The 144,179-nt window shown below is 32.9% G+C and overlaps 2 protein-coding genes across 16 annotated transcripts in view; both read left to right on the plus strand.

Moving 5' to 3' along the window:
* The first annotated feature begins 51,381 nt into the window (after positions 1-51,381).
* LOC126761354 (hepatic leukemia factor) lies at positions 51,382-118,014 on the plus strand. 13 transcript variants are annotated; one of them, XM_050477444.1, is made up of 7 exons: positions 51,382-51,826; positions 55,142-56,677; positions 96,332-96,373; positions 104,952-105,106; positions 108,292-108,517; positions 110,004-110,260; positions 110,330-118,014. In XM_050477444.1, exons 2-7 carry the CDS (start codon positions 55,549-55,551, stop codon positions 110,414-110,416), a joined length of 1,896 nt encoding a protein of 631 aa, XP_050333401.1. In that variant the 5' UTR covers positions 51,382-51,826; positions 55,142-55,548; the 3' UTR covers positions 110,417-118,014. The 13 variants fall into 13 exon arrangements, with proteins under 13 accessions (XP_050333401.1, XP_050333403.1, XP_050333399.1 ...); XM_050477446.1 differs by having other exon boundaries at positions 51,382-51,753; XM_050477442.1 differs by having other exon boundaries at positions 51,382-51,676; positions 53,093-56,677.
* A 24,353-nt stretch (positions 118,015-142,367) lies between these two features.
* Positions 142,368-144,179, plus strand: part of LOC126761349 (uncharacterized) — an 83,535-nt gene continuing 81,723 nt past the window's right edge. For 2 of the 3 annotated variants that reach the window (XM_050477423.1, XM_050477422.1), the window contains exon 1: positions 142,915-143,302. The gene's annotated coding sequence lies outside the window, so the exon portion shown is untranslated. The other variant, XM_050477421.1, reaches the window with a different exon arrangement.

Raw genomic sequence — 144,179 nt, forward strand, 5'->3', positions numbered from 1 at the left:
TGAAAGTGACATTGAGTGAATTTAAAGATTCGTTCGAAATTTTCATTTCACTTCAAATTTATTGGCCGGTGGCCAAAAGCGATTTCGCACCAACTTTGAACCATGCTGTGGTATGTTTTCGCTGCGCTCCAAACGGTAACAATAATAATGATAATTGAGGTAATAAAATTAATATGACATATTTTCCAACGCCATAAATATTCACTTTTATGCGGGTGTGAAGGTGTTTAACGGCATTTCGGCATTAAGGTGGCAAACTCAAGTAGGTGGAACGAAGAATTTTGGAAAAAAGTTAGTGGCTGTGGAGATATAATTCCAGTTCGATGGGTTATACTCGTATCGATAGATTACCGTTAATTATTTTCGAACCATCATACATGCTCTGGCTCTACATGCATCGTTGGTCAACAGCATTTATGACTATTCATTTTTAATCCAGAGATGACTACTAGTCAGGCACGGTTCCTGGATCAGGTTGACATCGGCTTCGTCTTATTTTAAACAGCCTTCGCTTGTTGGATATTAATTTGGAGGAATCGCATCCTTCAGAAGCGCACCTTATGAAACAGCTGTTCGATGCTGAGGACGGAGTCGCCAATTGACCAATCGCCCCCAAAGCTCACTATGTCCGAAAGACTCGGGTCGTTCTTCATGGTCATTTGGCCGCCATCTCCACCTGTCGTATCCACCGCATCTGAAGCCCGAGAGCCATCAGTTTTGGCATCCGTCGGAAGTATTCGAAGGACATCCTTTTCGAACTCATACCTTATGGCTCCCTAGGTTTTGCTGAGTGGACCGACAGACTCCGCATTTAGCAGAATTGGAACTTGCAGATTGGTTCCTCAGTTCTCTCCAGCTTTATTACCCTACAGTCATGCGTGGGTAGTGAGAAGTTACAGTATCTAAGGACTTATCCGCTGAGGAATGTCCAGCTGGCCACCAGACGTGAGCACTAGGGCGAAGTGGAAGGGTCCTCTTTGTGCTCAGTCTCCAATATGTTTGTTTTCAATTTTCTTTTCATACAATATACCTGGTTTCGAAATTTCGAGAAAACATTTGTTGGGTCATTTTGGGGTATTTCCATTCTCTATAACTTTGGTGATACTTATGATTATTAAAGAAGATTTTGAAATTTTAGGGAATATTTTACAACATTTTGTTTGGCCAAATATTACCCAAATGTAATCTCTCGGGTGCTCAGTATCTATACTTAACGTATTCTGAATATTCTCGGTTTTAAAAAAAATGCTTAAAAATCGTGTTTGTTTGTACTTTTATCAGCATAATTCTTCAGCGATTGATATAAAAAAATAAAATATTCTTGGGATTACCTCTCCATTATTTCTAAATATCAAGTACGAAACAATTCAAAGCTAAATTCGTGCAATTTCGTTACCGTTTTTCATATGTTTCTTGAATGTATTTTATTGTCAGCTTAAAGGAAACGCAAATCCTTTTTATGGAATCAATTTAGAAGCCACTATAAAGCCAGAATAGATCTGTAAGGCAACGATCTTGCTTTCACTCCTTTCGGTAATCAATAATTTGGTACCAAAGATGCTAAAAAAAAATGCTATAAGTACATACCACCCTAATGTGCAAGCTAATTAATATGCGATATGTATTCTTCAGCTAGAAACCGACGCAATTTCATTCGCAAATGTTTGTCATCAAAATGCATTTCTCATTATATTTTGCTAAGCGAGAATTTTTGAAATATTATTTGCTGCCGCGGTGAAATTCCAAGCAATAGATATTTTTGTAAATTGCAGAGGCGTTGCGCTAGAGACAATGGGCCGTCAAAATGGTGTTTGCTTTTGTTTTCGCTTATGTTTTTTGCAGGGGGTGTTGCTGACAGCGTGAAAGTTAAAGCTTTGCAGTTATTTTTGTGACATTGCGAAATTAAAATACTTATAAATCTTGTCAAGATTAATTTTTTAGCAGTAAATCAGATTTATTTTAGAAATTCAACAGAAATTAAAGCAATTTAATGAGATCTGTTTACGCTCCAAATGCTTGAGGATATAAATATTTTTATGAGAGACAAAATAACTTTGAAGCATTTTCTTAAATTTTGAGCAAAAACCTTTGTTTGGTTCTAGCTTTTAACTTACTTGAGTTTACACTGTAGCAATAGTTACAATACTACAAATTGACACTACTCTCTAACTCACTCTCTCTATGTAAGCACGACGCTGACTTTTTAAAAGTCAAATCAAACATTCCTAATCAATCTTGACATCCACGTGTTTCCAGTAGCATTGACTTTAAACAAACCAATCACTTTGCCGGTGACCTTTCGCTCCAATTGAGCAACTTGCCGAACAAGCGAAATTTATTAGATTTACTAACACATACAAATGAATACGAACAATGATTTTCTTTTACCACAAATTACCAGCAGCTGGTTGGGGCTCCACGGCTGCCAGGGCTTCAGTCAGCAGTCCACTCAGTGAAAGTGTTTTGCCATAAATCTTCATTGCAAGTAAACTCGGGATTATGTGATGACATTTACACGTATACGAAGACATTGAAGCGGGTCAATTGATGATTCTGCATTTTAGCTGGCATACACGAATGGTGAGAGCGGAGGGATGTGAAAGCTGCTGTGGCAATTTGAGCGAAGCTCATCAGGCACTAATACAAATTTATACTTGTCAATTTGGTTTGAAGAAATTAGTTGTACTGAAAGAGCAGATTGCGCTGAAAAATTGTATATCAAGCCTTGACATTGTATTTGCAACTTTAAATACAAATACCCTCAAATTGTTAGATTGTGCGAACGAAAGTTCGTTGAAAGCTTTCACTTAAGCCTTCAAACAAATTAGGTCGAAAGCTTAATAATATGAATCAATTAAATATGAAGTTGATCTAGACACACGCTATGAAAATTTTATACTGGTTTGCTGCTTTAAGCACAGAAAAATGTTGAGGCAATAATTTAATGAGAGAGGAACGCTTGATAAAAGTTATCGCATATATTCTACCATTTAGATGTCATATATTCTAAATGTCTATATTCAAACTATTTCGTTCAATAGTTTTTTAGTTAATAAACTGGTATAAAGCAAGTAATATTTTCAAAATGCTATAAAACCAATAAATTTTTAATTTATAACTGGTATAAAACAAATAACTTGTTAATTTAAAACTGGTATAAAACAAATAAACCGACATAACTCCAAACACATCGCAATAGTATACCAAGCAATTATACCAAGCTTTAAGATAAACTGGCATAAAACTATACTGGCAAACAACAACAAATAAACCGGTATAAATATGTCATTGTTTCGAAAAAACTTGTGTATAATAATGGTGCAAAAGAAATAATCTGGCGGAATCATAACAGAAATTTAAAAACTGGTTAAAAAATCGTCTGGAATAACTGGTGTAAAACAAATACACTAGTACAAAATAAGATTGACATAAACATATCGATATAGCCGAGCAAGCCATTATACCACTTTTTTTCGATAAAAATGGAATAAAAAAATTTTACTGTTAAATAACAAATAAATTAGAATTATCATGTCCAAATAAGAGAAAACTATTTCACTTCTTTGAAAAACTGGTATAAAATAAAACCGCTAAACAACAAATAAATTAGTATAATCACGTCCAGATAAGAATAAATTATTTCACTTTCTTTGAAAACTGGTATAAAATAACTGGTATAAAATAAAACTGCGTAGCAACAACTAAGTTTGTGTAATCGTATCTAGGTAAAAGCAAATTGTTTCACTTGTTTAGAAAAACTGGTATAAAATAACTGGTATAAACGAAAACTGCTAAACAATAAATAAATTAGTATACTCCTGTACTTATATGATGAATTCATTGCGCTTGTTAGGAAAAGCTGGTATAAAATAACTTTAGCAAATAGGTGAAACATATGAGTGTTTACACACATATGTATATCTGAGCGAAGTGTGGATTATTTCTGAACACATATTGGTACAATTTTGAGAGGGTTAATTTTGTGCCCAAAACATAGCCGATTAGCTCTTTCACAAGAGAACTTTTTTTTTTAATATTAAAAAAACAGAGCTTGGAGGTTATAGAGAGAATTCTGAACATGTTACTAATCGATATCGATAAATATTCTGATATGCAAATTATCGGTTTCACAGGGCTTCTGTCGACTTCAAAAAGCTGAGAAATTTTAATAGCACTTTTTTCGAGCAATAAAAAATATTAAAAAAAGTTCGTAAGTCGATTCCCGGTTACTTCATTGAAAAACAAAAATTCCCCAAAAAATACTCCTATTTCGAAGTTCGAATGTGAATTTTACTTAAGATCTATTTCATATGTATTTTCCAAATCTGATCATCTCCAACTATCTAAAATTAATACAAAATAGCTTTGGAGCGCTTGCTTACTACATGTAATCAATAAGAAAGTATTATATGTTTGAATTCCTTTAGAAAGTGACTTTATTTCACAATACCCTTCTACTGAGTCATACCAAAAAGCGAAACGAAAAACTGCATACTCTCTTATACCTCAATGTGTATATATGTATATATAAATGTAGCTAAATGGAAAATGCCTAGGAAAATTGACAAAAATAAAAATGAAAATAAAACTACACATTCGAATGACGTCTTCTAGCCGACTGAAGGCTAAATGCTAAACAGAAAAAATTATACAGCTTCGTCGTCGAGTGCCGGTGCTGACGTCGTATTAATAATACAAAATGGTTGGATACCTTGCTGTTTGGTCATACCACAAGTATTGCCATTTAAATAATGTCAGGGATGAGGTGCAAAGGCATGAATAATGCTAGGTATACGTTGCCGGAAATACTTCGGTTGATTGGTAAAGAAAGTCAAGATATACTATATAGTTCTTAAGGCTGCATATTGTTTTTTTTTCTTTGAGGGATGTGAGACGTATACATAAAATAACTTTTTTTTTTAATTTTAATAAGAGAGATAAGATCAGTCCAGCGTCCTCAGACAAGAATAATAAAAAAGGAATAAAATATTTTTCTCTCTGACTCTCCAAAAAAATGTATTTGAATGTTCAGAAATAGTTTATATTGTGATTTTGATTCAAACTGGCGACTACTGACCCAATATTCGATACCATTTTGTACAAGTGGACCTTAAGGAACTCGATTTATTTCAAACAAATTAAAAAATGATTTCTTGAACAACATAAAACTTGTTTGTAAGTTGAGTTATTTGTAGTTTTTCGCGAAATTTTTCACAAAATGTCGGTCTTATAACGTATAACCTGAACTTTTAGACCGAGAAATTAGCGGAAATTAAGTTATAAAAAGTTTACAAAATAGTTAAAAATTAGTAGGAAGCTTACTAGATAATATTACTAGGAAACTACCCTTGTAACATTTCAAGTAAATATGTGTGATAGTCTCCGAATACCATCAACATCAATTTGAACATTGTAATTTCGAAAAAATCGTTAAAAATGCTCCAATCTGAAGATTGATTGAGACAAATGCTTCGATTAGAAGAGAAACAATTTTCACCATTCCATTAATTGATAAATTTATTTTAAGGTTCCTAATGTGTTCAACAAGTCATCAATCATCAAATCAAAATTTAAAAAAAATTCAAATTTAAATTTTTGAAAATCCTTGACTGACCTAACCCTTAAACTTTATTAGCTCTAGGCCACAAAAATGATGTCGAAAATAAATACCAATTGAGTTTTATAGTACTAATATTGTAAATTGGGTTTCGTGCATATCTCCACTTAAGCTGTAGGTAGGTGTCTTGACTATATTATTTAAAAATCAGCCTAATTGTACGCAACATAAAATCTTTTTTTGCTATTTTTGACTAATATTATACTAACGTTAACAAGTATGGCCTCATTAAAAACCAAACGTTTAAAATAAATATCAAAGAAATTTCATAATCTTGAGTAAGCCATTTATTGCGTATTTCCACTAAAGCAGTTGGTAGGTGTCTTGGCTACATCATTTACAAAACAACCGTAGGCAATCATTATATTTTTTTGCTGTAATTTTTGAATATTTTGAAGAAGATGACAATGTTAAGTCAATTGTTATTGTTTGAAGACATAAATGCAGATAATTTAACTACTTTTAATTTCAACCTTGTAGAAGAAACAAGTATATATATACACAGACATTAAATATGTCAACAATGAAATATGCAAATTGACTGCTAGTTACTGAAAAGCACTTATGAAATCATACAATCATTCAATTTAATTTGACTGTAATGGGCAGTCAATTGTTATAGTCAACAGCAAATATATATATACAGACATTTATGCATACATACAGTTATATATATAAATGTATATCATGCGATGTCGAAATTATTACTTCATTCCGTTTTCATTTGGACATGCAGCTGCTTTGTGGCTTTCTTTGCCATTTCCATTACCATTCCCATGCACGACGCGTCATTTATTCTGGCTCTTTGGCAATGCTGCAGGTTGCGCGTCCATTCAGCGGCTTGTTGGTGGCTAGATGGATGGCATTTCCCATTAAGCTGGTGCGCCACGACAATTGTTGGAGTGGTCATAAACATATATATGTATATATGCATTTGTATGTGTTTCTGTATGTATGTGTGTTTATTGGTGTGTGTGTGTCATGGACTTGTGCACCGAAATTATCGAGTAGTTGTGAATAGAAATTTTGGCCATGCGCCAGACATCGTCTGCCATCTTGACGCTGCCAATGCTACAGCGCTGGCGTATCGTCCGTCCAAAAAATCGACGACATCAGCTTAACGCTGCCAATATATAGCATGAGCATTGTCACAGATCGACTGACTGATTGTCACCAACAACAGTCAAGGTGTGCACACATACTTATATATACTTATTATACTTATGTATGTATGTATGTGTTTTTGTGTGTTGCAAATGGAGGAGGGCTACCAACTGCCGCCGTCTGTGGCTGCTCTGCGTTCTCTGCCATATTGAAAGCCATTTGGTTCGATTGGTTCGTGCACGACAGATTGGCTGTGAAAATTTATATACACCCAAATTTTGGTTGCTTGCTCGCCAGTCGTTAGCTTAGCGATCGCTAGCTATTAAGTTGAAGAAATGACATTTGGCAATAATTTCGGCGAAAAAAATCGTTTAAATTATTTTCTTATTTTCTGCGCGCATTTGCTGTGTGTGCGGCAGCTTGGGAAATGTCAAGTTAATTGTCATTGCTCACGAACAACATGTACCGTTAGAAGTTCGTAAAGCAGGAAACACGCAGGTATACACACACTCACATACATACACGTACCCATACATTGAAGGGGGTATGAAACTGGCTTTGCTTGCCTTTTGATATTCAATAATTGCAAAGCGCTTACTCACGCGCTTCAAGTTTAGACACTTTAATTGTTTTTGGGCATTTTTCTGCTGCCATTGCGACACTCAAGCGTTGCCAACTCGTATAGATTTGATATACAGTATACCTATATATGTATATGTATGTGTGTATAAACAAACCGAAAATAACATTCGCTTTTCCCACTCATGTGCAATTTAAATTGGTCTCCGTTTGACATGCAAACATGTTGTACTTTTCATCGCCGAAAATTAATTTGCGGAAATTATTGCAAATAATTGAGTTATGTTCGTAGTTTTGACAATTTCATTTGTTACACGCTTTCAACGCCCGCGCATTTATACAAGTACTATACTATAAATACAAATATATATATATAGTTATACATATATACGAAATGTTGTAAATTATTGTTAGTTTAAATTTAGTGGATTTGACTTTCACCTTGAAAATTCACTACGAGGGGTTGACACGTTTCTGCGCGCGGCATAAATAACAAATATATACATATATGTGTTTATTAATGCTTACATATCTATTACTATTACCAACATATGTATACATAGTATATAAAGTATAATTGTTGACATGTGTACCTTTTCACAGCTTTTGAGCAAGGCAAATAAACTACATGTTGGGACCTTGACTAGAAGAGAATGAAAAGTGTGTTGCTTTTAGTGATATTCTTTATTGTCTAGATCTTCTCAGCTTTTATGGATTATTTATTGGCACTATTTTACGGTGTAGTTAGTTATATAAATAAATTGTAAACTATGATGAATATTTTTTTTTTACAATTTCCTATTTAGCAATAGTTAAGTTGTTATATACAGTGAGAAGTCCGAAAAAAAGCGAATTTTCCTGAATTTTTTCTGTGAAAACTTTTAAATTTACTGATCCAAATATTAGTACACATAATATGGTGTCCTTTAACGGTATTTTAAGACTTTATATTAGTAAAAATATTTATTGGAAAGCAACTAAAGCTGATTTTCGGGAGCTTCTCTCTCAAAAAAGACGTTTTGCGGTGAGCACTATATCTCTGAACTGGATTCTCTGAAACTAAAAAACCAAACAGATTTCGTTAAAGTAATGTTAAATCTAGTAAAGCAAATCAAAGGAATAACCAAAATAAATTTTTTGACAAAATGGCGGTTTCTAAAAATCGATTTTTGACCAAAATTCCTGACTTAAACTGTTTATATAAAATTATATATTTATCGGTGGGAAAAATTTTTCGTTTAATTACTAAAGATAATACATAAGAATATAATATAAATATAAGAATATTTTAGAAGCTTGTATTAAAATTTGAAACTAATCAGTTTAGCCGTTTTCGTGTAATGTCACCGACTTTGAGAACACCGTTTTGAGAAAACCTTGTTTAAAGTTTGGTCTTGTACTTCCAAGCGCTTTGAAACGCCTTTCAAAGTTTCGTGTAACTTTGGAAATATTCTCCGGATCGATATGATGTTTTGTGTGTGTATTCATAGATATATGTACATTAAAAAAATGTAAAACCAATCGACTCTTTTAAAAATTTACCCCTTAAGAGGCCTAGCATGATAGCGTAAACCAACATCGATTTTTGGAAATTTTTCAATAAATAACTACTGTATCGATTGTTTTGCACTTTTCTAGGATTATCTAGACTATCTATACAAGTTTCAACAATACACAGTGGAATTTTTTATAAACAAAATTAAATATTTTTTGAGTCGTATGAGATCAGCGACGGTGCTGAAAAAGGCACTCCAATTCTGCAGTGATTCAGAGATTCTCCGTGGAGTGAACTGTAATAAAAAACACTTGTTAAATCATTAGACATTCTCCATAATCAAAGAAGTAATTAAAAATTTTAATTATAAGATTGAATTTTATCCCAAAATTTGGTCGTTTTTGACCTGCCAATATTCAATTTATGATCAGACCAAACAACCTATAGACTTATATACAGAAGAGGCAGAAAAAAAATTCATGATAGTCATATCAATTGTCTTCGAGTTAGCACTGCAGGAAATTCGAAAAAAGCTGTTTCGAGAAAAGCGTGTATAAAGATAAACTGTTGGAGCTAATTGTTCCGGGCTATTTTCTATACAAGAATGGTTCTAAGTTAACGTGTTTTGTTTTTTTTTTCATAGTTTCTAGTTAGATCACACTTTACACTATAACATTTTTTTTTGTTGATTTTTCACCTTTACATGTCATATTTATAGAAAGACCTCATTTATTTTCTATTATTCAATAGCATTCTTATTTTCCTTTCCTTTTCGCTGTTTGGCTCAAATTGGAGATTCCAAGTATATCAAGGTCCTTCTTCACCAGGTCAAATAACATTATTTTCTATAATTAATGCTTCGTTTGAGGTCTAAATTTATGTTCACCACTTTTTCTACAGTTGACATTAGTACAATATTAGTCATTCTCTTCAAAATATTCAAAAAACAGCGAAAATAAATATAATGTTGCCTACAATAAGGCGGATTTGTAAATAATTTAGCCAAGACACCTACCTAGTGTTTAAGTGAAAACTTGCAACAAACGGATTTATCAAGGTTAGTCTTCTATTATAAAATTTCGTTCATATTTATTTTAGACATTAGGTTTTTAATGCGGCCATACTTGTTGACGTTAGTATACTTTTAATCAAAAATGGCATAAAAGATATAATGTTGCCTACAATAAGGCGGAATTGTAAATAATGTAGTCAAGTCACCCACCTACGGCTTTAGTGGAAATATACACGGAAACAAATTCACACGTTCTTGGTGACATACGGTCTCAATTGCTGCAGCAAGTGTTGGAAAATTCGGCCTCTAGATTGGAAATTATTCAATCCAGGCGGTCACTTGCCCGAAATAATTTTTAAAACGTATTGGCAAACCCTTATCTTTATAATAAAGCCAAATACTTGGCCTTAACATTAAATTATATGCCACAATAGCCTTTAGCTTTCAGCTGCATTTGTTTCTAGAGAGCAAACTGCAATCGAATGAACTGAGAAGTCACTATTATAGTAACATATTCGAGACCTTAGTAAGCTTTACTTATTCAATTTGAACTTTGCATATTCGTCGACTATACAAACACTCACACACATTTGTATTAAATATTGTTTATTAGAATATATTTCTTGGTACTCGTTAATATGAAGCAAGCGTAAAATTCAGCTGTAAAGTTGATTTAAGAGCTCTCATGGTGATTCAGACATTAAATAAATTATCTACAGTTATTGTTTAAAAATAAAATAAAAACCAGAAGAAACAAAAATGCGACTTATTTATTTTGTTAAGTCAAACATGGCCAGACCTTGGGAATTACTTGAGTTAATTAAATATTTATTTTGCGAATATTTGAGCACTTAAACCGTTATATTAAATTCGAAGAAATAACTTGACTTTTTGGTTTTACTTTACTTGCTTATCTGCAGGTATTTCTCTAGTATGCATGGTTGGACTTAGCAAGAGTTGGCAACGTCTATTGCTGTATAGAGCTAAACTACAGACATATTTTAAAAATATGTATTCTAGATTACATTTGATAAACACTAATTATGTGTGGCTTTATGTTCAACTGGGATTACCCTGCATTCTTGTGGTACTTTTACTCGCAATTTTTCTGTCTAGCAGCTTTCCTGTTTATTTAAAGTGCGGCTAAGTTAAATAGATATTGTGACTTATCCCTTTCATATCTAAAGTATTTGCGGTAGCTACAAGTCTTTACGAGTACTTCGGCATGCTTAAGGCAGAATATAAATATTTATATGTACTTACGAAGCTAAGTTACGAAGAATTGATTACGGTTTCTGACTTTTAGTTACCGATATGAAGTACGGTAGTAAGTAGTATATTCTAGGAATATTATTGTAGATGTTTTTATAAAGGCAAAAGTGAAGTGATAAATAAAATTGAAAGGAAAAAATAAAAAAAAAGAAATTGAAAGTAACAAGTAGCTAAAGAGTTGAGTGATACCCACACGCTCACTAGAGAAATCCCATGTAGTGATGAGTTCATTATAGTTAGAAATACAGGTAACATAACCTAGTAGTGAAGTAATATTGGGTAGTCAAAAAAGTCTTTTCATATTTCAAATAAAAATTCAGCTTGTTTTTTTATTTATAATAATAAATAAATAAACAAATATGTTCCATTTTGGTTGACCACTTTTTGCGATTTTTCCGCTAGAGACATTATTTCATCAGTGAATCGAAATTTCGAAATTTTCAGAGTGGTTGCGAGCGAACCATTGTTGTGCTATCTTCTTTATGAATAATGCAATTTTCAAACAGTCAATCAATCGATCTTTCAACAGAAATCTTCGCATTTTTCTGCTTAAAGATCCATAGCGCCACAGGGTGCCTTTTCAGTATTCGCTCGTTAAATGTGCAAATTAATAGCAAATTGCTTCGTTCGCGCATACAAAATTGTTTGCACATTTGCGCTCCCCTTCCCCGCGCCGCGTACGCAGTTGCTTGCCATTGTTTTTAGTTATGTGCGTTGCCAGGGAATGTAGCGAAGCAGTTGGCAACACACGTTGGCAATTCAATTAGACGTGCAACGCTTGTACGCTTAGCAGCAGCAATAGCGCGTGCAATGTGGCAGATATGCGAACAGCTATGTACAGCTGCAACTTTTCGCAACAGCGGGTGGTGCAGTAGGAAAATTTTGAGAATTATAAATTCTTCCGAATTTGTTGGTTTTGTTGAATTAAATATAATTTCATACAGCATTTCAACGACTTGTTTTCAAAATAACTTCACAAAGTATTCAAAATTTATAATATAAGTTTTTAAATCGATATTTTAGTGTACTATAATAAATAAGTATAATAATAAAATAAAATACGGAGTTATTTCTTTTAATATTATAATATTTTTTTTGAATTTCTTTATATAATCATTTTATACATATTTAATAATATTTAAAATGTCGAAGTTATGAAATAAAAAAGAGGCAAAAGACGACTTCTACAAATTTCCTGCTGGGAATGTTGACATTTTTTGTCAGCAACAAAAAAATGCGAGAGGTTTTTGTTATGTACACATTTCATGTATATCTAATCGTACATAACAATAAAACATTATTGAATAAACACTGCATAGAATAAATATGACGGTACAAAAGCTATGGACTAGTTCCTATTTTCTCTTATATGGGAAAATATCAGTCTAATTGTTGGTGTTATACTTAATTGAAAAACCCTTCTTCTCCACCTGATTTTTCCAATGGAGTGGAGGAGTGCTCTCTTCCATCCAGATAACATGACATAGCCAGCGCAGCCGCTGACTCTTATATCTCGTACAGCTCTTCTTTGCCAGCAATAGGTTGAAGAAGTTCTCTTTTCAGAAATCTCGTTTGGTATCGAACGTCTCGGACAGGTTTTTACCGATCCTGACGGAGTTTTTGGTGTTGCTCAAGGTTATATAGCCGTATTTGGGGATACCACCTTCAGATATAGCGGCATAGAGGCAGTTTCTTTCATGCTGTCGAAGGCGGCTTTAAAATCGACGAAGAGGTTGCATGTGTCGATCTTCTTTTCACGGGCCTTTTCCAAAATTTGGCCAATGATAAATATCTGGTCAGTTGTAGATTTTCCAGTTCTAAAGCCGAACTGTTAGGGTCCAACGTCTTTGTTTGAGGGTGGGCTTTCGGCTTTCACACACAACGCTCGATAAGACCCTATATACGATATTAAGGAGGCTTACCCCAGGGCAATTGGCGCAGACTGTGGGGTCTCTCTTGTTATGGTTTGGGTAAAGCACACCTTGGGTCTAATCGTCGGGCATGCAGTTGTTAGTTATTTCAGAAATATATCCGATCTAATTAAGTACCCGAATAGACCCCAATTTATATGCGACGAAAAACTGTTAACTCTCGAATATTCTAAAAAAAATATTTTAAGCGAATTTCATCCAATGAGTCATATTTTATTTTTTTTTTCCTCTTATAACTTTAAAATATTTATTATATAATATTTTAAATTAAATTTATAATATAATAAATATTTTTATTACCAATGCGCCGAAATGTAGGCATCACTTCCCATAATGAACCAGAATTCAAAATGCAGTGAAGTTCAAGTGGTTATTTTCACTCTTATGCAGGCTGACCACATATCTTGAATATATTGCTGGGTAAATATGACTGATACACACTTTCATATATATGTATATATGTACATACACCAATGCTCTTCATCACCCGCTGCCGTTTTTAACAATGCAATTGCAACTTAGCTACGCAATTGCTCTTCGATTATCTTACTAGGCCCGATTAAACTGTGATTCTGACTATGACTATATGCATATACAAACATACTTTTGTATCTGCAATGCTTTAAAGGGGTTGAGGTTAATCGAATAGTAATAGAACTTTTGCAAATCTATTTGCAACTATGTAGCCAACTACACACACATATATACATATGCGTGTATATGTGTGATACGTCAGCACGAAAATGTTGTTTGTGCTTCGATGCTGACGTCGTCGCCAACGCACATTCCTGGCATATTTCGAGTGTATTAGTGATGTGCGGTGCTATGTATCTACAGAACAATGAGATCTATTTGCATCTGGTGGCATGAGAGTTGTGGCCTGAAGGCATCGGATTTGCGCAATTAAAAAAAAATTATTTTTATTAAGATTTTAAAATATTTGTAAATATTTCTGTTTATTATAACTACTTTTTATCTTTGAATCGAAATAACGTTAAATTATTACTTATAATAATGTGTTGTTAAAACATTAAAATAGTAGAGGACTTAAGGGGAGAGAGCCTGCTTAAGAAGCTTCAAAAAATCGATTTTTTTTTTTGTTTAAATCTCTTTAAAAATTATCTAAGAATATATCCCCAAAGTTATAGTTAGAAATACTTTCGAAGCTAGAAGTCAAATAGTAATCGAGCGTCTAGCAAATATATTAGCGCTTGGGCAGAAAGCGAAAACTTTGACGCGCGATTTCTCGGTTTTTCATTTTAACGATTTTTCTTAATTGGCCGGCAGGATATAAAAAAAAACTAAACGTCGTATGGAATTGGGGCAAAGTTTATTTTATTTGGCATTAAATTATCTTCTATTTAAACTAAAAAAGACTGAGGAAAGTTAAGTTTGAACATATTTTTAAACAACATAAATAATTTTTTTTTTTCAAAAACCACGTTTTTTAATTTTTTTTAAAAATTTGTAAAATTTCACACTTTTTTTTTGGAATTTTCTTAGTTTAACTAGAAGATAGATTATTAAAAAATATGAATCTCTTTGAATTTTTTTTTTCCAATAGAAATTGCGACCTGCATCCTGCTCGCCGTTCGACAAATGCACATGCGAGATTCATAGGGCAAATGTTTCCCAAATGCAGAACATCTAAGATTTCGTATCTAAAAATTTGTGAATGATGTTTAAATATATAACTATAAATCCTAGAAATTTCGCTGTAGTTGTTTTCCCACCCAAAACATTCGTCAAAAAAATCGATTCTTTTAAGCCTCTAAAGCAGGCTCCACCCTTAAACATATTAAGAACTGATTTACTTGACTTCATGAAAGTGGTTTTCCTTATAACAATATTAAATTCCTCAATTCTCTTGAAAAACATATAGAATACAACCTTTGCTAAGATATACATAGTTTGCTTTCAAACTTAATTAGTTAATTTCTCCTTCAAAACTTCAAGGTTTAGTGGTTAGCTCTGTCACTGGAGAGAGGAAAAGTCACATAAGGGTATTTTATGTCGTCTTTTTTAACAATTTTCTATTCGAGACATTGCAATTTTTTGGTTATTTGGCATGGTGATATTTACAAAGTCGCCGGTTTTGTTATCTATTTGGTTATAATTAAGGTAGCATTTGGGTAGGTTCTGTCTCTTTTTCAGAATACAAAATAATATTGAGGACTTAGCAACTTTTCCTTGCTTTAGAAATTTTTTTATTATAAATGATAAATATTATAATGATTACCCTTGTGATTTTTTGGCTATAATTTTTTTTATAAGTGCTCCTATATATTGCAAAAGAAAAGCAAAAAAATTCTGATTTTCACTTAAAATCAAAAATTAAAAATAAGAGTTAAATATAAAACACCCAAAATTAATGTCAATTTATTTTTGCTACTAATTACTTATGGAAATAACAAAATTAGCTCAAATGCCTCGTTGTGCATCACCTTAATGAAAACGCGTATAAAGTTCTTAAATTTCAATTATTTTGTGTTTAATCTCTCTATTAGCACAACAATGTGAACTTGACTGAACGAAACACAGACATTGATATAGATTGTCATAACTATGGAATTTCACGAGTTTTTAGCATTGCAATAATTCTTATTTGATTTTAATGTTATTGGGAAAATAATAATAATTTAAAGTTATGTGCCCATATTTTTACTATCGGATGACATAATGCTAATAGAAATGTTCCGGCTTAATTTTGCTTAGACGTTTTCTATTGAGATTTATGCGATATAAGCTGAACCAAATGTATGGAATTCAATATGTTGGAGAAGAAAGGGAGAAATGTCAACCAGAGGAGGTGAAATCATTATAATTATATATACATTAGGTATATTGTAGTAGGAAAACACACGATTGATACAATCAACATTAAAGATCATACCACTTTATGGTTAGGAAGACGTATATATCTAGTTTGTTTGCTGCTGCTTAAGTCGATACACCTCGGTCGTGAGTTGCGATTTGTACAATAGACAAAAATATCGAATTTGTCTAAAATTTTTTATATTTCTAACCAAATTTCGTGTGCGGAATCGTTGCGAATGTTGGAAAAGGCCTACGGCGATTCAGTTTTATCCAAAAGCACAAGCCTGCGAGTGGTACAAAGACGGCCGAGAGATCAGGTGTTGCAGACATGCCTGGACGATCTTCGACCTTTTCAAATGGTGAAAATGTTATAAAGGGGAAAGATATGTATTAGAGAGATGGCAAGCGAGTCCTTCGAATGATTTTAGTGGATTTTTTAGGTATAACACTCGTTCTTGCTCGACTCGTCTGAAATTGAATTTTTTTTTTCAATAAACATACCGTAAGCAGGTATCTTTGGACATGATTGATTGCGAATTCCATTTCCACATTCATGAAGAGCATTATAACTGCCGACGAGACATAGATTTATGAGTTTGACATGCAAACAAGTCAAGAATCATCGGAATAGAGGTAAAAAAAAGAACCTCAAACCGCTTTTTTGGCCGCCAAAACCACTAAAAAATCAAAAAAACAGGTGATGCTAATTGTTTTTTTCGATATGCGTGGTTTGCTGCAGCATTAATTTGTTCCGGAGGGACAGACGATCAATAAGAAGTGCTACTTGGTCGTATTGAGGCGTTTGCATGAATGATCCATGGATTTTACATAAACATAATGCAATTCGCATCGAGTCACAATTGTGACTGAATTTAAAGTCAAAAACGCAGTAAATAGCATCACCATTTTCACCAAAATTTGGCTACGTGTAACTTTTTCTTGTTCCCCAAACTGAAATTGCCTTTCCGTGGAACCCGTTTTCAATCGATCGAAGAGATAAAACAAAATTCGCTGAAGGAGCTGAAGGCCATCTCAAAAAGTGCGTGTGAAAAGTGCTTCCAAGGCCGGTAAAATCGGTGGAATAAATGTAAGTCCGGTGGGGATTACTTTGAAGGCGACAAAATAAATTTGCATAATGACCATTTAAATATGAGGCGTTGTATTATTATCTGAAAAAGATTTTCCTTGAGTTTCATTTGGATGAGACACATATTCCCCGAAATACATATGGTCATGGAAAAAAAAATTTTTATAATACATAAATGGGTGCACCGATTTTAATAATTTTTTCGTACCAGACCACGCTTCTAATATAAAATATTTGCTTTGAATTTCATAATTTTAACACACAGTTTGATGAATATGATTTTCTTATGCTGATTTTAGTTGATGAACTGCAAGTTTTCGATCTCTCATTCATAGTGATACAAACCAATAAATAACACTGTAAGATAATATTTTTGAAAAGAGAAATGCATATTGAGTTAAAACAATTAAAACGCTCCTTTCCGTCATTTCAATTAAACTAACATGTTGTTGGCAACATTGCTTAAACAATGAACAACTGTAACGGCGCGAAGCCGCCGAACTCGTCTAAATATTCCAAAATTGTAATGTTATATCTCTTGCTTTCTCATAATAAAGCTGCTCTGATGAATGTGAAAAACATAATTTTTTAAATATTCATAAAAAATATATTGCTCAGCTTTAAAATTTCCTTTACTACCCACTAAAATATATATGAAGCCATATTTATGAACATTAATCCTTGCTTAAAGTGCACGCACTACCTGCATGTTATATTTAACGAACTGTTATTGCCAGATTTCACTTTATTTTCCGTTTTTATGCCCAACTTACACACACATACATACACACCGTGCGAGCTTATTCATCTTTAATGGTTGCCATTTGGCGCACATTCGGCCAATTTGCCGAGCCACTCACAGAATGCAGATTACGAACGTCAGCATTAGATGGCTTAAAGCTGCTTAGCATTTAATTTATGTGTCAGGCCACTAACTCCTCCAAATTTCCTTCGCCTTTTACTGTCAATTTTTACAAGCGACTTTTGTGGACTTTTCGCAAAACACATTTGTGTCATTGTATGTGCAGGCGTGTGTGTGCGCTTTAGTGGAAAATTAAGTTAAAATTCCAATGTTGACTTTTTGCCTTTTCAAAGCACCGTTACTCGCACATCCTTTATATTCGTGCCGCTGCCATATTGCACACTCATATTTGTTTTGTGTGTGTGAGTTTGTGTGTGTGTTTTTTGCTTTGCCAGCAGAAAAACTTTTGTTTTCATTTTTATAAATAGTTCGGAATAATTGGCAAAATTTCAAAATTTAAATGCAAAATGCTCGCCATATGACTGCCAAACCCCAAGCACCGTCACTCCTTAGGCAACACTCAGCCTCCCTGCCGACCACCAACGTCTCACCGCCACCAACGTCACACAAAGGTAGCTCCTTTGCATATTTATTGTTGATATTTGTTTAATGTGTGTTGTTGTTTTGCTTTCTTCAAACCGTCGCCGCCGCTGTTTGTCTTCCCTTGCCACTTTGGTGCCATCGGGCGAGTGCAAATGCATTAAGCATAGCGGTTTTCGCTAATTTAATGAAATCACCAATTTTAGTTTAATTACGAAAATGTACAAATGACAGCGCAACAACAACAACAACAGTACTTTTAAAAGCAAAAATGTTTGTGAAAATAAATAAGATTTGTTTTTTTTTTTTTTTCATTTTTGCTTTGATTATTCGGCGGTCACATGCAACGCTATATTTGCACTAATGACGTTTGCGGCTGTGTGTGTGTTGGTTTGTGTATTTCATAGATATTATCTGTATATGTGCGCCTGTGCATGCAATTTGCAACAGCGAATTATTTGTTTATTAATATATGAATGCATTTACAGCTAAATATTGCTATAAACATATGCTATATATGTATAGTATATGTATATTAGGGTGTGTGTTATTTCAAAAGTAGTTTTTTTTGTTTACGCCCCCTGAGGTTTCAGTTTTTGTCCTAAGAAGCATTATCCACTATAAAGAAACTCTTTATTTTATATTTAAATCGTGCCTAAATCACATTTCTTTTGCAATGTGCACGGATATAACATGAGATGTTGTTGATATTTTGACTTAAAAAAGTAAACCTACAACTCTGAAAAAATGATTTTCAAGTACAAAAATGTTAGACCTATAAAAAAGGTCTCAATGATTTTTTCCATAAATCAACACATTTAAAATTTATATGCAGTTAAAGTGAGTTTCACAACTGAGCATTTACATGGTTCCACGGCGTATGAGCAACGCACTTGTTTGAAGGCTCAGTGCACTTGATGCATAACGTTAACTCCATATATCTTAAGATAATGATTTCATAAAAGAAATTGTTACAACATTTTTTGAAAGCGAGATTTAAATTTTCTAACTGGTAATAAGAAAAAATAGAAAACCGTGGAAACACTTTCTTAGAAGTGTCTAAGAACCTTTGCTTCAGAGTACTAAGCGAAAAAAGATTAAAGGATTTTTTTAACCAGCCTAAGATACATACATACATATGTATGTATATGTGTGTACCATGTGTATGCATATACATATATATGTATATATGAAAGTATATATGCCTGCACTTGTTTGCCTGTGTATTTGCTTATATCACGCTGTAATTTGTTATGTTTCCACTAAGTTCTCGCTGTTTTTGTTAGTCTCTTACAAGTAAACAGGTGTTCACATCTGCTTTAACTCGCCAATACACGCTTCCTTTCACATTTATTTTATTTATTTTCGTAGTCCGACTATCCTGCCACAAATCAATTAACATTTTTAATATCTCATTTATTTTCATTTGTACTTAAACGATTACGAAATTTGACAATTGACATGTTTTGCTTGACTTTTTTTGTAATACCTGCTATTTAAAATAAAATACCGTTATAAATGAGTACAACAAATTGCATGTATTGCGCGAAATTGCAAAACCTTTCGCTTGCAAATGAGTACATGACTTGTAAAGCCGCACGACATGACTGCATTTATTTATTTATCAATTGTGTTAAGTATTTTAGATACATGAATGTATAATCAGCTGATTGCCAGAGTCATTTGTATGTATGTAAGCGTTGAAATTGAATGAATGTTTCGATATTTTTTCTTTGTTATTTTGTACAGGTTATTACTGATACTGATGATACTTTCATAGCATTTCGGTTATGCAACTACCTTTATAAATACTACCTTGTCGTAGCATTATTTTACCTTCCACAATAGTCGGCTTTAGACGACTTATATTCACTTGGAGAACTATACAGTCGCGCATCATTTGCCGGTAGCCCTCACCTTCGACGCTAATGTTTGTTCCAACTTCAGTTGTAAGTTGATGTGATGCAATAATGCTTTCGGTAAGCACACTACATCAGACAGCAACTTCCTTCTGAGCGCAAGGTAGCCTGGATAGTTCTTATTGCTTGTTGTCTTAGCTTGCTTATTTTCGGTCTTCATAGCAGAAATGTGCTTAACACTTGGATAATATTTCACTGTAAAAAAGGCAAGCTTAAGCTCGCCGCACAGAACTAGAAGTTTCCAAGATATTGAAAAATCATTCCGATGTATTTTTGCAGTGTTATAAATGTCAACCATATCTGTGCACTTTGACAACTGATTTGACAGCTATCTCGCTAAGAAATTGTATAGCAACAACAACACTTGCCATTTCCTTCATTTACTTAATAAAAATTAAATATTTTAAATCTAAATAATTATTTTTGTTTTTTCTTGCAGGTAAGCATACTTAATCGGTTGAATATTGTATTTCCGGTATAATATAAAAAAAATGGTAAGGTATTTTTTCAGAAAATTGCTTGATAAAGCAAGTTCTTATGACATCTTGTGTTAATGTTTACGAATTCTAAAATTTTTAGTATTACTATCTTTGTCGAATGTCTGGAGATAACTAAAAATATTATTGTGTTATGAATACAGAACACTTTTGGATGTACTTATTGAGGGGGTTTCCTCGGTTAAAAAACTGCCCTTTTCAACAAAATTTTTCTCATATAAAAATTAATTATTTTATTAGAACTTTTTATTGTTACAAACATACACAACTAACAAAGAAATTCTGAAATTAAAAAAAAAATTAAACTCGGCCATTGCAACGCCATTTCCGGTGACCCCTCGGAAAAAAGAAGCGCCCGTGTTTAACTTTAACTTACTTACAAAAAAATAAAAATTTAAGTGAAAATTTCGCGACATTAGCTTAGCTGCATCTCCGAAACTATTATTTGGATCAACTTGAAAATTTTTACTTTTTTTTTTTTAATTTTTTGAATCCTGTTAATATATGTAGTACCTCAATATATTATTACCAATGAAACTATGCCTAAGAATATATAATCAATAAGTTTCTATAGATTTTGTTGATACTCACTTCGGCGGCTAAGATAATTTTAAGTGAAAACTATTATTTGCTTATATTAAATACCTCAGATCTTTGTTAGATTTAAATATGAGTACTTTTTTGTACGGATCCCAAGCTTTTCCTTTTTATGTGCGCTATGTGATCCCTATTTACTAGATAGTTACTTGTTATATATAGATATTGATTCTTATAACATGTGAGTCCTATAACATGTTGGAAGAAATCCCGACCTTAACAAAATATACAGTTATTTCAACCATAGAAGTTCCTCATGTGATTTAAAATCTCCGAAATTATTTTCGCTGCAAGAAAGTTCTCATAAAATCCTTTAGTGTGGTTTGCTGAAGCAAAGTTGTTGCAAAGATAGTATTCTCTAAGTAAAGATAATTTGACACAATATTTTTTTATATATTCCATCGGATAAAATATTTCAAAATATATTTTGAGTCCAAGTTCGCAAGTGTTTTATTTAATTTTTATTTAATTTTTGGGCCTTATACTGAATTACTGAAGACAGCGATAAGCAAATAAAATTAAATAATAAAGTAAAGCGATATAAAATAGAATAAATTAAGTGATAAAGTACAGCATCTTAAAGGAAACGCCTTCAGTTGTCTGTGATTTTAAAAATTGTCATGCTTAAAAATTTATGTATATTTTTATACCATGAAAAAGGTATATTAAATTTGCCACTATGTTTCTAAAACCAAACAGACACACTTTAAAGTGTACATAGTATCAATGATTAGCGTGACGAGTTGAGTCATGACCGCCTGTCTGTATATATGTTTTTGATCAGATCAGATCACTATAGTATATAGCTCTCATATGAATTGAATGATCGGAATCAAATGCGTGTTCGGCAAACGTTTACGTTTGAAGAGATATTTTATCAATATTTTACATAACTTATTCTACAAAGAAAAAGTGCAATATCCGCAGAAATAGAAAAAAAACTGATATTTTTTAACGTTCTCTTATAGACCTTTTACTCATTTCAGTGCTGACAAATTTAGTCGATATAGTTTAGAGAGCTAAATGAGGAACAGGCGACCCACAATTTGAAGAATGAACATATGTTTTACTGTTCTGCATTGAACATATCATGTCGTCGTGTTTGCCAAATGTGTTTATATTTGTTTCAAGTAAATTTTTTAATATAACCCTTTCTCAGTTTTGCATTGAACTCAAAATTACTATGTTTTAGTAATTTTTAGCGGCAGATCTCACCTTGATTAGGCCTGTAAATAACTTCACTTAAAACAATGCAATGTCGGTGACTAAAAATTTAATCTACTTACTCTTCTAAAGAGTATTGTCAATACCATATGATCAAATTTGACCCGGATTAACATTAAAAAAATATAAATATTTTTAAGGAATTGACAAAAAAAAATATTGTTGATAAGCATGTCCACGCTTAATCCAATTTTCCATGTACTTTTTAGAAGCCTCGGATAGCTTTCAGTGCCTTCAGCGAATTTCGTTTTTTCGGTTTTCGTTCATTTTTAGAGCACCATTTACGAGATTGTTGTACAGTTACGACGTCCTATTCATAAATCCATGCGTTTTTCCTAGTAATGACACGTTTGATGAGTGTGAAGTCTCCAGCTTAATTGTCGAGAAGGAATTTACCATTCAACTAATTTTTGTGCGTTAAAATTTTTTCTGGAAAAGTTGTAAGACCACTGATGTCATTAGCTCCGATATCTCCAAAAATAACTATTACGACACCAATATTAACGGCAACTGCGAACAAAAAATCTACAAATGTCAAAATTTCACCAATCCATTTCGCAAATGCCATGAAATGCATTTTAGAAGCCGTTAAACGCAACGCTGATTGCCAGTCATGCTGTGCAGCAATAAAATGGACTGCAAAATGACCAACCAGCAGTATTCACTGTCAATCAGCAAGTCAATCATTCACCCGCTTAGACCGATAGACAATTGGACGCTGGCAAGGGAGTTTGTGCGGTTACCTAATGAGCACATATACATACAAGACGCACTTATTTGCTTCATCAAATTAATGCATTTTTAAATGCACTCTTCACTCCCAGTGCCCGCTACGGAACGCCTGCAGGCGCGCCAAGTCACGGAAGATAACAAAACCTTGACACATACATATATATACATATATATACTGTATATGTACGGGCAGTGGAATAAAACGCTCGTAAACAATGCTTCAGCGAGTAGAGAACAACAGTAATAATTAGCGTAATGCGATGTTAGAGCCAACGCCATGATGTAATCGAGTTTAATGATTATTTGTGAAAATTTGCACAACCCCTTCGCACGCAGCCACACACACACGCACACATAGATACATATTTACTACTTTTTACTTGGTTTGCGGGATGAGTGAAAAACAAAAGCAAAGCCGAATAAAATTAGTGAAGAGAAAAGATTGCAAAACAACGCGATTTAAAGCGCGTCGCGCGCTTTTATTTCGCAGCGCTTTTCAGTGCATTGTTTTTGCACATAGCCCACCAACACATACAACATAGCTACATATATACATATATTTCCGTTATAGTGCAACTATTTCACAATTCACTCGTTCTGTGGGCGCGCTTTTGCAAATGCAAGCAGTGCGAGGCATTACTTTGCGCTAATTACGAATTCATTTCTAACGCTGAAAGGTCATAGTTCAACTTTTGTTGTTGTTGTTGCTTTCGAATGCGCTGCTGCTATTGTTATGAGCATAGACATATGTATATATGTATGTATATATTAATGTACCGTTAACCTTCCAGGTGTGTATTTGGTGATGACTTCACAGTTTGCGTGGGCGCGCTTTTGTTGCCATGACATAGCGCTAGTGCGGCGCTTGCAACAAACTATAAAATTGCAATTTCAACGCGTTGCAAGTGAACTTTAAACTTACTGCACTGCGTAAAAAGAACTATTAAGTGTTACGGCCTGGTATTTAATTTTGTATTTGCAATGCGTGTATTATTATGACGGCGCCACAATGAAAATGTTACTCATACGCACAGGTGCGCTAGTAGCCTTAATGCTTGCTTGTGAAGCCTGTGCTCTAAAAACGTGAATTATAATATTTTGCAGTTTTTTAAGAAGTTATCATTTTTAAGTTCGACTGCTTCGACGGTATAATACCCTTCACATTTTTTATAGCTTTAACGGTATAAAAAGGTTTTTATTTTGATTTTGACTGATTAATTTGTATGGGAGATATACATTTTTATAGTTATTCGGTCTGAACATTTTTTTATATTTGAAGATATCTCGTCAAATAAGAAGCTTTCCCTGCATGAACTAGACTTTCTATTACATACCATCTATGAAAATTCTATAAAGCCTTACTTAAAAAGCCGAATATCTCGAGAAGTATTAATTATGGCGATTTTGACCTCAGACCTTTTTTATAGCAAATTAAATTTCCTTCAAGTCTGTACGTTTCTTCTATAGCTCTTGTCATTTACGAGCTATATACAAAAAAAATGCAAAATTCTTGGAAAAATCAGGTTTAGAGCCCCGTACTACCTCGTCGGTGTAAATTTCGATTTTGTCGCAATGGACACTTTTGTAGAGTGTTCAATTCTGAGGAATGCAAGTATGTGTCTAAAATCAAAGCGATGCCGTAAAATGCCTCTGAGCTATAGAAATTTAAAGTTAAAAAATCACAGTTGTCGTGTATTTTTAATGTAAAATTTTTACATGCCTTGGTCCAGTCCTTAATGTTAATATTAAGAGCTCAAATTTTCAGGGATTTTTTTAGGGTATTTCCAAGAAAATTTCATTATGGGGTTAAAAAAAATGAATAGTTAAAAAAAAAACACCTTAGTGTTCATGGTATAAGAGTAATAATGAGGACTCCCTTTTTAACGTGAAAGTTTTTGATGTTTGAGATAAGTCGGTATACAAAACTTATAGATCTTTTTCTTACCTCCAACTGTGTCATATGACTTTTTTCTATGGAACTCGTTATTTTGCCGCGTGAAACCGTTAATAATTCATAAAACTTCTATCATGCCTCCCTTTCCTCTGCCCGATCTGAGATCGCCCGTAAATTATTTTCCTTTCAATTCTTGATATTTTATTTTTTTCTTCTGAGTTTCATCCTACTTTGTTTTTTTTTTTTTTTTATTTCGAAAAATACAATTTCTATTCTTTTTTCAAAATTCTATTCAATACAATATTTCAAAATTTTCAAAACTTTCTACAAAAATTAAAACATTTTTTAGATTGACTATTATAATAATATAGAAAAACTAAAAAGTTACTGTATTTTTGAGCTCGCTAAAAATATTCAAAATTTTCAAAAATTTATAAAAAAAATTAAAAAATATATTCAAACATTTTTGATTTAGATTGTATTTTTTAATAATTTAAAAGAATTAAACACTTATTTTCTATTTTTACTATATTTTTGAGCTCGATAGAAGCTTCAAGATTATCAAAAGTGTATAACAAATTCAAAAATTTGATTCCATGTTATATTTTTTAGAGTGTTTTAACAATTTGAAGTTACTTAAAATTTTTTCTGATGTAACTACATTAAGGAACTTAATAAAAATAATAGTTTTCAACATTTTCAAAAACGCATAAAATTTCAAAAACTACATTTCAAAATTTTTTTTGATTGTTTTAATAATTTAAATGATTTAAAAGTTTGTTTTAGGAACCGAATGAAAAAATTATGATTTTTTAAATTTAAAGAAATTTTCAAAAATTGGGTTCCATGAAATATATTTTAGAGTGTTTTATTAAATTGAAGTGACTTCAACTTGTTTTTGATGTTTATACATACATTAAGAAACTCAATAAAAAATAAGAGTTTTTAAAATTTTCGAATTTGTGTAAAAAATTCAAATTTTGTATAACTGTTATAATAATTTAATTTACTTAAAACTTATTTTAGAAACTCGATAAAAAATTATGAGTTTTCAAAAGTTTTAAAAATTTATGAAATATTCAAAAACTGGATTCCGAAGATTTTTTTCACTATATTAATATTTTAAGTGGCTAGCTCTGCACTCAATATTTTATTTCATATAAAAGTACTTTTAAAAAGTTTTAAAAAGTTTTAAAATCAAAAGTAGTTTTCAAAAGTTTTGAAAAATTCAGCTACTAATACTATTACATATGTTATGCGTACACAAATGAACATTGAAAAAGATATTTCTGTATTTTCACTTTCTTGGTATTTACAAGATAACAATTTTTTTTTTAATTTTTCTGTTTTAGTAATTTCAAAATATGTATTTTTAATTTTTATTTTAATTTCAAAAAAATGTATATTTCGTTTTAAAAATTTGTATTTCAATTACATTTTAGCAAATAATTTCAAAATATGTGTTTTTAGTTTTATACGTTTTATTCCAATTTTACCCTCAATTTGTTGTTATAAGTTACAGTAAATATTTGGCAGCAACTTTCGAAAATTCCATTACTTTCGCAATTGAAATGCAAACACTTGAGATTATTTCAATGCTCCATTGTACACAATTTGTAGTTCAAAGAATTTACAAATAACTTTGCCCAAGCGATTAACTAACCATATGCCAACTAAATGTATTAGATATACTTACATATATATCTGGGGCGTCACAAAAATATTTAAATTTTTAGTTTCTCAAATGAAAAATAATAAAAATTCTAATTTTTGTTATTAAAGACAGTAAAATTGTGGGCATATTTATATGAGTCACTGTAGCTGTTAAGAATTATTCAGAATAATTGATATTGAGAAAACAATAAATAATTGTTGAATTAGAAAAACCATAAAACCAAAATAATTACATCTTATATTCGATTTTTTTTTTAATTTTAATTTTTTTATTGAAGACGAAACTAGTGCGCGTATACTATTGTGAGTCACTGTGGCACTGTTGAGGACACATTGATGTAATTGACTTGGAAAATTTTTGTGACAACAAAACATATTCTAATTAAAAATTTTAGGTAAATTGGAAAAACTAAAAGCAACAAAATAAAACTGGGAATTTTAATTATCTATTCTTTGAGAAGTTTAAGTTTTTTAATAAAGACGAAAATTAGTGTGCGCATACTCTTGCTAGTGGCTTTAGTCATATATTATTATTTTTGTATGACATTATACTTGAGAAGAAAATATTTTAAAATATTAGAAATTTAAATGTTTAGAACTGAAAATTGAAAATTTTAAAATATATACTGTGGACAAAAAATAGTAAGACTTTTTAATTTAAATTTCGCGCAAAATCCCATTAGTCGAAGTAATTTTTTTTCTAGGTTGGTATGACTGTCAGTGATATCTGTGCCAAATGTCACACCAAAATAATCATTCAGTGTTTATAGCCTTATATCCCTATACTAAGTTTAAAGTTCACAGAGAGCTGGCAACACATGCAAATATATGTTTGTATGTATATGTATGAATTTCTCAAACATACCCCCAACTACCTCATGCAGTTATTCTTATAATTTTAGTTTTTTTATTTTTAAATTTTTTTTTCACCCAAACTCTTAGTCAGCAAAGCTAATTTTTCTCGTGGTCTTGTGCGTCTGAGCATTAGCAAGTTTTGTTGCCTTCATTCGCAACACACGCCATAGCCATAGAATGTGCGCCTATTATTTTAGTTGTTCTTCTCTGCAATTATTTATACAACAATGTGTGCGAGTATGTCTGTGTGCGCGCGTGTGTTGTTGCCTGCGTCACGCATTTAATTCATTCTAAATATCAAACATGAAATCGTCAAAAGGCTGAAAAATTGTCTGACGCTGCGCTACTGAATGAAATATCTGCTCGTGGCTGGTACGCGCATACAAGTGTGTGTGTGTATGTTTGTGCGCTACGCAAGCCGGTGAAGTAGCGCTAACGCACAATTTGCGCTGAAACGCTAAGCGGTCCAATTCTCCGCTGGCAGCCGGAATGAGCGGTGGAAAATAATAAAATGCGTCGAATAGAAGGAAGGGCTGCTTTCTCAATGAAATTAGACACAACGCAATATGCGCGAGTTGTTTGATGACTGATAGAATTTAAATAAATGTGAAAGAAGTAAATAATTACAGTAATGGAAATTAATGGAATTGCTTGCTGCTGCTTCTCTCTTATAAAAAGTGTTTTACAAGCATATCGAATAAGCGTTTGCTGAAGAATGTTAGGTTAGGTCTTGAGTATATCTTTTGTAGACTGTCTGGAATATTGAATATGTATGTACATACATATGTCTTCAAAGCTATCAAAAAAAGTGTGCTAGTATCTAACGAATATCCTTAGTTATTTGAAAAATAATTTTTCTTGTCTTAAAGCAATAATGGATTGGATCTTTAAGTAAGGTTCAAGTGATTGTTCTATGAGTTCTGAAGTTTGAATTCAATTCTGGCACCAAATTGCTTGACATATAATCACACATAAGTATATAGTATAAATTTAAGGGCTTCATGGCCTTCCATCCATCTGCTGCTTTTGTGATTGAGTCCAGAGTTGCTTGGAATCGAATTTTGTGAACATCGTTTAGCAAAATGCTCCTTTAGTCGATCCAAAAATATAGCTCTTTCAACCAGTTGGTGTAGAATACTGTATATTGCTTGAAACCTCGACGCTTTCTAACGTTAACGGCAGTCTTTCATAACAGCTGAAGTTATAATACCCTTATTTACTGATTAATTTGAGGTCTAATTTTCTATAAAGCTTGGTACTCCTTCTACAGCATGTATGCATATGACTAATTTTGACCACTTACAGCTTCGATTATTTTTACTAAGTCAAGTATACATAATTTTTTGCGTAGATGCTGAGCTGAGTCTTCAGTTGTTTAGCAGGCTCCTGGAAAGTCGAGTTCTGATATATGCACTAGATAAATTCGACACAGGTTGAGTTAGTAAGAATACTGGTCTGAAAACAGTGAGTCAATTGTCTGTAATATGAAAAACTATGATAGTTAATCGAGAAATTCCGGAAATTTTCACATTTTTATCCTCGATATCAAACAAAAAAATCTTGAAAAAGTTCTGACCATCATATCTTTAAGATCTCTAGTAAAGTCATTCCAACTTATCACGTTTCAATAACATCCTTTCATATTCCAAGAAAATATGATCACTTGTCAATGACTTATGTGATGAGCTCCTATGAACTCCTTATATTCGGTCAACTCTCATAAATTTTAAAAGGAGATGGACATTTTAATAATTTTCTTAACTTCTTGATGAGAAGAAGTTATGGAACAATTCTAAGACTGTTGAGTATTCGCAATGACTCAACTTTACATTTCACCAGCATATTGCAGCCACTTAGATATTTTTTGTTTAATAATTGTACATTACGAACTCATATGTCCACTCTCCGTTCTTTTTATTATAAACTTTGCTTTAATGCTCTCAGTATCCATACAAAATACCCTCAAACCACATACAATTTCACATCACTTTGCGAACGCTATCAGCTTTTATGAGTTTCTCATTATTCTTTCCGCCAGTGAAAGTCCAATGTCTGCAAGGTGTTTTTAACAAAAGTTGTCATTGTTAACGGTAGTTATCATGCGCATGTACACATGCATATATACATATATACCATATTAAATACATACATAGTATATCATCATATCTCACCATAAATATATCAAGCAAGTCCATGTCTTCATCATGCTTAGTTGCAGGAATGTTAAACATCTCATTCTTTGCCACTTTTTTTATATTTTTTTGTTTGCTCGCCGTGTGTTTACACTTTAATCAATCAAACAATATTATCGGCCAATCAAATTGAAGTTGATAAATTTCTCTTTAAGTACTCATATCTTATCGCCTTTTCTCAGTTATAATAAAGTGGAATAATGCATTGTATTCTTTGGAAAAATACTTCTTTTTGTAGGTATGAACTTTTGTCAGCAGACACAATAACTACAATAATATAAATTGTGTGGAAATTCTTAATAGTTGAACTAAGTTCTAACAGTTATTGCTCTATGCATTAGTTTCCGGTAATAAAATATTAATTGCCATTTATACTCTTATCATATTGAGGCTTGGGGAAGAAATTACCTGTCATAATGGCTGTTCGTATTAACTAATACATGGATTAATAGATTTTTCTCTGGATATTGTCGGAAATTGTAGCAGAATATGTTAAGTGAAGCAGAAGACTAAAATGAACACTTTGGGTGAATAATTTATAATATGCCAAGTTGTTCAATAAGTTTTGTCCCTTGATAAGAAAACTAAAATATACTTTATTATTCAGTATAATCTCTCTGAACATTATTGCACTTGCTCCAACGATCCTCCAATCTTTGGATCCCATCCCTGAAGTACGAATACGGAAGGTCAGCAAAATACTCTTCAACAGCCGTTGTGACCTCTTCATTTGACGAAAAACGCTTGCCACGCAAACATTTTTTGAGTTCTGGAAACAAATGGAAGTCACTGGCGGCCAAATCTGGTGAATACAGTGGATGCTCCAATAATTCAAACTTTAATTCATGGATTTCAGGCACTGTCAAAATGCTCTTGTGACACGATGCATTGTCCTGATGAAAAAGAATTTTTTTCTTCTGCAAACCGGGTCTTTTTTCACGAATTTTTCCTTCAACTGGCTCAAAAGGTTGCAATAATATTCAGAATTAATTGTTTTACCAGTTTGCAAAGTAATCCACTAACGAAATTTCTCTCGCATCCCAAAAGTCTGATGTCATAATCTTCTTGGCCGATTTTCGTACACGAGCTCAAAGTCGAACAACCAGGTTCACACCACTCTTTAACCTCTTGATTTGATTCAGCATTATCGTGATAGACCCAAGTCTCATCCATACTGATGTATCGACGCACAAAATCCACTTTATACTTTTTCAAACGCTCCAAATGTTGCTGAGAAAGTCGCATTCCAATATGTTTTTGTTCCATTGTTAGCGAATGCGGCACATGCACACAGCTTTTTAAAACCCAAAATTTCACTTAAAATATGACTGCCTAATGAGATATGTAAAGCCTCTACTAAATCTCTCTCAGGCAATCGACGATCTTCCAAAACCATATCCTGTATTTTGGCTATGATTTCTGGTGTTTATGCGCTTTTTGGACGTCCTTCACGTGGATCGTCTTCAAGGCTTTCACGACCACGTTCAAATTCAGCAATCTGCTGTTCTAATTGTAGGTGAACAATCATTATACACTTTTAAGATTCGTTCGTGAATTTCTTTTGGTGCTACACCTTCCAAATTAAGAATTCTATCACTGCACGATGTTAAATTTTTTCCATTGTAAAAAAATACTATGACACAGCGACACTAAATGGCTTGTAAACAAAGAATGAATTGACAGATTGAAATGAAACTTCACATACGTTCAATGAAGAGTTTGTTGTAACGCCCTCTTGTTTAAACGTCGAAACTTATTGAACAACCCCGTTTTGATATTTTTCTGAGCAATAACTTCCACGTCGATTTCAACCGTGAAAAGACAATGAAAGAAATCTCAAAACCTTCAGTTATTTCTACAGAAATGTTCATTAGTGCATCCAGTAAATCAATAAGGTATTTCTTTGTCACATAGTTGTTTGTATGTACATATGTATATATGTTTATTTCTACAGATCTTCTATCAACAGCGACCTTTATAAATAAATAAAGTTAAAATAGTCAAAGCGAAATGTAATTCCCCCAACTGGGCAAAATTCATCCACACTGACAACACTTTCACCTCGAAAAGCTCAGTGCACATTTTTTCTCGTCACCGTTATAACAGCAGCTGGCACAACACACTCTGTCGTGAACTAACGCAACTACTATGTAAATATATTCTAAACCGTTTGGTGTGGTAAAGCTCATGCGAAAGCTTTCCACTGTTAGTGTTAGTAATGGCGGGAATAAAAGCTGCGAGCGAACTAACTGTATATACTCACCTATAAATAAATTTTATAAAAATAAATAAAGCAAACGAAAGCTACAAGCAGCTAATAATTTAGTGGGAGACCGCAAGTAAGCAAATGAAGTAGCAAGGGGGCGTGTTAACAAAATGAGAAAAATTTATAAAAATAAAAAAAAATATATTTATAAATCTTTTCCACTAAATATACAACTTTAATTTAGTTTTTGAATATAAATTAATTTTAATTTTATTTTTATTAATAAATTGAGAATATATTCTGAGTAGCCGATGAGCAACGATCCGTCAGACTTTCGCAAATGGTCATCACCTGCACATACACACACTCGGACAAAGCAATGAATTTATTACGATCTCCCAAATTAAACTTTCCCCTACTCGGTCTACGTCAATGCGGCTTTGATGCTACCGCTCCGGCCGCCTGCCCCTGTGGCTGGTCGCTAGACGTTTCCGTTTTCAGCTAGCTGCTGTTGTTGTTCTGTTGCCAATTTGCGAATAGTTGTGCTAAGCCTAATAATATATTGTTGTATTTGTTGCTGTTGCTTTTATCCGCCTCTTCGGTCACATGTCGCAGAGGTGTGCCGTTGCTGCCCTGACGTAGTTTTGCATTTCTCGTGTAAATTTATTTTCGTCGCACTACTCAAATCTGAGATACAACGGCATGCACATACCAATATATACGAACATATTTACAAGAACAAATAATAAAGATTTGCACATTCATGCTATTGAATGGGTGAATGTATAGTAAATTTGATTTATTTGAAACTAGCAGGGAAGTAGTACATATTGAGGTGCTACTAGGCCTGTGAAGCAAACTACTGTTTAACTGTGGTAATATGGTAGTAGAATAGAAATTCAAACGTAGTTAAGAGTTATGGAACTATATTTTAATACACAGGCGAACTATTGGGTGTTTTCACACAGAGGAAATAAGCCAGTTAAAAAATGCTTCCTTGAAAAATACTTTGGAATTATGAAGCTATATAGTATAGAGTATATGTATGGTAAAGTTTAACAGGAAAAATTATGTAAAATATTTCATTTATTACTTTTACTCAATGTTCCCAATAAAAATTTTAACTAGTCTAAAACTAGTTACATTTTCATCACTTAAGTAACCAGTCTTATTTTGACTTCAACTCACACTGAATTTATTTCAAAGCCTAGTGCATTGATACGCTTGTGTTAAAATGCAAATATACGTACATACACATTTAATTAATAAATCAATGAATGGCTGTTGGCCTACCGCTTGCTTGACTAGGTATTCGTATGATTCGTTTAGTTTTTGATTTCTAACTGCAATATTTATCGAGTTGCAAAACTTTTTAGTATTTTTTTTATCGAATCTGATTCCAAATATATTTTGGAGTAAATATAAATTATGTGAGTTTAGGTTAAAAAGTGACCTATAACAGATAAACTCGCTAGAAGATCGCTAAATAGGTTAGTCTCACTCACAAGTTAGTCAAAATGGGTTTTTTTGTGATATTTTTTTTGAAGAAGTCAAAGAATAACTAAAAATTTTACGTTGTTAAGAAATCGGATATTCAGATTTCTGAAATCATTCACAAGAGGATATAGTCTAAATAATAAATCAATTAAGTAAATATCTGAACTAAAGAACATACTAAAGCTTGAACAAGCTTTAAAATAGTCGAAAAAATATCAAAAATAATTCGAGAATTAACTTTTCTCATAAACATAGGTAGCAGCCTTTCCCATATTAAATTTGTACGAGAAATGTGATACTGGAACCCTTTTGAACTAATGAGTCCAGGATACTGAATATATAGCCTGCTTATAAAAACTAAATATGTAGCATCGATTATTCGAAGCGAGCAAATACCTAACCAAAATTTTCTCAGCGGTGCCCATACTTTATCATAAACTTTTCTAAGAAGCCAGCAACAACTTCTAAAGCAACTGACAAAGTTTCGGGAAAGCTAAACTTAGGTTTTCAGATGTAAATGGTTAAGTTCACAAAAACTCGATGATATTTTTGTAGCAATGAATAATTCAGTCTTCTCTTTCGGTCCTCGGAAAAACTTTATCTTTACGACTGCCACTTTTCCTCAACCCTTGCTTTGTAATGCTACTTATAACTAAAGATATCTGTCATTACAGGCATGGCCTCAGCCGTACAATGAACCATTTTTATAGCAATTGCTTCAAATCTAAAAAAAAAATTGATGTTGAAGGATTGTCTTAAAAATTATTACAAAATAGTGTAATTTGTTGAAATTGTTTTCATCTATATCGCGTCAAGTAGCTTAGCATAAATAGTTACAGCCATAACTAGTCACCATTTTAAAATAAACTATTTCCACGGACCATTAAATACAAAAATTACTACAAAATAGTGTAATTTGTTGATTGTTTTCATCTCCTCAAACACTATGTTCAGAACCTTATAAATATTTCCACGCTATTAAATACAATCCTATAGTTTAATTTTAACTCTCCCTTCCGAGTATGTTTTACCGTTATAAGGCTAATACCATGAGTTTTTCAGAACTTAAAAAGCTTCATCCAACTCAACTGTAATAAGCCTCCGAAGGTTCTATTGTTATTATATGTTACTATCCCACACAATTGCAAGTTAACACCTAGCTTTAAAACAGAAGCAGAATCAGGAGTAATTGTGTAACCATACAAATGATGCGATTAGCTTTGTAAATATTATTGTGCATTTGCACCGGACTAAGACCCTCAGCTAATGTTCTCATCCATTATTAAAATAATTTAACGATTTAATACTATAATAATTAGAAAAGCCTTTAGTTAAGTGATAGCCTCTTAACTTATATTAACTTCGACTAAATAGTTATGAATAAAAATATAAATTATAAAATTTACATATGTAAATAACAAAAATGATAAAAATAGTATGCAAAGTACAATTTACTATATCATGCGCTACTAAAGTTAGTTACTAATTGAATGATTTATTATTATTAAGATAAGCGGGTAGACCTCACAAGGAAAAACTCTACAAATTTTGAAAAAATAAGTTTAAAGAATTAAAGTCCATTTAGCAAAACGCTTAGATCAGTTAACTCTCACTCAACTTCACTTGTATAATCTTTGTGTTCATTTTACATATGTACATATGTATAAAGGGCGAATAATTTCGATTTTTTAAAACACAGTGAAATGTAAGTTTTTTCATAAAAAATTATTCTTTTGGCGGAGGCGCCATTTTGAGTTATTTTTCGAACATTACCTGTATTTAGCTACATTAGCAGGTTAATTGAAAAGACTAGGCTTACTATGGTAAAACACATTTTTTGACCAAATTCGATTTTTTTTTGTTGAACATAGCTCTTTTCATCACCCTTGATAGCGACCCTTTAATTTTTCGATATCATTTTTGTAGCACGATTTGTTCTTTGCTCCAAAATAGGCCTCAGTTTCGGCAATCAATTCTTCATTCGACGAAAACTGCTTCCCAACAAGCATCCTTTTGAGACATGAGTACAGGAAATAGTAGCTGGAGGCCAGCTCTGGACAACACGTTGGATACGAAAGCAATTCGAAGCCCAATTATGGAATCTTTGCTATGGTTTTTACTGATTTGTGACATAGGCTTGGTGAAACAACATTTTATTATTCTTCAAATGCGGTCGGTTTTTGGCAATTTCGTCCTTCTATCAGAACAATAACACTATGTTAAGAGACCTTGCCAGCTGACTGTTGCGTTTTTCCACGCTTTGGAGTGGGTTCATCGTGTGCAGCTCACTCGGATGACTGTCAATTGGGCTTCGGAGTGAAATAATGGAGCCATGTTTCAGCTATTGTCACATATATTTGACTCTGGTTTACTAAACTTCAATATCTCCAAACACATTACTCATTGGTTTTGGTCAAAAGTGAGCTCGCACGGCACCCACTTTTCACAGAGCTTTTTCATACGTAAATATTCCTAAATGATGTGATTATTACACGTACAATTTATATCTTTAAAGTGCTTGAGTCTTCATCCAAAACTATTTTGTAAATTTTTTTGATGTTTTCGTCAGCAACAACCTTTTTTTGGGCGTTCACCGTCTGCGGTTTTCATTTTACCACGTCTAACCTTAACAAATCCATCCTTGATGGTTGATTTTCCTGGCACTGTGGCCGGAAACTCGTTATCAAGCCAAGTTTTTGTTTCAACTGTATTTTGTATCTTAAAAAAGCAATATTTTATAAACACGCGAAATACCTTTTAATTGATTTTTTTTACAATAACAGAAGTTGCTAGGTGTTAAATTCATACAAGCACCTTTTGTAGGTTGCGGCTAACTAAAAGTCATATGGATATCATTCTAGTAGCGCCATCTATGTGTCAGACTGAGTTTCCAATTGGCCGATTAATCAGCTTTTACAATTTTTAACACTTTTTCACGAAGCGCTGTTTTGACAGCAGATGAGGGAAATATCTTTAAAACTGCTGGACCGATTAATTTTCTGTTTCACACGACTATATTAGATACATTTCTCAGAAAATAATCGAACCCGAGAGGGTTTTAATAATAATTTCGAATTTTGAAATGCACTGATAAGCCAATTTTCTTTTTTTAATTTTTTCAAAATAATTTAAAAAATTTTTCAAAATTAATTAAACATTTTTTTCAAAACTAATTAAAAAATTTTCTCAAAATTAATTTCAAAAATGGATTAAAAAATTTTCTCAAAATTCACTTTTTCAAAAAAAAAAATATTTAATATTTATTTGAAACTTTTTTCAAAATTTTATTTAAAATTTTTTTCAAAATTAATTTAAAAATTTTTCAAAAATGAATTAAACAATTTTCTCAAAATTATTTTTTTCAAAAAAATTACTTATATATTTATTTAAAATTTTTTTCAAAATCAATATGAAAAATTTATTTAAACATTTTTTCAAAATTTATTTAAAATTTTTTTCAAAATGTATAAAATGTATTTCAAAATTCATTGATACATTTTTTCAAATATTAATTTCAAAAATTAATTTCTAAATTTTTTCAAAATAAATTTGTTTTGGGGAAGGAGCGATTTTTGGCAAAAAACAAAATTTTGACTAATGCTGCGACCGTTACCTGTATTCATCTTCAGTGATAAGTTTTTTGACTTTTGGATTTGAGATAATTTTGAGCAGAAAAAGCTTCATCACCGCAAGCCAACTTTTTTACGAAGTCCTGCTGAAAATCGGCCACGGTATCAAGGGAATCGAAATTTTTCAAAATTAGTCGTTGTTTATTAAATACATTATTTTTTAATTATTAAATAGAAAGCCAATTCATGAAAAACACTTTTTTGTATTGATAGTGGCTAACATAACCTCTTATTTTGGCTCAAGTGCGACGAATTCTTACCGTTAAACAAAAGTGTCGGTATATATTATTTCTTTTTTGATAAGCGGATCGATTATGCTTAGTCATTTTCATAGAGTTATCGCCCTGAAACACGTGTTCTACCATTGAATTGCCTTTCCATTCGAATTTGCACTTTCCTATAAATTATTTTATTAATTTCATTATAAAATGTGCGCTTTTTAACAACAAACCCATACAAACGCTTACATATTTACATAGGGATATGCGCATATTTGAATAGAGATTGGCTACTATTTGTTTTGATTTTCTACTTAAAAAAGCGAAAAAGTGACAGCGGTATTGTTTTGCCACATGCAAATGCACAAACACAAACTCACAAACATATATGTTCATTTATACATGCTTACATATATGCTTTTGTGTTATAGGCACATAGTTCTATACACATATGTATGTATTTATGTATGTGTGTATGTATGTATGCATGTATTTATAGGTATTTATATAGCTGTCTATCGACTTTGTCTTGCAATTAGCTCATTTCCACTTGTTTCGCTTTATTATTAAACACTATTATTCTTAGCAATATCAATATCAACATACATACTTACAATTATTTCTGCTATTGCATACTTATTATTGTTATTGCTGCGCACCGCGCGCCGCCGCAATCGCACATCCCCTGCCAATCGCACTCGTGCTCGCATTGCCGTCACTTGCACTCGCCAATTTGAACGCATTGAGATTTTCGCATTCATTGCACACATGCACACATACATACACATATATAAAGATGTTGATGCGAGGGCGCAGCGCTGCTTTGTAGTCGGCATACATTTGTGCTTTCCTCGGACTGTGTACTGCAGGCGCTCGTTTGCTAGTCTCTATATATGTATGTACATATGTATGAGAAAAGATATATGTATATATATAACAATACACGTATGTATGTATGAATGAATATATATGTATCATGCATGACTGTATGTATGTATGTTTGCCTGCACGTCTATTCAATGAATTTGTTCAGCTCAGTTGGGTTCATTTTGGGGTTTGTGTGCGAGTCTCTCCTTTCGTAATCAAACACTTTGGTTGGGGAAAAGCACGTGTTGTCGAAACGTGATAACAGCTTTGCCGCACGGCAATAACAAATGTGCTGGAATGTGTGCCGTCGCCTGCTGTCGACGTTGACTACAATGCAGTGCTGTTCGCAGTGACGCTGGCAGCGCTGCTTTTACGCTCAGAGTGTGTGCTGCTCAGTTCTTGGCTATCTTGTCTTTGGCTGTTGGTTGGTATTTTGTTTTTCGTGTTGTTGTGTTTGTGTGCAATTTACACGCGCAACCACTGCTTGCATTTCAGTGCTGGCGTTCCACCCCTCTCCTCGCTATTACCCGCGTCTAAGTTATTGGTAGTTTGCGCGTTTGTGGGTGGGTGGCTCTGCATACATACGTACATATATCAATTGGCAATTTTGTTCGATTTTGTTATTTCTTTCAATATAATTTAGTTCCATTCGATTTTGTACTGCAATTATTTGTCACATTAGTGTTCACCAATTGGCAATGATGACGAGTTTATGATGATGCGTTGATGATTTATTTTATTTCATTATACTTGTGTTCGTTTTCATATAGAAAGTAGCTCTCTGGCGAGAGTGGCTTGATATTTTAGATAGTTTACAGATTAGTTTCTTTTTCATGAGTTACGTTTTTTGATCTTGTTGAGGGATTTAACCTAGTGATCTGTACAGATCGTGGTCCCATCTTGATGAGATCATGTTTTGAACGGGGCTTATTAAGTTTGCCACGATTCTCCTAACATCCAAAAGAAAACGGTAGAGGCCCTTTAAAGTATATTTAGTTGCTGAGTTAACTTAGCCAGTCCATTCGTTTGTCCGTCTGTATATACATACATGAACTAGTCTCTCAGTTTTTGAGATATCGGAAATCTTGCACACCTTCTTTTCTCACCAAGAATCTGATCATTAGTCGGAACCGATGATATCAAATATATCATATAGCTGCCATACAAACTGAACGAGCGTAGTCAAAAGCTTGTATGGAAAATTTTTTCATTTGACGAGATACCCTCAAGAAATTTGGCACGGATTGTTATTTATGGTAATATTGTAATGTCCGAAGAAATTGGTCAGTCCGGATTACTATATCACAAAGCTACCTTACTAACTGACCGATTAAACTCAAGTTCTTGTAGGGAATATTTTTTATTGACGAGATATCTTCACTAAAATGGGCATAAATTACAATCCAAGGCTTATAATTTTAAAAATGCACCAAAATATTGTAGCTTTTTTGTTTTTATCATTAATTGGTGTCGATATGGAACAATTAAGGTTTCATAAGTGACTTTGTCTCTATGTAAATTGCTCAATCTTCACTCATGAGTGAGAGAAATATCGCTTACTACTTTTTTCCGCTAATTTTCTATATTGTGTTTCACAGAAAGGAGTATTAGGCCGTGATGTTATGGACGACAGAGATGGAAGCTTTTGTTTTGAAATTGCTAATAGTTTCCCATTCATTCTTTATTATGACTTTCGAGATATTTGGCTTTAACTAATATTATCCCTTCGCAGAAACCAATAATTCACACAACTAGACCAAATCTTTCTTTCATGACTTTAATTGTATCGATCTTGCTACTTTTTGCAGTCTACAGTGGACAAAAAACATTCTAACCACAAACTTTACACTAACCAAACTGCGTTTATAAAATGTCTGTAAAAGTTTTGAAAATGAGCCACTGAAATTTGAATTAATAGACTAATTTTCAATTTCTTCACGACTGAATTTCATTGAAACCCGTTTTTAGTAACCAAAATATTTTCAGTGCCGTGCAGCAAAAAGCCCAAATCATAATCCAACCAAACTCTACTGTCATTTTACATCAATTTTCTATAAGTTGAACTTTTCAACAGTACCGAATTTCTACATACCTTACATATATAGATGACGTACTAAAACGTGCGCATGCGCCTTCATACAACCAGCACTGATAAGCTTTTCGTCTAATTAATATCCAGAAAAAGCGTTTCGTTTGTGTGCTACGACAAACACCTGTACCGTTGTGTGTACATTGAAATATTCGCATGTCAGCAGGGTCGATTAGCGGTTTTGTTGATTGGCTGGTTCGCTGGTTAGCGGCTTGTCGCGTGTACAGCGAATGTGACTCACAGTTAGAGGGCTGCGAGCGGGCGTCGAAAAGTAGCACTGGCAAGTGAGCTAAAGCTTCTGCTGGCACAGGTACAAGTGGGTTTAAACATTTTTTCGTGTAAGCTTATTCAGCAAGCGTTACTTTTTTTCGCAGCCTCAAAGTTGTGCTGAGTTCTTGGCTGAAAGCTGAAATGTTAATGGAATTTTCCGATGTTACTTTGGCGGTATAAAAAAAATGTGGGAAAAGGCATATATTTACACTTTAGCATCTTGTTTATTTTTAAATATTTACACCGAACGACTAAAACTTTCCTTAGTTAATAAGAAATTTAATTTGAATAATTGATTGTTTCTTGGGAATATGTATTTGTTTGGGTAATTTCAGTTCTTAAATCATTTTTTCATCGTTTGATAAGCTTTCAATAATGTTCGATGTAAACTCTATTTACAAAGAGTGATATAGGCATTTTACGGAGTCACCTCGGAAGGCATTGAATTCTAGTCTAGGTTCTGCCGGCATTACTGCAATTAAATAGCAAGACGAGATTTTTACTTGCATTGTCAATGTTTATTGCCAAGGCGAGATTTTCCATCCGACTTTAAGAGAATAGAAACAAAATTACGACACGCAACGTCATAAGAGAAAATAGCTGTCAAAACTTCAGATTAAAGGCTGGATTTTTCAAGCAGAAAAAAAAAACGGATATAATTTAATGTTTTTGTCAAGAATTTAGCCTTATTATAAAGCTATTTGCCATTATGTTTTGAAAATGATTTCGAGCTAATGACCACCGTAGCTGGCTTGAATAATAATCTTCAGCTAAGACGCTCAGATTTCGACTATATTTTGCAGCAATTGAGGCCTTGACAAGAGGAAGAGACTGCAAAATGTAGTCGAAAATTGGGCGTCTTAGCGCCTTGGAAGAGAATGAGGCGCATTACTACATATATATGACCTCAATGGCTCTTCCAATGCGTTCTCTTCCAAGGCGTTAAACGTCTCGGGCTTGTCTGCGTAGACAAACAACTGCACAAAACCTCTCAAAAAATAGTCCAGCGGTGTTAAATAGCACGTACTTGGGGGCCGCAGACATTAGGACTCGAGAAAATGCGCTCACCAAAAGTTTTTTTTTCAATTTCTTGCTATAACCAAAGGTGACTTATATCAACTTTCTTCAATACAGGTACAAAAAAGTCATTAATCTTGGCTTCGTAGTTTTCCTAGTGATATTATGACCGGCTTCATTTCTAAAATTAATATTAACAAATGCTTCTGTTTGTCTGTAGAGCACAACAAAAAGGGAGCTTTTGGGAATGCGACGGCGTCTCAATAATGGCTTGTGGATAATTTTTATCTCACCTAAATTTTGAAAATGAGCCTGTTCATTATGTATTATTTACAAAGCATTGTCTCATTGTCAACCACCTGTTTGAAAAAACGATTATTTATAAACAAAACTTTCCCCTGCCTTCTTTATGACGTCACGAACAAATGTATTTTGCTGTCAAACGCTCTCTCAGAAGTGTATCGGGACGAAACTGTCGTAATCGCTATTCCTAACATTATTAATGTTTCTAAAGAAAACTGTGCTTAAGAGTATCGTAAGTTGTCTAGCATTACTTTTATTGTGCTTAGATCAATTCATCTGATATTCAGATATGATATGGTTGATTATTGTAATGTAATGTTGCTATTAGCACTTTTTGTATCAAAATTGATAAATACACTATTTTTACTGAAGGAGTTGGTTAGAAAGCGAGTTGTGGAAAAATTACAACGACAACAACAACAACAACAAAATTTTTTGGAAAAAATATATGTTTTTTTTTAAACAAAAAAAACTCATACCCCTATAACGTGTTCTCAAGTTTTCTCTGAAACCACGAACATAAACTCAATCTTTTTTTACAAATTTCCACTTTCACGTTTCATATTTCGCTTGAAACCCTTTTTATACTAATTGTTATGTCTAAAAAATATAAGATTCATTAACACAGCCATCTGCTGTGACTTCCAACTAGCAGCAGTAAATCCCCACCAAATGTAAATATTGCCACGACACCTGACGAAATCACGCGGTAAAACCAAACGCTTGTATCATCACTTAACTCCAAATCATTGCAGCAATTATAGACTAAAAATCAAAATAATACTTTGTATTTAATTGTAATGGGAATTGGCTGTCACGTTTAGTTGTATGGTCACGTGAGTTTATGCACAGACGTAGATATATATAAACTGATAATAAAATAGAAATTTTAGAAAAATAAAATAAGTTTATATATTTTTATTATTGTTTTTGTAAGACGAGTGCTTGTGAAAAATGTCTATTTTGGCGGAATAATTGGCATAAAAATAGACATAACATTAAATTGGAGACGAAGTAGACACACATACAAACATATAATTGTGTCAAATTTCAATTAATGCACGATATAAAATATAGTATAATATGAGTACTCATATTTATATATACATATTTACAAATTCATATATATGCTATACATATTTACAAGTATATAGTATATATGAAAATCACTTTTGCTGCCAAACAAACAATTGCGCCGATTCATATTTCCTATCAGTTGCGGAAAAACGTGAAGACACCAGCAAACATGAGTAAAAAAAAAATTAAATGACAACAAAAAAAATACAGGAAAAAGTCGCAACAACATAAAACGAATTGGAAATTTAATACCGCTGCGCCAACGCTTCAGGAAAGGTGTGTACACATGTAAGTACCTAACTCTGTGGTTATAGATATCTGTGTGTACCCACTACGTGTACTATATTGTAATTAGCTGCATTTGATATCTTCGACAAAGTCGGAATTGGAAATCAACTTGATGAGTTTCTTTAATTAATAAAAATATTGCAGAGTGTAATTCATATCCACCTGGAAGCGAAAAAGTTATAAGCCTGCGTTGTCGTAGGTTGGGGTGTTTTCTCAAGCGCCTACAAAACAAGACAAAAATATGTGTATATTCGTTAATACATACATATATATTTATATATATGTTTTTATGAAGCCCAAATATTATATTATTTGAATTAATCTCAGCTTTATCGAACTGTGACTGACCATTGTGGAGTGGAGCAAATTTTATTGGAACTAATTTACGCTGCTGAGGTGTTATGGAAGCTCAAACTGAAGACTTTCGCTGAAATAAGTAAGCTTATTATTTCATTTTATCTTATAGTAGCACCAAATTACAAGACTTATATACATATATTTAGATCAGTATTATTTCAAATCAGTGCGGCTTTCTGACTATACATTTCTGTTAGCACTCCAGATGCTCAATCTATAATCAAACGCATCGGCAACTGTAGAGCCTTATGCACAGTGCTTTCACTTAAGCACAAATTATGGTTTTGTTAGCTTAAGGTAGGACCTTTTGAAGTCTTATATTTATAATATACAGTTCTCTTAAAATTCGCGTCATGCGCAGGCATCCTAAAAGATGACTACTCCTCATGGATCTATTAACTGAACTCCATCTGGTATCGCAAAGAACCGAAACCGGTCTATGCGTGGCTCATTGGCCTACCAGATTAGCATAGCTTAACCTAACCTAATATACAGCTTTTACAAACGCGAAATTAGAGTCTTTCGAGTTCACCGGAGAATATCTTAAAAACGAAAAATCTATAAATCGGTTACCTTTTACCGTATTTTTTTTGGGAATCAGGGTGAACTTCATTATTTAAAACCTTAAATATTCTAAAACATCGGACTGTATTCTGATACCAGATAGATAATGCAAGCAAAATCAATGATGTATACTGAAGGGCTCTAAAAATATGTACAAATGCCACTTGAGATCACATTGTAAAAGACGAAACACGTCTAGCCAGATTGATAAATAAATGAGGATTGCACTGTGACCTCTTCTAAGTTATACTAACATCTACTAAGAACTTAAACTATTCTCAGACTAGAGTGATCTCATAATGGGAGGTGTTCAAATGTAACGAACGACTATCTGAATAGATTCAACCATGTCCGCCTGTTTATACTTGTACGAGCACTACTCCCTTTAGTTTTTGAGATATTGTCCTTTATCTCCACAAGTACATATCGGACAACTATAGCATTTAGCTGCAATACAGCTGAGCAATCAAATTTGACAAAAATTTTTCATGGTACTATTAATGTGTTATTATCCTCGGCAACGCTACAATCTCCGAGCAAAGTGTTCAAAACGGTCTATTAAAACTTATAACGGGTTTTTCAATAAGCGCGCTACAAAAGGTTTTTTTAAACAAAACAAAAAAGGGACATCAATGAAATACTTTATTCCTGTGAAACTACAGTCGATGCCAATATGTATGGAACTCGATTTCTTTTGGTTTTTAGTACGAAGTTCATCCATCGCCGGTGGCTTGACGTAGGCCCACAGGAAATAGTGCAACGGCATGAAATCGCCCGACCGTGGCGGCCAATTGACTGGACAATTTCGTGAGATAACACGTTCACTGAACTTGGTTTTCAATAAAAAGATTCAGACATTCGTTGTATTATCCAAGTCCATATCATCCAATTTGGGCCAAAGATATTCGGTAGCGATTCTCATTTTTGATCATCATGGAAGAAGTACGGCCCAATGACGCCGCCGGCTCATAAACCGCACCAAACCGTAATTTTTTCGAGATGTAATGGTTACTCATGGAGAACGTATGGATTGCTGTCTGAACAATAACGCATATTATTCTTATTGACGAAGCCATTCAGTCAGAAATGAGTTTCATCGTTGAAAATGATATTTTGATGAAAATCTCGATCAGTTTCAAGTTGGCTCTGGCCAATTCACGAACATATGTACGACGATTCTGGTGGTCAAGCGGTTTCAGTTCTGGCGTCAATGTGATCTTGTAAGAATGTAGGCCAAGATCAGTTCACAAAAATTCGCCACAACGACGTCACAGAAGCGCCCAACGATTGAGAACGACTTGTGAGAGACTGATTTGGGTCTTCCTCAATTGATAGCAGCAATATTATCGACACTACGGCACTTCGTGAATATTTTGTACTGGGCCTGTGAACTAAAATGTTTCCACTAGACGCTCAATTGTCTGACAGAACGATTATGACGACAATAAATTGGACGTAGCGCTCTCAAAGTTGAGGCCACTGACATCGAATTTCGGTAGAAAATTTTAATAATTTCGACTCGTTGTTGGATTGTGCCATATACCTTTTCATGATGAAGTGGCTAATCTTACTGAAGAGAAATGTTAAAAGAGCGGGCAAAAATATACCATCGTTTGCTGCCCCTATTGAAAAACCCGTTAGCTTTCATACAAACTGAACTATTAAAATCAAGATAAAAATTGTTGAGCTCTTTTATGCTACAAGAAGTGCATCTGTGAACTATATAATAGCTTTTGTTCAACCGAGGTTCACGTTTAGTTTTTGTTTTTCTAATATTTGCAGAAGTACTTTATTTATGGTTAATAATTTGCACCATCATCAGTATTTGATTTGCTCAAGTACTATAAGTGCATTGCTTTTTCTCTCACAAAAACTTGAAGAAAACGAAAATAATAGTATTATATACTACTTTCAAATATGTAGGTATTCGGGCAACATCACGATGACATACGACTATCGTGCACTCATACAAAAGCCTCTAGTAGCAATCGATCAACAACACGTCTCTGCTCTTCTCTATGCAGCTCAGAGCAATTGCTTTGAAATGAATTGCATTAAAGTAATTTCGAAAACACTTATAGGCGCTCTTTTCTATGTCCAAATACGTCAGCCAGTAGTTATTTGCACTACCGATCGTCAACTGCAGTGTATTTGTTTTCATATCCAACAGCCCCTGCGTATATTCACCAACATTTAAACACATTTACAGTTGCCGTAGAGATTGCTTTAATTGCCGTTACTGCCACACTCTGCTCAGCGCTGCAGTCACATTTGTTCTCACCGCTGCGTCACAGGCAACACCGCAGCTCGCACAGCCCGAAGCGTCGACGTTCTGGCTGAGTAGCCGATAGTGCGAGTACGGATGTTCATATGTGTTTGTGTGTGTGACTGTGGTTTGTGCCGTGGAGGAGGTGTGCTGAATGTGTCGGTTACACGTGCTTAGAACGACTGGCGCTCCCAGACAATGGGCTTTAGGTCACAGCGAAATCCACGTGACTTGCTGCGCCGACTGCGCTGCTGCGTGCTTTTGCGCTACAATGACGACGGTGTGCTGCCAACGCAAGCACCAGCATTAGCTCATTGCCATTGCTTTGCATTGCCGAAGCGCGTAGGTGAGTCGTGTGTGCGACGCTGTCTCTCTTCCACAAAGCGCTCGGCGCTCGTCGCGCGGCAGAGCCGTTGGCGCTGACGTTTATTGCTGCGCGTTTATTATTGTTATTTGTTTGGCTTTATGCTGGCTTGTTGCATTCTGTAATGTCATGTTATTTATTCGCACAATTTGTTGTTGTTATTGTGTTGTCAATTAGCCGCCACTGCAGTTTCGGTTTTGTGTTTTATATTTTTGTTTTTATATTTTTCTTTGATAAAAAATCGAAAATCCACATTGTCGTCATCGGCGCTCGAGTCTTATTCGGCTATTTCCATCTCACATGTGGTAGACACGTATCCGGCTCTGTTGGCCGTTTTAGCTCACGTTTGAAATGTGAGAATCGCGGAAAGAATGCCGTTAAGTATGTACGCGGCGCTTTCGTGCGTTTGTTTTTTGCGGAATTTTCCCTACATTTTTGATGAGTTTGTAAATGAGTTTGAAAGAAAACAATTTTTTATGCTGCCAATTTATTCACGTTGCAAGCTCCAAAGCCGATCGCACGTTAACGCTTCTCGAATTCTTTTGCAGCGCGTAGTCGATTGCGGCTATTTGTGTATTTTTTAGTTTTTACTTGTTTATTGCATTTATTTGTGCAAATGTACTTCTAATGTGGCGTCATACGTCATATATTTGTACATTCGTGGATCTATGTTTGTGTTGAAAGCGGTTTTCTCACACATAATTGGTGGGAATAGTTAAAACTAACGATCCACTTTTATTTTTAGTCTGATATTACTGTTTTTTTTCAAAGACGTCACTTTCTCTTATTGCATTAGACGTTGGGAACATAATAAAAGTAAACATTTGGTGGGAATTTAGTAGTTTATTTACAAGAGTATTACATTATAGACATTGTGTTTGTTGTTTAATTAGATAAGTTTACTCATATTGCCAGTCAGTTCTATATTAGACTGATATAAAAATAACATTTTCTGTATATTGTTTGTATATTCGCTAACAGCTTTTGATAATCTCGATCTAAATTCCCAGGAAATCTTCCTTTAAACCATTGGTTTAATCATTATGAAAGTATTTGGTGGATGTTTCAGCATATATTGGGTAGTCGAAAAAATCTTTTCGTATTTCTAATCAAACTTCACCTTTTTTACTTTTTTTATATTTATAGTATACTAATAAATAAATAAAAATATCTACCACTTTTTGCTATTTTTCCGCTAGAGACATTATGTCGTCAGTGTAAATCGAAATTTCGAAATTTCTAGAGCGGAAGCGAGCGAACCATGGTTGTGCTACACGAACGGATACAGCATCGTCTCCGTAAACTTTTTTTCATTAGTGGATTGCGTTTCAAAATATAGCTTTCCTTTTTTTTACAAAAATTTTTGAATAGCGAATTTCTTATTTTTGAACATCTGAATTTTTTTTTTTATTTGTCAAAAGAGCTTGAAATCTCACTTTTCTTACGCTATATGGTATGTCACAATTTGATTGGTAAAACTGGATATATACGACTGCAACGACATCTATTAACAAAATACGAAAAAACTTTTTCGACTACCCAATATTATACCATTTGGCTACAAACTTTTTATAATTTGGATCTGAATTCCTTCCGTTGAAACATTGGTTTAATAATTTGAAAGTTTTTGGAGATTCAAAATTTAAATATCTTCTATCAGCGGTAAAGTTTGGTGCACATGCAGTTACGAGCAATACCGGTCGGCTGTTTATGCACCTCAACTTGAGTACGCAGTAGTGTTTAGTGTTTAGAAATTTAATGTTTTAATATTTTGACTAAAGATCGTTTCTTTTTAAATCGCCATTTATTGATTTTATTATAATTTCCACCAATTTTTCGAACATGTTACGAGGAATATTTGTTCTTGGCTATCTTGTTTGTCCTGAAAGCTCATTCAAGTTTTTTGGGAGATCGGTTGCACAGATGCACAATATTTCAAATTCTCGATAATTTCAGAAATAGTTGATTTTCAACCTTTTTACTATTTTAGCCGTATGCTTTTTATCGGCACGTTCAAATACGATTTTTTGGCCGATTGTATCCAGGGACAAATTCAGGCAAATATTTATGTTTGTAAAATATTAAGAATGTCTGCCTTTCTCATTATTCCGGAATATTTCATGTATCGTGACGACGTTTTTCCAAAAAATTCAATTAAAAATCGTGGTTTCACTTTCTTAGGCCCAAAATAATCTTTCAACATGGAGCTTCGTTGGGTCGATGAGAATAATATGACTTTATTTCAACGATGCAAAGTAACGTCTGACTTTTCATTTCGATTCAGAAAAACCCGTCTTCAATCCTCAACTAATTTTATTGACAGAACTGGGCTCGATTATCATTGATTTTTTTTTAAACGGGCGTGGTTTCTTCAACGGTTTCTTAACAGAAGAATTAACACAATATTTTTCGGTTTGGCCGTCCATTCACATGGTTGGCGGTTCATCAATTGAATGTTTTTATTAAGCAGAAATTTTCGAAATATCCTGTTCGACCACCAGAGTTACAGATTATTCCTTTTTGTACTTTATTGATTTTTGGCGTAGACACTCACGATTTTATTATGGCAACATGCAGCTTTGATGACAGCCAAATGATTACGTTGAGTTCCTTTAGTTTAAGGACGAGTAAAGTTAAATTTTGAAAAAACAGGTCAACTTCTCCAATTGGTCCTTTCAACTGCTAGTGGGCTCTTTCCACAAAAAAAAACTCGGCGTCTAATTTCAATTATCGAAGCACTTTGAAGTTAACTGAGAATGTTTTAACATTCATTTTTTACAACATGCTGTTTATCCGAAAGAGCGTAGGCTTTTTTTTTGGGACATTCAAGAAGAAAGCATGATATAATCTAACTCATCGTCTACCAGAAAGAACTAGTCAACCGTTGAAAATTTAAAATTGAATAATAATCCTTCGCAATAAGTTTTATTGAAAAACTCCGGCAACGTCGACCCCATCAGTTGTTGTCATTATTTTAAGCCTAATATTTTATAATTTTGCAAATGGCAAATAATTTTAAAATCCACGATTGCGTTATAAGTTCAGACGTCAGACATAGACTTTTAAATCTCAATTCTATACTGAAGTAATTTTGGAAAAAGTTGTTTCAACATTTGTTAGGTCGTTAATGTGCAGTTACTACTCTTCAGTTTAATTTTTTGTGTCATGTGTCATATAGTGTTGAAAAGAGATTTTAATCTTCAATTATCAAAAAAAAAAAATAATTCGGGGAAGTTTGAAAATGACAGGGAAACAAGTTTGTTCAAAAATGACTGAAAAAACAGTCCGGCATTCATCTATCCACTACCGCACAGCGTGGGTCAATTACTTTAATAATATTTTATGAATTTTGTACACAAATGGCGAATAATTTCAGAACCTACGATTGCCTAACCTTAAAGTAAATCAGAAGAAAGACATAAAATTTTAAATCTAACCTACTATACTATATGTATTTCCCATTACGAACTCAGCCCTATGTAAGGATAGAGTTTGAGAAGACTTAAATTAAATTGTATTACTTTCAACTTTATAAAAAATATTTAATTTCAAATTTGTTCAGAAATTATATGTAGTTTATTTCAATTAATTTTCGCTTAATGAATATCTTCGTGACCGTTACAATCACACCAGTTGCTGCGTGTTTCAGTATTTCAGTGATTTGTGTGCGCATGAGCACAACGAGTGGCCAGTGATATCGCCTGCAACACGGCAAATCCAAAGCCAACAAAAACACCAACACTAAAGCACATAAATACATTAATGTACTCGTATGTGTTGGAAACAACCCCCAAATGCAAAAGGCACGCTTTCGAACTGATTACGGACAGCCTCTTTTGCATATTATTTGTTGTACTTTGCACGGCTGTCTTGTTATTGCACTCATGCTATGTCTGTCCTATGCGTTGCTATGCACACGCTGCTCTTCAATATGCTACCATACCCTACTTACATAGCTATTTTGCAAACGCTTATTAGACGATATAGTTGCTTTTCGCAAATTATTCCATTTGTACAGTGTGTCACAGAAATATACAGACATACATGCATATATACACATGTTTACTATATATGCCTAGCTGTTGTTTTCTGTGCATTCTAATGCAATGAGCGCTTTGCTTTTGCCGCTGCGCTCGTACAAATGTACACGCCATACAAATGTACGTACAAAAGCGCCCTCATCATCCCGCCACCGCCTCACTTAGCTACCCTTTCATAGGGCTCAATGATTTTTTTTTGCTTTTCTTCGGTTCTTATTTGTTTGTTGGAGCAAAGTGGCGCTCACGTTGTACGGCCGCATGCTAGCTGGTAACGCTGCCGCTGATGTGCTGCTGCCGCGCTGCGCTTTGGGTGGCTTGCAGTTGCACTGCGCTGCTTTGGCGCTCCAGTGCTACAGTGCTCCAGCGCTCTGTTCTACCCTGCTGCCCGCGTACCAGCTCGGCGGCTGCGTTGGCTGCTTGCCGTTGACGGTCGCTGCTTGCTGCCTTGCCAGGCTGCTAGCCCGCCTGGGTGACTACGACGAGCCAGTGCTAGTGCTGAGGCCGGCATTTGGTCGTTTCGCGTTCACTTTGACGAATTGACATACGGTAGTTTGGCCGTTTAGCGGAAAATTAAATCGCGGAAAACACAAGAAACTTTTGCTTGACAAATATTCAAGTGCCGTCGCCAATTATGATCGGCCGAATGTGTTGAGACGCTCGAACATAAACGTTCTCGAAACAAACGAGTGTGTGTGTGTGCATTTGTGCACTGTTTAGAAATCTCGAAACTTGCATAGAAGTGCTGGCTTGACTAAGCAACCGGTCAGCGGTGGAAACGTTTTATGTAAAATATCAAATATATCATTTAGAAAAGAAAGAAATGCATACATCTGAATATCGCCAATGCGATTCAGTGGAAATGTAATTATGTAGTGTGCTCGAAATGTAATTCCCAGAATTTCGTGTGGAATAAATTATAATCTGTGGAAATAGTGTGAGTGATTTTCGTGCGAATTTTACAAAACTGTGGATAACGCTTGAAAAACGGAAAAAATACGAATTGCTTTGTTTAGCCGCTTGGATGTGGAAATACGTAGTATTGAAAAATAAAAAAAAATTTAAAACTAATTGAAAAAAGTATTGAAAAAAATTTTAAAAATATATTGAAAAAATACCGAAAAAATTGTTGAAAATTTTTGATAATAATATTCGAAAATTTTGATAAACGATTTTGAAAAATAATTTGAAAAAAGAAAAACAATAGATATTCAAACTGAAATGATTTTGTTTATCAAAACACAATAATATTTGATATTATGAAAATTTTTGTTCATGGTGTGAAAGTTTAATAAAAATTCACTGAAATAAAACTAATTTTTTCGAAAACTGAAAAACATGTTTTGGAATTTAAAATGAAAATGTAACTAAAACGCTCTGTGAAAAATGGCAATATTCTTAATATGTACAACACATCTTGTGCAGTATTTAAATAAAATTTTGAACAGTATTTAAAATACTGTTTCAATAAGAATAAACAAAAAAAATTAAAGAAAAAGAAAAGTAAAATATTAAAGAAGTTATTTTCCATTAAAATTTGTACAAAAACATATTTTGAAACATTATAAATTTTATTTGAAAAGTCACATCTGTTTCGTAATTGAAATACAAAGCTAAAACTCTCAATTGCTAAAGTGTAAAAAATTTAGTCATAGTAAAAACAAGATAAACTGAAAATAATGTTCGAAGTTTTTTTAATTTAAAATTTTAGTTCGAAAAATTACAAAAAGTGTAAAAGATACTTAGAAAGTAAAAACAAATTTTTTCGAAAACAATGTTCGAAATTTCTTTACTTTCAAATTTTTAGTTCGAAAAATTACAATAAGTGTAAGCAAATACTTAGAAAATGTAAAAGCAATTTTTCGAAATTTTCGATATTAAATTTCGAAAATAAAATTTCCAAACTTCTAAAAAAAAATTCAATATTTATACAACGAAAACATATTTTTTCAATACTTAATAGTGAGAGAAACAGATAATAATCAAAACAAGAGCAAAATAAAATTTTCGAAAATAATATGCGAAAGTAATATTCATAAATAAATGCAAAATATTAAAAAATCATAAGCACTGCTTTTTCAAAAGTGTAAAAAATATATAATAAAAGTAAAACAAAAATCAAATTTAAGCCTAAAATTTCGAAATTAGTTTTCGAAAATACAAAAATTTAGTGTTTTAAATTTTGATAATAATATTCGCGCAGCAATTGAAAAAATAAAAATAAACTAAATATTTAGTGAAAAAGAAAAACTATTTTCAACTCTCGAGCGGGCAAAAAATAATAATAATAACAAAAGCAAATCGAAAACTTGATATTTTTGAGCAAACGACGATCACACACAAAATAGCAAAGCTAGAGATCAACTTCGTAACTTAACTTAAATTTTCATCGCTGGAACGACACAACTTCATATAGGGAATTGAGTGCAATTATTTAATTTGCATATCATCCACCTCTTAAGTTATGGATCGTATTTGGAAAAAGTTTTTGCTTTGCTTTGTTTTATGTTCAGCGTTAAGAAAATGCAAATAAGCAAACACACATACATACATTCATATATAGAATCATATATACAAACATGTTGAAACTAATATAAGCCATTATATCATATCGGGGTGCATAAATCATACAACAACAACTCATCCGAAATACATTTTTCAAAAGGCCCATTTCAGATATGCGTCACTTCATTTAAAAAAAGTAAACAAGATGATTTGCAATTAGTAGTTCAGTGAAGAGCGAAGCTGCAACGTGACCGCAACTACGACACTTTTTATCGGTTTTTTTTTTTGTTTTTGCGTTATATATACTACTCAGCCTACTCGCTTGACGATCGCTTGAAGCAGATATACACGCTCGCATAGGCAGATTTTTATATTGCTTTACAAACAATACATTTTTTATTTATTTGTAGCGTGATTTACTGTTTGTTGTGGTTTTCGTTGTTTTTGTACCTTGTGAAACGAATCATCATTCTTTATAGACTTAAAAGTATAATTATAAATGTGGAGAAAAGTCAATTAGAACACCTCACATGGAAAGGCACGCGATCACTTCGGATTGTAGGCTTTTTCATGAGAACACTGTGGGTGGCTTGTGAAATTCACAATGAACTTTTTATGGGTTTGTTGTTGCAGTTGCTTGAAAAATTGCTAAGTTTAAAAGTCTTAAAAAAATATCTTTAAAAATCTTGAAAAAATTCCATTTTAACAAGTTTTAACAGTTTTTGGTTCAATTTAAGCACACAAAAATTTTAACGCCACTATAACCTTTACCAAAGCAATTCAGAGCTTTCTACATTTATTTAGTACAAGCAAAAGTGGTTAACTGCAAATCATTTCATGATTTATAGAAGTTACTCTTATCTTGGACTGTTATATAAATTTTTACTGCAACTGAAATAAAACAAAAAAATGTTTTCTGAGCTTTTAAGCTCGTTGAAAGCCTTGCGAGCTTTCACTTCTTTGTAAGAGCGTTAATAAAATTAAATTACGGCAGGTATTAAGTGTTAAAGGGCTCAACTGAAATTTATTATGAACGCTGTAAAATTAGTCAAAGCTTTTAAAGCTCTTTCCTTGTTATTAAATGAAAAAGCTTCGTATAAAATTTATTATTAAATCCGTTTATGAGTCTATAAGTTTATTTTATATGAAAAATCGCTGTTTCATTAAGCCTGAGAGTCTTACTAAGACAATTAAATTTAAATATAGAATAATAAAAGCTTCATGTAACATATAAAAGCTCAAGTTTATCTAAAAAAAAATCAAAAACCCATAATATAAACTCTTTGTGAGTCATGAAATGATTTATACAATGCCATAAAGCCTAATGTGATTCATTTGCTAGGGTACAAGTTGATCTAAATATTTTTCTTATTTTGTTATATTTTTAAAATTGAAGTTCTAATTTCTCTTCAAAAGTTGCGGTTACGTTCAAACCTAATCATTGAGTCATTATAATAAATTATACTAACATTAATTTGTTTCCAAAATATTGCATAATGGTCTAATATTCATCAACCATAAACCAAAAACATCGTTTCACACCGCTTCATAAATTTCCAAATAAAAGCGCCTGCGGGTAGGCTACACAAATTCAAAGCATACACATAAACCCCTAACACACATGAAAGTTTCAGTGCTTCTTATTTCATTATTCACACTTATTTCGTGGCTTGTGGCGTAATTTAATTATGTGGCAACACTGTTGGTCAATTTCTAAAATTTTCTAATATAAGAAACAAAATTATAGCACATGATTCCAGATGTGAGCAGTGTGATAATACAACCAATTTAAAAAGCACTTAAAAAACATAAAGCAAAAGTGAAAATAAATCGCTAAAAAGCAAATAAAAACAAAGGAATAATAAAGTAAATTTGCGTACCTTCGCCCTACAAATTCACCGTGAAAAATGTGCGAGCCGCGTAGGCGTATACGCAACCTCAACTCTGGTTTACAACTACTAGTGCGCGCGCGTCTTATTGGCGCTCTAATAGTTTGCAACACTTAAATACTGCGTGTTACAGAAAAAACAACAACAATAATAATAATTATAACAACCAAAACTTGTGTGTTGGCTTAAACATTTTCGGTTGCTAACTTAAGGCACACTTAGAGCTCACAGTCGCCGTCGGTTGCGCACAACAGCCACAGCCAACATGACGTCGCAGACGAGCACTTGCAACAGCTTCTTCCAGGAGCATGCAAACAGCGCGCTGAATCAATATTTTCAGCAATTGAATTCGAATGCCGCTGCTGCTATGAGTAGCAGCAACAACAGTGATAGCAGCGCCAATGAAGGCGGCAGCAGCATGACCAGCTCATCGATGGAGGGAAATCGCAGCAGCGTTAGCAGCATTGATTCGTCGAAATCGGTGAATAGTAACGGTAATGGCAGCGCAGCAGCACAATGGAACAATATGCAGCAACAACAGGCGCAACAGCAACAACAGCAGCTGCAGCAACAGCAGCAACAGGCGCAACAGCATCAACAGCAGCAGCAGCAACATCATCATCATCAGCAACAACAACAACATATGCATCATAACCAGCAACAGCAAAACTCACACCAGCCGCAGCAGCAGCAAGCGCAGCAGCAGCAACAACAACATAACCATCATCAGCATCAGCAGCAGCAACAACAAACACAACAACACCAACAGCAGCAGCAGCAACATACACAGCAATCGCATCACCAGCACCATCAGCAGCAGCAGCAGCACCAACAACAACAGCAGCAACAGCAACAACAACAACACTCCCACCAACAACAACAACATCAGCATTCCGCAGTGGCAGCCGCCCACAACCAATTGTCCGCACTTAGCCAAACACTCACACAAAATTTGGCCGCCGCCGCTGCCGCATCCAATGCCACCGCCAACACCAACCCACACTCGATCTTCGGCTCCGGCAATTTCCATTACAAAACCAACAACTCATGGACAATACCCACCTTATCCTGCTACCAGCGCCTCTACAATGAAAACCAGCAACATTACCATCGCCAATTTGGCAATGGTGGCGGCAGCGGTGGTGGCAGTGGTGGCTCTAGCAACGGCGGTGTTGGCGCCGGCGGTAACTCCTCCGATTCGCAAGCTCTGTCACAGGTCTCCGGCGGTGGTGGCGGTGGCGGTAACAACAATTTGGGCAGCTGCAATGCAAACGCTGCTGCAGCATCCGTTCAACATGTTGCTAACGCTGTGGCGGCCGTTGTCATGGCCAACGAGCAGCATCAAAGTCATTTGAACAGTTTGAAGGCGCGCTTTCAGGCACCCGGCAATGCAGGTAAATACCGAAGGAGCATTTAACAAAATTATATTTACTATAAATTATTTTTTCTCCGCTTGAATTGCTTTTCTAATATCAATTTTAATGCTTAAATTGCTCTCTGAATGTACATGCACTCGCTCTCTCGCTTGCGCTGCGAGCGATGAGCGTCTAACAGCTTCTAGCGATCATTAGATTTGTATTGCGCTCTCAATTGCAATCTCTAGAACTGCATTCTCGTGCAGTTTACGCTGACTGCGCTGTCGCAGTCGCCGCCCGCTGTGGCTGTCAGCGTTGCATTTTAATTAATCAGCCGTTACTCACCTTTTTCCCCACGTGATCCGTATTTGATATTGCATTTGCGTTTGCACGTACGCTCCTATACACAAATATACTTATACATAGGTATATCTGTCTATAATATATATATATATATATGTATATACATATATATAGTATATACTATAATTACCCATGAACAAACAAATATCACTTGACTAGCTGGCGCTCTTTAGCTGCGGCATTTAATTGTTGAATCTGAAATATCCAATTTTCGCTCGCAGTGTTATACAGAGCGGTTTTATGACGCACTTATGTTAGCTTATGCGAGCTGAAGCTGAGAATTTATAGCGTATACTTAGCCATATACTTACATACATATATGTATGCACATGTGTAATATACATATATATATAATAGCTCTTCCGCTCATACATGTGCCGTGATAATGACCGCAACACCTTGGCATTCAATTATTTTTGCAAAGTGTTTTCAATGCATAATTGTATTACTAGACTACTCTAATTTTAGCATAAATGTATGTAATCATAATTTGATTTAAGCTTAACGTCTATGTGATTTAATCGTAAATTTTCTATTTTGATATTGAAAAATATTGTAGTAATCGGCGGTTTGTTCTTTTATGATGACTGTTAGATTTTTAGCATTGCGATTGGGCCTCCGAGTTAAGGACGAATTATACCTTGTTGGCTAGAAAACCTGCTTTTTTAAAAGGTGAAAGCTTGAATACTACGCTCAGTGGCGAAAGAATTTCATTGAAGCTATAATAATTTTTTTGATGATCCAAGTTAAGAGGAGGGAAGGTGGCTACCGGACAATGGTGGTAGGGCATTGGCGACACGGCCTTATACTACAAATCATAGCGCCCTTACATAAAATTTTTAAAGTAACGAATAATATTTTCTCAATCTGTACACTTCTTCGCATTCGTGATATAAGAACGATGGAGAAACCAAAGAAAATGTAAAAATTAAGAACTTTTGAAAAAATAAATCGATTTTTGCACTTTTTTGTTGCTCACTCTTTGAAGCAAAAATTTTCAATATTTTTGCCAAATTTTAGTACGGATTCTTGAAACATGCATCTATGTGACTCTGCACAAAATTAAAAAAAAAAAAACGATTTTTCTGATTTCACAACGTAGAACCCTTCTTTAATCTGCTTAATCTTCTACATGCGTTTTAAGGGGGTTACGCGTTTTCGTGAATTTTTAAGATCCATATTATTTAATTAATAAACTGTAAAAAATGTGCACTTTATAGAATTTAATTTACTTTAATAATTGGGGATTAATTTTTGGACATTTTGAATCCCATGGATAACGCAGCCGATCTCTTGGAATACCTCCAACAAAAGCTGCCTGGCGATCAGAAGTATTTCTCTGCTTGAAAATACAAAAATTAAAAAAAAAAGGATTATACTTAAAAAATCCATACTAATAGAGACTAGTCAAAATTTTAATTTTTCACAAAATTTCGGCTTTCCAAATACAAATTTTCTAGACTTATCAAAGAATATAAAAAACACAATTTTTTGAATTTTCAAAACCTTCACAATCCTTTTAATCAGCTGACCGCTTTAATTTTCTGATCCCTTCCATCTTTATTATCTAAAAATAATTTGGATCAAACAGGAATAATTATTTTAGAAGAAATAATAAATAATCAAACTGTTATCAATAAGGAACAATGTACATTGCTATCTGCATTCATCGTTGATACAACCGTGAAGGTTGTAAAAATAAGAAAAACACCGCTGGACAAGAGAAGACACAGTTATGGCTAGATTAGAGATATCTTAGCTTTGTGTGATCCTCTAAAAGTCAAAGTTTTCGACATTCTAGATAAGTATATCTCTATGTATGTATTTATATATACATATTCTATATACATACTCTACTCAATATATATCTACTCTAGATATATATCAACTCTCGTTGATATGGAGAGTAATTTTCTGTAACGAAAAAGCATATAAGAAGAGTTTTTTTCGGCGAGCTCTTTATCGGCACGAGAAAATATCACAGTCCATAATTGTTTATTCATAAAGTTTAAAAATATGAAATACTTGTAAAAAATTATATAACTGCTGAAAGTGATTTTAGTAATATTCTATTCCATACCTTTCTTCTTCGACGGAAGTCATTCTTATGTGACTATAACGTTTTACTTCCTTATCAGCCCATCATTCTGAATCAATTAACAGTAATAATGAGTAGACAGTGAAGAGACTCGCTTTACATTTTCACGTATCGCATTTACAGTTTCTTCCACTAATTAATATTTATTTAGAATATTTTTAGCTGCTTCCGAGTAGCCGCAATGCATGTGTGTTTGTGCTATACTTAGGTGCTTCTGTTAAATGAAATGGTTCACTGATTAGTCGAATAGAGCAAGAAGCGGAACTTTTCTGGAAATTCGTCACATTTAATGCACTATCCGTCACGGCAGGATTTGCCCATTTGCAAATGTCGTAAAGTTATGGAAACGGCAAAAACAAAAATCGTAAAAAGATGGTTCGGTCGGAAGGTCCGTATTTAGTAATAATGTATAATGGTAGTCAATGAATGACAATAATGAATTGATGAACGAAAACGTAAGTGTATGAAAGGTGAATTTCAGTAGACTATACACATCAGATGCATGGCGTAACATTTGCGAGGAGAAGAAAAAATTAGAAAATTTATTTCAAAAAATATTAAATTGGAAATTACAAAAAAAAAACAGAAAATTTTAAAAATATACCAGATTTATAAAAAAATGTGTTAATGTTAAAATTGAAATAAAAACAGAAAATAAAAAACTTTTAAAAATATAGAAATAGAAAATTTTTAAGAATATATATAAAATTTATAAAAATGGTAAATATAATATTTAATAAAAATTTTAAAATAAAAAAATTATAAAAATTTATAAATAAAAAAAAATAAATATTTATTATAAAAATAGAAAATATAGTAAAAACATTAAACAAATACGGAAATAGAAAAAATTAAAAAAAGATAGAAAACAAAAATTTATGAAAAAAAAAAAATTAAATTTATAAAAAATAGAAAATAAAAGCTTTATAAAAAACTAAAAGTTGAAAATTAATAAAAAAAAAACATAAAATAAAAAATTTATATAAAATGTAGAAAATAAAAAAATTGTTTATTTAAAATGTTTTTTTTTTATGTTTTTTATAATTTTTTTGATTATACTATTTTTAATTGTATATTTTCCATGAAAAAAAATGTTTATTTTCTATTTTTTTAATAAATTTTGCTATTTTATACTTTTTATAAATTTTTAAAAATATATATATAAAATTAATAAAATATAGAAAAACCAAAAATGTATCAAAAAATGTAAACTAAAAAATTTACAAAAAAATCGAAAATCGGCAATATAAAATTTATAAAAAATTGATAATGGAATTTTAGTTAGGAAGTGAGTCTACTATATTTGAGCTTAGGTAAAACATTGCCCTTACAACGCTCGCAATTCATTTGCATTTTCACGGCAAATAAAAATGTCAATTATAAAGCACTAATGCTAAGACGCTAAGAATGGCATATGAATGTTATACATATGTACCTGTACATTTGTATATTACTACTTCATACCCAATTTGACTTGCAAATGTGCAGTTCGAGACTGTATGGTTTTCAATATGCGAGAATGAAAGAAGCGAATGAACTTAAAAAAAAATACTAAAAAATCTAAACAAATGTGATTTCAATACATATATTGATTGTATATTGTCTAGATGGTGAAGAAAAAAGTAAATAAATTATATAAAAATCTAAATTATTTTTTAGGCTCAATTTAATTTTTTCAATATCAAAAAATACATAAATTTCTGGCAAATTTTTATTTCTCTTATAATATGCAAAAGACTAAATATTATTATAAGCCGGTGGCTCCATGACGAACCCCTTAATGTATGTACATATATTTTTTTATTTTCGTACCCACCAAAGCCTCATATGAGTAATGCTTGTTCGCTAAACATGAGCCTACTACCTTAAATGTCACCGTTTTTGTTATTGTAAGTGCTTGTTTGTATTTATTTTTTTATTTTTTGAGGATTCTGTCACTGCAAATGCATTTTGGCAGAAGCGCGCGAATGCATTGACCAGCAATGCCAGCCACCTGAGCTAACAAAATGACCAACGCCGGCAAAAAATTCAAAAGCGATATGAACAGCATATGGGCTCTCGCAGAAGAAAGGCTGTGCCATAGAACGGCGCACTGTAGGCTATCGATGCCTTTTGGTTCGGCATATGTTGGTATATTCTAACGAGATTTTGTTTGTGATTTTTTCATGGCATAATTTGGTATTTGCTGCTGTTTAGGCTTCTCTCGGTTGATGTATTAAAATGCATCAATATGATTAGTTACTTTTCAAATTGAAATTCTGCTTCAATGCAAGCTTTTCTAGCCGCTGATGTGCCGTTGACAATTTTGCGGTTATTAGAAAAATTGCAACTAAACTTTTATATGCATGCATGTATAGGTCTGTGTGCATACTTTTAATTATTTATAGAATAGGGTAACAACGGTTAATCAATAAGATTAAATCTATTACAAATAATTGATTGAAAATTAGCTGTGAATACATAGCTATATATTTATAGTGTGTGAGACATTATATTTACCAAGTTATTCATAGCTTTGTCGTTAAGCATAGTTCATAAATTTAACGTATAGTCACAGAATAAAGTTACCACAGTTCTAAAATTAGAAAAAAATCAATATTAGAAATTGCACTGTAAATATATAAAGCTAATTGGCAAATAATGTCATTCTACATAAAGCACCGGTGGATATAGCCGGCAGATTGAGTGCTGTGATGGTTGCTATGAGACTCCGGGAAGCTGGATACATTAAGAATCGCAGAGAGAGAGATGTTCCAAAATCCGCTCTAACATAAATTGCATTTCTGATAACTTGCATCACAGCACCTATTCCCAGCGGCATCTTATCCATTTACATATCTTCGAAAAGGACACTTATGTATATCCACTTATAGCCGGATTTGCTGGAAAAGAAGCTCAGTGAGTTATTTTAATGGATGGATACCAGCTCAAGAGTAAGATTAGAGGAGGAGTCTCAGCCAATTTAGCCACTCTAGTGTATTTTAAGCAGCAAATATACTTCTCCAAAGTGCAGCTTCTTTTGGCGAGGTATGCATCTACTTCAAAAATAGCAGCACAAGGCGTCTTTAGATATCCAAATGGGTTTTTTCTTGGCCCCACGGGATATCAGCTTATTTACCTAACGTAACCTATCATTTTAGAATTTAAGTTTTACGTCTTCAAACTCTGTCAACATGTTCTGGATTTCCTGTATTAGTCCGAACTTTCTACACCAAAGTTTTAGTAACCTTCACATATACAAAAGATTTCTTACAAGAACTTTATTTTAGTCGGTCAGTTTGTATGACATCTATGAAATTTGATATATAAGTTCGATCAGTTTAATTTTTTATAGATTACAAAACCTTTGCCTTGAACAATAGTCATGCCAAATTTCGTGAATCTATCTTGACAATAAAGAAAGTATTTCATACGGGGACTGTAGTTAGATGGTTCAGTTTGTATGGCAGCTATATGCTATACTGGTCCGATCTGAACAATTTTTTCAAAACTTGCAAGATTGCCTCAGATAATAATCCGTGCCGAATTTCGTGAAGATATCTCATCAAATGAAAAAGCTTTCCATACAATGTCTTCATTCCGATTATTTTGTTTGTATGACAGCCACACGCTATAGTGATCCAATATGGGTAGTTCCGATGGTGGTATCGAAATAACTTTTTTCAATGAGCTCAAATTCGAACTTCAAAAGAAAATATTGCGATTTTGGAAGATAACTTCGTAAAAAGAAGAACATAAAATTTTACTAATGGTTCAATCTCTCAAAAAAATATTAATCCAGTACACAGTTGATTTCCATATTTCACTTCATTTCTTTTTGTCTTCTTTATTTTGATCGATTACTGATCACTTTCGTTATACCTTTGGCTGTTTGTTGTTGCTGATAATATAATAATTGGCCCCAGCTTGACACTTATGGTCATTTGAATGGCTCAGATGGCAGTTCAGCTGCTAAACGTGGCTGCAGGCACTAACTGGTTCCTTTGTTACCATATTGGCTATAAAGAAAATTAACAAAAATAATAAAAGCCATTTATAAGAGTATGTGTGTATGAAAATACCTATAAATATTTGTATGTTAACATTTTTGTTGGATTTCCCGCGCGTGTCGCTTATGCTTTTTGTTATCTCTGAAATTTATGAAACTTTCATTTCATTTCTGGCTTATCTGCATGCATACACTCTTTGTTTTGACTACTAGCTCTTTTTGGCACTTTTGACCGGCCAAGACCTGCCCAATGCAGGTGAGAGGACATGACTGACTGCACTCTGCGCTGACTATACTCTGAGCTCAACTTGCACCCAACGAGTCGAGCGTTCATTTCGTACTAACAACAACAAAGCCGGGGGAAGGTCACAAGAAGAGAGCTAAACTATAAAAAACATATAAAAAGCGAATAAGTCAAAATTTTTAAATATTCAAAAATTGCTTTTTTGTGGCCTCATCTTTTGATTCATTTTTATTACTGCATAACCAAAATTAGTAAAGAGAGAAATTCAAAATTTAACGGAAAGCAACAAAAATGCTTCACTACCAAAAAGAAAGGTGAAGCCAAATGGCAGGCTTAAGTAAAAGCATCGCATGCGAATGAGGTGTCAAAGCAAAAGTGCCAAAAATAAATATATGCATTTTCGTATTATTTGAGTTTTATCCGCCATAAGGAAGTGAACGCTGGTGAGTCTGCGTGGTTGGCGGCGACTTGCGGCAGCGCCTACAGCGCAAGCATTGTTGCTGTCTCCGAATTTCGGTTGGTTTTGCTGGCTTGAGGGGCTGGCAAGCTCACAACTGGTCGGCGTCAGCGCTGCGCTGCGTCGCTGCGGTTTGAAGCAGGGCAGGTCTGCGGCGGTCACTGCGCAGCTTCGTTGTTTTTAGGTTTTTTGTTTTGGGTGTTACAACTTTCGGCTGAATTTTTGTGTAGCTTTTTTGGCTGCTTAACTCATATTGTACTCGTCTTATTGTCTTGTTTCTTTTGTTTACTTACAGTTGCCAGTTTTTTGTAACCGTGTTTTTTGGCTGTCTGCATAGTCTTATACTTTCGTTTGTGGCATTGTTGTTGCTGTAATGCTTTCGATTTCATTTGTGATCTATAGCTTGTGATCTTCAAGTCGAGTTAGCAACGGCGTTAAAGTTGTGGTTAATATATGTTATTATTTGAGATTGGTTTTTTCCCGCTTTATTGTGTGAGCTTGAATGTTTTTAGAGGCTGTCATTTTATGTATCATTGTTGTTGTTGCTAGCAGTATTTTTCGTTCATGTTAAGTCATAATACAAGTACATATTTTTTAATCAAATCCCGACTTTAAGTACGCCTATCTGTATATACGTGAACTACAAATTAATTTAATCCCTCAGCCGAAGGCCCTGTCGCTAGTGCTGTTATATTTTATAGATAGTATAATTATTCATAATTGTATTTCCTTTAATAAATAAATAAATAAATACGTGAACTAGTCCCTCAGTTGCGGCTATAACCGCGTAAGCGGTGTCTACGCCAATAAGGAAGAAGTCCCTCAGTTTTTGGCAAATCGATCTGGAATTTTGCACACGTCCTTTTCTACCCAAGAAGCTGCGCATATGGCAAAATCGATAACGGATCATTATAGGATATAGTTGCCAAACAAAATGTCCGATAAAATTCAAGTCCAGGTGTGGAAAAATTTTTTATTGGACAAGATATCTTCACAAAATCCAATACATATTATTTTCTAAGATAACGCTATAATCTTTGAAGAAATTGTTAAAATCGGTCCATTATAGCAAGCAGCGGCATACAAACTGACCGATCAAATTCATTTTTATGATCTTTTTATACATTTTCAATACAATATAAATGCACCTGTGTAGGGTATTATCGATTCGATGCAGCTGTATTTAGTATTTTTTCTCATTTTCTCAAAATATTGATACACTATATTTGGACTTCTTGAAAAGTTTTGTCCCTAAAACTATTTAATTGTCTTCTTTTGCCTTTTAATCTTGTCATTGTCATCTTTTTTTTTTACTCTGAAATCCTTAAACAGAAAAAAATAGTTTGGAAGTAAATCTATTGCCTGTTTCTGGCAAATTTCTTGAAGCATAAGGGGTATATGTTTTTCAGTTTTGATCTCTTTAAAATATTCCAAAATTATGTCTTGTTCTATTCATAATATTTTTTAGCTATCTACCTTCCAAGGAAGCGACTTTTTTTTATTAAAAACTGTATACTTTGAAATTAAATTTAAAAAAATATATATATAGTATATCGACTTTTTTGCTTACCACCACTTATTCGTATGTGAAATATCGTCACCTAAAATGCAAAATAACGCAACACCACTTTTCATAAGTCTAAGCGAAGGAAAAACGATGTAATAGAAATCACTCATATTGCAAAAAAAATTGAGTTTCGGTTATAAAATGGTTATATATTGGTTATTTGTTGGTTATTTTTTTTGGTTATATAATGGTTATATCTGACAGCGGAAACTGAAATTTTTATGCTACATATATGTAATAAGTTGTACAGAATCGAAAATAATAAAAAACTCAATTTGGATTTTTTGTTGATACATTGCTTTGCATTTTAGGTGACTATATTTGAATTTTCATTACAATCCAGTATTTAATAAAGTAATCATTACTAATCAAATTATTTCGATCTCTCTCTTTGCAGGTAAGCTGAGTGATAACTAAATACCCGAATGTTATAATCAACATAATTTCATGATCGACACAGAACTCATTCATTATTATTTACACTTAAAGATATATGAAAGTGAAATTTCGCAAACACTTTATAAAGAGAACATGGTAAATATTTAATTTATTTTTTTTTCAATTACAATAAAAATAATGCAACATTAGTCGAAATAAGGTTCAATTCGGAGACCTTTATTTGTCTTTAATATTTTTTTTTTCTTTAACCAGAGAGTACTGAAATTTTGAATTTTTTTTTGGAGTGAAAACTCTTACACAGAATCTTGGCTGTCTTCGATTTGCTATGTTTCAATATTAATTTCTATAGTATACTCACAGCAAAATATATAAGTACGTTATGTTAGATTGTGGTGTTGAACCAAATTTAATGAATCTCACTTGGACAGAGAGAATTCGTTTTGTGTTACCCATAAAATAGACTTAAAGGTTGATCAATGCCGGATTCTCAATCGATCGATTCGATATTAATTTCACTGAAAATATATATATCAATGTCGTATATCTCGTACAGCTCATAAATCTTCCGCAGAAGCTTTCTTTCGAAAACTTGTAACGCCGACTTATTAGATGTTGTCATCGTCCATGCCTCATATAGTAGGACGGTAACGATGAGTGACTTGTTAGCATTTGGTTAGTGTTCGTCGAGAGAGAACTATTCTTGTCACGTTCACGCTAATATTTAGACGCACCGTGTGTAAGCCATTTGGACAGTGTCCAGTCAGAACACCTATAATTGTGCAGAGATTGACTTTGCTAAAATCCAGTAGTTCGGACGACCTCTTAGGTTTTACGCTCGGTAAGAGATATCTTACAGCGAAAAAAGTTCTGCCTGTTAACCAGCGCTTGCTGTGCTCATTGGAGATCCAAAAGTCCAAGGGCAGAATGCAAACAGACAATGGATAGGTTCGCTAGTTCTAGTTCTTTCCGCGGACTATATGCTTTAGGATTTTAGGGAAGAGATCGAACGACCGAATTCAAAGATCTATCTGTAAGCCTGTTAGCGTCCGTAACCATCACGAATATGCAACTCCGTCAGATTTACTTAACTTATAGGCATATAAGTATTTCTCTACATTCAAACAGAGTGACTTTTGTCTAAGCTGGCTTTCAGGTAGCAAAATTTCGAGCTAGTTATCGTTTGATTTGTGTTAAGATCACACCTTTTGTTTATAATCCAACAAAATTATGATATATTTTTCATATGAAAATTAAGATATTTCGCCAATTTAATCGGTGATTTTATAGTATCTAAATATGCTTAAATCCATACATATGTATGTAGTCTCATTACACTTAATAAACTGCGCTACTGCCACGAAATCTTTCTAAAACCCATTAATTATATAAAATGCAACTTATGGCTGTAATTACCATTGGGATAGGTTAGAAGTTAAGTAGAAAACAAATCTGTGTCAGCAACAAAGGGCATGCATGTTGCTTATCACAAATGTATGCCAATAAAAAAAGAATTCAAGAAAAAAGCTCCGCGACATGCGCCTCAACGAAGCAGCAATTAAAATATGCGCACTTTTAATAGCGCGACTTAAAAAATGCCATTAAGCCGATTCTCATTAATTGCATACGACGATCAATTTAAAAAAACACGCTCAAAAAGCTTCACGGAAAGCAGAAAACTCACTCACTTGAGGATTAAGCGCACGCGAATGAGTGAGTGCCGCATAATAGAGAGTGAGAGTGCGGAGATGCAAATAAAAAAATGTGTGCAAACGGCGCCGAGAAAAGCAAAGCGAAAAGGAAAAGCTAAAGCAAAGGCAAAACAAAAGCAAATGCGAAAGAAAATGCAGAAGCAAAGCAAATACCAAAGTAAAAAGACTCAAATGCAAAAGCACACAAAAAATAACAACAGCGCGCACACATCCAAACACATGAAATGAATACCTGAACAAGTGAGAAATCAACACCAGCCATGCGCTTCCGCATGCAGCGCGCGACAATACAGCGACAACTACAACAATAACAACATCAACAATTTAGCGTGGCGAATAGCGCGCAAAAATAGATATCACGTATACGTGCCGCTGTACTCAAGCGAGCACATGAGAAGCGTCTCACGATGCAACGAGTATATGCCTACATATAAAGAAGAAGTGTGTATACATTTATGCAGCAGGATCGACTTGGAAGAAATGCAGAAAGAAGTTGCAACAACATGATTACTTGCAGACCACACTCTAATAGCCACACAGTTATCAGCACTTGGGCCAAATAAAGTGCACAACCGCACGCAAGCTCACTCTCAAATATATATGTATACATGACAACCGAGCGATCCAGGCGCTGAACGTGTGGAAGTACGAAATATGTGACGCAGATGTCGTACCGTTGGCTACAAGCTGGCTACTACCTCACAGCTCATGCGCTTGGCTCAAACTGGTTGCGCGCGACGCTACAGCACTCCGGCGCGGCGTTAAAGCTCAAGCGAGCCACGAGTGGCTGTGTGCTTTGTAGTGTGGAGCGAGTAAAATGTGTGAAAGAAGAAATGCAAAGCAGACAAGCTGGCTGATGGCTTGACTAACTAGCCGTGTTAGCTGCTGTCTGCATGGCTGACTGATTTGCGAGCGAAAAGCCAGGAAAGCGCAAAGCCAAAGAGCCAAACAGTCAACAGGCAGCACAGCAACAAAGCCAACGAAAGTGAAAAAAGCTGGAAAGCAAACAGACGGTAGCGCGCTCTGCGCCAAATCACCAACAAACAGCACAACCAGCCAGCCATCAGCAAACCAGCAACAACAATAGCAACAGCATTACCATTACCTTTACCAACGCCGCCGCGTTGTCTTTGTCGACGCCTGTGCGCTGTGTTTGGCTTTGTTTGCGCGTCGCGTTTTCGGTGGGTTTGCGGTGCGCAAACGTGCGCTCACTCTTCATTCGTATTCCGGCGGCACCGGTTCCAGCTCCATATTGCGGAAGATCGAACGGCAGCAGCGACAGCGTGAACGCGTACGCGATATCGAACTCGAACATAGAGCCCGCAACGCGGTTATACGTTAATACTTAGTTTGTAGCCTGTAAGTGGCCGAAAGTTTGGTGACAGTGAGGGAAATTTGCTGTAAAACATCTTCACTTCAGTTTTTCCCAATCACTTTTTGTGTAGATAACGGTGACAGTTATGTTCCAACGAATTTGATTTCATAATTTCGTGAAAGTCTTTATCTAAACAATGATCCTTAAGTGTGCGCTTATCAGTTGAGACCGAGCAGCGATTGCGGAAATTAAGCGCCAACTCAATTGTAGTGTTTTATAAAAAAAGAAAATTACGGTTATTAGCGCTAATCCCCGTGATATGCGTCGGTTAAAGTGCTACATTCGAAGTAGCAGGTGAAGTGGACGTGAGAAGTTGTACATAGAGAAGAAGTGCATATGTGTTAAGTGTGTTGGCTTAAAGTAAAAAACTAAAGATCTCTATGCCTTAGTACAAAACAAACGCTTAGAAGCAACGCCAATTCAATTGACGAAATCGACAAAACAAAGCAAGATAAGCAACTCTGTGTGATTAAGAAATGATATAGTGATAACTGGCGTTTGAACTCAGCGCTAAAATCAGCACCCACATTAACAACAAAAACAACAATAAAATCATACAAAAAATAGCGCTAACAAAACAATCAACCTTGTCGCGAATGCAACACAGTCAGCTTAGCTTCAAAGAGGCAGCAAAGCAAAGTAAACAAACAAAGAATAGAATTCATAAAAGCACGAAAAAACTACAAAAAAAAGAAAACGCAAATTGAGCGTGGCCAAGTGAAGCAAATTGTGTCGATAGGCGAAGCTAAAACGCGGCGCGCGATCACCAAACACCGCACTGCTCGGCCTGAGAACGTAACGATCTGAGTGAAAACAAATAGAATAGCGAATAACTAAAAGTTCTTTCGTCTAATTGTGCGCGGTTAGTGATACATTCTCAAGGTCAGACTTTTTCTTAACACCAGGCGATCTCAGCTAATTGAAATGTACGCGGCGAAGCACTTGCCCTAGACCAAGGTAGTGACGCAAGCAAATGCCAAGTGCAAGTTGAAGGCGGAAAACGGCGAACAGTAAGGGCTGAGATAAACTATTTTGAGCAAGTGAAATACAATTGAGTGTGACAGTAGGTGGGAAGCCAAGGAGGAAAAACAAATTTCAAATAAATCAAACGAAATAAAATAAAATAAAAGCAAATTGTTCTAAATTTAAGTTAGTCACGGCAAGTTGCAGCCCGAGGATCTCATTTGTATGCGAAAGCACGATTGTTTCGCGAAAAATAAAAATAAAAGTCGAAAAAAATTAGAAGAAAAAATAATACAGAAAAGTGCAGTTAGAACAAAAGAAAAAAGTGAAAAAAAAGCTGAACAAATGCCCGTTCGTGATGTGAGTGAGCAAACGGCAAAAAAAAATTTGAATAAATGAAAAAAAAAATAATAAAATAAATAATTTGTATGCAAAAAAAAACTTAAAAATAAACAGAATAAATTTAAATTAGTTATTAAAATTTTTGGACGGCACATTAACTAAATGGCATGCAAATAAAGCACAACAACAAATAAAGGAAACAAATTAATGCAAATATTTGAAAATAAAACTAAAAACATGTGTCTGCACAAGAAAAGCTGAAATGCTCAAATAAAGCCGAATAATATAAAGAATAGAGAGACACAAGTTCAGGTGCAATTTTCGTAGATAAAGGAACAAAAAGAAATTAAAAAAAAATCAAAAAAAAAAATTAAAAAATAAATAAAAATAAAACAACAAAAACTCAGCAGCACGACGCGCCAGCAACAAACAATAGCTAGCAGCTAGCTAGAACAAGTGTTCGCGTGGCGCATATGCTTGTTGTTATTGTTATGCAGACTAGAATTGGCAAGCACGAAGCGGCAAGACATACAGACAAGCGCAAGCTAAGCAAACGGCCCGGTGATGTGTAAATAAAGTAAAAAGTAAATGAAGCAAAAAACTAATAATAAAATAAAAATAAATTGGATGAAAATAAAAACAGTAAATAAAGCAAAAAACTAAAAAATAACAATAAAAATAAGAACAACAACAAAGTGAAGCCGGTAGCAAGCGCAAGCATACATAATGGTACACAGCAAAAATCAAAAGAAAAACAACAACAAAGAATGAAAACTAAAGTAGAAAAGTGAATGAAAAATAAAAAATAAAAACTTAATAATAATAAAAAAATCAAAATAAAAGTAAAAAAATTATAACAAAAAGAAAATTATTAAAAACAAAGCCACAAAAAAAACAACAACAACAAAAAATAAAAGCAACAACTACAAAAACCACCAGACGTGCGCTGCCTTTCCAACTGCGCATGCGCACAAGCTACCGACAATTTAGCCGCTACCAGAACTTTAACACGTGCGCACGCGCACTCCGACTCACGCCGTTGCACGCGCGCACCGCTTTGCACATGAATGAATGAATTTGCGCACTTACAAGCATTCTTAGCATGGATTATCTAACGCAAGCGCTACAAATTGGCAATGCGCATGCGCACCAAACACACAGCGCGCTACAGAGCGCGCAACAGCAGCAACAACAACAACAGCAGCAACACCAACAGCAGCAGCATCAGGCGCACCTGCAGCTGCTGCAGAATGTGCAACATGCACAGCAACAACAACAACAACAACAACAGCAGCAGCAAACAACAACAACAACTGCTTGGCAATCTGCAGTCGCCGAGTCATACAAGCGCGCTGCCGCCGCTCAGCTCATTGCCACTACAAGTCGTACACAATCTGCCACATCTGTTAGCCGCGGGCGGCGGCAGTGTTGGCAGCAGTGTTGTTGGTGGCGCCAACAGTAATGTTGGTCTCTCCGCCGCCGCTGTCAGCAGCCTTGGCAGCAATTTGGTGGGCACAAGTAATCTTGTCAACAGCATAGCCGCTGTGGCCGCCAATCCGGCAAGCAATGGCAATGGCAATGGCAACGGCAACAACACGTCGAGCAACAACAACAGCAATGCGAGCAACAGCGTACATACGAACGTGGTGAATAGCTTGAGCAGCAATGTGCATTTGCATCTGCGCAATACAATGCAAAATGTTGCCAACACACAGCTGCAACAGACGATCAATACGCTGGGCAACAATTTGGTTGGCAGTTTGCCGCCGAGCAGTCAGCTGTTGCATCATCGTTTGCAACATTTAGCGAATGTGGCGAATGTGAATAATGCTGCGGCGGCGGTGGTCGCTGTGGCGGCGAACAACATCAACAACATGAACAACATTAACAATAGCAACGGCATCGGCAATGGCAATGTGCTGGCGAATGTTGGCAATACCGCCAATTTGATTGCTATCAACAATGCTGGTGGTGGTAATGCTGGCAACAACAACAACAATAATAATAATAATCCTACGACGCCGAACAACAATTTGAGCTTGAATGGCTTGGTGGGCATTATGGGCGGCGGCGGCGGCGGTCAGAACGCTCAGAGCAATGGCAATGGCGGCAATGCAAACGACAGCAATAACAACAGTAGCAACGGCACGGGCTTGACGCATAACAACGGCAATGTGTCAAATGGTGTTGGCAACAACAATAATAACACAAATGGCAATAACAATAATATCGACGATAATAACCGCTGGACGCAATTTCAAGTGCAACAGCTGTGGAAGCAACATGCCTCATATCTCAATGGTAATTACAATAACGAGTCGCTATAAGTTTTAATTTTTATAATTTTAATAGATCAATAACAAAAATTAGTGCTAAGTAGTAATTTATAATCACTAATGGCTGCTTTTCAGTCTAAAATGTCTTCATTGACTTCTAGTGTTCCACAAGCTCAACTGCGAGCTATAGCTTCCAAACCAGGCAAAGCCGTCTTCGTAAAGTGGGAAATAAATTTTAAATGTTATTTATACTCATGGGTGCTACGCGGTGTGAAGTAACATCCAAGCATTCTAGTGTTCCACAAGTTCAACTATGTGCTATACCTTTCAAATGGGAAAAAATATTACGCGAAAAGTGAAATATTAAATTTTGCACAATTTTTACTTTAGTTATCTAATTTTCGTCACTCAGCAATTAAATTTATTTCTTTCACACTCGACTAAACACGCTCATGATCGCCTCATATTTATATCCACTCGAAGTTAGTAAAGAACTGCCAGTGACAGGTAGCTAATTTGCAGTTAAAAATAATTTGTTCTAAGATTGAAAAAAAGTCCTAAAAATATAACAGTTATTGCCAAAAAATTGTAGATATTTCTTTCCTTCAGCTTAACTGCGATATAATTCTCAAATGGTTTATAAGAATGTGTTTTACTAATTTGATCACCGCCAAAATTTATATTTTATGTACTATTTAGCAATTTTATGGAAAAAAATACGAGGTTTGTCATAGAGTTTTAAAATTAATATCTTTTGGAATTATAATCACAATATATTTATACTTTCTTAATAAAAACCAATCCCAGGTAGCCCCATTTATAGTATTTCTTGGCAAATAATATAGCTCTTGGTTGTAAGTGAATGGCTAGAGACTACTGAACTTGTATAAAAACGTTCTGAAGATTTTCGTTTGATAAGCGAGTGGCAATAGAACACTCAAAGCACATAAAAATCGATCAGGAACTTAATTTTTGGGAAGAAGGAGTGACAAAAAACACTCAGTTTTTTCTTAGCAAGCGAGTGGCAACAAATCACTCAAACTCACTTCAAAATCCTTTTAGAATTCAACGTTTTGGTAAGCGAGTGGCAAAGAACATTCCGCTCTGAAAGCTTGTCTCTTTGATAAGCGAGTGACAAAACAAAAGGAAGACAAAAAAGAAATTATGAGAGTTAAAATTATTTTGTAATTTGTTTTTTATTGCGAGTAGGAAAAGAATATTCAACTTACATAATAATCAAATAACATATTTTTTGGCTAGCGAGCGACTAAAGGAATACTAACCCCACTTAAAATTCATTACGGAAGTTTATGTTGTTGACAAATGAATGACAAAAGAACACTCAACTCTCATAAATATTTTTCTGAGCATTATTTTTTTGCAAAAAAGTGGCAAAAAACGCACCACTCCCTTAAAACCAGTTATAGAAGTTAATTTTTGCGATAAGCAAGTGACATAAGAGGACTTACCTCACATCAAAATATATATTTTTTTTAATCTTTCTGCAGTTATTTCTGGTTAATTTTTTAAAAATTTTGACTGTGATTATTTGTTTACTAGCATTTATGACTAGTCGTTCCTACAACCAACTTGCTAAGTTCGCAAAAATAAGTGACTTATGTTGTTAGCATACTTTCGACATAGAATTATAACATTTTTTCTGCAAATAAATCGATTATACCGCTTCTAAAAGCCGCCAACACCTTTGGCGTTCAATGCAACAACCTAGACTTTGAAAACATGAAACTAGGAAATGACACTGAACTTTGTCGAATGTCACGATCAGTCTAAGCATATTCAATCGGTTGCACAAAACAAAGGTGAAACGTGGACAAGAATAAGCTGTGGCATAAGAAGGCAGTGGCACAAAGCTGGATTAAGGCTAGCTCGTGCTAAAAAAACAAGCGCAGAGAACAAGCGAGGAGCACATAGCTGCACATACGAGCACATGGTTGCTTGCACGAAACACACAAGAGCCACGTGCTGCATGCGATTTTTTTGTTCAATTTAACCAAAGCTGAGCGGCATTGTTCTTAGATACTTTTTATTTTACGTGTTTTGTTAATTTTTATTGTTCCTTTGGCTAGTTTGCTTCAAGCACAAAACAGGAAACAAATGCGTTTGGTTTGTGCCGCCGGTACATAGAAAAGTCGTAACACTTGCTATGCATGTATGCAAATAAAACGCTTGTATTGATATTCAAATACAAGTATATACTTAGCGACCGCAAATGCATATGCATACATATATAATATATTTAAATATTTAGCGGGGATTTTGCAATCAAAATATATTTTTTGTGTCAATAAATACAGCAAAAAAGGCAGTGAGTTTGGGAGCTGGGCAAATTGCTTATGATTTAGTTTAATAAAAAATAATCTCTTAAAAAGCATGAAAAGCTTTAACTCTTTGGAGCTATATTACGCTTCAGAAAAAAAATAAAAATTTCCGTATAAGAACCTGATTTTAAACGGCTAGTTTGTATAACAGCTGTATGGTATAATGGACCGATCTGAACAATTTTCTTGGGAAATTGTGCTGATATCGTGTTCAATAAAAAAATTATCCTTACAAGAGCTTTATTTGGATCGTTTAGTTTGTATGGCAGCTATATGCTATAGTGGTCCGATCTGAACCCATTGTTTGGAGATTGTAGCGTTACCTTCCAGAATAATTCACGCAAAATTTGGTGATTAAAGCTCGTCAAATAAAATTTTTTTCCATACAAGGACTTCATTTTGAGCGTTCAGTTTATATGACAGCTATATGATACAGTGTTCCAATATCGGTGGTTCCGACCAAAAAGCAGTTCCTTAGTGAGGAAATGACTAGTGCGTAATTTCAGATCCATATCTTAAAACATAAGGGACTAGTTCGTTTATATACAGACAGGCCGGCATGGGTAAATCGACTCAGCTTGTCATGCTGATCATTTGTATATACTTTATAGGATCTCTGACTCTTCATTCGGGGTGTAACAAACTTCGTGACGAACTTTATATATCCTCTTCGGGGTATAAAATAATAAATTATTATCGCATGCAATAAATTTAAAGGTAAAAACAGAAAATTATGGCATGCAACTTTTCGAAAATATTTTAATATTGAGTATATTTACTTTTTTTGCAATACCTTTAATAATCTTGAATTAAAATAAAATCCACTATAGCGTCGAATTTGCCGAATCAGTAATTTTCTTAAATTTGCCATTATTTAATCCCATGATATACAAGAAATATCAAAAAAACTAAACTTTCTACTTAATATACCTTAATTTCAAACCCTTTATAAGAGCAAACATAAAAAATAATTTAGCAAAATTTTACCGTTAATGACAGCATAATTACTCATTCGAGCCTAGATTTTTTGCACAACCCTTTACCTATACTTTTACATACACTATATACGCATATGTATCTCACTCTCACTGCGAGCGCCACCGAAACGCGCTTATCATTTGTTGTATATCATTTTAAGCGCTTACGATTTCGGCTTTCCGTGTCACGCAGCCCTTTGTACGCATTATTTCAGCGCTTCCCAGGCGCAGTGGCGCAGCAAGACAACAGCGCCAACAATTAATAAAACACAGCACACAAAAAAGCGGCGAAGAAAGAAACTGCTAAATAAAGTCAAAATTCGTGAAAGACCTTAAAACTACAAGCACTACAAGCGGAATTAAGCGACAGCTCGCAACAATCATTCGTTTTTACTTTCATTAAGCGGTGACGCGTTACGGCGCATGCGCAGCGACGGCCACTTCAGTGCGCCGCACAGCATGCTAGGCAGCTATGTATATACAATTCATAAGTCTGAGTGTGTGTAGCTTGCTGGTTTTAACGCTGCTGCGTTGACGTGAACGCAGTCGAAGCGAGCGCAGCGCCGGCGCGGTGCTTACTTAGCAACATCATCTGAAAAATTCGAGCGTATAAAAACTTTCACTTTTTCGGCAGTTTTTTGACGAATTTTTTGTTTCAGTTTCAATTTCATTTTTGGACTCGAATTTTGCTGATTTCTTGTTTCATGCTATGTAAAATATATACATATGTATGCATATACATATGTATGTAGTGGACTCTGCGCTACCCTTCACATGTTAACCGCAGCGCGGGCATTTAAAATACAATAAATTTAAAATTAAAATAAAATACAATTTTAATTTAAATTAAATTAAAATTATAAATATTATTAAAATTAAAATAAAAATTTAATTTTGAAATTAAAATTAAAACTAAAATTAAAATTAAATCAAAATTAAAATTAAAGTTAAAATTAAATCTAAATCAAAAGTAAAATAAAATTAAAATTAACGCTAAAATAAAAATAAAAATTAAAACAAAAATTGAAATGAAAATTAAATTAAAACTAAAATTAAAATTAAAATTAAACTAAAAATTTAAATTAAAATTAAAACTAAAATTGAAATGAAAATTAAATTAAAATTAAAGTTATAATCAAAATTTAAAGAAAACTTAAAATTAAATTAAAATATAGTTAAAATTAAAATAAAATAAAAAAAAATAAAAATAAAATTAAAATCAAACTTAAAATGAAATTAAAAGTAAAATCAAAATCAAAATCGAAACTAAAATTAATATTAAAATAAAAATTAAAATTAACTGTAAAATTAAAATTAAGATTAAAATTAACATTAAAATTAAAATTAAAATTAAAATTAAAATTAAAATTAAAATTAAAACTAAAAGAAATTAAAGTTAGCGTTAAACTCAAAATTGAAATTAAATTAAAGTGAAATCAAAATTAAAATTGAATTTAAAAGTAAATCAAACCTCAAACTGTAATTACATCTTAAATTAAAAGAAGAAGTAAATTAAAATAAAAGTTAAAACCACAATTAAAATTAAAATTAAAATCACAATTAAAATTAAAATTAAAATTAAAGTGAAATCAAAATTAAAAAAATTAAAACCAAAATTGAAACTAAATCAAACTTATAATTATAATTACAATCCAAATTAAAATCAAAATTAAAATTATAAGTAAATTACAATTAAAAATAATACAATATTAAAACTAAAGTTTACTTAAAACAAAATCGACTACATTCATATTCATACAAACATATACACATACATTCAAGAACTCAAAAATTTCTAGGTGGAAAGTAAATTTTTATCGAATTTTGTTGTTCCTATATTTTACAAATTTTTTTTTTGCAAAATTTGTTTATATTTTTTTAATGCTTTTGTATAATAGAAATTGAAACCATTAATATAGAGCTCCATTATCGCTTTCAATTTGAAAATCTTTTGTTTAAAAGTGCTATAATGGACAATAATCGCCATCTTTTTATGAATTGAATATGCAAAAACAACAAAAAAATTTTCTTTAATAAAAATGAAATCAAAGCATTTTTAAAACGATTAAAAAGCGTACAACTGTCATTTGTATGCCCAACGGCGCCGTGAACGCGTTCACCGCATTAATTGCCGATCAGCCACTCCTCATTTTGCCGAATTTGTACATTCGCCACGCTCCACTATCGCGCATTGTTTATAATAAACGCCTGTGGAAATGTCGATATGCACATACATACTTAAGTATATATACTTTTATTATAAATGGCTACTTTGCAGCTTAAAACGCTTTCATTTTGGTATATAAAATACTACTATTAATAATAATAATAATCAAATAAAAAATATGATAATAATATTAATAATTATAATAAAACTATTAAAAGGGTTACTATTTAAAACCAAAAAAAAATAAATATAATAAAAAATTAATTTTTATTCGACTTTAGACACTTATACATACATTTCAAAAATCAAAAAAAAAATAATAATAATATTATATTTAACTTCTTTAGAAAAAATTAACAATCGTCAACCAGTCTGCTTTGATTTCGCTTTTGCAGATTAAGATCAAAAGACTTGATTGCATCCACTAAACGCTAATTCATAGTCGATTCTAATTTATGTTTACGATTTTTTTCTCTTGGCGAACTTATTTTCAATGTGAGTGTCGAACTTGTTTGGGTTTCTTAAAAATTATTGCGTATGTAGAACATGTGCTTCTAGAAACTTACCCAACAAGTGCATAAAACGTTCAAAGCGCACATACATACAAGCATACAAATAATGTATTATATATATATATATATATGTATATTATAAGTATATAAATACTTATGGTAAATATAATTAAGAATATTCAAATCCCTGTCACAGGCAGTCTAGCCTGGCTGCAAGTTCAAAAAGTAATACAATAAAGTAGCGGCAGATACAGTAGCATATATGCATATATTAGGGTGGGCCAAGAAAAAATTTTATTATTTCCCTAAATATCGTGAAAATATCGTGAAAATATCGTACAAAAAAATCCAAAAAAAGTCTAGTAAGCCTTGGGCTCTTAATATGATTTTGTGCAAAAATGTAAAATATTCTAAAAACTATCTTTAACGCTTTAAGATTGGACTTTGATCTTGAGTAACAATAACTTTTTCATTAAGTCATTAAATTTCCACAATAATAAGCTTTCATGTTCACTCTACAATACTTTTGTTCAAATATCCTGCACATTCAAATAAAATTTGAAAATATTCCTATATATGTATGAGATATATATATACTTCTTAGGTAAAAAACAGCATTTTTTCAAACATTTTTTTTTTCATACAAAAAATGAAATATTTTATCAGATTTTTTGTTGGTACAAACATATACTATTAACAAAGAAATTCTGAAATTTTTGAAAAAAAAAAAATATTTTAAACTCGGCCATTGCAACGCCATTTCCGGTGATCCCTCGGAAAAATGATGCGCCCTCGTTTGGCAGGATAACTGCTTACAGGATCATCTAAAGTAAAAAATCTACGTGTTTTAGTTAAAACCTTAACTTACAACTTTTACAAAGAAAAATAACTGAAAATGGTATTTTTCGCTGACATTTTTACAAAAAATTTTTCATTTCAATGAAAATTTCGAGATGTTAATGTAATCGGAAAAAAAATACTTCGTCCAAGTCTTTAAGAATTGCATCTCAAAGACCTGTGAAAACTTCATGAAGATCTGACTTCAAAAACATAGTTCAAAGACGACGCAGTTAGCCTAGCTAGCGTCGAGCGTACAAGTTCTCAAGGCTGTATTTCCGAAACAATTACTCGGATCAATTTGAAAGTTTACGACAATATTCTAGAGAAGTTGTACAATTTAATAAGATAATAAATAAATTAGATTTTTTGAAACCCGGAAACCCATGTAACTTATAAAAAAAACTATGTTTACTATATGAGACAATAATAAAGAAATTTATATATTAAAGAAAAAATAACAACAACAAGCAAAAACATAAACTACGGTAAACAAGTTACGACACACTTCATAGATGAATATCCTATAACATTAACGGATATAAAAATATCTAACTTATATGACAGCTATACGATACATGAGTTCTAACTGAAATATTCATACGGATATTGTATATATAAATATAGAAATTTTCTATACAAGGGTTTGCTTCGGATCCATCAGGTTGGATGGCAGTTATATGCTATAGTGATCCCATATCGACGATTTTTACAAATAAATAGATTCTTGGGTAGATAAGGATGTGTTCAAAATTGCAGATCGTTAACTCAAAAACACAGAGACTATTTTGCGTATGATTATTTATGTATATGTCGTCACCTAAAATGCAAAACAACATATCATCAAAAAAATCGAAAATGACGTTTTTATTGGTTACGATTCACTACATCATATTACATACATATGTCACAGCTAATACCAATATATAACCATTTTTTAACCAAAATTAAATTTTTTTTCAATACGAGTGGTTTCTATGTATTACATCGTTTTTCCTTCGCTTGTAAACTTATGAAAAGTGGTGTTGCGTTATTTTGCATTTTAAGTGGCGATATATACTTTATAGGGTCTGTAAGGTGATCTTCTAGTTGTTACCAACTTCATGACAAACTTAATGTAACTTCTTCTGCATATAAATACGGCACAGCCATACATTTCTGCTCTCGATATGTATTTAGAATTATTGGCAATGAATTATTTGCAATTAATTATTAAAAAAAAAAAAAAACAAATAAACCAAAAGACACGTACAACCCAAAGAAACAACGGCGGAAGGAATGAGCACCCATTGTTTTTATTTTTGTTGTATTGCAAATTGAAACCAAGTCAAGCGGTTGAAAAAAAGAAAAGCAAGCCAAAAAAGAAGAAAACATTGCATAAACAAACGTCACATACAACGGCATGAGCGTACGCATTTATTTACATATAAGCAAAGATATGTACACATGTAAGTGGGTAACCGCGTTGTTAACAGTGCGAATGGGCTGCAGCAACAACAGTAAACGCGCACTCGCGCCAAAAAGCCAACAAGCTTGTAAGGTGTCACATTCGCCCGAGCGGCGAGCGCAATTGATACGCGCCACCACGCCACCGCACGTACGGGCCTTGTCAATCGCCAAAGCGCCTATTAGTGGCAAATTGTGCGCGCTGTTGTTGTTATTGTTGTTGTATGCGAGCGCTGGATAACTGGCGGGACAGCGCACAGCTGACGAGCAAAGCGCAAAACGAAACAAAGCCACACTTTAGATTAGAAAAAAATTGCGCGCCAATAATCAAAGCTGGCCAAAGCGAACGCGGCGGTACGTGAGTGGCGGTCGGTCAAAAGGTAGCGCCGATAAGCAGCGCGCTACTGTGTGTGGGTTAACGGCAAGAATCGCTGAAGGCAGAAGCATAGTGGGCGCTCATTCATGTACAGTTACACGTACATACACACACGCGTTGGAACAATGGCTCTAACGCTCGCTGCACATAAAATTATCAAACACGCACACACATGCACACACTGAGTCTTTTTATGGCACCGAGCTCGCGTAATGAGCCATGCCACTACCGCCACCACCAACAACAACAACAACAAACAACAAAGCAAAACAACACTAAAACTGTCAGCTATAGCGGCTATAAAGTGTTGCATAATCTTTTAGAAATGTGGCGCACCAGCAACAACCAGCAACTGGTGTGCTTGCGCTGGCAACAAACACGTACGCGGCGACGTGCAAATTGCCAACCAGAAAAAGAAGCACCACAACAACAACAACTAGCACAATAATAATCATTGCACATGCGCACAACGTTATACATATGTATGTACATGCAAGCATGTACAAAAAAAAGTAAAAACAAAAACAACGCAACAACAACAATCAACCAACGAAGGCAACACAACGAAATACGAAATCAGTGAAAGTGTTTTTTAACATGCAAACCGCTGCCCAGAAGTTTGTTAGCATGCAAGCGACGCGCTGGTTGGCGGTGGCGCATGCGCAGCGCACACTAAAAGCGCAAACGCGGCGAATGCTTAAATTGCTGCTGTGTGGAGCTTCCACGTACATTTTTATTTAATTTTTTTTGTTGTTATTTATAAATAAATTTTTTTGGCTGTGTGTTTATGTCTGCTGTTGACAATTTTTGCATTCGGTTGTGTCATTAGTTCTGCCAGATCATTATCATCGGATACTTACATAGCATTTAGAGCGTCTTTCGGTCGCTTATCAGTGCAGATAAACACAACGTCTCAGTTGACGCTTCCATGACACACGGAGTTTATTGCTTGATAGTTTTAGATAAATACCTACTAATCCGTTGTGGAATTTTTCTAATTTTGTTTCAATATGAGTGTGTGATAACCAATATATAACTATTTTATAACCAAAACTTTTGGTTTGTAGAGTGGTTTCTAGTATAATGTTTTCATTCGTCTGTAAACCTATAAAAAGTGATGTTACGTGTTCTGCATTTTAGGTGACGATGTGTAGTAATAATTTTTTTACACTTTCGATAAATAATGGGTTGTCGAAAAAGTCTTGCGGTATTTTTATTGAATTTTTTTTTTATTGAAATTGAAATGAATTTTTGATGACTCATGCTCAGCTCTTGACCGATGCTACGGCTGCTACTATGCCGGTCTCTTTCGACCAATTCAGCGATTTTATCGCAATTTTCGACGACAGGCCTTCCAGAGCGTGGCGCATCTTCGACCACCTCTACACCAGAACGAAAACGTTGAAACTATCGTTGTACGGTGGAAATGGAAACTGTATCGGGTCCATAAACTGCACAAATTTTATTGGCGGCTTGAGATGCATTTTTGCCTTTATCGTAGTAGTACTGTAAAATATGCCGTATTTTCTCTTTATTTTGCTCCATGTTTGCGACGCTATAACTCACGAACGACGTAAAACAAACGACAATCAATCAAACGCGTGTTAGCGCGTGAAATGAGCTTTCCAAAAAGGTATAGCATGACCCGATGCGACGAATAAAACTAGAACTACGCGCTTTCAGCGCCAACTAGCGAAAATACCGCAAGACTTTTTTGACAACCAATATAAATGATCGAACAATTTTTGAAAATAAAACTTTAGTCTGAAATATAATGCAACGGAGAGTTAATATTTGGTTATATTGATAAACTGAGTCAAACTATTAAAGAAAACTAAGAAAATCGCTTTTTAATAACGGATATCCGATATAGGTTAGTGTAATCTGGTAGAATAATGAGCCACACATAGAGCAGTTTTGGTCCTTTGCGATACCAAGTCGAGTCCCTTTACGAAGTCTATGAAGTGTAGTTATCCTTTAAGATGCCTATACTTGACGAGTGCTTCTATAGATTCTGCGGGCTCACTATCGGTAAGTCTTCCAGTGTCTCACACCTTCGGGCCACGAAATGCTTAAAGCGTAGCCTTAGTAATTCGAAACAAATGCATAAGAGATGATTCATTGTTTCCCAGAGGCCTTGCTCTTGGCATTTTCTGCAGTCTTCTCAATCTATCAGCCCCAGGTGCAAGCTTGTTTCGCTATCATCTGTGACTAGTGTCTATTTCAATAGTGTTCCCAAAGTCTCTTCTATCGAGTGCCAGCTGGAACTTTTTACATTTCCGATGTACTGTTTTCCATATGACTTTTGGAATTTCGCGTTCAGGTAGGTCGTTCAATCGAATTATGATTTCCTTTGCCATACACCTATCCAGCTCGTCGTATAGGCAATGTATAGGTTATCCAATGTTGATCACCTTTTTTGGTAACAACAGGTACACCACTCTTGGCAATCTCTTGCGAGACACTTCACTGCTGCCTTGCTTTCCAAGACACTTCTGATCGATATGCAAAACGAGGTTAAAACTTTAATTGCTGCTTGGCTTTCGACGTAAGTGTAACTCTGGAGCTGTTTGGTGATCCCTTATAGGCTAGCTCGTTGACAAAGACCTCTGCTTGAAATATACTGCAGTGGTCTGGCGACTTACATCCTCTTCATCTCTTGATGAATAAGAGTAGAATGGAAGGACGGTTATAAAGACCAAAGTTATCTGTGGAGGAACTCCGCTCCTATAGACATTAGTGCTGAATAGACTCTTAAGAAAATTAGACGGCAATAGTCTGAGGTTAAATAGGGGCCGAAAATTATTTTTAACTGAATAATAATAATAATTTGCATTACTTTTAGACTTTTTGTAGTTACCATACCAAATAAAAAAAACTCTTTTTATGCTAAAAAACTCGCAACTTCTGTGGCTTTACTACATATTTGCTGACTTTCTTTAGGCGCCGTTTGTGCAACACTTCCTTGTTTTTCAAATTAAATAATATGTTTAAGTGTGGGAGACGCCACGCTCAATTTGAGGCATGCAACAAATCGCGTATGCAAGTGTCCATATATGTATGTCTGTATGTACATAATTACTTTTACCCATTTGCCTGCATTTACAAAAATTCATTTTACTCCACTTTTGCGCTTCGCATTTTCGCGTTCACAATAAACAATAACATTTGTGGCAGCCAAGAAACTGGGCTACTGTGTGACGGCGGCGCGGCACGCTGCGGCGCGCTTAAGTGGCCAATAATGCGGTTGCCACCAATTTTGTACAGACATCAGCCATCAAGTCATCAAACCATCAAGCGATCGAGACGTCAAGTGGGCAAATCGTCAAGTTGTCATGGTGTGTGAGCGCTTACATGTGTGTACGTGTGCCTGTATGTTTGGGTGTGTGAGTGCGTCTCGACACCAAATGTTTTTGCTTTTATATACTTCACTGCTCACATTTTGATTTATTTTGGCTCCGTTTGTGGCGGCGCGTTACCTGGACTCACACATACGAACACATTTGCACATGTGTGTGTGCTGGCATTCATCTGTCTGCAGTGAAGGTGCGAAAAGTGGGTTATTTACTTACACCGTTTCACTTCCTTATGGTTTTGTAATTATCCGCACTTTTTTGTATTTTCTCAGCTTTACTTTTACCATTTTTTCACTTTTGCTTTAATTTTGGCCATTTACAAATGGTTTAATGGAAATTTTATGTTCGTAATCGTGGATCAGCTGATAGAAATGTTATATTTTTGCCAATTTTATGAAAGTGTGTTGGTCTAATGTGGGTCAAACGTGTGCGGAAAATTTATTTTTATGGTAAAAGTTGACTAATTTGAGATTATTATAATGTTTTTTTTTGTTTTTAAATTGAAGTTTCAAGGCTATACAGAAATCCTAGAAAGAATATCTAGAAATTATTTCGAAATAATAAGGGTAATTCTCTCATCTCATCTGAGTCTACAGAGCAAGTCGGCTGTTTTTGAAATAGATACTCGTTATATAGAAATTTTTTCAAATTACAAAACTCTTATTCTCCAATCTCATCTGAGGTGTGTACAAACCATACAAGAGCAGACCTGATTGAAACAAGGCACATAAATCGGATACTGTCCCGATTTTTACTTGCTAAGGCTATTAAAATATCAACAGAGTCTCTCCTTCGAACATCGATTCCATAAAAGATTGCTGAAGGAACAAAAAATAAGCTTGATAAATTACAACCGAAATTCTATATATAAATTCAATGAAGTCTTCGATTTACTAGTCATTAGAAAGGAGCGAACGCAAACTATATACGGGCTTCTCAAATAGGCTGGGCGCTTATTTGTAATAAATTCTTAAGTTATAAAAATCAATAAATTAAATTTATAGCCTTTGACAGTTAAAAAAATATAACATGAACAAGAACAACATAAATTGGTTTTACTACTTTACTGAGGCTTTCGTGTGCTCTGTTGAACCGGATTCAACTCACTAACTGAGTTAAAGTTTTCACTTATAGACTTTTGTTTCGCTAGATAGATAGAGATAGCGAACAGAGAAGTGGCGAATCGAAGACTGCTTAAGCTACATATGTAAGCGCTTACCAAAGGAAGGGAAATCTGAAAAAAGAGCTTTCCAGTTAAGAAGAGTGCTTTCTGATAAAGATCTGTCGATTGGCTAAAAACATATGTTATTCCTGCTGGTGGAGTTGTACCAATACAATTTTTTTCAGTGGTACCATCTGATCAAAAATGACCCGGACTGCCAAAAAATGTCTTTCACTAATTTAATAAAAATAAACCTTATTATCGTACTCAAAATCTACTTTTCCGTACTTTTGTTATAAGTCTCGGCTGGAATGAACTTTAGTCATCTGATCAAAATTGACCCGTACTGTAAAAAAAATTACTTTTTCACGTATTTTAATAAAAAGATACTTTATGTTTGCTTTTAAAATACACTTTTAGTATATTTGTCACAAGCTTCGGCTGGAATGAACTTTGGACACCTGATCAAAAATGACCCGGACTGTCAAAAAAACAACTTTTTCAAAATACACTTTTCATATGTTTTTTACAAGCCTCGGCTGGAATGAATTTCAGCGAATTTCGGTTTGTTCGGTTTCGGTTAATTTTTGGAGCGCCATTCGCGATTGTTTAACTGTAACGACGTCATATTTCTAAACCGCAGTCTTCTTAGATGTTCTGATGGTTACATTACAAATATATTGTCAAGCATCTCTTTTTCGACATCTACCCGGTTTTGCTACATATTCAGGTATTTTGGCGCGAGTCTAACATTGACAATTTTCATACCCAAAACATTAATCAAAATTTATTGAGTCAACACATTAAAGATATTGAGATCCTTTACTATCTCTCTGATACGAACACAAGATTTTCCAACACTGTTTTTGTAACTTTTCCGATGTTCTCGTCATTGGCCATGAGACAAGCCTTTGATGGGTTCACATTTTCAATGACCCCACCCCTTATTCCATTGAAAAACAGCTGTCAAATAAAATTTTTTTGACATGTCGAGATCAAGCTTCACACGAGTATAGAAAAGGTGTTAGCAATCTAAGAAAAAAGTTTATTCATTTTAGTTTTATTCTTATGAAATTTCGAAACAGTGGGAAGTCCCATACTATTTTGAAAATTCTACAAAAAATATAATTAGGAACCCAATTAACTTTCTTTTAAGTAAAAAAAATTATAAAAAAAAATTAAATTTTATTTTGATATTAAAATTCTTAGGAGGCAAGGAAATAATATAAAACTTAAATAACATTTAATTAATATGTTCTGCGGTTGGTATCGGTCTGAAGGCACATTAAGACTCTGCTCGGTTAAATAAAGTTCGCAGTGTTATCAAAACATCCGCCATTTCATTTGAGATTTCTGTGTCCAAGTGTAACTCAACAGCCATAAAACAATCAATTTACCACCTTCAATCAACACAAGAAAGTACACGACTATAAATATGTCTAAATGCACTCAAGAAAACAACACACACACTCGCATATATGTATATATACATGTGGCTATTACATAGCTGCAGCGCCTGCCACAAGAAAGCTCCGTTGCAACATAATGTATGAAATAAGAAGCATTAAATAAAACTTGAAAAGAAAATTGCAAATATTATGTCAGTGCGAGCATCGCTGATATCACAGCGGCAGCAGAAACGGCAACAACAACAACAAAGACAACCAAGAGCAACAAAAAATGTTGCAGCAGCGGCAAGAGCAATCAGACAGCGCATCAGCGAAGCAGCCAGCCAAGCGAGTCAGCCAGTTTGGCGGGTAAACAGAAAGTTAACAACACACACATACACACACACACTTGTATGTATGTAAGCACGCTAAGCCCGGAAAAGATAAAACAGCGGTGTAAAAATGCAAACAAAGCAACAATAAAGCAAAGAAAACGACGAAATAAAAAAGCAAAAGCAATAATAATCACGACAGCGCCAGCGACAGCATTAACGACAACAACAACAAACATACACGAGTAAACCTGAAATCGCAATGAAATGAAAGTGAGAGTTTCCAACGGCCCCTTTTAGCAGCCCCCCTTGCCGCTACCAAAACAATAATAAATGCAACAAAAATAGAAGCGACTGCTGTAATAACTGTAATAAAAGCCCAAACGGCGCACACCGTCTGATTGCCGAAGAAATGCTATTTATAATTGTGCTCGTGCGTGTGTGTCTGTGAGTGTTTGTGTTTGTTCCACAGTTGTCGTCTGCGCGTTTATCGAATATTTTCCCACACGAAAACGAGTTTCGAACGGTAATTGCATTTCGAGCAACAAAATACTTATGTATGTACAAGTGTGTACGTAGTTTATATACGAAGTTATGTTTACATATGTACATACATAGTGTACAAAAACAAAATTTAGTTTCTTTAATAATTTCACTCTGATTTTTATCACAAATAATTTTTTTAAATTTTTGAAATTCCGAAACAAAAAGTAGCAATTATCGAAATTTTTAAGTTTTCCAAATTTTCGATATATTTTTCATTTTCGAAATTTTTTAAATTTTCGAAATTCGATGGGTGGTACTTTTAATACGTTCGAGGTTCAATAATATATGAAAAAAAAATTAAAAAAAAAATTTTGAAAACAGCTTTTTATGACCAAAAACGAAACTTTTAAATTTTCGAAATTCCGAAATTTTTTTAGTTTTCGATATTTCCGAAATTCTTTTAAATTTCCAAATTTCGGAAATTTTCGAATTTTTTTAATTTTCGAAATTTCTGAAATTTTCGAAACCTTTAATATTTCCGAAAATTTCGAAAATATAACAATATTTTTTAATTTTCGAAATTTCTGAAATTTTCGAAACTTTTAATATTTCCGAAAATTTCGAAAATATAACAATATTAAGGTGCTGTTTTAATAATTTCGAAGTTCAATAAATATGAAAAAAAAAAAATATTTTGAAAACAGATTTTTATGATATACATATGTACATACATACTACATACTATACATACTTATAAAGGAAAGACATATTTCATCAAATTTTGCTCAGGTGAAGTGCAGCTCAGAGAAATGTTAATATATTCAAAACTTGAAACGTACCTGTAATTGATATTAATTGCATTGAAATCAATCAACAGTTGCTGCGCATGCGCATTGTCAATTTTCATATTCTTTCTAGTCACTAACAGCTCACACCATTTCTATGTCTGTGTATGTGTATACATATATAGGAATATGTATGTTACAATATATGTACATACATGTACATATGTTTTCAAGTCTGTATGGCAACTCTTTTCATCACCGCTAGCTGATTATGTAATATTGCATGCGAAAGCTTGTTGTACATGCAACCACAAATTTACAATAACAACAAGACGAGGCATTGCTTTAACAAGTCAAACAACTGGTGAAATGGTGTAATAAATACCTGTACTCCATATACAAACAATTGTGTACATGACATATGTACATATGTGCTTTGCATGCCACTCCATTCATCACATTTGTTATGACATGCAGTTGGTCTTGGTGTTGGTATGCCACATATGAACTAAGCGAACTGGCATGGTTAAGGAAAAGTGTGGCAAGAAAGTGTAACACTTTTTGTGGCAATTACGCGCACTCGTCGTAAAGAGTAAGCAGTGGAGTAAAGAAAGGCATATAGAGATTTGTGTATATGTACTATATATGTATGTATGTAAGTATGTAAAGTATGTAAATCTGTATGCATGTATGTATATACAAGATGTGTAGAAGGGGAGATCTGTTGGGTTGGTGAAGATTTTTAGCAACAAAATGTATTTAAAAAAATAGAAAATTAAATTAATAATAAAAAAATAATAATTAAACAAAAAATTAAAAATAAAAAAATTAAATACCGTAATTTATTAAAAATGAAGTAAGTTAAACATAAAAAAATAATTAAAATTGATAAAAATAATAAAATTAAGATAAAAGATTAAATTAAATTAATTTTTTATTTAAAAACTAATTATTTCAAGCAAATATTTATATTAAACTATATGAATTAAAAATAAAAAAGTCAAATGAAATTGTGATTTGATTAAAAAAAAGGAATAATTAAATTTAATTAAATAAAAATAACAAAAATATATAAAATATATACAATGTAGTAATAACATCTTAAATTTTAACTAAGTTAAGTGAGTTAAAAAATCTAATATTTAAATATTAATTTAAAAAATTAAACCAGGACGTTTTTAAAATCAATTAAGCAAAAGTTAATATAAATTAATGAATAAACAATAGTAAACTGACAAAGAAAATAGTTAGAATAAAATAAAGTTAAACAAAATTATTTATTTTTGTATCTAATACAAACTAAAATATTATAAAATTTTAAGAAAATAAAATAAACTAAATTAAAATAATATGAAAAATAAATTAAATTAAACTTTCAAATATTTTATTATATTTTAAAGAAATAAAAATAATTTGGTTATTGGTTATGATATTAAATAAAAATTAATAAAATACAGAAAAGTAAAATATTTTCAGTTCTCCTCAAAGAAATAAAAATTAATAAATTTAAAAACAAAACTTTAATAACAATTATGAAAATAATAAAATAATTACCAAAAAATAAAATAAAAAAATATAAAATCTTGAAAATATATTTTTAATAATTAATTAAAATTAAATTGAGTTAAGAAATTTAATTCAATTAAATTATAAATTAACACAAAAATTTGGAAAAAAAAATTCTAAAAATAAAAAATATAAAACATAAAGAAAAAATTATAAAACAAAATAATTAAATAAAGTAAATGTATTTTTTATTTAATTAAAATAAAACTGAATTAAGAAATTTGGCATAATAATTTAATTAAAGTAAAAATAAATACAAAAATTCGGAAAAAAAAATTCTAAAAGTAAAAAATAAATTAAGAATAAGTAATTTAATATTTTTTTCAAAAAATTAAAAATAATTAAATCGTATAAAATTAAAATAAATGAAATAAAATATATAAAACATCAAGAAAAAATTATAAAACAAAAAAATTAAATAAAGTAAATATGTTTTTTATTTAATTAAAATAAAACTGAATTAAGAAATTTAGTATAATAAATTAATTAAATTAAAAATAAATACAAAAATTTTAGAAGGATATTTTTTCAAATAAAAAATAAACTAAGAATAAGTTAACTAAAAAAATATAAAATAAATTTAGATTAAGAAAAGTTAAGTAAATTTTATAAAATAATAGAACAAAACAATTAAAATAATTAACAAAATAAATAATTAATAAGAATGCATATGAAGTAAATTATTTTACTAATATTTATAAAAACATTAAAACTTAAAATTACTAAAAAAAATATAAAAAAAATATACATACATATATAAAATATAATAAAAAAATATAAAATATATTTTATTTAATTAAAGTGACGCTGACGAAATATAATAATTTATTTTAATAAAAAAAACAGAAAAATTTGAAAAAATAATTTTAAAAGTAAAATATAAATTAGGAAGAAGTTACATAAAAAAAATAAAATAAATTGAATAATAAAAAATTAGTAAAATTAAGCAAGTTTAATTAATTAATTAAGTATATTAATTAATAATAATCTTATATGCATATAACATATATATACAAGTATGTATATTTATATTAAAATATAAAATATAAATATATTATGTGACAAATGAACACATAATAATGAACTTCTATGCGCCTTATATGGCCAACAGGTACCACCTCTTATCGCTCATTCAAAGAACTGTGCAGTATCGCTGAACACTTTTCCTTTCTTTTTCACATTACGTAAGCAAGAAATGTAATACATTTCATTTGCACATGCGCACACACACTCACATGCTACACTTTCCGAAAGCGCCAAAAAGTCAGGAAAAAATAAAACAAGAAAATTGAAATGTGAAAAAAACATTAAATAAGTGAAAGTTTAATTCCGCATTATTGCTACGGTCCAGTAAAATCCCATATATCAGTAGTTGTTGTTGCTGGCTGTTAGTTGTTGTAGCTAGTCGACAGACCGGCAGCATGAAAATTATCAAAAGTAAACTAATATGAAACATAAAGCATAATAATACAGTTACTAAATGCAAACTGACTAGCGCACACACACACACATATAACTACATACATATGGATAACTGAATAGATGCATGTATGTACATACATATAATTATGGCGCTGACTGTATGCATATCATATTAGTATAAGTATGCCAATACGAGCACAAAAGCTACAAGTGAGCAAGAAATACATACAAACACAAATTTACAAGTATGTATATATGTATGTATATGTATTTTTTACACCAAAAAATATTTTATGTATGTATGATTATATATACAACGGCTGCCAACTTAAAAGATTTAAATTACAATTTTATTTTAATTTCGGTATGATTGCTTTCTGACTTTTCTCCTCTGACTTCCACTACATTTTCTTTCTGGGCACTTACTCAGCACACACACACATGTCTACACACGCAGTATTGTATCATTAACGCCGGCTACTAACGCGAGCAACGCCAGCAGACAATGCGTTGTCGTAGTCCCAGCGGCATTGAGCGTTCGCCGCGCTGCTACTACGCGCATGCGCAGCACTCCCTTGGCGCTAACTTCTGCTCTTTCACATACAAACATATAGCATTTAGTTGTTGTTGTTGTTTTTTGTTCACTTTCTGACCAAATGACCGCTCGCTTGACCGGTTGTGCCACTCGAGCGCTTCTAATGAAAGTGAAAATGCCAACGAAATTTCGGGCCAACCTTTCTTTTTCCGTTTTCGCGCAGGCGTTGTTGCTAGTTGCCACCAAATTTACGAAATTTACGAAAATTATGCAAATTATTTTTAATTGCATGCGAAATTCGGTTAAAATTACCGCTGTCTCGGCCTTTTTTTCTGCATATTCCACTCTTTTTCACAAACTACTCGCTGATGACGCGAGCAGATAAAGTGCTTTGTTTCTATTGTTGGCGTGTATAAGCCATAAATTTGGTTGTTCTTTTTGTTGTTGTGTCAAATCTTTTGTTGGCGCTTTAATGTACCGCTTCCTATTGAAGACACGGGAAATGAGCAGATAATCATATTTGCATTGAATTTGCATGTTTTTGGTCAAAAGCGCGAAAGTTTCTAAAATTTACAAATAAAATATATGTAAACGAAAAAGATATGTTATAATAATAAATTTTGCTTTCATGCAATCTCTTTATAAGGATTTATTTATTCGCCAACAAATGCTGCTTTTGGTGAGCGCATTAAAATAGTGTGAGGTTTTAGTTATAAATAAAGATTGTACAACAACTTCGGAAATGAAAAGTGATGGCAGAGATGAAAGTTGGGCACACATCCAAAGAAGGAAAAAATTAACTTGTATATACATATGTCTAAAGGCAATAGCAGAAGACACTACTATACATACAGAAAGAAAAATCAGCGCACTGAGCCAAAGCAGGAGCAGCTAGAAGAGGTAATGAATCGTTCATAAACTAAGTAATGAAAAAAAACCTATTACTTCGGAGAGAGACAGAGTTGTTGCTTAGCAAAAACTTTCATATGGTCATCGGCATATTATAAGTTTAATATAGTATGTACTTATTAGGGTGCTTCAAAAAAATTTTGAATTTTTTTTCAACTCTTCCCCCCTCAAACGTTAGAGATTAACAAACAAAAAATCCTCCCTCAAGCCAGGCGCTGTAGCTTAACTCTAAGGGGTCGCTATCTTTTTTTTTTTTTTTGGTTCCCATACATTTAACATAGGAATTTTCGTTTTTTCATTCAAACTAAAATTTAACCTACTAATTTTTTTTTTCTCAAAAATAACCATCACATATTCAGAAATTTCACTTTTCAAACTTTAAAAATTTCTGCTACAAAGTTTGATTATCAAAAATAGACGATAAAACATAGTGATTTGAAATTTGGAATCTATAAAAATAAAAAAAAAGTTTTTGAGAATAATAATTTTGTCGCGGGAATTTTAAAGTATGAAAAGCCAACTTTTCAACTGGATTTCCGATGATCTAGATGACAGGGTCAGGTTTAAATGGGAAGACCGCTGGAACAATAGTCCTAACAGTCGAGTGACTTATGAGTACATTCGGGACGTTGAGTTTGATTATCAGAAAATTTTCTGCCTAGACGATGCATTTTTGCAAAACCTATCTGATAGGTCGTTTTTGTGAGGCGGAGGTAGATTTGAAATTTGGAATTAGCTGGACTCATGGAAAGATGTAAGCGGTGTGATCTCCATTAGTCGGAAAAAAAAAGTTTTTGAGAATAATAATTTTGTCGTTTTAAAGTTTGAAAATAAAGTTTTGCCAATATTGGAAACACTTAGTTTAGTTTTAGCTTTTGAGATATAGATCTGAAGTGTTGGAAAATGTGTGTTCTTCACAAGAAGCTGCTTAAATTTCGCAATCGCCAATATTGGAACACTTTAGGATATAACGCCAAAATCTAGATAAAGATCTTTTATACCCTTTTATGCTATAAGAAATGCATTTATTGCTTTAGTGTGGCCGAGCTATATGTTTGTTTTTATTTTAGATTGTTATTGCTTAGCAAAAAGATCAATTGGAGTTTTTGAATCACTTTTGTCGCGTCTGACTTGAGATCATGTTGTGGCCCATAGTAGAATTGACTTTTTCCGCGGTTATAAGAATTAAATCGTTCTACATACTCTTTATATAAGCTGTTTTCTGATGCTTTCCGAATTTAGAATGAATCTATAGCTACAAGTTCTCTTAAGAGGATTGAGTAAGCATTTTCAACATAAAACTTTGAGAGATCACTTGTAATTACATATATTTCTTCAAAGATCTCTTCTAAGTATTTTGTTTTTTAAACTTCATATTAATAGTAACTTGAGTCATGGCATTTAGGTTTAAATATTTCTCTTTCCAAAGCAAATACTATGTTTTCAGTACTTGCCGATTTCATTTCCGATTTCTGTTAGTATAACCTATGATAAATTCTAAAATTGGTGTTATAATTTCCGATTACTGTTATTTTTACGTTAATCGTCTGTGCTGGTTAATTACTTTCTCACAGCAAATGGTTTCTTATGGTTCCTCAATGCGATGATAGGATAGTTCATCATCTGTGTTACATATTCTTTGATTACCTCATAACGTTTTTAATTTTGAAGACTTAGAAGTTTGCTCCATACTCATCTTACCACGAGATCCCAATAGAATATTGTGCGAATACCAAGCGGACAGTTCTTGCACACATACATATAAATCAGACAGAAGAACTGAGAATGAATATCATAACTAATTTTATTAATTTTTCCTATCTGGTCGCGTTTTTTGTCTTTTTGGGCTTCAATGAATTCTCTCATAATTTCTATTTTCCTACAGTACACTGATCTCAAAATGAACCCATTTTGTCTCTTAACAATATTTTGTGGTAATCTCGGGTCAGACACATATCGGATCCAATGTTAATTCTTATTACAAGGAGCCCATAAATTTTGGATACTGTAAATATAGCAGAACCAAAGGCAGAAGTACTTAATTTTAAATAAATGAATCACTGTTGGCTATAAATAAATTTTACTTTTTACATATTCCGAAACTTCCATCTCATGCGTCCCAAATGCGAAATCGATCAGCAGCTGACCCACAAAGCCGTATTTTTATTTACATACTAAAAGTACATATTTGGATTCCCCAAAAAGCAGCAAAAACTTCGGTTAATGTGATTCAGGTTTTGCCATCAGCACTTTAAGAGTGTCTCGATGTCTGATTTTCAACTGTACATGCTATATATGGCCTACATCTGTATACAGTTGGAAGATTAAAGCATCAACGAAGACGTTTCTTTTAAGTTCACTTTCGCAACTTCTACTTCTGTCGAAGATACGAGAGAGGCATTTCTGCACATGCGCAACCATTTCTTTTTTCTGAACTGCGGTTAAATTGCTGCTGTTTTTGTAGTGTGTGCTAAAAATATGCACACCAAATTGGGTCCATAAATTACACAAATTCAGTTCACCAGCATTTCTTCTTCGCTGCTTCATTGCTTGTTGTTGCCATTTGCTGCATGCTGTGGCCCTTCCTCATTGTCTCAGTTCCCTTCGCTCAGCATCTTTGGCGCATTTTTGGACACTGTTTTTTCTGATACTCGCATGCTTAGGTGCGCAGTGAAAGTGAAAATAAAAGTAAAAGTTATCAGCAGTCAAATATATGCACATATATAAACTTATCTTATATATACATACATTAATATTCATAGTTAAGGTTTTTTTAGTTTTTTCGTGGCGCTTGTATTACCAAAATGGCGTGTTAAATTACTAAATATAGTGGAGGTCCGACCAACCAGGAAAACAATGAAAAAATCTGCGCAGTCTCTGTGTCTCTTTTGTGCATATTTCTGCGCCGAAAAGTCATTTATTTATTATTTTTTCTATTTTTTTTGGTTTTGGGTTTTAGCTTTTGTAACTGTGTCGCCTCATTGTTGCCATTTAGTGTTTACTATTATCTTTTCTTCTACTTCTTTATACATATTGTTTGGCGTGTAAATCTGTGCGCATTATTCTTTATTTATTGTTTTTGCTTAATACAACAAACACACTCAAACATACGTACACACAAATGTATAGAAATTTCGGCAACTCTCATTCACCACCTTCCATTGAAGCTCATATTTGCATATTTGGCGATTTTCTTCTTCATCTCCAACTATTTTTTGAATTTTTATTTATTTTTCTTTCTTCATCAAAAATATTTTCCGTGTTTTTTTTGTGAAATTTCTTTAATTTACGATATTTTATTACTTCTTTGTTTTCAGGCAGGAAATCTCCATTTTTGGGTTTCATTTGCAAAACAAACGGTAATTTTTTTTTGGTTTTTTGTTTGTTTGCATTGCGTTGTTGTTGTTATTTTAATTTTTCTGCAAACTGCTTTTGCTTTTGCTTTCATTGTGCTTGTGTTTGTCTTTGCTTATGCCTTTGTTGTTTCGTTGTTATTGCTATTGTTTTTGCATTTCGTTTTTGCATTTTTTTGTATTTAAATAGTGAGAAAGTTTAAAATGAATGCCTTAATTGCCTTGTTTGAAAGGCTTTATGTTAGCATTAAGCGAAATATATAAATACAGAGATATTTATATGGCATGAGATATTTGCATATTTTCCAATCAAAAAGCGTGTATGTCCAAATGTACAGTTTTTGAATATATGATTATTTTTATAACTTTGCTTATTTTGCATATAAAACTTAAAAGCAATTTTTACACTAAATTTATTTGGGCGTTGGAATGAAATTTCAGCGCTGTTATGCTAGTCAAAGCTTTAAAAATCGTGAAATGAGTTTTATAAAAAGTTTTTTCTACGGAAACCTTTAAGAAGTTTCATTTAATTAGTAAATAAGTAGCTTTTCCGCACTAAACATTTAAAAAATACAGTCGTTCGCAAACTAAGCTTTTTTCACGTAAAAGCTATCACTTTTGCGGAGCTCGTAGTATAAAAATGATAATTTTTTTCATTTAACAAACTTTTTTTTGCAATTTCGTTAGCAAATTTTAAACAAAATTGCTTATTAATAAAATTAAAAGAAAACCTTATTGAAATATTTAGTGAAATGCCTTCAAAAGCAGCTTACACTTTCTTAATCCAAATAGGGCCTTTACTTTTCGTCAATTCAGAACTTGAAAAATACTATAGATGTATTTTAAAGAAATTTCTTTCTGTTGCGGTTAGCCTTCTTTTGTATTTTACAATACACAAAAAATCACTTTTTCTAAATATTCAATGCACAGCTTTCGAAAGCAAGCCATATTCTGCATACTTCGGAGGAAGCTTTTTTAAAATATTTTTAATTAGAGCTTTCGAAAGCAACTCAGGGGCATTTTGTCTCCAAAGAAAGCTTTCACTTTTTGTGAATTTAAACCCAATTTTAACAATATTATAAATGGACTATAATTACGCGTTAAGGTATGGGTGTTGCCTTTTATAAGTAAGGCTTTATTGTATTTCAAAATATTCTTCATTAAGTTGTATACATTTTTCCAAGCATTTGAACCATTTGTCCAAGCACTTTTGCCACTCTTATTGAGGTATCTCAAAAGCATGCGTTCTGAACGCATCAACCGCATCTTCAGGTGTTGAGAAACGTTGATCTCTTAGTTTATTTTTTACGAACGGGAATAAAAAGTAGGCATTCGATACGACCATACAGAGGATGACTCATCAAATCGATATTTTGAGTGCTCAAAAATGCAGTTGATTCATTCGGCGGTTGGTTTTCCCGATTTTTTGAAAGGCAACAGGCAAAAAAAATAGTTCCTAACCACTCAGAATTTACTGCTCTGCGATGTTCCAGAGGTATGGTTACGACTTGTTCAGCTGTACCAAAAAAACAGACAAATATTTGCTTGGAAGTGCGTCGTGTGTGAACTGCTTTTGTTGGATTCGGCTCATCTTGAAACACCCATACAGTCGACTGCTGTTTACTTTCGAACTCGTACGCCTAAGTCCACGGTTCATCATCGGTCACTATGTAAAAGACGTGTTTTTAAGCACCGTTATATTATTTTTTTCACCAATCAACACGATCCTTGTTTAAGCGATCAACAAATTGTGTGAGGTCTCACGAAGAAAAAAAATTTTTCTGCAATCAGATGTTTATGCAATCTTAAATTTATGCTAGTTCCACTAATGCTTATAGGTGTCTTAACCCCACGATAGATCACTTTACGTTCATGTAGTATCAGTTTGTGCACAGCATTAATAGCTTCCGGAACAAAAACTGTTTTTGAACGACCTTAGCGATATGCATCTTGGAGTGATCTGCGACTTCGATTGAATTCAGCATATTATCGATTTATGTATACCAGTTCTTAATGGAACTTCATCAGCAAAAGTTGATTAAGTTCATGAAGTACTGTTGCTGATTTAATTCACGTCGAAAGTTGTAAAAAATATTGACGTGAAAATGTTAGCGATTTAAGTCCATTTCTTGGGCTAGATGAATATTTCAAGTTACTGTAAATAACACAAAGAGCGTTCATACGTTCTGAGTATCTATCATATCAAAAATGTAAAAATTTGCCAAGACACAATGTAGAAGGCAACATATGCAGTTAGTAACATTATGTGCTCTGAATCTCGCCCTCACTGACTTTTTCGTACTCTCAGATATCTAATGAATGCTCGCTGGGCACATATTTAACAACAGTGAGCAGATACCTACCTTAACTGAAGCCTGTTTTGCAGCCGAAAGTCAAATGCTCTACAAAAATGATATCGCTATAATCTGTATCATCGATAATGGTTGCTTTTTAAACCTTTGTAATGGGAAACATGCAACTTAGACAAAATCTGAAGCATTAATGTATTTCATTTGCCAAAATAATTTCGTAAAGCATGAAATACTTCAGAGTATTGTCTTACCTTGCAGATAGGACCAGTGCTAAGATCTTGTTCAACTTATTCTAGTGTGAAAACGCCTCAAAGTTATTACTTGTATAGCATTTTTAATCGTAGCCAAAACAGAAAAGTGGGAATATTTGAAATGTCTCCGTTCAAATAGCGTTTCAGTACGATTTCAATTTGACTGCAACTGGTTTTCTAATTGACAAACGTCAAACTTACCCCACCCAGTCAATTGTCAAAGGCGGGTAAATGATTTAAACTTTGAAAGAAGATTTTTTCATGCTTTTAAGGTTATTCATTCGAGAACTTGGTCAATCAGTTTTTAAAATTCATAATCGTTTCCTGCATAACTTTACAATGCACAAATGGACTAAAGCTGGTATGAGAAGAATATTGAAATACGAGAAATCTAGTCATTTAGACATTTACTCACAAAAATTTTATGGAAAGTGCACTTGGATACCAATCTTCCCATACGAAGTCAAAAATATTTACATACTTAAAAATATGCTTGTATTTCCACCTGAAATATAACAGAAGTCGACCAAACGTGCATGAATGCGAATGCAATTTTCTAAGTTGCAAGTATTATTCAATTGCAATCGTAACACTTACCACAAATGACAAGCAAAGATTTCGCAACATTTGGTAATACACCGATAGACAGACAGACAGACAGAAAGCAGAGATAGTAAGACGGTAACAAGCATAAGATAGTCAAAGCCAGTTTGCAAAGCAACAACAACCAGTTGGTAAAATAAAACAAAGCAAGACCAAAGCGCAACGGAGTCAAATGAAAGTGAGAGTGAATAAGAAAGCGGAAATTTTTAGCTGGCGAAAGGGTGAATACGGAGTTGCAATTGAAGTTGAAACCAAAGCTGAAGCTGAAGTTAAAGCTGAAACTACAGCAGACAGCAGAGTTGAACAGAGAAGGAAAAAATGGAAAAAAAAAGTTTTTAGCCGAGAGCTGCTGTAGAGGTGGGCACAAAAAAGCACCAAGAAAGGAAGAAAAGAGTATGAGGATGAAAATCATGGATAACTGTATATAAAGTATGCAGTATAAGCGCCTGAAACCGTTAGCTTCACACACGAATAGATTCGCATCACAGATAATCCATACACAAAACTCGTAATGATAAGCTTGCTGAGAGAAAACTATAGACGAAGCAGAGCAAAAATGCTGAGCGCTAAAAGTAAAATGCGAAGAAAGATTAGGGCAAGAAAGCCAAAAGAAAGACAATGTAAAATGTTTGCACTCGAAAAGCGGTAAAAGCTCTCGCACAGGCCGAAAGCTTTTACTCAACTGCTGAACAGCGTTAATATAACACTCGTCTGTTTATTACTTCAGCAAACACTCAAATAGCAAGACGCGCGATTGTTATAGGTCACGCATGCGCCGAACTAAGCGCACTAACTGAGCGCGCTCACACGCCGCTTGAAAGCTCAGAAATAGCGAGGCACGCAAAGTAAACAAAGCACACAGACACTCACACACACAAGCTTTGGCACCGATAAAAACCAGGCGATGAAAAAATCCGAAAAAAATTTCACTTTCATTTTCCATTTGATTTCGTTGTTTTCTTTTGTTGTTGCAACTATTGTTGCTAGCCGTAATTTTTCCAACACTCCACTTGGCAACGTTTCGTCGTTTTTTCAACTGAAAGTCAGCCCAAGTCAGATTTTACAATGGCCTATTGTGCCGCACGACCCTCCTTTGAACGCACACACACACACACACACTTACATACATATATCAAAAAGCGTGAATACTTATATACATATTATTTCACATTTGCTCAATTTATCATTTTCGCTTGCATGCTTTCTGGTTTTCCTTGTTTTGGTCAATTGCTTTCTGCAAGCGCACATGTGTGTGTGTGTGGTTGTTTGTAAATATGTGTATATGTATGTTATATACATATTTATGTATGTGCGCGTATGGCGTGTATGTGCAGTCATTTGGCTTTTATTACCAACCCACAGCGAGCCCACTCCGCGCCAAACGAAATTTGTTTTCATTTTTTGTTAATGCTTTTGTTGTTGTCGTACTTTACGATGTAACTTTTGAATACGGAAATGATTTTCTGCAGCGCGCTGTTGCCGCCTGACTTTTGGACTCACATGTGAAGTGTTGATATGCAGCGTCGCTTGTACGTGGCTGGGAGGGTGTGCGCCGCGCGCCTGCCGTGTTATTGTTTGTATGGCTGCGCATGCGCGTTTACACTGTTCGTGGCGCTGCTGTCTCTTGCTTGTTGTGTGTGAATTTTTATTTACTTTTTGTTGTTTATTTCTGCATGTTTGCATTTGCTGCACATTTTTCACATTTTACTTGCAAATGCATCGTTTGTATTTTGCTTTTACTCCTGCGTTTGCCTTATTTCGCTTAGTGCCAATTCGCATTTCGGTTAATGTCTTGATTTATGCATTAGCGCTAATTTAAAGTGGCTATTTGCCATCTTTTATTGAATTATTAACCTACTTCAATCATCGCTATTGCATTTTATTTTTTTATCTAGCGCCTAAGCAATTATGATTGGTATTTGAACTGCCATATCGGTCAGTTAGTGCATAAAAATAGATCCGCATTTAAAAATCCGAAAGGACTAAACAATAAAAAAAAAAAACAAGTAAAATTTGTATCAAGTTTTTTAAAATAAAAACATTCTTTTAATAAAGAAAACCAACAATATAAGAAATATTATACTCAAAGCAGCGGATTTTTGAATAAAAATTTAAATTCCGAAAAAAATATATATTTAAATTTTTAATTTTTTTTCTATATTTATTTTATAGGCCTATTAGTAGTTTTTTATATTATTTTTTACTTTTATTTTTCTTCGGTATTTGACACTATATATTTATACCCTGAACAGGGTATATTAAGTTTGTCACGAAGTTTGTAACACCCAGAAGGAAGCGTCGGAGACCCTATAAAGTATATATATAAATGATCAGTATGTTCGCTCCGTCCGTCTGTATATATCCGTCCGTCTGTATATATACGAACTAGTCCCTCAGTTTTTAAGATATACTTTTGAAACTTTGCCTACGTCATTTTCTCTTCAAGAAGCTGCTCACGTGTTGGAACGGCCAATTTAGGACCACTATAACATATATGTAGCAGCCATATAAACTGAACGATCGGAATCAAGTTCTTGTATGGAAAACTTTCACATTTGACAATGTATCTTCACCAAATTTGGTATAGATTATTTTCTAAGGCAACAATGTAATCTCCGAAGAAATTGTTCAGATCGGTTAACTATAGCATATAGCTGCCATACAAACTGAATGATCGGAATCAAATGCTGGTATGGAAAACTTTTGCATTTGACAAGATATATTTACGAAATTTGGTATAAATTATTTTCTGAGGCACCAATGTAATCTGTGAAGGGTATAGTAGCTTCAGTGCAGCCGAAGTTAACGTTTTTTCTTGTTTTACATAGCAATCTAATTTAGGAATTAATTTTTTTATTTTTCAATCCGGAATTTAAGATTAAATTTTTTCATTTTGGTATTCAATTTTTGTTTTAATTTCTTAATCCGGTTTTTGGGAAAATTTTTTTTATTTTTGTATCCGGATTTGGGATTAAATATTTTTTTCATTTTAGTATTACATTTTTTTAATTAGTTTATAAAGTTTTGGGATTAATATTTTTTTGAATTTTAAACCAGTATTTTGGCTAAAAATTAAAAAAAAAACTATTTTTAATCATGGTTTGAGGTACTGCAAAACAGAAAAAAATTACTTTAAATGCAAATTCAATTATTTTTTGAATGCATATTTTGCAACTGTGCTTACTCCAAGCGCATTTTTCAATACGTGGCAACTCTATTGCAAATAATTTGTACCGAATATGTCAATATTGAAAAGATTTTCGTCTTTTTCACTGAACTGCTGTATGTAATATTTTTCTAAATTTAAATTATTTAAATAGGTGGCAACTCTGCTGCAAAATTTACCTAAAATAATTTAAAATTGAGTAGTTTAATATCTGTATATCCGTTAGGCACGCTTTAAAAAAAATACGTTTTTTCGAAAGGTGGCAACTCCATTACAAAATACATATACATATGTAAAATATAATATTATTAGTTTAATATTCAAATCTCTCTTATTTAGCGCACGCTTTCCATTAAATTTCCAACTATGCGTTTTTAGCCAGGTGGCAACTCATCTCCAAAATTCAACCAAATAACATATATGTACATATACTTGTATGTAATAGGTTGTCAAAAAAGTCTTGCGGTATTTTCGCAAGTTTTTTGACAACCCATTGTATGTGTATATAGCAGTGGACCCGGCCACGCGTTGCTGTGGTGTACATTTTATACTATTATTCATATAATAAACTATTCAATGCTGTGAAAATTTTATTTACGAATGAAGGCGAAATTGTTTTTTTCGTTATAAGAATCCAAGTGATTGTACTTGAGGTTTAATGTTGAATATGTTCATACAAATAAATTTCATTGGAAAAAATAACGAATTTAAAGCTGCTTTCTCAATGTCTCGTTACCAGCCTTTCTGTCCAGTGAATAGAGTAGTCCGTTTAATAGAGCTTTCACTATATTTTTTATTTATGATTTTTGCTATCCTATCTTCAAAGTTTGTTCGTACTGGACGCAGTGTGCTAAATTTTACTAAAATCGGTTCAGTAAGTAGGAGTACATCGCGGATAAACAACGTGACACGTAATTTTTATATATAAAGATATGTATGTACATATATATAGATATGTAGATATATTTTGGTTATTTACTTATCAATAGGCAATTTACCAATACCAAGATTTCCTAATAAAAGATGATGCAACTTATTTCATATCAAGTGGCGTAGATTTTCATATCTTATCTCTGCCTTTGCAGAGCTCGTGCTCTTTAATTCTTAGAAAATCAGTCGTACGTCAGATTCTGGTATATCAGATTCGGTCTATCGATAGGGTCATATAATGGACTGAATTTCCAATTTAGAGAACTACGTGCATTTGCACCGAACTGACTCATGTTTTCAACAGCTAAAGTCTGTCTCAAATTTATTGGGAAATCTGTTCGAAATGTAATCTAAAGCAGATAAGGTTTTCTTGGTAAGAGTTCTGAATATGGAACTATCACTATAACTCTCACTTCTACTTAGCATAATTTTCTATATTTTTTTGTTTCGAAATATTCAAGAAGTGTCTTGCGAGTAAATATGCAATTTTTTGCAGAGTCCATAAGTATTATGGGTAACTGCCAGAAGAAAAACTATTAGACCTTGGAGATCTCAACTTATGAAGACTTATAGCACAAATTGTTAGATATTTGTATAGAAATTGTAGGTATGAATTTGTAGAACAGGAGGAATTTAACGCAGAACAAAAATTTCGTATCGTTTCAATGGGAGAGTGTCATATTTATTGGTATAAATTTTGAACAAATTGTTTAGATTCAAGTATGTAAATCGAAATAAATAGTAATATAAAAACAACTTTTATTAGAACATAGCCTAAATATAATTGTAATAAATACTAGAAGGAAAATATACACAAAAGTTCATGCTATTTATAGCAATAGCCAAGTGTTTTTGTAGACTAATGACGATAATGACTAAGACGTCAAAACCTCCTAACTAAAGTCGGTCACTTGTTAGTTAGACTCTATTATATTTTAAAAAACTTAGAAGTATCATCAAATCTTTAGCCAATCGGCAACAAGCAGTTAAGACAAATAATCACAGACAGTTAATACACACTAAAATAAATAACGGTCTGCACAAGAAGTCGTAATGAAATGTATCACTTATATCGAGCTGCTTATGATGATATTAGAGCGATAAGCACACACTTAAGTGGCAATCACCAGTTATACGAAGACGTCATCGGACTGATTAAGTGCAAGTTTTTACAATTTATTTATATATAAACATTATTTAAGGCCTGAAATTGCACACTTTCCAATTACATTTTCCATATAAAATACTTGATTAATTTGTATTGAATAAAACTTATAGCATGCTGTATAATTCACACTGCCAACTAAATTTTTGCATTGCAGGCAAATCCTCATCGAATAGCAAAGAAGTTATCTGCGGCGATGACAAATACAAAGAAGAGGGTGATCTCTGGAATGTGGAGGCACAAACCGCATTCCTCGGACCGAATTTGTGGGACAAAGCTCTGCCGTACGATGCCGATCTTAAGGTAACACAAGTTAGTATCATTTCTGCTGCGTAGTGAAGCGTGCTTTACATTTACATACACATACGTATTTACATAAATGAATGTCTCATCTCAAATGCTAATTTTCGTACAACACACATATGCCCACAGACAATTGCAACAACTACAAGTTATTTAAAAAAAAAAAAAATTGAAAAAGTATGAAAAGAAATATTAAAGGCGAATTTGGAAAAATGTGAAAAACATTGTAAAAATGGAAAATGTTTTGAATAATCTTATAAAAAATAAATATTATAAAAAATTAAAAATTTGCAAGACAATGCAAAAGGTTTTGAGAAGTTGTTGAAAAAACAGAAAAATATTCACAATATTTGAATACCGCAAAAGTTTGAAAAACAATTATAAAAATTTCTAAAAATACTTTGTGAAAACTTTTAAAAATTTAAAAAAAAATTTTTGAAAAATATGAAATGAAAAATTTTGAAATTATTAAAAAGACGGAAAAATTTTTTTGAAATTAATTTGAAAAATTTTTGAAAACAATCTTAAAAAATTGAAAAGACTTTCTTTAAAGAACATATTGAACAAAGTTTGAAAAATTGTTGAAAGTAATTTAGAAATCTTTTGCAGCAAAATTTTAAAAATTTTAAAAACTTTGAAAATATTTTGGAATTTAAATATCATCGAATAATTTTTAAGCAAAATGTAGAAAATTTTTTGAAAATAATTTTTGAAAAAAATTTTTTGAAAATAAAAGCAATGCTTCGAAAAAGATTTGAAAACATATTCAAAAAATATAAAAAGTACTTTTAAGAAAATGTTCAAAAGATTTTGAAATAATTAAAAAAAAGTATTCTTAAAAGTTTTAAAAGCTATTTTTGGAACATTTTTTGAAATATTTAAAAATTAAAAAAAAAAAATTATCAAAAGTGCGTTTAAGAAAATATTCAAAATATTTTGAAATAATTTTGAGAAAAAAATATTAAAATTTTTTTTTGTGTGGAAAACTATTTTTAAATATTAAAATACTTAAGGAATTGCTAAAAGGCGGTCCGTTAGCGATCAACGACCTTAATAGAAGCCTTTCAGAGAACTCACCATTCTTACACACACACAAACAGCCACTACACAGTGTTACTTTTTCATAATTCATGAGCTTTCAAGCTTTCGTAGTGCAATTCGCATTGTAAATAAATTGGAATTTATATAAAATAAATAAAATAATTCACCGATGAATGCAAATAGTAGAACAAATACGCACACACATGCATACCTACTTACAATACTTACACACATAAATGCAACGTGAGTGTTCTTTGTGTGTGAAAAGTACCGGTATATATATGTATGTATGTATGCACTGTATTTAAAATGTTTTGTGTGCATTTCTGCGATTTAATTGCATTAAATTCTTAGCTTGCTTAATGCAGCGCTTGAGATTTAATACTTAATTATTATCTTAAGGATGACTTGATTTTAAAAAGCGAAAACACGCGCAAATTAAATGTGAGACATTACTGATGCTAAGTGGCTGTTGTTGGTTTTTGTTATATAATTTGATGTTAGTGCGGCAATCACGCTGATAATGGAACGGATTTACATGTCACTATAAGTGATAAGACTTTGATTCGTATTTAAAGGAAAATTTCTAACCCAGTGCTTGAATTACAATTAACGCTTTGAATCTCAATGTATGGCGACTGTAAAGTAGGAGGAGCGTTCAAATCTTTCAAAACAACTATTTAAATCATTGTATGAGAACAGTTGTATCTCTAAAATTGATTACAAATGTAGCTGTTACAATTTGCAATCGCTAAACAGGAAAGCTCATTAAAAGCTTAGTAATACGTAATCATATTTTGGGTGAAAGCTCTATGATTTCCACAAATAACAGAATGTGCCTGCTTAAGCTAAAATGTAATAGAGAAATTCTGACTTGTACCTTTGTTTGGTTTAATTTGAAATCTTTTGAGCTGTGGCTCTCCAAAAACTAAAGTGAAAGTTTTGGGTATTTAGTAGAGTACATAATTATTGGAAATTCATTTCAAAACACCAATTTATTAAGCTTAATGCTTTTTCTCCGCTTCCTACGCGATTCTAATTATTAAGAACGTTGCCACCTATTTGTAAATTTTATGTAAAATAATTATAATAGAAAGAAATGATCAACTATTGGCATGGATTATGTCTAAAAATTCAGTTTAAAATATATGTTAGGAGAGTTGCCACCTGCTTGCAAATTTTAAGAAAACGAATTATAATAAAAAACAATTCAAATATTAGCAAGTATCTAAAAAGTTGCCACCTGCTTGAAAATTTTAAGAAAACTAAATATTGGTATTGAACTAGTAAAATGCAAAATAATATGTATGTAGTTTCGGAATCTTCAGAAATAATGAAAAAGTTTCAAAAATTTTGGTGTTGAGCTAGGGAGTTTCAAAAATGAAAATGTATTTTATGAGTGTTGCTGTTTCAAGTTTTAAAATTTTAATTGATAAAAATTAGAGGTAACAAACTAAAGCAATCTTCTAATTAGGCTTATAAAACGAATGCTTTATTGAAAAGAGAGGTGGCAACCTACTTAAAATTTTAGCTAAATTTAATTGATAAAAGCTATGGAAAACAAACTACATATAGCAATCCTCTTTTTAAACTTAAGGAATGAATGCTTTTTTAAAAAAAGTGTTGCCACCTGTTTAATTTTTTTATTAAATTTAATTGAAAAACCCTTTGGGTAATAAACTAAAGTACCCTTTCATTAGGCCTAGAAGACGAACGTTTTTTTTTCAATTATACCTATGGAATATTATCAAATGAGCATCAAAAAGTTTTGGGGATGATTTCTAACGTAGCTAATTTTCATTTCATATCGACAAGCCAGAAGCAACCACTTAGCCACACACTTACATGTTTATTATAAATATAATAATATTTTTTGTAATTTTTGCATATTTTTTGGTTCTATCGCTGCTTAAAGCTCACTGCTAAAATAGCTACGCTTACGTTTTTTTATAAACAAAATTATATGGGTGTTCTTTTGTCCACTCGGCAAATGTGTGTAATACGAATACCAACTATTTTGAATGTTTTCAAAAAAGTTGTTTTTTATTTTTTGTTATATTTCACAAAATTTTAAATTAATTTCCAATAACAGCCAATAATTTGCTTTTGTTTATTTCTTGCTTGCCACAAATATATATATAAACAACAAACAGTATGCAGATTTGGATGAATTCTTGTCGGAGAACAATATACCTGATGGCTTGCCCGGCTCCCATTTGGGACACTCAAGTGGTTTGGGGCATCGATCAGATTCGCTGGGCCATGCAGCTGGTCTGGGGCTGGGTCTCGGCCATATAACGACGAAGCGTGAACGTTCCCCATCGCCATCGGATTGTATAAGTCCGGAAACATTGAATCCACCATCGCCGGCTGAGTCAAGTGAGTAACAAAATGCAAAGTGTTATTGAAAAATTGTCTTATTGTTTTTTTATGATTGATTACCCTTTCCCTTTTTATGCTGAAATTTCATTAGTAATCCTACCTTGAGATATTTTCCAATGTCGTATAGAGAAGGCTAAAAATTACTATTACATACAAAATGTTTTTGAATAGAATAAATAGTTATTAACATATGTAAGTTTACAAAAATAATACATATCTTTAAACTATGTATATAAGTACATTATATACTTGAGGTAGTGCCTGTTATTCTAGCAAGTAAATAAAATTTAAAGGTTCTAAATGATTTACGAAATTGTCAGACTGAAATTACTATGCGAATTCAACGCGCACAAAATCAATATTTATCTTATAACTGAAATAGACAGAGAGAGAGAGAGAGAGAGAGAGAGCGAAAGACTCAAAGAAAGAGATATAGTGAGATTAAGAGTTATAGAGTATTATCAAGTAAAATATATACATACATAAAGGGAAGAGGAGATGGATCGATGGAACGAGCTAGTTAGAGGCTATTTATTGAGAGGTAGAGAAAAGTAGAAAAAGGTAGATAGAGCGAGATAGTCAGAGAGCGTTTTCAAGAAAAAGATTGGTAGAGCGAGGTAGCTAGAGAATAGATCGTTAGTCTTAAAGCAAAAATTCCAATTTTGACGACTCTCGGTAAAAATTGACCAATTCTATCCAAAAGTCCTATAATTGAAGTGAATACTTAGCTATCTGAGACATACACTCCGACATGTCATTGGCTTGGCTTAAAGGTCACTGGCATAAATTGTTCCTAAGTTAAGATTTTAATTTAGCAATTAGTCAGGAAAACCTTGCTGAGCCAATTAATCGTTTTAGCTTAGAAAAATATTAAACAAATTTGAATAAGACTTATTGCTTTCGATCTCGAGATAAGTTAGTTTTAAGAATAATAAAAAAGAGGTGAAGAAAACAAAGAACTTCTTTCATACTATCAGCATTGTATAGGTACTGTTAAGTCTACAAATTACTTTATTAAGAAAAGTGTTACGTTAAACTCGCCCCGAACTAGCTTAAATTTACACTGAGCACATAAAATTTAAAAAATTAAAAAAAAAATTTTAGTCAAGCAATTGTAAACTCGAAAGGTTTGATTTTGAGGGTGTAATAATTTTTTTTTTAGACACCAGAAATTTTTAATAATAAGAGCATGACTATATTTAGCTTAGAAGTATATTGAATTTAATAATTTTTAGAATTTCTATAACAAATTTAAGTTACTTGTAATTTTTTTAGAATTCTGGTTGACCAGCATTTGCTTTAGATTTAGTGTTGAAAGAGTTTACCAAACAAAATTTTAACTGTAGCCCGTATAAGTCCAACTCTAAGCACAATTTATTGTCCACCTAACCCTATCAAATACTGCTTGCTATAAATTTCGTTTTGTCATTTCTCTTAATTTAGTTTGCCACGAACAGTTTGTGAAGCATTGTTAATCTTGAAGTATTTGACATTTCAGCTTTCTCCTTTGCATCGTCGGGGCGGGATTTCGATCCGCGCACCAGAGCATTCTCCGATGAAGAGCTCAAACCGCAACCGATGATCAAGAAATCACGCAAACAGTTTGTGCCCGACGAACTGAAGGACGATAAATATTGGGCACGTCGCCGGAAGAACAACATTGCCGCCAAGCGATCACGTGACGCACGCCGCCAAAAGGAAAACCAAATAGCGATGCGTGCCAGATATCTGGAAAAAGAAGTGAGTGCCAGTCAAATATTTCTTAATGCAATCTTTACTGATTTTTGTTGTTTTTTGCTTTTATTGAAGAATTCGACATTACATCAAGAAGTGGAACAGTTGAAACAGGAAAATATGGACTTGCGTGCGCGTCTCTCAAAATTCCAAGATGTGTAATGTTAAGAAGTACCACCCTCCTACCCCTAAAAAAAAAGAAAATTATTAAATATATATATACATAAATGTAAATGTATATATAAATGTGTATATCACCTCCAAAAACCACAACCACCAATCTAAAATGCAACCAAGCAGGCAACAATTTATGTATAATATAAGCAACGCAAAACAACCGTTAACCATAAAGGCGGCAAAGGAACTGGAAATGGTTAAAATATGAACCGTTATGCAGCTCACCGCAAAACAGCCGTTAGAAAACTCATGCCACACACATACTTTCACATACAAACATATGCACACACATACACATGCAATTGCCTACCTGTAGCAGCGGTACAGTTATATGGACATAAATATATATAACTTAATATATATATATATATATATATAGCGAACAGCTTATAATTGAGAAACATAGAAATGATAACGGTACATAGAAATTATTTGAAGCAGTTTTTAATTATGCTTACAGTTTGTGCAAAAAAAGTGCAGACAAAGTATGAAAAAACAACAACAACTAACTCCCACAAGCTGCAGCAGAAATTGAGTGCAAGGAATAAAGTATAAAAGAGAAGCAAAAGAAGCATAAAAACCAAACATATTTATAAAATTGAATCTATACAAATATACCAACAAAATTCAGCGCTTAACACAATGCCGAAAAAGAAAGAAATCAGAAAAAAATAACAACAAAAAAAGCGTTTAAGTCTGGCTAAAACGCAACTAACTAATTCATGAAACAACTTGAAGGAAAGAGAAGAGCAAATGTCAAGAACCGAGTGAGCGGTGGCTGGGCGTGGAGGTCGCGCGAGCGTTTCTTGCAAAGTGTGGGATGTTTGTATAAGAACAACAACAAAATCAACAGTAAATGGTAACGGCGCAACTGAAAATCGGCAAGAAAGCCAATAAAACATTAAATTTGTTAAACAAATAAATGAAAGAACAACAAAAAACACAACAACTATTACAACAAACTCAAAGAAAATAAACATATGTATGTATGTATACTAGATAAGTAAATAATTTATATACAAAAGCAGACGTATACACGCAATCGGCGCATACAAAAAAAAAAAACAAAAACAACTACAAACATAAAGATGTATGTGCTGCAAATTAAGAAGAACAACAACAAAAACATTATTTTAAAATTATTGTTAAAATGAAAGCAAAAGAAAATCAAGAAAGTCAGACAAAAAACAAACTGCTTACAAATATTTAGACTAATTTAATATAAATAATTATAAAATAGTTGCATAAAGTTATAAATAAAGTAAATAAAAGTTTATAAATAAATAAAACAATAAGAAGCACTATGTGAAATTTAGAAAAAAGAATGGTAAAAATTAAAAAAAAAGCATTGCTTATATACAAAACATACACATACACATATATACACACACCCACACACATATACATAGGAACGCAAAGCCTGCTCAGCTGGCAGCGAGTTTAGATTCTTTTCTCACGCAAAACGCTGCAAATGTACAGGCATTTGCCTAAAGTTGCCAGCATTGTGATGCAGAAACGTGAGCAACATGTTGCAGCAACATTTATTGCACGTAATCAAAAGGCATTTTCCAATATTGCCGAAGAATTAAGTTGAAAATATTAGACAAATGCTTATCAACATAGATTGCAATCAGGTATGTTTCAGCAACATCAGTTGTTCGTAAATGTTGCAGCAACAAATATTGCTTGAAATAAAATTAATTTTATGACAAAAACATATTAAAACATGCTTAGCAACAAATATTGCTATCGCTAATGTTGCAGGATGTCTACAAATCTTGCTGCAACATATGTTGTTAACACCAAAACTGAGCCTAAATATGGTGCGCGAGTTTTTTTTTATGTCCATAGCAGCAAACTTTTTATTGTGAAAAAGAAAAGCGATCATCTAAGCCCGACAATTGGTAATGGTAGACTGCGAAAATTAATTTTCTAATATTATTCATTGCTAAGTTTATGTAATATGCTTCAGCATTATAAATATTGTAGCCACATATGCAATTTTTCGTACAAGTTAGTTTCAGATAATTTTTCTGATGTTATTCACTACTAAGTTTACTTAACATGTGTCAGCAACATATGTTGTTATTAAGAATATTGCAGCAAAAAATGCAATTTTTCGTCAAAAGAAGCTTCAGTTAATTTTTTTGTTTTTGTTCATTACTAAGTTTCCTTACCATGTTTCAGCAACATATGTTGCGTTTAAAAATGTTGCAGCAACATATGCAACTTTTCAGCAAAATTAGCTTCAGTTAATTTTTTTAGTTTTTTTCATTACTAAATTTTCGTAACATGTCTCAGCAGCATATGTTGCGATTCAAAATGTTGCAGCAACATTTTCAATTTTCGGTAAAAATTAGCTTCAGTTAATTTTTTTACTTTTGTTCATTACTAAGTTTCCTTAACATATTTCAGCAACATATGTTGCGATTCAAAATGTTGCAGCAACATTTTCAACTTTTCGTAAAAATTAGCTTCAGTTATTTCTTTTTAGTTTTTTTCATACTAAATTTTCTTAACATGTCTCAGCAGCATATGTTGCTATTCAAAATGTTGCAGCAACATATATTCTACACAATATAGGTCTGTAAAAACACTATCCTCAAAAACTAGAACAAAAGCAAAAGGCAAAAAAAGCCTCAGCAAAAGCCAAACGATCTACTTTTTATCTTCTTCTACTTTTACAACAACAATTTACAATACAAAATGGCCGAAAATTAATTCATGATTTAAGTCATCATTTACTAATGCGTCAACATATTGTTGTTCATGAACTGTGTTCGCTCTGACTTTGTCATTGTTGCTGACAACATTTCTACTAACTGCAATCACTGCTGGAAATACACATATATGTACATATGTAGATGACTCACTATAATTACCACTGCGAGGCAAGAAAATTAAAAAGCGCAATAATACTGACTCAAAAGGCTTCAACAAAACATAAAATATGAAAATCAGTTTAAAATTAAAATTAAGTAAATATTAATATTAGTGACTTAAAAGTTAGAAAATAAAACGGAAAAGCTGAATGACATAAAGCAACCTAAAACAATACGGAAATTGTGTACCTAAGTTTATAATTAAAAGTACACACATAAGAGAATAATTAGAAATTACATGGCTTACATTAAAATAGCAAGATTTTTTTATTAATACAAAATATATTGCCCAAACGCTAAGACATGAGTTGTTTTAAACAATTTCATTCATAAAATTTATAGACAAACAAACGCACTTGTTTCCTAGGCTGAGTTCTGCTAAATTTCAAAAATATGTTAGGCTTGTGATAATGGATATAACAGAATGCACTGGCAGAGGTGAAAAAATTATTTTGTTTATTGAAGAATCAAGTTAAGCCCGAAATTAGTAGACCTCTGTGTAGTATTTTCAAATAAAGTTTTGTGGCAAGGCGAATTTGAAATTTGAAAAACAATCTTAATATCAATAATCATTATGAAAAACCAGAATTTTGAATTTTAATTAAAATTATTATCAATAAAATGCAATAGCTTTTATTATTAAAATCTGGCGGAATTTATAGACTTTTAGCCTTTTGAAATATAGGAACATGTGAAACAGTGAACTGTCAAGCATCAAGACTATTAAAAGTTATGAACATGTGAAACAGTAAACCCAAAGTCATGAAAGCCTTTTTATTTTTAATATGAACACGTGAAACAGTAAACCGAAATTTCAAAAACAAAAAGGTAAAAATTTTAGAAAATGTGAAAAAATTTATTCAAAACTCGAAAATTATGAATTTTGCTTCTAAATAGTTACATAAAACTGGAAAAAACAACTTTCGCCGTTCGTTAACGGATAGATATATAGAAGATACACTTGTTTTAATTCTGTTGCATCTTTAACAACGCAATATAAAGTATTTTAATCGAGACTGACTCTACGCAGCAGTGAGTTCTATTAAGCTGAGAGTTGCGCAAACACAAAAATAATTAAATCATATAAAATTGTAGCGACTAAGGCGAGTTTTAGCCAGATTTTGCTGCAGTGTTCATTAGTACCGTGTCCAGTTTCAGAACTTGTTGCCACAAAAGTTGCTTGTGTGCCTTATGCAGTTCCAGTTATAACGAATTAGGCACACAAAAAATGAGTTCCATCGTCAGACGCTGGAAAATTTGCGTACTTTTCAACACAAAATTCATGCATGTGTTTGAAATATTTTTTGCCAAGCAAATATTTTTTTTTAAAGAAAATATTTTTTTTTTTCAAAAATCGCTTTTCCTCCCTCCACCTTATCAATTTGAGCTTCCGTTAAATGCTTTATTGCCAATTATCCCTAACCATTATCGTAGAGTTAAAGTTGACTTATAGTGTGTAGTAACCGTTATGTTAAAATGTTACATCTGAAATGTGTGTAATATGTTGCAAATTAGTTTGAAATGTAGTTTTTGTGAGTGTATGAACATAAGAGCATATGAATAAATTTTATTTGTTTTTATAAAATTATATACATATTTATATGCGGTAGTAAAACTCTTCTTTAGTAAAAACTTTTTCTTCTGTTTGTTATAACTGGTTAACAATTGTTTATAATAAATAATTTAGTAGTTTGACACATGACTTGTTAATACTAAACTCAAGCATAGTTTATAATTATACTGAGTTCATTGCAGACGCTGTAAAATACAATAAATGAAAATACAGGGTGTGTAGTGCTACACCTTTCCTTAAGGCAACAATAAATCATTAAATAAAGCATAATTCACAGTTTGTACCTAAGCAGCGCCTTTGTTAATAATAATGCTAAATGCAGTTAATTGTTGTATGCTTTTTTGCTAAAATCAGTGCAGATATATTTTAAAATTGAAATAGCAAGTTGAAGTTTATTGATATTCGTTATAAAAAAATAAAAACTGTTAAACAAAAAAATTTATTTGAAATGATTTGTGCATCAAAAATTTTGCATAACTTTTTTAGAAAAAAATCTGACCCTAAAATTACCTTTTAACAAAAGATATTATAATTTTTTTGTTTTCAATATTGTGATAGTGTACTTTTAAATGCTACAGGGTGTGTTTTTTAATTTTATTAAACAAATTTTGTATAAAATTAAACTCAACATAATTACTTTTGTATTTCATTTTAACATTCGATTCGCCACAAAATTGATAGTGCCAAGCACTATTGTTTTTTTTTAGAAATTTTTATTTTCTTCTATTTTTGTATTTTTTTTTTTTATTTGAAAAAGTCTCCAAATTGTTTTTTTCTTAGATATTTTGTAGCGTAATAATGTCAATTAAAAGTATAATACACACCCTGTATACACACAATACGCAACAAGGCTTTAGCTGACAGTTAAATTTTGAACATTTTAATTAAAAATTTTGCGAGCTGAAACAATTTTGGGTTGAGATGGTAATACATACGAGTTTTTTTGACAAATTAGATCTTTTTAAATTTAAAATGAATACAATAAATTTTAAGTGAACCAAAATAAAAGTAAAATAACACAAAAAATTAAATAAAAAAAAAATTAAATAAAAAAACTTAAAAATAAATTAAATGTAAATTTATTAATTTACAACTAACTGCAAAAAAAAAAAATTGAAACAAAAAAAATTCAAAAAATATAATGAAATAAATTAAACTAAAATAAAATAAAACAAAATAAAATAAAATAAATGAAATAAAAAAATAAAATTAAATGAAGTAAAGTAATATAAAAAAATAAATTGAATAAAAAAAAATAAAATTAAATAAAAAAATATTTACATTATTTTCAAAAAAGTGAAATTGAAATAAAATCAACAAAAAAAATTAAAATAAATTAAGTGAAACATAATAAAAATATCACTAAGAAACAAAGGAAGCAAAATTAAAAAAATAAATAAGATAAAACCAAAATATAACTGTAAAATAAAAAAAGAAGTGAACTAAAATAAAATAATATAAATTAAATTTTCTTATTTTTATTATTTTATTTTAGTTTACTTCGTTTTTTATTATTGTTTTTATTAAACAAAATTAAAGTAAAATAAAAAAATAAGTTGGGAAGAAATCAAGTAAATTAAAAAATAATACAATGAGAATAAAAAATAAATTAAATTAAATACAATTAAAATAAATTGAGCCCAAACCAAATAATAAAAAATTATTATAAAAATTATATTAAAATAACACAAAGTAGCATATATTAAATTAAATATTATAAAAATTAGACAAAATAAAGTATAAACTGGAAATTAAAATAAAAAATGCAGCAAAGTATAAATTTAAAGTAATAAAGTGCTGGTAAACTGTGGAAAAAAAAATTTATACATTTTTAACAAACCTATATTTTTTTTAAGTATTTTCAAATAATTGAATAAAAAAAATACTTTTGTATCTTTGAAAACATTTATGTGTATTTCCAAATGTTATAAAAAAATATTTTTGAAATTTTATAATATGCACTTAATTTTCAGCAAAAAAATTTAAATTTAACAGACACTCAACCTGACACACACGCTGTTGTATATAAAACCATATTTCCCATAAACTGATATACTCACATACATGCACATATACATATGTAAGTGTGAGAGTACGTTGAAAAATATTCATATCTACTGTTAAACCACTGAACACTTTCAAGTTCTCAACTAAAAACTCAAAACATGAACGCCAATTTAATATCAACTCACCTTTGCTCCAGTTCAACTAACCGCAACCCTCAAATATTGCTTCAACACTTACCTCTCAAAATGTGGTATATAAATATTTATGAATTATGATGACGTGAATGACGTTGATTGCAAAATGCAAAATGCAAAGATTTCAAAGCTGTTTTTTAGCTAACAATTAGTAGTGTAGTTCATTTACTTTACATATTTTTTTGTAATAAAATACTGATTTCATTATTTGTAAATACGATTTACAAAACAAATTAATGTTTAACATATTTTTTAATATTATTAAAGCAAACATTTTTCGGTGTAGTAAATATATGAATTTTAGTTGTATAGTATGCCTACCTACCTTACTATTTTTACGACATACATACATACATACATACATATTATTACAATAAATATAATTACATTTTTATTTTAGTCCCTTTTCAAAGAAAAAAATTATGAAAAAAAAACAAAAAAAAAAATACAACAAAAATTTTACGCTAAATTTAAATATATATAAGTTTGTTGGCTTAAGTTTTAAATGAATTCGGTTTTTCTTGATAACAAGAGTTATTTTTCCCTGTTTTGTTTTACCACATTTGTGCGCATGCGAAACAACTTTTTAATAAGAACCAAAAAAAAACATTGAAACATAAATATAATGAGTAAAATGCAGAAAATTGAAACATGTTATACATTTTTTTTAGTTTCTAAGTTAATTACTGTAAAAATATTTGATTATTTATTTTATAGAAAATTTGTAAAATAGTGTTTTATTAATATTATTATTTACAAAGGTTTGCATTGTACTAAAAACAAAAATTACACAACAAAAAAAAAAAAATAAATATATATACAAACAGGATAGAACAGTTAACGCTTTCTGTTGCCCACAAAATGTAAGAAAAAGATGAAATACATTTGAAAGGAATAAAAGCACTTTTGATTGAGTAAAAAATAAAATTTTTTGTTTTTATTATTTTTGTTTTACGAAAGGTTAGAACTTGCATTTTAGTTGCCGAGCATATTGCCATATTTAGCGGTATTTCTTATTATTTTTTTCTTAACAAAATTTTACTTTGAGTAAAACCGGTTCTACTAAAAAATACGTAAAACTAATTAACCCACCCAATTCGAGCCAAAAAAAAAAATGAAGTAATTAAAATTATTACAGAAATAAAAAAAAACAGCAAAAAATATACACACACGATATAAATGATCTCAAAAATATTTATACAAGTAAATAAGACGTGAAAGTTGCATTAAAAAAGTGAGTAATAAAAAAATTAATATATAAAAAAATTAAAACGGAACTAAAATTTATTAAAAAATATATATATTGAAAACATATATAAAAAAATTAAAATTTAAAAAAGAAATATAAATATAATGAAATGCAATTAGAAAAAAAAATTAATAATTATTAAAAAAAAAAATAATAATAATAATAAATTAAATATAAATATAATAAAACGCAAATAGAAATAAAAAAAAAACTAAAAATATATATATATATTACAAAAGTATTAAAAAATAATTCAAAAATAAACGCATACTATATTAAAAATGTATTACGTAAGCAATGTTTGAAAAACAGCCGATTTGTTTCTGCAACCCAAGATATCCTCACGACACCGCTAATAGACCACCTAGTAAACTAACTTCCTACACACACACAAATTCACTTACAAAATAAGCCATATTTAATGAAAAATAAGCACCTACCGCCGCCTATTGACGTCTGAGCTTACTCGATTAAATATTTTCGCTTATCAGTTTTTCAAAAAAAAGCAAAAAATCCAAAAATAAACAGAAAAAATTAGCAATGAACATAATAAGACCTAATAATTAAATATATAGTAAGATAAAAATTAGAATTAAATCTAACAAGTAATGCATTAAATATCAGAGCTATTTCATTCGAAAGGAGCTGAAATATTAAACGACTTCCCAGCGGAAATTTAAATTGCTGAAGAAAATTAAAATTAAACATTTTTAGTTATTTTTATTTTTATCTTTTTTATACTTTTTTAATATTCACTCCTATTTCTTATTTACAAACATCACTTACCATAAAAACAGGTCGGATTTTATTGTTTCTTTGGTTCTTTGAAAATTTCAAGATGAGTGATTCAGTTGGAAAATATTTACGGATCAGAAGTGAGCTGATAATAAAATGTTTTGCAATTAATTATAGTGTTCTCTTTCTATGACTGACAAAGAAAACGGTTTCTGGTTAGATGGTTTTCAAAATGATTTTCTAATTTTCTGTATTCTGCTCTTTAAATCTGAACGGCAAACAAAACGGTTTCTGAATAAGTTGATTCCAAAATCTTTGAATGACAAAGAAAACGGTTTCCGGATAGCTTGTTTCCAAAATATTTCTCTAATTTACTGAATCTTGTATAATGTTTTTGGAATAAGTTTCTAGATAAATTCTGTTCAATATACAAATGACTTAATGTCTACGTCATACTATGAACTTCAACTATGCAAACCTATATTTACTATAATATTAGGTGATACAGAATTATTCATCACACTTCATTTTTATACCGCTCTGGAACATTGTCTTACAAATGAATGTCTAACTTTTTCACAAGTTCATTTAAATCGCTATCTTCATAAACGGGTATCTAATGTCGAATTCAAAAAAAAGATTTTTTCATATTTCTATAGCTTATATCTTTTAAAATAACATATTAAAATGTTATATTGATATCTCAATTAGTTCTTGAGTTACAGCTTTCTAAAGTGTAGCCGCTCAATTCAATGAGTTCAACCAGCTTCATCAGTTAATCTTTAAAAGTATTCTTCGTAAAACAATATTTTTCTATTTTGCTTAATTATTTACTCGGAGAAAAGTAATGAGATCACTATCAATTTTTGTTCCGTTTATAGTTCCAGTATCTAACCTACCATTTTTAATCTGAATAAACCACAAATTCAGACAACCCGGAATCACTGCAAGACTTTTGTTTTAAGTAACCGCAGCTTGACGCTTTCCTCCACTAAATCTATAGCGACCATATTCATGAACAGCGGGAAGGAGTACAGACTGGATCTTCACATCACAATCCAAGGCGTTAAAATCCCCACTGTCAAAAACCCTATGATTTTCGGCTTTACTTTTGACAGCCACTGCTCCTTTACTCCTCATATGATCGTCAAAGTACAGAGCCCCAACAAAATACGCAAGTCGCTAGCCGGCAGCTCATGGGGACAAGAAAAATAAGCATTGTTGGTAACATTCAAAGCAAAAGGCCGGCCGGTCATATAATACGCCGCACTGATATGGTTGCCTGTATATAGAGGTAAGCAGACGAGGAAGCCTCAGACATATTAAAATACTGCATACCGAAGAATTTAAAGCTTCTGGTGCTGCTTGAACATTTACACTGCGAGGCCCGCATGCTTCCGATCAAGTAACATAGTGAAATCCTTTATTCAGTATCGATCTCGACATTCCAAATATATTTTCAGTGTTGTTAATAAGTTCCCGCATGCCAAAATTTAGTATCAAGTACATTGATTGAAAAAAAATGTCTTATTGCATTTAATATCAAATAGCCCCGACACCGAAGAGTACTTTCATTTCCTCATTTCGCCTTTATGAGCTTAAAAGTTTCTCACTTCGCCTTTAAGAGCTTAAAAGTTTCAATTACGAAGACGACCAGTTCATTGAGGTCTGATAACCCTTCAAAGAAATTCATGTAATCGTTTAGAGAAACGGAAAAAGGAAAAATAATACCCAAATCTGACAGAAATGTGCTTATCATTAAGTTAAAAGGGCTGTCTCCAGATCTGAGTCATCATACAGCTTCAATGATCGTGCACTCCGGACTCTAGGTTTAATGAGTTTACACACAAATTATTATTCCTTAAAGCTAATTCGTTATAAATTTGGAATAACTAGCTTTTCTTATATGTACAAATTGATTTTTCAACTAATTTCTACTAACAGAACATGTACTGATCTCTAATATTATTTGAGGCCTAAAAGTATGCACCTTTTTCCAACAATGCATCAAACAGCACACAGGGTTCCTCAGAGTTTCTTTTTATTATTTATTTATTAGTCACGATCAGTAGATCGCTTTAGTCTTTGCTTAATTTCAGAGTGACTTTAAAGTAACAGCGTGTCTCACTATTGATTTATAATTTATATTTTAATATTGTTGGCCTGATTTATTGATATATCTAAGTTTAAAACTAGTCAAACATGTTTGAATATTTCAATTAAAAATGTTCATCAAAATTTATTATTAATCAACTCCATCACTGATATTTTCGTCGAGCTTTTCGAAGTTAAGTATGTGAAGAATATGTTTTAAAGTTTCCAACAACAACACAGTATTAAGCAAATTAGTAGTTACTAAAACTTAGTTATAGTCAATGAAGAAAACAACGAGTGAAAACAAAAGTATATAATGCAGAATTTATTTATGTAGATTTTATTTGATTAGACTTAAAATTGAATTTAAGTATAATTTATTACGATAAATGTGTATTGAAATGATAATGTTCCATTAAAGCAAAGTAGTAGACTATATTAGTAAATAGCAACAATAAAATTGAAGATAATTAAAGTTTGTAGTATACATCATTTTAAAGAAATTTACCATTAAAAAGAACAAAATAATTATATAAGTAATTAAAGAGTTGAATTTTTTTAATGATATTACGGCATATACATACATGTAACGGTATCTAACAGTATATATCAGAAGTTAGTGCTACGATTTTTAGCAAGGAGCCAAAAATCTGCGTTCGAAAGTAGCAAATACTGAGTAAACAAATAAGAAAGTGCTTAATAAGTAGCAAAGCAGTAAAAGAAGAACTGAAAGAGGAGTAGTGAGCAGCGTGCGGAGATATGAGCGATCTTTGTAGTTGCTTTTGATTTAGAAAATATAACGCAATATACAGACATATATTATTCAAAGTGCATGCATTATTTTGTAGAAGAATATATTTGATTATTGTAGAGGTTAAACAATTTTTTGAGAAACACAAACAGAGAGAGAGAGAGAGTGACAGGTGAAATATTCATAGTGAAAGACTGGGCGAAAAAGTTTGTTTTGATGATTGTGAAAGCAGGCAGATTGTAGAAGAAAGAGGTGCTGAGAATAACACTGAGCGAAAAAGAGTATTAGAGTGAGAGAGCAAGCGAAACAAAAGATTTAAGCAACGAACGCGCTGCGTGCAAAAAGCAGAGTATAGCGACAACTATTAATAATGTGTAAACCAATGGACTGAATATGTGAACACAAGTGGGATGAAAACGCTTTGTGTTGAGTGTTGTGCTGTAAGCTGTGGTGAATATATGTAAACAGCTGATATGATGAGTGACTATGACATACACAGTTGCAAGGACAGGCAGGCGGTTGAAATTTATAGGGTTGGTTTATAGGTCATGGGCGAAGTTTAGATACAAAACATATTGAATACATACATACAAGCTATACATATTGCGATATTATATACAAACAAATAAATATATACCTAAAATATATATATATAAATCCATATACATATATATATGTATATTATGGTAAACAATTAATATGTACTTTAAAAGTAATGCGAATAAAGCGCAGAAAATAAACAAAACAAAAGTAAATAATAATACAATAATAATAAAAACAAAGCGTTGTTAAATTTTAAAATTGCGAAAGTGAGAAAAATGTAAAAATATAAAATTGAAAACAGGAAAAAATGTGAAAAGCTGGCGCAAATAGCGAGAATGAATTAGTTTTGTTAGTTGTTACACATATTAAACGAGTACTAAGTATTGTAAGGCGCAAAAGAAAGCGTAAAGCAACACAAGGGTAAATAATTTATATACCTATACACATATATGTACGTATGTATATAAGTTAAGCAAACCGAGATACTAGCGAAAAAAATCGAAAATAGAGACAGCAACACTCAAGAGTAAATTAAATTGCACTGCGCATGCGCACAATACGCCAACGTGTAAACAATAAGCTATTAGAATGAAGAGCACGCGAACTAAATAAGACAGTAAGGCATGTGTTAATAATATAATAATAAGTAGCGAATGAATTTATTGTATAAACAAAGCTAATTACGTAATGAATTAATAATTAATTCGATAATAATTAAAATTGAAAAAAGTAATTGGCTAAATAAAAAACGCTAACACACTAGACAGCAGCAAAGCGCAAAGTCAGCAAAGTCAGCAAAAGCATAAAAATAGCAAAACTAAAAAAAACACTGAAATAAATTTTAGCATAAAATAAATTGTAGAAAAATAAACGAAAATGACATAATTACATTTGAGAGCCTTTATTTACATTTTGACAAAGATTTTGCATGGTATACAGTTATATGGATATACTACTTGAAACACAACAAGCGAATTATAAGCATATAGCTAATTAAGTTTTCAAAGAAATACAACAAAAAAGCAACAATTAGCGTGACTTACATACATACATATGTACATTAGGGTGGGTAAAAACTAATATTTTTTTCGCTTGGCACTATGAAAAATAAGTTCTTAAATACCTCTAAGAAAGTATATCTAAGTAGTGTGGCTTACCTACATACATTAGGGTGGGTAAAAAACAATTATATCTTTTTTTTGCTTGGTATTCTGACCTCTAAGTATGAGCTTTTAATTGTAAAGGAAGGATCCGCCGTCATAATTCAAAAATATATATATATTTTGTTCCTTAAATTTTAAAATTTTCAAAGCTTTATAGGAAATTTACTGCTATACAAAAAAAGTGCCACCTTCCCTTAACAATTAAGAGCTAACACTTGGAGATACTTTCTTAGAGAAGCCTAAGAACTAATTTTTCAGATTGCCAAGCGAAATTTTTTTTTTTTGGACCACCCTAACACACACTTATTTTTTGCAATGCTGAACTTAAGAACTTGCACATGTTTACCGTTAGGGATTATGTATGCGATAGCATAGCGCGTCTACTATTTGCTAAACTACATAAAGATTAAAAAAGGGCATACAACTGATCACTAAATTAAAATTACTATAATTAAATGTATTAATTATTTATACATATGTACATACCTACCTATAACACATAAAATGCTACTTGAAAAATTTGAAGTGAGCCCCTCAAATATCTAAGATAAAAATTGGAAAAGTATTAGTTCCTTAAGCTACTTTAGGATGACAGAAATTAGCTCACATACCAACAATTTTTAGCAACTTTAAGTTAGCTGTGGTTCATATGCACCATTATCGGCGCATAATGTATCAAAATGACTTTCGACCTTCCTTCCACCACGCCATCATACAAATATGGTAAACTGGTGTCTTGATCCAATTTAGTAAAAATAAGTCTCATTTGTTCTCTTTGGCCTTTTTTTATGTTTCTAGGTATGAAGAGAATGATCTGTTTTAAAGTTTTCTCTGCCTTCACGCTGAGTAACTAACAGAGAAATTCTAATTTCAAATATTTCACTCGGGAATACTGTCTAAGCTCTGCTTATCATTAAGATCTATTCTGCTCAATTTATAAAGCTGGTTTCCGTAAAACTGTCTAGAATGGTATAAGTACAAGCCAGCCCTGACAGTTGGCTGAAATTTTCTTCCACTGCATTTGGCTTGAGTACGCAAGAAAATTTTATTTTCCTTTCAATCTAAAAAGCTACGAGTCTCCTGACCTGTTTCTACAATTTATCACTAAATTCTTCTATTATTCTTAAACTGCTCTCAGACACGATCATTCTTGTGGCAGCAACTCGAAGTTTGTTGAATTTGCTTCGCTTTTTTCAGCCTTCAGAAAGCGGAACTGACGGCGTGATTTTTAATGGCCAATGATATCGATGTCATCAGTTGTACACTCTTGTAGAAAAATGTACCTTCTCTATACAGCTCTGCAACTCGAATTATTTTATCCAGGGGTAGGTAGAAAAAGTCGCATGATAGGGAGCCGCCTTGTCTGCAATCTCGTTTGGTATCGATCGGCTCGGAGAGGTCCTTCCCGATCCTGACGGTGCTTTAGCTGTTGCTCAATGTCAGTTTGCACAGCCGTATTAGTTTTGCGTGGATACCAAATTTACACAAAGCAGCGTAAAGGCAGCTACTTTTCTTGCTGTCAAAAGCAGCTTTGAAATTGACGAATAGGTGGTGTCTGTCGAACCTCTTTTCACGGCCCCCACCGCTTATTTGTTCTTCAGACGTGTAATTGGTATTCGAACTTCTTCATGGTCGGGCATTGGAACGTCTGTCTGCGTCATCAATTGCGGCATCTGGCTCACCATCTCCTGGTGTTATTCTTTTAATGCCATTCAGCAGGCTGGAGAAGTGATTCCTCCATAACTTCAGTATGATCTGTGCATCAGTCACTGGATCACCTCTGAGGGTTCTACAAGAGTAGGCTCCGGTCTTGAAACTTTCTGTTAGTCGTCTCATCTTTCGTAGACATTTTATTCTACTATATTGTTGTTTTAGTTGTATAAAATATTTTCTAAGCAATGATATTGAGGTTTTTAATTGGAAAGATCCGTTTTGATACGTACAGCCAAGTATCAAGAGAGCGGAAAACTTAAACTTTTCTTTTAGTTTTTGAAGTTAATTTTGCGTTTTAATAGCAGAAATATTTAAAATTAATAATTTTGGTTGTTTCTCTGTGCGTATTCGTAACATTTCCAAGTTTTTTATAGAATCTGCAGAAATACAATGTCTTATTGGAAAAATAAAGTTTCTTATAGAATCTGCAGAAATACAATATCTTATTGGAAAAAGTCGCAATTTCGACCACTTTTTATATCAGCAATGCGACGCTGTATATTCTCTTCCGAAGCGTTAATCGCCTTGTCCTTATCTACGTAAACAGTTCCGTCGTTCTTTCAACTACAAAAAACCGGTTTGGGTGACACATAAGCCGCAGTCCCACCACGCGAGATAATGGTCATCAATATCCTCCAATTCAGGCATGAAAAAGTTATTAATCAATCATGGCTCGATAGCGTTCCTCATTGAAACAATATTGATCAACCTTTCCCTTCACCCATAGAGCATAATGACTTTTCGAGATCGCCGGTCTCGGCAATGGCTTGTGGCTAATCATTAAACCAAATGATAGAATTTTGTTTTTTATGCATTTTCTTGTGAAAATAGGGATCGGTAGCAATCTCGTTTTGAATCCACACTGCGAACTTTAGCAAACGTTGTTGCGGAGTAAGTCTGTTCATTACGAAATGGTAAACCAAACTGAGTATGCATCAAGTAATAGCTATCAAAAAGACGCACTCCAAGTATTTTCTCATTGAAAAGCACACAATTAAACGAAAACACTCGTTATAAATTATCACGTTGATAAGTCTAATTGATTTAGTTATGGTTATCTATAGGTCCGTAAAGTCTATCTCTACATATATATACGCACTAGTGCCTCAGTTGTTGAGATATCGAACTGAAATTTTACACACATTTTTTTCTTTCGCAGAAGCTACTCATTTGTCAGAATCACTGATATCAGACCTAAGGGTATGAATAATGAAAATTGCAAAATTTTAAAAAATCTTTTTGATTTTAAATAAAAATTAGGTGTGATCCCCCATGTTAAAAAAGCTATATGTATTTGCTTTCAACTGATTATAGTCGCATTTCAACACTTAATCTTATCTGTCAACCAGCTGATCATGAAGCAATAGGCTGCGAGTACTAGTGCAGGAGATAATTATTGAGAGAGCGCTGAGCGCAATTTTCTGGAGAGCTTAATTCAATTTCAGTTAATTGTTATGAAATAAATACATTTGTGTAATTGTTTATGAAAATATGATTTATTAATAGTAATTAAATACACTTATCAAACCCGCATGTAGTCTCAGCTCAGCCTTAATAGCACTTCGCAGTAATCTCTGGCAGCAGCAGAGAGCCACAAAGTAACACAATGTAAGCCACTTCGCGCTCCAACTGTTGCAGCTAGCTTTGTGTAGGTGTCGTCGACGCAAAAAATAACTAATAAACTAGCTTTTGAGGGCAGCCGCTAAGCAGCGCTTAAGTAACATGCACTTAACGCTGGCAAATAACTGTAATGTGCAAACATATGTATAATAGCATTAGCCTAAGTGTTATTTACACAAATTAGTTGACATAAGCTTATATACTTTATAAGCTCAAACATACTTTGGACTTATATATACTTAAATGCAGTTTGTACATATGTATAGTATATGTTTACTAACACACACAACTGCAACAGCATGACACACGGTTATTTACTTTGCGTCTATGTAAAAAGCATATAAACATTAAAAACGGTAATTTCTACACACTCGCGTCTCTTGTGTGTTTATACTTAGCGCGTATGTATATTATATACTACATATGTATGTGTTATATACTTAAATTATATTGTATTTGCTGCGCTGCATTTGCAATGTTCATTTTGCACACACACACACACACATTTCTACTGAGTTGTAATTTAAATAAATATAAATATATATATTATTAATAAATTGAAACTGTTGTTGTCATTATTATATGAATACTGTTAGTTTACGATATGACACGAAGTTATTTTAATATTTAAAAGCAAAAAAAAAAACACAAAAACAATTATGTGCAAACACACACACACACACATGATACAACTATAACAAAATGATGATAATATAATTACTATATTAATAATTATTAATAAAAACTATGATAAAATATTTGAAAACATTGCAATGCAAAACGCAAACGTATAAGTTAAACAAACAAACAAAACAAACAATAAAGGTTTAGATACAAATTTTGAAATGAAGGTTATATACAGTGTTTCACTTTCTGTTTTCGGATTTTTGGAATAGAAAATTTAAGGCATTAAGGGGGGGATACCTCTAGTACCGCCCCACTTTTATTATGGGAGAATAAAAACAGATCACATTCGCTTTGGTTGCATACATATATGTATGTACAGCCGTTGGCAGCTAATCAGAAACGCGACTTATTTTGAAGTAAATGAAATTATTTTCGAATAAATCACTTATTTTTACCGTTTTTTCACTCATTTTATTGAAACTTACGTTAAACTTAAACTCTAATAGTAAAAATTTCAAATTAAAAATCCTTTTTTTTTTTGATGATTTTAATAAAAATGTGTGGAATCAACGATTTGAGTGCGACAACTGATTAGAAACGAAAATTTTTTATCAGCAAAAAATACTGCTATTAAAAAATATTGCTTACTTTCAGTTGGTATTTTGTTGTTTAACCCTTTTACTTTAATACTGCTTCACATCCACTGCGAATTGACGTCATAAGACTCTGACAGCACTAGTGTTGCTTGCCATGCCGCCCTAATTTCATCAGAAAGGACATCCATATTTGTGATATTTTTGGTACCTACAGCTTTTTCGACACCAACTCAGATGTGTTCTCTTCAGGCCACTCCAAAACATTGATGGAATTTTCAACAAAAAAAATTTTGCGTTGACTTTCCCGTATGCTTTGGATTGTTATTTTGTTGGAATTTCCATATAACAGGCAAACTGTCCTTAGTCCATGGCAGAATGACATTTTTTAGGATGTCGACGTATTTCTCCTTATTGAAAATTGCATCAATCTTATGGAGCGGACCTACACCACCCCAGGAAAAAAATTCCCACACCATGATTGATCCTCCGCCATGCCTTACTACGCGTGAAACATAGCGAGGATCAAATTCTTGCTAGATTGGTCAGCAAACATACCTTCGACCATCATGATCTATGCGATTAAACAAACAAACATAATTCCATTTATTTGTTGTCCAAGATCAATAAGCGTTGGAAAAGTCTACACATTCTTTCCTTTGAATTTTAGTTAGAAGTGGTTTCATGCGTGCTGTTCTGCCGTGAAATCCGAATTCGACTAAACGCCGGGCAATTGTTTTTTGGATATTTGGACATTATATTCTTCTTGAATTTTATGTAGAATGTCAGTGGAACTCTTTTTTTAGGTCTCCTCGGGAGATGATAGTAATTCTGCGGTATATTTCTGTTGAAATTTTTCGGGTTTTTTCTTCACGTGCAACGTTGGAAATAGCTTTAAAATTCTTTATATACTAAAGGCATTGAAAATAATTTCTTTTGAGCATTTGACCTGATTCGAAATTTGTTTGTACGTCTTTTCAGACTGACGAAGATCAAAAATGTAACTATGTAGGGGGAGCTTTTACTCATTAAAAACTTGAATAATACATTTTAATATATTTTAAACCACAGCTTTGAAACACACCTTTACCAGAAATCAATAATAATATTAATACAAATTAACACCTTGAGGAATTTTAATTCTTTAAACAACTGTTTCTAATTAGCTGTCGCACTTAATTCACCTTCTATATCGTAACACATTTACTATTTGGGAAAAATATAAAAGAATTTTAACTTCATAACTACAAAACAGAGTGAATTTAGTACTTAGTATGTAGAGTAACACGAACAATGCAAGACTTTTAGGAATATAAATAACGGTATATCAAAATTTTTTATCATTATACTCATCAGCCACCTACAAAAAAGGCAGCGTTTCTAATTAGCTGTCAACGACTATATATTAAGAGGTATTATTGACATACAAACTAAAAATTATTTTATGTAAAAAAAACATAAAATGGCGGAAATATGAACGATCCTGTTGAGTGAGATTTTTTGCGGCAGTCAACTTCCTGGCTAGGCTTCTTATCTGAAATGAAAAAAAAAATTTTGTTTTTAATCAGGAAGCTTTGATCAAGTGCATAGGGTTTTTGAGAATTTCGAAAAATTGGAGATGTAGGCCTGGATTTTGTAAAAAGTGTCATTTTTACCTGTATTTTTCAACATCTAAATAGTTAAACAACTGTCAAAAATCCATTTATCTCGCGAAAGCGCTCTATCACGGACTTGAGTATAAAATTGTCTATAAAATACGCTTTAGTTCAAGTAAATCGGATAAATAATTCGCTCGCAATTTTGGACGACCGCGTGAAAAAAGTTAGTTGCGAGGAAAGAGCATCAAAATTTTGGTACTTATACAGCCTCTGCATGAAATGCAGTGGTTCTGGGGCTTATTTCTTCGAAAATATTCGGAGTAAACCAATGAAACTTCTGGTCTATATTTTTGAATAGTTTTTCAATTGATTAAAGCGAAATTTTTTTTTAATTTTTTTAAAACTCTAGAGGTATCTCCCTCCTTATCCAGGTTGAAAATCTAGGTTGACAGTTTTCTTCGATTATCGAGGTTTCGACCGGCAACAAGAAATAATTGAGTGTTTTGCGTCGATTTCGAGAAGCTATTCGTAAAAAGTGGGCGGTTAGGGGTCGACTACTCTGTTTTTTTGCTCCACGATACTTCACCGTAGCATATTGTATTGATTCTTTGTGAGTTTTTCGCCAAATTTTCAAGCAATATCGCACCGCGTTTTCGCCTGATTTAGCTCTGTGGCTTTTCAGCCAACTTCAATGACCGCTCCGAGAAATCCGTTTTGAGTCAATTGAAGACATTAAACGAGAATCGCTACGTGCATTGAAGGCTATTCCGGAAATTGACTTTAATAACTTTTTCGAGGATTGGAAAAAGCGTTGGCACAAGTTATTTTGAAGGGACGACATAGATTTTGAAAAATAAATAAAGAATTTTAATATTATGAACAAAGCTTAATATTTTTTGCTCATAGTAGTAGACTGCTGTGGCGGGAGTATTCTCCGACGTTCTTTATAACTTTCCATCTTTCCTTCTTTTAAACTCAGCTAGTATCTTCTCAACGGAAGCACTAGGCAGAGAGAAGGCCTGTAGAGTTCTACTGAACAACGACGAGAGGATACAGAAAGCGACCTTTTACACAGACAGTCTGGCGGCAGAACTAGCCACGTCGTCGCCAGAGATCAATTCCAGCTTTGTAAAGAAATGTAGGAAGGCTTAACGCTTGCTAGAACATCAATTCCAGTTAACCTTAAGGGAGGGGTTAGGGCTTCATGATAAAAAAATGTCTTTATTACGAATTTATTTTTTTAAATTGATCGATTAAGTACTTGTTACATAAGTAAGAGTATATACAGATTTACAGCGAGCAGAAAGGGTCATTGGCGAGCATGCGTTAAAAATGGTATGTCCCTATAACAACACTTATTACAGCTGAAAACTCGTAGAAGGCAAGGATACTGCTCTACATTTCCTCTGCGAGGGTCCAGCTCTATCATAAACCAGAACTATTGAAATACATCAGATACCAAACCTTAAATGCTTAACGGAGATAAGTTGGTAGTTTCATTCAGGGCGGAATCTTGTTATATAAACCGATTAACCATAAAAATGTAGAAATTTTTGGAGTTCCGAAAACAATCTAGTATTTCTACAGTAAAAAAAGAATTTTTTATTTTAAATAGTAGAACATTTATAATAGTCTTTTCAACAAGTGACTCGATTCTATTGATAGTGATGTTAGGCATTTCTAAAACAGCCGTGAACGTACGGTTAGTGAGCTCAAGAGCAGTATCGCTACCCTGATATTAAGGTGGATAGTCACTTTTCTAAAGGAGGCACCAACTTCGGCTTAAAAACCGCTACCAGAATCTGAAATCGAAAATGATAGAGAGTTCCTGCCTTTCTCCTCCAACGGCCAGTACCAACCCACACCACCTGGAAGATATGTGGGCCAAAAAAAGCCGCAAGAATTTCGTTTGGCAACTCCATGATCCAAACAGATCCTCTACAAAGTCAAAGCGCATACGCATTTCGGAATATAGATGTATGTTCATTTAGAAACCCAGATTAGCCTCATAGCAACTTTCAATGCTTCGTTTACGGAGAAGACCACAATCATTGCAGCCGTAGAGAAACATTTTTAACTTTGTCAGAGATTGCATTTAACTCTAATTTGTTTGTTCAAAAATTTTATTATACTGTCTGACTGAAAACTGCCATAAAATTGTAAATCAAACGCAAATTGTTTAAATATTAATCATTCATCAATATTTATTCTGTCGCCTTTAAAGTAATCGCCACCAGATGTAATACTCTTATGCCAACAATTTTTGCAGTCCTCGAAACACCTTTCGTAAGCATTTTTTGGGATGACCTTCAGTTCCTTCAGTGAATTTTATTTTATGATGCGACAATTTCAGTTTGGCGAAAAATGAAAAATCACAAAGAACCAAATCTGGTGAATACGGTGTTTGATCAATGGTATTCATTGCGTTTTCGGCTTTAAATTCGGTCACCATCGTGGCGCGATGCAAAGCTGCATTATCATCGTGTAAAATTCATGAATTATTCCTCCACAATTCCGGCCGTTTTCGACGGATGTTCTCACGCAAATGCCTCAATACAGCCAAATAGAACTCCTTATTGACCGTCCCTTCGGAACAAATTTATACGAATATCGAACAAAAAGAATGAGCATTATCTTGATTATTGAGCGGCTTTGACGTAGTATTTTTGGGTTTGGCCTCCATTTAGATGACTCTTGACTTGCTTACATGTAAAACTCATAAACCCATGTCTCATCGGCAGTTAATATGCTCTTCCTGAATGTGGGATCGGAACTTGGACGATCAAGCATGTCCAAAGAAACCTGTTTACGGTAGTCTTTTTGAAAAAATTCAGCTTAATCAGGACGAGTCGAACAAGAACACGTTTCATACCCAAAATATCCACCAAAGTCATTCGAATAGACTCCTCAGAACAGTTGTGTTCTCTTGTCATATCTCGAACACTTTTCACTTTTTTAATATTTTCATCAGTTGAAGAGGTCGCAGGTCGTCCAGAACTAGGCATGTCTTCAACGTTCTCTCCCCCGTCGTTGAAGGGTTTGAACCACACGTAGGTAAGCAGCTGCTGTAAACAAACTGGTTGACAGTTCCTGCTCCTTTTGGCATAAATTATCATTTAAACATAGCAAAATTCAATTAAATTTTTAAACAAGTAATTTTTTTCGCAATGTAAACCTGTCTTTTATATAAGAAATGTCAATTTAAAGGGACTTCGTAACTGCCCCAAGTTCTAATGCCACTAATTGTTTCCGACTCATTACATATCAGTCCATATGTATTAGGCACTTGTATAGCTAACAAAGTAAGCAAATTATTGTCACGCCATGCATTATACAAAGTAAACTAATTTATTTTCACAGCAAATTGACAACTTTTAAAATGTTGAAAATTGCTAAGACACACAGACGGTTTCACCGACTACTGAGCGCCGACAGTTAACATAATGCCTTTGCATGTACAAATTTACTTGATGAAGGCACAAAGCAATTGGCACATAGCGGCACTTACATAAAGGGCATAAAAGTGTTGTAGTGTGCTTCACACTGAAATGAGAAAATTTAGCGATGAAAAATGCAAATTTGTTGCAGTTAAAAGCGGCGATATGGCAAGCGAAGTTGATAAAAATAAACAAGTTAGGTAACGGAGCGAGACGACGCAACGCCATGGAGACGAGCAGACTTACATGTATGTATGTAATATTTATGTTTTTAAATGTATGTATGTGTGTGTGTGCCTGAAGAGACACTATCTTCCATGTTGCCAGCGAATGCGTGTCGATGGAGATCGGTGAAGAGATGACCGCTGCAGGAAAGAGCGTTGTGGGGGAAGCGGCGAAGCGATTTGAAAAGGAAACACTTTTCAGCCATTAATATAATACATTTTTTATATACAACGTATTTATACATGATATATTTATATAGGCCATTTATATGTATGTTTTTATGTAATCATGTGGGTATATGAAAGGCCAAGCGGCTAACGAAATCACACCGTCTACTTTGAAGCATAATTTTTGTAGACTGCATATGTACAGATATGATCATAACTGTTAAAAGCTACAAAAGACAAGAAAATATGTTAATTTTGGCTGCACCGAAGCTATAATACCCTTCACAGGTGCAGTTCCTTGGGTATAAAAAGAACTTTATATTGATTTTCATCGGTCAGTATATATGGTAGCTAAATGTTATATAAGTCCGATCTGAATAATATACACTCAAATCGTGGAGTTGAATTAGACCATAGCTCATGCTAAATTTCAAGAAGATATCTCATCAAATAAAATAGTTTCCATACAAGGACTTCATTTCGTTCGGCCAGTTTGTATGGCAGCTATGTGCTATATTGGTCCGATCTGAACAATATATACTCAAATCATAGCGCTGTCTGAGACAATAGCTCATGCCAAATTTCGAGAAGATATCTTGTCAAATAAACAAATTTTCCAAATAGGGACTTCATTTTAATTCATTAGTTTGTATAACAGCTATATGTTATAGCAGTCTGATCCACATAATTTCTCTTAACATTCTATCATTGCTTTAGACAATAGTCTGTGCCAAATTTCCAGAAGATATCTCGTCAAATAAAATAGTTTTCCATAGAGGGACTTGATTTTGGTCGGCCAGTTTGTATGGCAGCTATATGCCATAGCGATCCGATATCGGCGGTTCTGACAAATTATTATTTCCTTGAAGTGGAAAGGACATATGCGAAATTTAAAGTCGATATCTCAAAAACTGAGAGAGTAATTAAAGTAGATTGAGTTAAGACATTCGGTTAAACAGACAAATATGGCTAAATCAACTAAGCTCTGATACCTAATAAGATCTCCAACATCTCCTCTCGAGTGTTATAAACTTCGCAACAAACATTACATTAACTTCTTTGTTCAGGGTATAAATATTGTGGTTGTTGCAAGAAACGAAAGCAGCTAAAACGAAGGTGGTAATAATCTCGCTGATTTCGCTCTTTAACACTCCGCACTCCAATTGCGCATTTGCGTGTACATTGTTGTTGTTGTTCGTTTAACTGAATTAGGTTAAAAATGATGTTAACTCATTTGCCACACCAACTCAACGCTTGAAGAAAAGTGTAACGCAACATTTTTTATGTCTTTACATACGCATGCGCATGCGTGTGTGTGCATATAAACGGCAACTGCCATAATTACACAATTCGCAATTACATACCGAGTATGTACATATAACAAATAAATGAAATTACTGCGTAATTTTTACATAGTTGTGTCGGCTTAAGTGGCAGGCAACTAATGTCTTATAGCCAAATTCGCCAAAGCCAAAGTCAAGTCGGCGTCCATGAAAATCATGTTATTCAAACACTTACATGCAAAGTTGGTGTCGAGTTTTCTTTTAAGCGATGTCCAGCCGAGCTTTGGGAAAGAAAGAAAAATGTGACATAAAATCGGAACCCTTTTGTCAGACAATTGGAGCCTATATTTACGAAACTGTACTTGTTGGGCTAAACTACGGATATCAGAAGGACAACGCTTGGATAGTGGAAACACCGGTCATGGATAATGGAAACTCCAAAGTATGGATCAACAAACTCTCATGAATTTACAAAGAGTTATACTATACCATAATATGAGATCCAAAAAACTTGGCCTCAAAAGAACAATTCAACAAAACTGACGTTGTAGTTATATATGCCTTGGGGGTAGTATTTATGCAGTTTGGCGTCGGTTTGGCTCAACAATTCGTCAGATTAGATTCCCATAACCATTTTGTCTTCTCCAGTTAATCGATGTGGATCATCTTCTTCAGCGCAGAAGAGCTGTTCAATGCCTCTACTGTTGCAGAAAATGCATCGACTTGTGCCTAATTTAGCTCAAAGACTGCTGTAAAGCATTTTCAAGGTGTCACTGATAATTAGGACTAAACACTATCGATACCCATCTCGAGGAGAGCTTTTCTATACCCAATATTTCACGCAGGATATGGCCAATGCGGTCTTTTGAGTTACCTACTACCTACTATACTACTATCTACTACCTTCCAATTATTGTACGTAGACTTTTGTCACATGGGTGTTTTACAGTTTTCAGTCCACCTAAATCATAAAAGTTGTGTTACATATAAATTGTGACAAAAAAGCACCCGGAAACTGTAATTAAATTCCCAGGGTAAATGGTATTTCAAAAAAATGTACCTTGCTAAGTATGTGTAGGACTATCCTTAATTAAAGTGTTTCGAGAAGTTCCATATCAGGTAGGGAAAGAAAAGGAAATTTGGAGAACAGCAAATCCCTCTTTGGGTTCACTGTAGTTGAGATGACCAACGTTGGTACAAAGAAAGGTTGGAACGTCAGTTGGTTTACGTCTGTGAGAAAACGGCAGAATGAGTTGGTATGACCCTCGTTCAAGAGATATCGAGCTTATTGATTGCTTACAGCTTATAAATGTTTTATTCTACATATAAAATATTTGTTGGACCTATGGATCGACAACATGACTAAATTATAAACCTGCTTAGGGAAGTCTAGTAAGCATTAGCCCCGGAGCGGTACAGAAAAGTATAATAATGTAATACAAATACGGGAATGGTTAACTTGCTTTTTGGACTCCGTAAAACCAAATACAACCGATAACCTCCCTTTTTCTTGCATCTAACGCACATCGAACAACATGTGAAAAGTAACCAAAAGCAACGAAATAGTGAGCCAACGCTGCAACCAACAACAACAACTGCCCAACCGGACAAACGCCGGCAAACCGACTTGATGAGCAACTTGGCTATAACCGAAAGAAATGACGACGCGCTAGAAAGAAAGCAATAAAAACAAAAGACGCGGCTACCAAAGTTGTTGCGGTTCGCTGAGACGTTGCGGTGGTCGTGTACGTGGTTCCTGTATGCTGGCCGTGGCTGAACTTGAGCTTGAATTTTACAGTTATAGCAATTTGCATTATTACGACTTGCGTTCACGTAACGTCAACGTCGCGGCACGCTGAGCGGCCGGCGTTGCCAACACCAAGTGACAGGAAGTGATTGAAAGCATGGCGCTGGCAACAGACTCCCGAACAAGCGGTGAATGCGTACAAAAGTGAAGTCGCCAAAGCATGCCAGCAAGCCAACTAATGCATATGGTTTTTGTTGCTGTTTTTAAATTTGTTTCTGCTTTTCAGCCTCTGTTTTTGTGCGATTGGCGCGTGGCACGCCTTGGCGGGGGTTTTCCAGTCTATTTTCAGCACACACACAAATATAATATATAAGTGCAAGCACAAAAACGAGTTCGCCGTTGCTGTTGATTTATTATTATGTTTTTTTGCTGTTGTTTTTGTTGACTTGTCGTTATGTATTCACTTGTATTGTGTGCGCATGTTTGATTATGAGAGCGTCGGCGACGCAGGAAGTGCGGTAATATAGTGCACAAACAACAATAATGACAGTAACGGTAACAACAAGTGAAGCAAATTGAGAAATTGAATATTAAATTGTGATGGGGAAGAGGAAACGAGGCAACGCTTGCGTTGTGCTTTGTAGTCTATTTACTATTATTTTATGAAACACAAAAAAAATGATACAAATTGTAAAAAATTGGAATAAGTTTAGTAGTGCAACGCATAATATTATCTGATCAGATTTGATTCGGACTAGCGAAAAGAGCGCGTTGTTAACGTGAATTTCACTTAAAGATTAAAAATGATTCTAGCAATTTATTAAAAAATTGTTTGTTTATCGATTCGGTCGGCAAACTTCAAACTTACCAGTTTGGGTCAAATTTGACCAGATGACAGATATACAACTATGTAGAAGGTATTTGTGTTTGACTTTCCTAAAATTTATTGGGAATTATACCTAAAACTAATGAGATAAATAGAGAAACAAAACTGTCCTCGGCCCTGATAGGCATCTGTGTTTATAGAAAGATTCTTCAAAACAGAACATGATTGCTATTTTTTATGTACCCACTTACGGACAAAAACTCATTTTGTTTGTTGGGTTCACCTGATTGTTGCCTGCTACACCTAAAACTAGGCAAGATAGGTATAGAAATATCAATTTGACTAGATGACAGATCACAGCAGTAGCTGCTGATTGACTAAATGTTGGCGTAATAACGTCGCCATTAAGCCTATAAAGGCTGATCCATTTTGAGTGGTTTCACGTTTTGAAGATATATGGAACAGACGTTAAAATTCAATGCGGTCCATATTTACTATCATTCAAAGGACATTTCTTTTTAAAATGGCAGCTCTTTTTTGTCAGGTTATCTCTTTCAAATGTTTTGCATGCTTACATGCATTGAAATGGTCTCATTTGTCCGGAACGAAATCGATTTAAAACAATCTTGAAAACGGCAATTTCGTTAACTTTTTAAAAACTTTCAAAATAGGATCTTTCGCTTGGAAAGACCAAGCGGCTTCACTTCTTGTACAAGCTGTATTTTGTACGCTTTAATTTAAGATCTCGACGTAAAATGGATCACCCGTTATATTAGAATTGCGTTACGCGTTTTGTCCGGGGTAAGCTTCTAAATTACAGATCCAGTTTTAGTAAAATTTTGCACATTGTATCCAGTTTGAACCAACTTCAAAGAAGGAATCAATTATTTTCGAATATGTTAAAGGTAAAAAAATCTTAAATAAATAAATATAATAATAGCAGTTTTAGCTGTGAACTAAATTTAATTGAAAAATTCAGTAAAAAATTGAATTGAAAAATTCGGTATTTTTTCCATTGACAGATAAGAGTGTCAAACTTTTTCAAAAACTCAAGTAATTTAATTAAAATCCCTCGTATTCTTGTACCAGCAATAAAGTTTTCGCAAATTATATTTTTAATGTATTGCCTAGTTTATTGTTATAGTATTTAATTTATGGTAAATTGTAAACAGCAACACATGTATCTATTAGTATAAATATAAATTTTAATTTTAAATTAATTAATTTTAATAACACCTTAGCGAAGCCTGATAGTTTTGCTAGACCTTTGATGTTTGATTAAATTACGAGAGTTTCAATTGTTCGTTGCCCCTAAACTTAGCTTTTCTTATTTTTTTGTGATCTAAATACTTAATTTTAGTAATTTAAAACAACAAAGTTTGCAAAACTTAATTTCAATAAACTAGCGAAATTGATTTAAGAATGCCAGATCATTGAGTGTTTACTTTTGTTGTCACATACTTTTATTCCAATTAAAAAAATTAAAAGTTTTGAAAATACATACTAGTGGAAGAACAACTTAACTAATTATCACTTGATTATCATATAAATGATTTTAAACGATAACAATAAAAATAACTAAATAACTTCCAAAAATCTTTACTAAGTGTCCTTCGGGCACCTCGTCGTATACGCAACCTTAAAAGACATTTAACTGAAATTCGGTTCGGTAATTGCTGTAATTCTCATGTTCTGTTGGAAAAATGTCTAAATTTAAACATATAATGTAATTCTTTCTATTTTTTTTTTGCATAGTAATTCCTTTTATCTAAAATTTTAAGTGGAAAAAGGTTTGCTTAAAAACTAAATCTATTTGTAGGTTTGTCAGCTGACAATTTTAAAATCAATCACATTAAAATTAAAAAATATTATCATGTGATATTCTTTAAATAAACAACTTTTTTCATTCTCATCTTAATCATCGCATTTTTTGTTGGTCATAATGTATTAAAGACAAATTATATATAATATATGCCGTATGCTATATATTATGCATGAAGTAATCACCGGTAATGATCAATACCCCACAGTTAGAATTAAATTTTATATTCTGTTACGTTTAGCGCAAGTATAATATTCCACGCGCATCACGCCACACTTCAAAAATTGTGTTTAAATTTAACATTTGGTATACGCATCACGTGGCGCTCTTCCAAATATAAGTTCGTGGGCGGTCGACTGATCCACTAATGCCACCTATCAACGGCTAAATACATTTATTTATCACTCGAAGATTGAGCGTGTGAATTTTGGCAGCAACAGCGAAAAACAAAAACAACACTTAGGAATTTTGATGCGTATAAGAACTTGTTGAACTCCTGAGGTTTCGTATCATGATATGTAGAGTACCAACACTTTTAAGTGGAAGGTAGAATATTATGGGTTATAGATTATTGATTGCTGACTATAGATTAAATATTATAGATTATAGATTATACATTATGGATTGCAGATTACAGATTATAGATTGCAGAGTATATATTATAGATTATATATTACAGATTATAGATTATAGATAATAGATTACAGATTATATATTATACATTATAGATTACAGATTACAGATTATAGATTATAGATTACAGATTACAGATTAAAGATTATAGATTACAGATTATAGATTAGAGATTATGGATTATAGATTATAGATTATAGATTATAGATTATAGATTGCTGAGTATATATTATAGATTATTGGCTAAGATTATAGATTACAGTTTATAGATTATAGATTACATATTACAGATTATAGATCAGAGATTATAGATTACAAATTTTAGATTATGGATTATAGATTAAAGATTATATAATATAGATCATAGATTACAGTTGATGAATTAAAGATACCAGAATAAAGATTAGAAGTTAAGGATTTAATATTATATAAAAAAATAAAAAATAACAGATTGAATAATTAATATTAAAGTTTGGAAATTTAGGTCTAAATGTTAAATTATAAAGATTATACACATATTACTATATTTTCAAAATAAAACATTGCTTTGAAGATTTTTTTATGCCAACCTTCTTCTGGCATACGTCTTCCCAACATTTGTTTATAATTTGCCGCAAAGAGAGCGAAGAAACAGCCAAAATCAAAGTGCAAAAAGTCGAGGGACAGAAGGTGGGCGCGTCTGCAGTGCCGCCGAATTGTTGCGCTCATAACACGCTACCACAAATACAATTGCAAAGAAAACGCAAATGCGTATGTGGGTATAATTGTGGCGAGTGTGGGAGCATGCCGCCACCACAGTCGTTGTCAGAATGACGTAACGCACATGGCAACGCGGCGCTCTCTTGTTGTTTTCATTTGTTTTGTGTTGTGCTCTTTCGAAACAATTGTGATATAACTGAAATAAAAGTGAACATAAAATCGCTACTTAACAGTGGCACTAACACCATGGCAGTCATAAGAGAGTGGCGTATACTATGTTACACAATGTTGTCGACAATAATGCTGTTAAAGCGCTGAACCAGCTGAAAAGTAGACGCAAAATATTGCTGTGAGTTGTTGCGATATTGCCAGACTGCGTGTTTAGCTTATTTTGTTAGAAATATTAAAATCTTTCTAGGAAATGAAACAAATAAAATATTTTCATTAGAACTTAAGCAGATTTTTTACTATATTATTTTTTAGTTTCGATTTGCGGCAAATTTTGACGCGGTTTCTGTTTTAAAAATACATTTAACTATATTATTATATAAAAAAGTTCAGAATGAGTTAGTGTACTTTGGTCTGTTAAAATTCAATTATTTATTCTTATTTATTCTATCAATTTAAGAAAAGCGCAAAGAAAAATTGTTTTCACACTATGTGTTCCCCTTTACCTCAAAAACTAACCTTTATCAGTCCCTTCTAGGTATTTCCAATAGTATATGCTTACGTATATTATTTGGTTATTAGCCAAAAAACTTTATTTTTAGTCTTTTTATTTAGAGCTACTAGTTTTCAAGAGATTACATGGGTTTCCTCAGGTAAAAACAACCTTTTTCCAACAAATTTTTTCTCACATCAAATGTAAAATATTTTATTAGAATTTTTTATTGTTACAAACACACTCTATTAAAAAAGAAATTCCGAGATTTTTGGAAAACAATTATTTTAAACTCGGCTATAGAGACACTATTTCCGGTGACTCCTCTGAAAAATAATACGCGTTGGCAGGATAACTCCTTACAGGATCATTCAAAGTGAAAAATATATGTTTTAGTTAACCTTTACTTGGACGAAGAAAAAAAACTGAAAATTGAATTTTAGACAGACATTTTTACAAAAAATTAAAATTTCAGTGAAAATTTCGCGACCTTTTTTACAAATAGTTGTAAAAACCCATCGAACAAGACTTTAAGGATTGTATCTCAAAAACCTGTGTAAAATTTCATGAAGATCGGTTGAGTAGTTCTCGAGAAATCTTGCCAACCGTCTTCAATAACACAGTTTCGAGAAAACCAGTTTAAAGACGGTTTTCGCGGGCTGTATCTCCGAAGCTATTACTCGGATAAACTTGAAAATTTAGGACAATATTCTAGAGTTGTTGAATAATTAAATAAGTCAATAAATAAGTTGGATTTTTGAAACTCGTAAGCCCAAGTAACCCTTTAATTGAAGGTTTCACTCAAAATTTGAACCGAAAAATGTAAGCAAATAATTTCAACAAAAGTTTGATCTACAATTGCGTGCTTAATCCAAAAACCAACCAGTATCAGGTTATGAAACACTTCAATGACTTTCAATAATGGCCACATCACAGCTGGCATTATTTCCACTGCTTAGCGCTCACCAATGCCGCTCCACGTCAGTTGCGCTCAGTTCAACGATTCTGACGTTTACAGTGCGCGTCCCAACAAGCCCCTACTGTGCGCTGTTGTGCTGTTACTCACTGTTTTTTGGCGAGCAGTCTTAGCGCGGCACGCCATTCATTTCGGTTTCAGTTGAGCAGCATAAACGGCGCACGTTGGACGCTTTTCTTTGCGAATTTTTCAGTTCGACAAACGCGTTTTCTGTCATTTTCAAAGCAAAAATCAAGAACAAAAACACAGTGTTGAAGGTGTGTGTGTGCGCGCGCGTGTGTATGTGTGCGAATACAGCGTTGAAACGTCGAAGAAACGCCAGCGAGTCGTGGAGAACGTGCCAGACACAACAAAAAATATTATAATTTTTTTTTTACTTCTTGTGCTGTGCTGATTTTTAAGTAATTCAAATTGAAGGAAAACAGTTGTTTTTGCATTTTGTGTTTTTTTTGCGTATTTTTCTTACGTTCTGCTAGCGTGTACGCCGATTTTCGTTCGCTACAACACACGGCAAGTCAAGTTTGTTTGTTTGATGCGGAATTTTCATTTCTTACAATTAATAAAGCATGATCAAGAAATCGAAATCAAATCGAGTGTTTAAAAATAAATACGTTGTGTGTCCAAAAATACAATAAATAAATGTGTTACGGTGAGTGTCAGAACGTCACATAACGTTGGCGACGACGTCGAAGGCAGCTGGCTGGCTGGCTGGCTGACGTGAGTACGGCCAAGCAAAGCAAAGCAAAAGCAGTTACGTAAAGAGTGGAGAAGTTCATAAGGTGTGCGAGTGTGTGTGCGTGTTTTTCTATGTTTGTGGGCATATCGAAATGGTTACAAAACAAGTTGTTACGCCCATTGGCTAGAATTTTCCGTAGAATTTGTTCAATTTTTTCGCCAAAACACGCGTAATTTTCACCAGTGAAATTGTAGTGAAATTATTTGGAAGCCAATTTGTGCCAGCAGCTGGTAACAGCTGTCGTGGCGTTCCAAAATATACGTGGGGGCGTGGCTGTCTGCTATCAAAATGCTGTCAGCAGTCGCTTTCCCGTACAGGTGAGTCACAAAATCGTTAAAATTAATTAATTAAGCTTGCTTTATTGCTCAAAAAACACTGAGAAAAAATTTATATATTTTCATAATTACAACTGTGTATTATGCAAGAAGCTGTGACGCAAAATTCAACTAACGCGGGTTCTAAGAAAAAAGACGAGCACCAAGCAAACCCAGTTATAAAATCACCTCATGGCAAATACACAACACAAAAGCACACATAAAGTCAATGCGCCGCTCTTTTGTCAATGTGTTGCACACAAATTGTTGTTGTAGCGCGCTTTGTAGGCGCTCTGTTTAGCGCAGTGCGATTGTGAGTGCTGTGAGAATGTGAGTGAGTAGCAAAGAACGCTTTGTGACATCCGCATGTTAAGCGCTGACTCAGTGTTGGCAATCAAATTTTGTTTTCATAACCACAATATCACAGAAACAAGTGGAAAAAGTGCAAAAATCCGCACGAAATGCTCTTAAAATCAGTAACAGTGGCTTTACATGCCGGCTGTACAGCGCACTGTTAAGCAGCTGTTAGGCTGCTAATTCATTCATTTGCAATAAATGAGGTTAAGCATGTTTGTGTGCATCTCTCTCTCTCTATCTCTCTCTTCTGACATTGTGTTTTGCGTCTGTGAAAGAGCGCTTGTATGTCATCTGTGTTTATGCGCGAGCGTTTGCAGGCGTCAATTGAGCGCAAAATATGCTAATGAAAAGCAAATAAACGTTGCGTCAAGGAAAAAAATATATATATACATGACAATTTAAAAGCTAAAGCAACGCTAGTGTTTGCTTTGTCAACACACGGAACTCAAAGAACGCCAAAACACTTAACAACATTGTTAAAGCGCGAGCGGCATGGGAAGAACGCTCGCTCGCGTCGACGAGC

This window comes from Bactrocera neohumeralis, chromosome 6 (assembly GCF_024586455.1).
Source record: "Bactrocera neohumeralis isolate Rockhampton chromosome 6, APGP_CSIRO_Bneo_wtdbg2-racon-allhic-juicebox.fasta_v2, whole genome shotgun sequence".
NCBI classification, from domain to species: Eukaryota; Metazoa; Arthropoda; class Insecta; order Diptera; family Tephritidae; genus Bactrocera; species Bactrocera neohumeralis.

What these genes read in the sequence shown, in the direction of transcription:
- LOC126761354 (XM_050477444.1), top strand. Translation starts at nt 55,549, where the DNA reads ATGACGTCGCAGACGAGCACTTGCAACAGCTTCTTCCAGGAGCATGCA. An exon ending in TCAGGCACCCGGCAATGCAG is followed by an intron (nt 56,678 to 96,331) that starts GTAAATACCGAA and finishes CTTTGTTTTCAG; the next exon opens with GCAGGAAATCTCCATTTTTG. An exon ending in CCGATCTTAAGGTAACACAA is followed by an intron (nt 105,107 to 108,291) that starts GTTAGTATCATT and finishes AACAACAAACAG; the next exon opens with TATGCAGATTTGGATGAATT.